The sequence below is a fragment of the Poeciliopsis prolifica genome, unplaced genomic scaffold, assembly GCF_027474105.1.
Source record: "Poeciliopsis prolifica strain line A6 unplaced genomic scaffold, Auburn_PproV2 SCAFFOLD035, whole genome shotgun sequence".
In the NCBI taxonomy this organism is placed as follows: Eukaryota; Metazoa; Chordata; class Actinopteri; order Cyprinodontiformes; family Poeciliidae; genus Poeciliopsis; species Poeciliopsis prolifica.
The window spans coordinates 139,225-241,720 of NW_026562410.1; the positions used below are offsets into that span (position 1 = coordinate 139,225).

General features: G+C 37.5%; 1 protein-coding gene across 1 annotated transcript; it reads right to left on the minus strand.

The window, feature by feature from the left end:
- Window positions 1-18,309: 18,309 nt before the first annotated feature.
- Window positions 18,310-88,958, minus strand: LOC129374219 (potassium/sodium hyperpolarization-activated cyclic nucleotide-gated channel 1). Its single transcript, XM_055052508.1, has 8 exons — window positions 88,315-88,958; window positions 81,939-82,362; window positions 58,338-58,499; window positions 47,627-47,845; window positions 41,296-41,442; window positions 39,496-39,736; window positions 33,756-33,920; window positions 18,310-24,309 (listed from the first exon to the last, which is right to left on the minus strand). The coding sequence occupies exons 1-8, from the start codon at window positions 88,668-88,670 to the stop codon at window positions 23,246-23,248; spliced, it is 2,778 nt and encodes a 925-aa protein (XP_054908483.1). The 5' UTR covers window positions 88,671-88,958; the 3' UTR covers window positions 18,310-23,245.
- Between the last annotated feature and the right edge of the window lie 13,538 nt (window positions 88,959-102,496).

Sequence of the window (102,496 nt, forward strand, 5' to 3'; positions counted from 1 at the left end):
AAGGTGATAAAATGGATCCAATTACAAGACATATATTCTTGAAGACTGGGAATTGTACCTCTTGGAGAATCATTTGGCAGAAAATGACACCTCGAGTCCACTTCAAAGGGCCTGGTGAAGCGTGACCATTCTCAGTGCAAGAGAAAGCAGTGTTTCACCGGTCTGCTGGCTTCATTACAACAGATCCTCTACTACTACTACTACCGTACTATCCGCTCCAGCTCTGCACTGAAGGGCTGCACTTCAGCTTCTGGCCACTTGATGGCCCTTTCGACCAACAGATCTCACCCCCCATCGCCCCACCACCCTCCCTTCTTTCGCCACTATCGTCATCATTGCCCACAAAATGGATGACAGCTTTTTTAGAAATATCAGCGTGCGTCATGACTGTGTGGTGCACATGCTGTGCCGTTTACGTTCCACCTGTTCTGATGATGCCTCAGCAGCCTCATGCCTGCAACAAACAACCTAATACCATTTAGCACAGATACTGCATCAAAGCAAGAGGACACAGGAGATACAACTTACATATTTTGCAACATACAAATATAATAATAATCTGTGACATGTGAATAATTTGTTTATAAGGTCAAAGAATCATTTATTCTAATCTGCTTATTAGATTTTTGGCCATAAGTACAGCAAAACACGTTTTCCATTTTCTTTTCCTTTATTGATGATGACCTTGCTTTTAGAATTTTTTTTAAGTGTAACCATCTTTCTGACAATTCCAGGAATTCATTTTTTTATCAATCATCTGTGGGCTGTTTATTTAAGTAAGTGTAAATGTAGAAGGTCTGTAAAACTGAGGCAACAATCAGCTCTAAATGACATTAGACAGAAAAGCAATTAAAGAAGGGATATTGGAGGATTGTGTTTTACATGGGGAATAAACAAGATCTATTGCTTGTGTGTCTTGATTAAGGAGCTTACTGAGGTATTTGTATGAGTAAAAAGTTACCACTGACGAAAGGTGGAAATTAGTTCACCTGATTTGCCTTATTATACTAAACACTCTCAGAATACCTATTTGGCAAGAGAATCACCCAAACAACACATGTTCTCATGCTCTGGTAAATTGGAATACGTGCCGTGAAAGTGATTCACTGTCTTGTGGGTTGCTGACATTGATGCGAACCCTTTCATGCTTAACGGATTCCTCACCATGGAGGCCTCAGCAGCGGACTACCCACGAAAATGTTCTTTTATTGTCTAAATTCTTTTGCACACATGGGACAGCAATGGAAACTCGCCTCTCCTCTGTCTGTCTCTTCTCACAGTGCAGCACTGCAGTGCCTCTCTGCACATGCTCAGTCAGGGAGACTAAGGGACAGCCACGGAGAGTTGGAGCTCTCTGAAAATATGAACAGCCTCCATCATAAGATGTTGTTGTCTTGTAGTCAGGCTCTGAATCATGCTGAACTTCAGAATAATAGGCAGCAGTGTTGCTGACATGGGCATATTCATTCCTACATGAATAAACTTCGTCTTTTTATAGCAACATTTCTGCTTTGTCAAGGTCACTGTCTCTCTCAAGCTCAGGCTGCTCAGCCTGTGGAGGCTTTATGTACTGTGAGCACTGGTAGCGATTTATATTACTTTTCTTAATATCTGATACTGTTTGAGTTGTTCTTTAGTTTGTAATTCTTTCCACATATTTAATTAATCTAAATATGTAATAATTTACTATGAATACAATAGTGATTTTATTGCAACTATCCATAATTTTTCAGTAAAATTAGTGAATGTGAGTCCTTTTCTTCTCTTTGTAATTAACACAAATGGGCCTTTGCAAAAATATCCATGCTCACCTTTCACTTTTTTCATGTGCATAGATACACAGACTTTATTGTGATTTATTGAGATCTTCAAAAAGACACTGTGCTGTAATTGTATTTGACAATGAGAGCATAATGGTGAAGTGGAAGGACGAGTTCACATGGACTTTTTTGTTCTAAGTTCAAATTTGAATCATGGCACTTGCTTTTTCAGCCCCCTCTCTATCTTAGAACCCCTAAATAAAATTTACTGTGACAAAATGTTTTTAGATTAAGCAAAATTACTACATAAAGTTAAACCCTGTGCAATTATTTCACAGAATAAATTGTGCATTAAAATCACAAAGGTCTGTTAGAGAACTTTGATCAATAGACAGTGGAAAAGTTAGAGATAACTTTGTGAAGAAGTTTAAAGCAGAGCAAACAATCATTCGAGGGACTATTCAAACTGTCATCTGCAAATGGAAAATGCCGCACAGCTGCAAACCCACCAACACATAAGTGCCTACCTGAACTGACAGGCCTGACAAGAAAGGCATTAATCAAAGAAGCAACCAAAAGGTGCATGGTAAAGTGCAGGGCCACAGCTCATGTTGGAGATTCAGTTGACAGCACAACTACTACCTATGCAATATACAAAATGACCTTTATAAAAGAGTGGCAAAAAAAAAAAAAAATATAATATATATATATATATATATATATATATATATATATATATATATATATATATATATAATATATATATATATATATATATATATCAAATAAATTGTTGAAAGAAAATTGTAAGCAGTTATAGTTAATACCTGGATGGCAGCCTCAGGCTCATCCGTCTAGGATAGAATGGGAATGCAGTAGAGTTTCAATCAGTCTGCATGACTGAAATGAATTGACTTGATAATTCTGAATTTTAGTTTATTTCTAGTGTTTGAAACATCTGTTGTAAATCCTGGCTTTATAAATGAAATTAGATTAAATTAGATTAAATTAAATTAAATTGAGTTGAACTGGATTGAATTGAATTGTACCGAACCCTTAGAAAATTGTTCTACTAAAACGCTTTGACTTTTTTTGTGTACCTAAGAGTAAAAATAAGAATTTAAACAAAGATAGAACTGTTCTTCAGTAATATTTTGTTGTCTAAACACATTTATTAAACACCTGCCATTTTTAAACAATATGCCATCAATGTAAAGCAGTTCTGTTCAGGTTGTATCAATGTGTACATGGTGTATTTCACATTCAGTTCAAAATGGGTCAAAGGCAAAAAAATAAGGAAAACATTTTTATTAGTATTGTTTGTGTGACTACAATAAGTCCTTTGCAAATCTCAAGCTGTGTTTCAACAAGTGTTAAAAGTTTCATTTAAGATTAACCAGCCTATGAATCAATAGTTTCACTGAATCAATAGTTTCACAGTGAAAATGACAGATTGCTTCCTGAAAGTTATACTCAACCTGTAATAACCTCCTGAACTAAGCAATGTGTGTGTGATATTGTATGTGTGCATGATTGTGTGTGTAAATTGGATCTACTTGGATTCCTCAAGCAAATTATTTGCCCAGGTTTTCTCACCACTCTTTACCAGTTCATTTCTTGTCTTGAGAAAGGTGCGTTAATGTCTGACTCATGATCTCGGCCTGTCTTCACATTTTTTTTCAGTACTCACTCATCTTCCCTGCTATGTCTCTTAAAAAAAACATTTCTAGGCCTTAAGTTACTTTTCTTCCTCTGCTCTTCACTGAGATGACAACTTTCCAACTATCTTTGGAATAAATCTGTTACAGTATGACTGATTTTATTTACTGCCTCTACTCAAGCGTCCAAGTAGAGAAAATGACAGTATTTCTACAGAGTTATGTATATAAGAGAGGAAGGGAAAAACGTGCAGTGAAAATTACTCTGCGACCTTCAGCCGACTCTAAAATGTCACTTTAGCAATTTTTACTGAGCCAAATCTAGCATGTGCGGACTAAAAATATCTCGCTGTGTGATCCATTTTCCTTTTATTATTAATTTAACTTGATCTATCATCAAAGTCAGAATCAATAGCGAGACTTTGCTGAGACATGTTTTGACTCTACTTGTTCCAGTTGCACCAAATCAATTTAACACGCGTAACTGTAATCCCCCTTTCAGTTTGTTGTGAGCACAGCGTCTACCCATGTAACTGTTTCACATTTTGTCACATTACCACCACAAATGTTTTTTTTTCTGTTTGATTAGAATTGAATTGTAAGGAGGAAAGAAAATGACAGAAAGTTTTTCAGAATGTTTTTACAAAAAACTTAGAAATATGAAGTGCAAGTGCATGCAGCCTCCTAATTTTATAGGTTTGTAGTTTGCCTCTATCCATCTTCTCATTGACTCTGACCAGCTTCCCTAGACCAGAAACTTCCCCAATACGTGATACTTTCACTACTATTTCTGACAGGGGCCAGACTCTTCAGGATGTTAGTTTTCTGCCACACACAGGGCAAACAAAAAAGAATCACAAAGGGGGATTATTTTGACTTTCTCTCAACATTTCCACAATCTCCACAACAAGGGCCACATTTCTGGAGTGCTTGATTAGTCCTTGTCTTGTTATTGGATTCTCACCACCTGAGCCATGAATCCCTGTGGTCCCTTCAGTTACCATAGGGACTCTTGGCAGCTTCATAATGCTCCCCTTTCTTTGTTTTGGTGAAATGCCATGTGTTGGTAGGCTGGTAGTTCAGCCAAAGCCATTCCATTTGCAGATGGTGGGTTGAAAACTGAATTGTCTGAGTGATTTTCATGCTTTTCTGCCTCAACGTTCTCCACAGGTTAAATTCTGAGTTGTCCGCTGTATTCCTATCACCATGATGCTGTTTGCTAAGAAATGTTCTCTGACAAACCTCTGAGGTCATCATAGACGACATTGATTTATACTAAGACTAAATAAGATTCTCTATTTATGATTTAACATTTGAAAACAGTTCATTACACTGCATTTAAACCTTTATTCGGAGAATAGGTTTCTGCAAACCACCTCATTTTTCAGATTTTCACAAAAGAAATATATGAAATTTTTAGATGGTTATGTGACAAAATCTGAAAAGGTTCAAAAGATATTTATTCGTTTGAAAGGCACTGTATCTTCTTCCCTCAGGTTGGTGCACGATTCTATTTGGTTGGTCAAAGAACCTAAATGAGTTAAATGAGAATTGTCCCGACATTTTGACCCATTTAAAAACCTAAACGCACAAGCATTTGAAAGAATCAGAGTGCATGCCTACAGTCGAGCTTACCCAATGTGTAAAATCAATACCAAGATGCATTAGAGCTGCTCTTTTTATACATGAAGTATTCCCTCTGTGACACTATTGATCTTTTCCTTCCACCTTTGGCTCACAAAAGGTGAAAGCATACATTTTATTACTGACATATCATTTACCACCACCTTCTGTGTGGTTTTTCACTGATGTGGTGTTGTAATGTAGATGGTGGGGCCAAGGCAAAACAGAGTCAGGGCTCTACAAATTTCATAGCTGTGCAGTTTACTGATGTGATGTAGTTTAGTTTTCTTCCTGCTGAATCAGAAAAGTACCCCCTCCCTCTTACCCCACAAGTATGCCGCTGTGAAGCTGTCTTGACGCGGCTGCCAGCTGTTCAGTGATGACTCACCTTTGCTATAAAGAGATGTGCTAAAGATGTTTTGATTTTAGCTTCCTGTAAACACTGAGAGTCTGCCCTTACAATCTGTTGACACTGCGTGATTATCATTTCCCCGAATGTTATCAAAACCACTTCTGTTTCTCTTGTGAAGCTGAATTTTTATTATGATTTTCAAAAGTCCATGACGTTTAATTGTACAGGCTCACTGCATAACCACATCAAAATCTGAATTACTGTCAGAAGATTTAAACCATTTCCAAAATCTCATGAGAAAAAAATAAAGAAAGAGAGACAATTACAAAGAGAGTGAATCTGACAGCAGTACCTCTCTGCTCATGGCCCCTAAGTGGAGCTGCAATCAATATTTACGACTTTGGCCGAAATGACCTTGAAATGGCCACATCTTCTTGCTTCCTGTTGTTTCTCCCCCCAAACCTTCCTCTGATTTTGCCAATTCTATTTTATCACCAAAAACACACACTCAGAGGAGCTGCCCACTGCAACCATTCTTGACTAAATTTTTGATATTTATCTTCCTATCACGTGTGCATTTTAGTTCAGACTGTGTATATGCTACTCTGTCTTTACAGCAAATTATAACAATTTTCAACGTCCTGTCAGTGTCCTGCAAAAGTTTTTCAATTACATTCAATTCAATTACATTCAATTACATGTGATTGTAACATTTATTAATGTTACAATCACAAATTCCACAGGGAGAAGGAAATTGATTTGTATTTATTTAATTTGCAAAGGGAATTTTGAAAAGTTATACTGAAATTTACCACATATTTTCAGCAAATCCTGCTGAGTATGTCTCTTGTACATCTTGAGACTTTTAACTATTCGTCTTTGCTGAATTGCTCAAGTTAAGTCATACTGCATGGAAGCATTTATGAGAATGAATTTCAGGATTATCTACACAGATTTAAATCTCTACTGATTGAATCGTTGTCTCAAACATTTCACCATTTATCATATCATCCAATTTTCTTCTAAAATTTAAACTATGACACATTAAAAAAATCTAAACACCCAGAACTTATTCAGTTGTGAGTCTATCTACAGTATATCAGAGAAAAAACGTCAGGCAAGTTCTAAACGAAAAATGACCCAAAGTTACTATGTGAATTACTGTGTAAATGCATTATTAATCAAAACAGTCGATATTACATCAATGATAAGAAACACAAAAAAACAGACTAACAAGAAATAAAAACTGCAAATGCACATAATCTACTTTTCATAGTAAGTGATAGATCAATAAATAGCTAACTACAACTTTATTATCTAATTGTAAACGTTCCAATCATGTCAAACAAATTTAGTTTCAAACTATTACTGTGTTGATAAGATCCAGGACAGGTTTCACTATGTGACTCATCATCGTTTCAATTATTTCTGAAGCTTCAGACTTTGGCCCTGCAGTGAATTTGTGGCCCAGATGTGACTGCACGGACCAGTACACTAAAGCGTGCTGTTTTAGTGGAGACGCTATTAACATCCCCATTGGTTTCCTTATTGTCGCCTTGAGAGATACAGATACAGAAAACTGTGACAACCATCACTGATTTTTACAATCCATCTGCTGTTGCTTTTTGCAAAGTCTTGAGCTTCTCTGCTTGTGCACATGAATATCTCTTCAGAGGAGAGAGTTGACCTGCATCTACCGTTCTGTATATATACATGCACAATCCTGAGCTGCACCTCAACAATGATCATTTCCGGCAAGCTGTAAACACCAAGGTGAGGATATTCCCTCCGGATGATTTACTTCCTTCTCTGTCTCTTCTTCTCTGTGTCAAGCCAAAGCATAGACTGCTTCTAGGTACAGACTGCCTTGCTTATTTACTCTATAATACTGCAAAGGTTTGTTATGTTTTTACATTAATTCTATGCATATTCTAAATAATCTCTTTTCGGTATTATTCTCACTGTTTATAGGACCTCAATTAAAAAAACGCAAGAGAGCGGAACAATAAACTTGGTAAAATACATTATCCAGCAAACTTTCATCATTTTTACATGAAGAAAGAATGAATATTCATGAATAAAGCCATAATCTTAATCAACAGATATAAAAGATTAGTTTTTCTTTTTAGAATTTTGGTGAAGCCATAGGATTTAATATTAAAAACTTTGTGATTTAAAATTATTGTGGTGCATTATTTATACTTTATTACACTGAGTAATGAATTTCCGCCAAAGTTTTACACTTTACTGGAAGTTATAGTTGTATACTTTGTTTAAAAACAAATAAAACCATACAAAAAATTTTTTCTCATGTTTATTTAAACAAGTTTTCTCTTTACTGTTTTCTTTTCAAACAATATTTCTAAAGATGTAAAACTTTCTGCATAAATCCTGGCTGCTTTTCAGTGAGAGGCAGCTTACATAAGCAACTTTTGTTTATGTAATTACCTCCAAAATGTTTTGACAAGTTTAAATTGATCAGGTCGTTGGTTATTAAGCTGGCACTGTATTATCAGTCCACTGTCCAGTCTGACATTTAATGCAAATGACCTTGCACTGATCTTTTGACTATATTGTATATCATTGACCTCAACTAATCTGTCTGCCCTAAATCATCTCCTGTCCAAACTTTTACAGTCTTCTTGTTTCTTTTTATTGACATGCTCTTGAGAAATGACACTGATTGGTTAGTCATTCATTTAAATGTCATTACGAAGGCAACAATTGGTGGATAAATAAACAACTACTCATGCTGACTGTGTCAGCAGCTCAAACGTGCTGTGGGTCTTTCAGTGTGTGACTCTGTCCAGCTTTGCTGCAGTTCGTCATAAGTATTATATTGCAGTTAATTTCTAAACTTGATCAAAGTCCGATTTAATCTAGATGCATGTGTTTACAGTCAAATTATTAGTTTTCATGTATCATCTTAATCACTGAACCCTGTCTATGTAACCTGTTTATGGGTTTCCAGCAACACAAAGCCATTATTTTGCCTCTTACACAGTTGTTGTGAACTGCATGACAAATTGTTCACCTGTCACTACATACACAGACAAACAACTCTAAATAGTTGCAGGTTTAGTAAAGGATTTTTGATCAGTTCTATTGTGCCCCAGTAAAATCCTGCTATATTACAAGATTATGAGTCAATTCATGCATCTAATAGAGTTTTCAACATTTAAACAAAAGCAGCACTCATTGTACTGCAGGCCACAGAAGTAATCATCACTTTAATCACAAAAGAGGCACACAGCATGACGTGTCTACCCGACTGTTCACTCAATCTTGATAATCAGCATCTGAAAGCACTTTGAGATTTCCTACAATGTTTCTTGTTGATACTTTCTACTGTGCACATAGATTTACTCATCATTTTACTACCATAACTGTAAAATAGTGTTAAATGTCTTTAATGTACAAGTATATATATTTTTTAATATCTACTTATATATGTTACAACCTGTACATGGAGGTATACATGGTGTAAAACTGAAGCTGAGAACACTTATTATGCTTCCTTAGTTTCATTGGAGTTCAAGTATTGATGCATTGAATGGAAAAGTGTAAAAGTGTTTTAGATTTGTTTATAAGAAATTTGGTAAGAGAAGGTTAAAAGGAATATTATTAGCTAGTAGCACCATCAAGCAAATGACAGTACTGCTGTGTTGCAGCGAGAATGTCCTGGGTCAAAATCCAGGCCTGGAGTTTTTCTGAATGGATTTTGCATGTACTCCCAGGTTCCCCATCTTCTTCCAAAAACATGACTGTTAATTTGGTTCCTCTAAATTACTATTAGCTATCAGTGTGTATGTGTTTTGTTGTGTGAGCATGGTTTTTTTTGTCCGGTGTGTCTCTGAGTCTCTCTGTCATGGACTGGTGGCCAGTCCAGTGTGTACCCCGCCTCCCGCCCAATGACAGCTGGAGGTTGACACCAGCCCCTTGTATAGCAAATTAATAGATGAATGCATGCAGGAAATGGCGATGAATCAAAAACAGGACACAGAGAAAAGAGAGTAGCAGTGCCCACCAGATGATGGGGGCAAATTTGAGTCGACCGAAGGATAAATAATACCATTGTAAATTCTGAGAAGCACAGTCCTTTTTTCAAGTTATTTATTTTTTCTTCATTTTCCTGACCCTCACCTGCAAAACGTAGCTACATTTTATTGCACAGCAGCCCAGTATGAAGGCAGCAGAAAGACTTGCAGTAAGTAAATCATCTGGCTGGAGCAGAATATATCAATGACTTTCCCCTGGTCAGCAATAAAAAAAATCACCTCTTCATCAAAATTCAATTATATCTTGACTTGTAACAAGGATGGTACTCTCAAGGCTTGAAAAGCTTCTTCTGACATAACACTTGAAAGAAGACACAAAAATTCACTTGAAAGCATATGATTGAAAAAGATGGTCTGTTTTATGTTATCAGCGAGGGGGACTCTACCAAATTGTTTTAAAAGGACAGATTTTCTTTTGCTTTTTGATAAATTACCTTGAGAGATGCCAAATGTGAAAAATGTAAAGGGTCACCACAGTTGGGCTACTTTTAAAGAGATTTATTGCCTTGCGAAAGTATTCGCTCTATTCCCTCTTGGCATTGTCTATGTTATGTCATTTTCTTTATTGCATTGCAACCATTTAATCTACAGAGCATGCCTACAATGTTGAAAATTCATTTTCTTCTTATTGTTAAGCAAACAACAAATAGGACAAAAATCACAGAAAATGTCAGTGTGTAACTTTTCACGCTCCCTATTTCAGTACTTTGTAGAGCCAGCTGCAAGTCACTTTCTCTAAGTGAAAGAAAAACTTTCCAGGTGAATGTCAGAAAAGAGGATGTACCAAAGACTCTCAGGGGGAATAGCAAAAATCAATCTGTATTGATTTAACAGATCAGTCACAAGTGTTGTAACGTTAAAAGCAAAGTTTTGTAGGTGTAACACAATCCTGTCCAAAACACTGATCATATATCAGCTTCCTAAATTATTATTGCACACCTGGTTGCAGAGTATGAATCAAATGATGACACAGTGACTTATGATACAATGGCTGAAGGTGAACCTTAACTCATTTTTTATGAGGGTTGGTTCCATTGGTGGTTGATCAATAACTCTGTGATGCAAAAAAATAAATGTTGCAACTTAACCTTTTTTGATGGACCTTTAAGGAGTTAAGTGGAGAAAAGTAGGACGTTCAAAGCTTAGAGTACATACTTATAAATTGGACTAATAATACAACTTTGCTCACAAGACTTTGTGGACTGCATGGCAGATAAGTCCATTATGCCAACCACATTATTAATTTGGGTGTATTTTAAGCATCTGGTTCAGCAATTTACATAATAATCTGTTCATGTATGTTCAAACTGTGATGTAATATTTTCTTATGATGAAACAGAAAACCACTGGATTATAACATAGCCAAGGTAGCCAGAGTAGCCAGGGTCATATGAGGGGGATATGAGGTAACACAGTTTTCTTTTTAGCCAAACATATTGCGTAGATGCTCTCGTTTTTCCATTCAAAAGTTTTCCTTTTGCTCTACAGCTTATTTATGCTGAATTTCAACACAGTGTTTCTTTATTTGTCATTTTATCTTTTTTTTTTCTTCTTTTGTCACACAAGAATAAGTTTCCAATCTAGGAATGCATAAGATGGTGCTCGATGGTGAGTAAACATGATTGTCTTGGGAGTTGAATGTCCTAGCTACGTTAAAGGTCAGCTCAGACTGCCAGCTGAGGAAACAAATCTGCACCACCCTTCTCAGAAACAGAGGCCTGCGTGAGAAATTCAGTGCAAAGACTTACTACTTACAATAACAATGAGATTACAGACCTTTCAGAGAGAGAAAAAAGAAAGAAGTCGTTCTTTTGCTCCAATCTTACATCCAGATTATGTTTGAATCTTATCAGACATCTGTCATACAAGAAGTTGACTAAGCTGCACAATATGTGACTGTCAGAAGAAAATGTTAATCTGTTGACCTAACATGTGGAGCAAGATCATTTCTGACAATTTAGACACACTAAAATGTTCTCCAGGACTGCATATACCTGTACCCTGATCTGTTCTCTGATCTCTTGGCTTTACATTATTGATTTTGGCATTTACAATTATTACCTGTTGTTCCCAAATCTACATATGAGGCTCGTATTTAGATACTATGAACTATGTTGGATCAAAATTGTTGCTTTGAGCAAGCATACGACTTTTATGATGAAACCATTATGATTCATGGAATGACATTTGAGTCGTGTGTGTGTGTGTGTGGGTGTGTGTGTGCTGTTTTGAGGACCTTGGGATCTGCAGGGACATCTTGTTCTTGTGACGTATCCAGCTTACTTGGCTTGATCAAAAGACAATTGGATGAGCTAAAAAAAAATCAAAAAAGAAAAACTGAATTGAGTAAAAACCTTCCAAAAATACATGTTAACACATGCATTTTGTGTATGTAAAAGTGTTTAGAATTACAATTCTAAACACTTTTACATTATTAAAAAATCTTACAAGCACAGATATTTATTTTGATTTTTTTCAGAAGCAACAGATGCAGTAGCATTAGCAAAAGAACGATACGTACCATGATATAATAATAGCCTCCTTTCACATTTTATTTCGGGAAACATGAAAATGAAAGAGAGAAAGCTTACGTTGTCTAACAGACGGTTCGGGATTCCACAGCTTAAGTTTGACGGGCTGCAGAGGTCGTTGTCTGTTAATCCATTAAATTACAAATACATATTTTGCCTGTCTGAGTATGTTCTCTCTGACTCTAATTCCTATACTTTTTCTTTCGTTTTTATTTTCTCTCTGCACTTTCTTTCTTTGTTTTATTAGCTACGACAGTTCTACAACCTGAAAAAAGTTTTGTGTTGATAAAAGAAGAGAGAATGGAATAAGAGATGAAGCATCATATTACCATTAATATGGTTATGAAAACTACAACAAACTGTCAAGTCATAAGGGATTTGCGCTAATCTGGCTGGGTTTAATGATGGACGGATTATTTACTGTCAGGCAGGGGGCTTTAGGTGTCACATGACCATGGAGTCTGGGACAGGGACAGGACTCCACATCTATGGGAAACCTCTCACATCTGTTTGCCCTCTGACTGACCAGATTAGTTTTCTTTAGCGATGACTGACACTGACCAACCAAGATTTGAGCCCGTCTACTCAACGTACCTGGATTAATAATCTGAACTTTCACCCAGGCTGTGCTCATTTGATCAGGCGCAAAAATCCCGAGATCTTCAAGTGTCACTTCCTGTTGTAGAATCAATTTGGACCATAGCAGTGCCGGTATCTCCATTGGTGTTAGAACTCAAAGAATTTAAAGAGCTGAAGATTATAAATACCATAGAAAAATATTTGAGAAATATTATCATTTTTTATTTTATTTGGGCATTTAAGAGTGCATCTGTGCATAGGTTCTATGAGACTTTCTCACGACTTAGTTCAAAAACAAGTTCTTTATTATAAAACAGACCAGATAATCCCCACTGTGTAACCTGATTACCACTTTGGCAATCTAATCAGAATGACCATTAATCTTCTGAAAATGTCAAACCCGTCTGTGTGTGCGAGCCCTGTTGCAGTAATGGGAAGTCTAGGAATTAATTATTACACATATCCTCTCTACAGTTAAGTGAGAGCTCATTACACTGTAAAATGACTGACGATAAGGAGAATCCTGATGGGACAAGTTGGTGAGAATTGTCTGCAACATAAGAAGTTGTTAAAGTTCCTCTAGAAGCCTGAGATAAGACATTTCTCCTGGGGATGGACTCGAACATGGAAAGCTGCAGTTTGGAAATAAAATGTTTAAACTCACAATTCTTAAAGTATATACATATATTATATATATATATATATATATATATATATATATATATATATATATATATATATATATATATATATATATATATATATATATATATATATATATATATATGAATTGTTAAGTTGTCCTCAGGATGCAACTCTCGTTGGGAGTAAGATGAAATTTTCACCTTCATTATTAAAAGGTGTCAATATTTTTAATTCAAGTTAAGATTGTTATCTAAAATTGTGAGAGCAGGAAAACTAAAAATATCTGGAATATTTGTTATTCTTCTGTCACCAGCCAGCTTTGGCTTCGTTTCACTATCTGTTAATATAACAGGCTGCCATCCATCCATCCATCCATCCATCCATCCATCCATCCATCCATCCATCCATCCATCCATCCATCCATCCACCATCCATCCATCCATCCATCCATCCATCCATCCATCCATCCATCCATCCATCCATCCATCCATCCATCCATCCATCCATCCGTCCATCCATCCATCTGTTCATCAATACAATGAGGTATCATCTGCAAAATAGGAAAGAGGAATTATGACACCATTTAATCAATGACTGCCTCTTAAAAATGTAAATATAAATGTAAATGTATAAATGTAAGCAATAAGCAGTATCATTAATAAAGTACTTTAGTCCCAAAACCATAAGAACAAGTAATTACTGAAACCAAGCTTTTATGTCAGTCATGCAGGCTAAATATACAGTCATATTTAATAAATTTGCGTGTTATTTCAGTAAGTCATTTCACTAAGTGAAACACATCAAATAATTACACATAGTGATGTTTTGAAGGTTAATTATGATTATTATCTGCTAATAGATAATTAAAACATTTAATCTAAGACTAGAACAGAACATCAGACCAGTAAAAAACATATTTATAACAGAAATGTTATAAATATTTTTATAACGATGATTACTAATCAACTCTGGGAATTATTTTGTCTCTCCAGGGGGGACTTATTTCAGCCTGCACAGAGTGAGCGTTCTCTTTTATTGACTGTCAGACAGTATCATCAATAAACTGAGTCCCAATTCCTAATGTTACTTGACAGTATTTTCCTTCATGCCATTTCTCTTCACTGATTCAAAATTAGACACACTTTTTTTTTTTTTACACCTGGCCAGAGGAGGAAAACAAGATGCATGAATGAGTTTCAGCGCAGAGAAATCCCTCTGGTGTAATTGATTGACAGACCTGTCTCATGATGACAAACAGTGTGTGCTGACAGTTCATCAATAGACTTCGGTGTGGTGAGCATTACCCTCCTCCAGACCGCCCCACAGTGGGTGGAATATCTCAAAATTCACTTTGAATCTTAGCAAATATTGATTTAGTTCTGGCTAATTTAGATTTTGTGTTGATAGTAGTCAACTTGTTTCATTTATCCCGGTTGAAAACAGATTATGTTTTTGTGTGTCTGTTCTGTGTGCGTGCAAGAAGCTGGACATGACTTACAAGATGACAAGAATCCTCCTCCGCGAGGTCACCGCAGAAGTCCAGCTGTCATATCTGAGGTTAAATGCTAAGTGAAAGCAGGGTCATTTGGAAAGGTTGCAGTGACTCACCACACATGTGGACATTCCAAACGCAGTGTCTTTCTTTTTTAATTTCTTTCCTTTTTCTTTCTAAATTCTGGCATTTAGCAAAAAGAAATAATTGTGGCCATTCCAAAACATGAAAAGTTTTCTCTCATGCTTTAAAGACAGAAGGTTGTGTTTCATTTTCTAAAGTGTATGTACATATTCTACACCGAACAAAGCAATAACTAGCAAGTCAATATGCGTAATTAAAGATTTCGTGTGTTACCATTGGGTTTCTTTTTTTAATTGTTCTGTTTTTGTGAAGCACTTTGTGATCTATATATCTGTGAAAGGTAATGTGTAAAAATACAATTTTACTTACTAACAAAAATGTTTTCAGCATCCTACAGGGAAGGGTGCTAAAAGCAGACAAGATGCATCAAATTCTGGTTTTGAAAATGTTTAAAACCACTTTCTCAATGACACCTAAGTCTTCAAATGAAAAATTTGAAGACTGTGCAATTGATAGCACCGTTGCCTTGCAGCAAGACGGTCCTGGGTTCGATTCCCAGCCCGGGATCTTTGTGCATGGAGTTTGCATGTTCTCCCTGTGCATAGTGGGTTCTCTCCAGGTACTCCGGCTTCCTATCCAAAACGATGGCTATTAGGTTAATTGGTCCCTCTAAATTTCTGTTGGGTGTGAGAGTGTGTGTGTGTGCATGGTTGTGTGTCCTGTCTGTCTCTGTGTTGCTCTGTGATGGATTGGCGACCTGTCCAGGGTGCACGCTGCCTCTCGCCCGAAATGTCTAGTCAGAGATAGGCACCAGCACTCCTCCCTACCCTACTAGGGACAAAATGGATTGATGAAAGGATATGAGAGAATGTCAAAGTCCAAACAGGAAGTGGGTGTTACCAAGAATTCTATCAAAGAAATAATGTTTGATTTTAGCAAAGAGAAATGAAAGCTGATCTGTTATATAAAATCGCCTTAAAATATTGAGAAGTTTGTTATTGTAACAAACTACAATGTGAAAACGTTCCATAGTTGTGACTGCCCTACATAGCAGCTGCTATATTCAAATAGATCATAAACCGAGAACAACTTTTCCTGGCTTTCTTTGAGGCTCCTCAGACTAGAAAAACAGAGGTGATCGTGACAGACTTTTCAGTTGATATCGAGCAGATTCTCCTCCTGCTGTGCCCTTTCCTGAAGAGGATTTCTGACGTGCTGACTTCAGTTCCGCTGCATGGCATCACAACCTTTATCTTTTTGCAGTTCATGCAGGTTACGTCAACAGAACAAGATTTACTGAAATTCAATCAAGGGCTCTTCTTTTGTCTTTTGGTGGCTTTCCAACAAAATAAAAAAGCATGTTTTGCCGTCGCAGACAGGTGTTGGGATAAAAATAAAAAAGATAGAAAAATAGTTTTGAGGTCAGGCTGTAATCAGCCAAGGGATTGTTTTGTTTTTTTATATATATCTTTAAATATGTAAATTAAAGAGTGGGAAGGTCACATAGCAGCTGGGAAATCTTTGGTGTTGTAATGACTGTCACTGTTTTGGCTTTAGGATGTTTTTCTCAGTGGGCTCAGTGTTTTCATGGAAACCGTGCAGGCAAACATAATGGCAAAGCTAGTCTGACTCGGGACAGATGGGAGGTATCCAGTGAGCAAAAAGTCAGGTGACTTCGGGTGAAATGGAAAATGAATGGGCAACAAATGAAACACATCCGAAGTCTAAAGTTCCTCACCTGTTGTTTGCTGGTGGCATGACCTTTTATGAGCACCTTAGGAAACCAGTCATGTCTTAATGTCACTGGAGTCTGCAGATAATCGAAGGATATGGACAGTACCGTTGAGGCAAGCAACTTTATACTATATTGATTTCTGTGGCTTGATAGAGTTAGATCAAGAACAATAACAATATTCTGTGAAAGTTATCTAATCTTCAAGCTCTCCTAAAGCAAACAAGGCTCTGTCAGTTATTACCAAAGTCTACAGCTCAGTCTGACTGGAGTTTTCCCAACTATCAATTCCTTTTTTTGCATGACTAACCCATTCTATGGCAAACATTTAAATACATCTTCGAGTACATCTGGGATTGTTTTTTGACTTATACAATTCCTTCATTTTCTTCCTGACCTTTTTAGGTTGAGAGACCCAAAGATCTATTTAAATTGTTTCAAAATATGTCCAAAGTATCTCTTAAACCATTGTCAATATTTATGGGCAAACTTTTTTTCTGAGGGTCAGCTGAGACAAAAATGTATGTCAGCGCTGAAGGATAAACCACAATGACGTGCACACGAAACCATAAATAGGAAGTACGTTTGGATCATCTTTAAAAGTTATATGAGCATTAAAGTACATTTTGTCAGAATTAAATGCTGAAATAGCAAAATCAAAGAAATAATTTAGCTATATTTAAAAGAAAGCACTACTTTATTCATATTTGTATGCCAAGTGACAAAGAGAAAGCATGTCTCTCAAAGATATTGCAATTAAATTTAAACCACAATATGAGACCTAATTTTTGCTTACTATTGGTAACAGATGCAGTTTTCAATTTTGCCAGGCAGAATTTCTGTTTTAGCTGCTTGCAGAGTCCCTAATTAGTTTATTTATTGAGCCTCCAACAGTCTGCACAGAGTCACAGTTGCAGGACAGTTGCTTTGTGGCAAGACGATCCTGAATTTAAATCCAAGTCGGGGCCTTTCTGCATAGACTTTACATGCTCTTTTTGTTAATAATTTTTCTTCCATGGTCCAAATAGATACTTGTTGGAATAATTATCTTGAAATCTGCTTGTTAGTGTGCGAGTGTCTGACTTTTAATTCTTGTCTGTCTTCCTTCTTCCATGGTGTACCCCAGCTCTTACCCATCGACCTCTGAAGATAGGCAGCACCATCAGAGTGAGTGTGGAAAAGGGATGGATGCATTTAAAAAAAGAGCATTACATCTACATCATGCATCTGGTTGTGTTTGACTGTATTTTTATTCCTAGATGTACCTATTTAAACAATGTGTTCTGTTCAAAAGAGTACGACAAACATTTTGGCCATTTATGCAGTTTTCAAAAATTTACACTGAAGGCAAATTTAAAACAAAAGGACACCTTTACTAAAACACCAAGCAGGTCAGATTACCTTAAGCTATTCAGTTTTTCTTCCATCGGATAGAGAGAACATGTCGAGGTTTTATATAAACTATGCTAAGCAAGGCTAGCAGCCATAGGAGTTGCAGTTTCTGGCCGTCTTTACAGCTAAAACTCACCAGGATGGATTCTCCTCATGAGGGTTCAGCTGCCTGTCAAGCTTAGGATTTTGTAGATAATGAACAGAAACCCCTCTTGGCCATAATCACCTTGTCTGCAACTGCTGACACACACACACATATAGCCAAGACACTATGTGAACCTCTCAATCACCGCTTCACATCTAAAAATACTCCCGGACCTTCTTCTCCAATAATCAAATTGTAAATGAGTCCACAATCTGCCTGCATGTTTTATGCAACAGAATGAGTCATACCCGATTTAAATGACAATATGTCGTTTATTTTCTATATTTTCAAGGTTTATTATTTACAAACAAAATAAATGAAAAAAAAAATCAAAAAGAGTTTTTGACAAACACTGTTTGTCTGCATATTATCGTAAGAAAGTTTACATTTATCCTTCTTTCTTCTGTTATAAGCAACCACCAGACAGTTTGTTTTCTTTAAGCCTCGGATTATCTGAATAAGCTGAACAGTGACCATGTGAGCCGGGGTTGCACAACTCACATTATCGGTAAACATAATGAAACCTGTGATCATCAAAACCAAAGAAAAATCTGGTTCATCCTACATGAATGTTATCAGTTGTTTTTGCATCTTGCTCCATCCCTGCCCCCCAAAACACCAACAAACCCACAAAAAAGAAATATACATAAATAATATACGTGCTGGTTTGTTGACAGTCTCTAAATTCCTAATGTGTAAGCTCGTTATTTTGTGTTATACGTCACTGATAATGCCCGTTCCGGTATGCTAGTTAGTAGCGATTTGTTTAGTGGAAAAAAAAGCACATAGTCGGGAAGCTCTCCCTCCAAAGGCAAGTATCAAAAACAGCACAAACCAACAGTGCTGCAATCCATCTCGACTGTGGACTAGTTCCTATACACTATGGCATATTCGCGATTAAGCGCTCTCCATTGCAAATAGAACACCTCCCCACCCGCTCCCGTTTAGAAACTCAAACAAGATGAGGGCAGCACAAATTCTCAGGGATATCGCTCCCTTTTCTATCTCATCCAGCACCTAACCTCGCTGAAAGAATCCCTATTTTTCCATTATTAAGTCAGAAAGTGCAATTTAAAAACAAAGACAAAGACTTTGAATGTTTTGCTTTGGCCAGTTTCTTCTCACGCATCAATACTCAAATCTTTTACATCAGTGGCTAGCTACAAAGAAAGGTCTAAAGGTGCTCCAAATTTATACAATGTCTCAAGTCTGTGATACATCTGCAAGTCTAAAGATTGCACTTCTTCTTTTATCTGTACATTACCTCATAACGTTTCTATTTAAGTGGAGAGTTTTGGAAAAAAAAAAAAAAAGACCCGCCTCCAGCAGTTTTTACGGTAAGTGAAGACTCCAGCTGCACACATTGAGACATTTGGCCATCATTATTGTTATTTCCTTTCTTGTCTAAAAACACTGAGACACAGAACACACACAGAGTATAGTAAGAGTGAACGCGCAGCCGTGTGCAGAAGTGACGCTAGTGTGCGGCGGGCTCAGGCCCGCAACAAAAAGGATGGAACATGGCGATAGTTTTAGGCACAAATACTTCAGACCGTCAATGCAAAAAAAGTCAATGCTTGTGTTTCAACACACAGATAACATCTAGGCAGAAGGACAGTGAACAAAAGAGAATCTAACATTAACATTTAACGTCAACATTTTCGAGATAGTTTCTATTTAAGTTATTTGTGACAACGCATGCTTCCATGACGGTGGTGGGTTGACTGTATTAGTGAACTATCGACACAGTCTGGGGTGAAGACTTTTAATCTTTTAAAACAGTATCTCAACGGGCTTAGTCACTGTGAACTGATGAGATATTTGGTGCCATGAAAGCAGCAGTTCTGAATCAAAACTGACTGAGAATTTGTCACATTTGATTAATGAGGAAGCAGTAAGGCCTTGAGCGCAATGTGCAACCTTTTGTATGTGCACGGAATGGACCTGCAAGCAGTGACGACAGCTGCTTTTATTTGGGTCTTCATATAGTAGTGTGTTATTCTTGCTTAACTTTATACTTTCGTGCCTCAATCTCCGGGTCAGTTTAGAGTACCTAAGCCCACACGATGGATTTACATGAGACAGAAACCTTAATGCAAAGCAGCTTTTGTTTACCATCCACTCTTGATCGGCCCCTGTTTACCCATTGATACAATGTCCTGAGGTCTTCATAAAGAGTCTGTGATATGCTTTAATTAAAATACACCAATGTTACAGTACCAAAACTCTCTAATATTGCCTACTTTTTCTTTTCAGCTCTCGACTTTACTTCTCCTCTTTCTTCTGCTGGTTGTGTGTGTTTGGACATGGCTGTATGCACAGAGTGTTTCATGGAGTTATGTAGAGTATTCAGCCTGACAGCTCACACCGCCACACATAGACTAGGAAATGTCAAACTCTTACAAAATATAGTTTTGATTTGAAAAACTTGCATCACTCTTATCCGAAGTGCAGTCAGTTGATAATTTTCCTTTTCTTGGAAGAGAATCATAGCAAGTTATGTCATGTTACGCACCTCAAATACGATTATTAAAAACCATAAAAGTCAGTCTGCTGGTGAAATATCACATCATAATTTGCATATGATAAACTCTGGTCTTTACAGTTGGTTTATTGCTCTGTTTTCAGTCATTTAGTAGGAACGTTCCAGTTTATTGTAATTTTCATTATTCTTCACTTGCCACCATTTTGATTTAAACAATGACCTTTTTCACACAATGTAGTAAGAAAAGTGGAGGTGGTAAAATTATGCTGGATACTTATCGTAGGTCCTGTGAAATACTTTGTTCATAACAGCAAGATTCTCACGTAAGATAACCTTTTACCTTAGCGTTATGGACCGCTTGTTCCCCTGAATTCAACATTCAGATTTTGAAAAAATAATTTTAAAATAGTAAAATTGTTACGCACACTTAAAACTGATGGTTTTTTTCTTTAAATCAAGTATTGCTGGTACAAGAATAGAACAATTCAAACCAAACTTTGTCTAACATAGTTGTGTAAGAAAAAATAGAACAATTTAACTGCCAGTCTCTTTGTTATAATGTGAAACTTGGTTTGGTTGAAATTTATAACTCAAAATGAGATTCATATTCAATTAAAACCTAAATATATCCTCATTTAAATGAGTACAGCCATAACAGTAAATTACAGGATGTTTGAGTGCTAATACAAGAAACTGAGAGAGAAGACGGAGAGTCAGTGGGAGCTTCATTTGCCTTTTCAAGAAGTCGTAATAAGCAAGAGGAATGTTTTTCTATATCTCATTTAATGAGAAAATTTGTCATTTTAACGAGATACAACACTTTTCTCGTTAAAACAATTAAGTATCTCATCTTAACGACATACGGCGCTTGCAGATATTTCCTAATTTTGCAGCTCAACGTTTCTGAAGGGAAAGAGACAAAAAGGAACCATACTGTGGTTATTGGGTAAATCTTAGCATCTCTAAATCTTTTACAGAGGAATGAAATTAAAAAGAAAATGTCAAAAGGTAAAATTGTGCTGCATAACTATGTGAATGTGAGTGGGATGTTTTTCTACTTACAGATCACACTAAAGAAAACACTTGTTTACTTGAGATCAACCCTTTGCCTGCTATATAGTTAGCATAAACAAAGGAAGTGTCAAATAGAAAACTCAGTATTCCAATTCAAACGTCTAACATTGTAGTGTTAAATAAATCAATGGCGACATTGGAGTATATTTGATCCGGTTCACAAACAGGGGGCAATTTAAATAATTTTTCAAAAGCTACAATACGTAAGAATAGAAATAGTATTTCTGGCCTTGAATAAATATGAGTCAGCAATGTGAGTTTAAAACTGAAATTGGGATAATGGGAAAAACTAATCCACTTTGGATTGAAAGACAAAAATCAAGTTCTTTAAATTATATGCTGTGTGGACTCAACTGATCCAAAACCATATGTGATGCTAGACCTAAATACAGCAAACATCCAGAGAAGAGAGAGGGAGTCATAAATGTCCTTCAAGCCTTCAGTTCTCTGCCTCGAGTTCTGCTAGTTTTTGCATTAAGGTTTGCTCATCTCTTATGAAACATACGTATTTTGTCACTTAACCTCTGTTGCGTATAGATGATAGAAGTAAGACATTGTTATGATAGAGAATGCACAACACAGTATCTGTAAATCCTAGATCTACAAAACTATTTACAGTACACATATAGGTATTTGTTATGTCACAGTCTATTGCATAATGGTGATAATCTTTAGTTTATAAATATTATAAATATACACAGAATTTTTTTAAGCAACATTATGTAAGATCTCAATCATCTGAAATCAAAAATAGAAAACAAAAACAAAAAAAAAACAAAGCAAAACAAACAAAAAAAACCAAACAAGATGATCCATATCCATCTCCACGCTCTTGCTTCACCAAAGAAATAAACAGAGAAAGCAGCATTTCTATTACCTATTCCCTTTGGACCCATAACACTGTCATGGTTTGAATGTGAGGCTGCCTTGGGGATATAACAGCTCAGAAGACTGTATTCTCATCTCTGGGAGCAACTTATTACACAGTTACAGTATTTATTCTGATCACTCAAGCAAGGGCTCAGTAAATTATTAGGAGATTTTTTTTTTATCATAAGTATGTGCTTTTAGAATTTCTTTGTCAGGGATAATTGCATTAATAATTGCACAGTGATGCCTAAAGCTGCTTAACAGGAGAAAACATTTTTTCTTTTCATCAGGTTAAGAACAAAATCCGTATTGCATTCCAGTTAGAAAAGAAAGCAAAATGACAGAAAAAAACTCAAATAAAAGTAATTTCAAAAAGTCATACATGATGTATCATTTCATATATTTCTTAGAAAGGAAGACTCATTTTTATACTACAGCTTTAAATTGCCTTTGCCAATATTGTAGTTAGATTTGACCCACTTGCACCTGCACACATCCACACTCTCAAACATCCATTCATGTGTATCTGTATAATATACATTCTTAAGTTTAGGGAGACAAAAATGTCTAAAATATTATACAAGGGCTTATATACATATAAGATTTGTATGAGGTTACTTTAGAGGAAAGTTGGAGAGAAACAAATAAATTCAGAAATTCCTTGTTTTTGCCTCTTTTGTTCTATACCCATCCTGAAGATGAATTGAAACACATTTAAGATAAAAAAAAAAAAAAAAGAAAAAAAGAAAAGAAAGATGTATGGAATCATAAATTTGATGCGAAACGCATTTTGTCTTGCTCAGTCTCTGTACTGCTGAGGACAGAATCTCTTCTAGATCCAGGGGATTCCCTGTGTTGGGTCGAGGATGATGACGACGCCGCTGCCACCGCAGCCGCTGCCGAAGCGGCTGAACGCACCGGGGGCAAAGCTCCCGACGACATCTGGCGGAACAGACTGACCCGCTGGGGCACTGTAGTGCGAATGCCACCTTGTAGACTTATTCCTTGGATGGCTGCTGCTGTCGGTGGCACCATGGAGGTCAAAGACTCCCCAGAAGCTGGATGAGCTCTGGGCCCCAGAGACGTGTCATGTGGCAGTGATGGTTGGGAGGCCGACAGATGTCGAACATCTCGACTCAAGCTGCCAGACTGGAGAGCCTGCGTGCTCTTGTGGATGTCGCCCCGCTGAGGTGAAGGGACCTGCTGCTGTGCTGCTGAGGCTGCAGCGGCAGTCGAAGCAGCCGGCTGTTGACCGAGCTGCTGTTGTTGCGTGGGTAGAGGAGGTGGACCAATGGGCTGCTGGATAAGCGACAGCTGGGAAGCTGTTGGTGAGCCATACTGGAAGCTTCGGCTAGCCAGCGGGGTCTGAACGGGTGGGCTGCACATGGCTGCCGTGAAGGAGCAGGGTGACATGATCGCTCCCTGCTGCAGTGCTGTCTGTGAAGAGGAATTCAGGTTAACCTGGGAAAGACTGGATACAGGGAATCCCCCCTGCGCCGCAGCGGCGGCAGCAGCAGCGACTGGCAGCATGCGAGCAACTGAGGCATTGGCAATAGCTGAAGCACTATAGGTCATGGGTACAGAGGACTGCTGTAGCTGAGCGGCGCCAAAGGCAGTGGAATATGGCGGCTGGGCTGGTGAGTTAATAATGGAGTTTCCTGACATTGGAGTCGAGTTCATCCCGGAAACTGACTGCTTGCGGTCCACCATCATCACCATCTCTCTGTCCTGACGGATAATCTGCTTCAATATCTCGTTCTCCTGTGTGTTGAACACGCCGGCGTTCAGATCCTTCTGGAACTTCTGCAGCAGCAATGAGTTCTTCTTCCCTGTTGGAGTGCAATCAGAAGAGTCACCACATACAGCAATGGAGAACTTTGGATACATAAGAGAAAAGCAGAACTCTGGGTGACAAAGATGCAGCGTGTATGCTTCAGTCACACCAAAGCATACCAACCTTCAATTTTTAGCCTCTTACGAAGTCCAATGTTTTAGCAAAAAAAGAAAAAAAAAGTATAAATTTTGGCTCAGAAGCTGCATCTTTATAGACCCACTAAGGCCTGCTACATTAAAAAAACTGAAAGACTTTTTGACAGTTATGACTATGAGAAGATAGAAAGTCTGAGAAATAAAAGGACATATAAGAGACAAAGATTACTGAAGGTGCGACATGATGACAGACTATGAGGGTGGTGAGGTCAAAACACAGGAGTTACGGATGATTTGTACCCACACGCCACAATACTGGACACTTTATAAAGACAGAAAACAGAAAATCTAAGTTCTGAGAATTAAATGAAATCTTTTGAATTACAATGAGAATTTAGCTAAACCACATCACAGGGACTTCTAGAATAACCACTACTATTTAGCACAAGGAAACATTCTGTTATCTCAGTCTTTGATAATTGTACATTTATTGTTTAGTAATGGAATTTAATTTATAACACAATATGTCAAGTTAACTATTTCAACAGTTTTTTTTTGGTGTAGAGTTAAATGGTAATAACAGAAAAGTTAGAAATAAAATTTAGGGTTTGGTATTAGAACCAATGTTGTTTTATCATTTAAGAAGAACTCCCTTTATTGGTAAAACTAGCAGTGTCTAAAAAGTCTTAAATGTTTAATGTTTAGTTTAAATAGCATCCTAATGATGCTTAAATCTTTAGAAAATCCAACCGGTTTAGGACTACATTCATACATTGATCCAATGGTAAATTGCTGATTTCACCAATCAAAATAATTTAAACAATAGTATCTGAAGCATTTATAATACACACTTTTAAGGTTTATCTAAGCTACAGAAAAATGGCAAATAAGGCAGAGGCTTCTCTATGTTCGCTTGTATTTTAAACTTTCTCATATACACAGCAATTAAAAAAAGAAAGAAAAGAAAAAGAAAACTAAAACAACTGGGTGCATTAAAACAGTGAAATGGATGAAACCAAGGGAACTGATAATTCCTGGAGATTATTGTGTGTTCTAAAAGGACACAGAAATTGTTTTCCCAGTCTGTCAAAATGGTTGAGCTATGAAAATAAATGGGACTCATTACTCATTAGATGTCAACCTCTTCTTGCTTCTAGAGATGAGCTCCTAAAGACATTAAATGTATCTCAAAATGACCAGATTTCACAATAAAAATATGTTTAGCATGTTTACCCTGACTGACTATGTCTGACTGTTCTTAGAGGACGTGTTTCCCGTAATTATTGTTGTCCTTCTGTATTGACAGGCCATGAAGCATTGTCAGTAAAGAAGACAGAGAGGGCGTTCAGCATGGTGAAGGCTTTCACTTCATTCAATCAATCATTAAATCCTGTCCTTGAGAGTGAAGAATCTCTTCACATAGTTTACTGTTTAGCCACATTTGCTGCACTCAAGACTGCTGGTAAGCCATGCATTCAGCTATAAGAAATTGCTTTACAGCTGTAGCTGCTGAAAATAGACTGAGGTCCCTTTTGGAGGATTTCATTTTCAGAATCCTGCACTCAGTTTGAAGTGGATCACTAGGATTGCAACGATTACTACGAGGTCGGGTAATAAAGAGCTAAAACAAACACCACAGGCTGACTGTTAATCTACTGTCAACATACAAGATGGCTTACATGGCAATTTTAAAGGTGAAAGGGTCAAATGCTGTAGATTAGAATGAAAATACATTTATTCATCTTTTTAAGAGCTGTTTTGTCTGAAACACATTCAAACAGGGATCCATTTTAATTCAGAAAAAAAGATATTTAATTTCATTGACATAAAATAAAAATAAAAATAAAAATAAACACTTTAAATCTGTAATAAAATGTCACCATTAACATTTACTAATTGTACATTTGCTCTGCAGTGCAATGTGCCTACTCTCTTATCTATTAATTTCCTTAATGTTGTTGTTGGTTCCTCAGTCATCTATCTTTACTGGATGTCTTGTCTACTTTATTAATCACCTAAAGGTGAAATGTCTAAGCAAAACCATATTTCAAAGAAAAACATCATTTGCATTCAAATAATTTTGCAAAAAATACAAGAGACTACAGATGTAAAAGTAGGAAAGCTTGGACTATTACAAGTAATGCAATATTTATGAAAAAGAAAACCTGCAGGTACAATTGATATTGAATTATACATCAAAAGCTTTTTATGAATTGAATTATTGTTACAATTTTGTATCTATAACTTTGCATAACACTTCTGCATATCAGGAAATGTTCCTACTCACTACTACTGTTAAAAACATAAGATGTTGATAAGAAAACCAAGTAAAAATCATAAACACTGCTTTTGACTCTATTAAGACATAGCTATTCCGCATCTATTCTTTAAATATTAGAAATATTTAAAAGACTTAGCAACACACTAGTCAAACACGTATAAAGTAAATACAACACATTTCCAATCTTGACTGAAACAATGTGGGAAAATGTGATTAAATTTTAGAAGCACTCAGTTTTGTACAACGCTGAAATAGTAACCATTCAAAATGTGAAATATCACCATCTTACATTATGGTGATATTTAAATGTGGAATAAGAAATCTGCTGATGAGCAGAATGAAATCTGGCGACTGACTGTACTATTCTGACTCTGTTGTACAGCTTAATGATCTAATACTCTACAGTGTATAAATAAGTATTTAATAACAGAGAAAGACTATTGTTTGTATTTGTGAACAGTTTAAAAATATAGTTTTTCATGCACTAAAATGCTAAACTTCAGTTTATCTTTTTCTCCTTTACAATTTCACAATATATCAGTAATCTTTCTGTACCCAAGTTTTTGGTGTACAAAAAGCTACAACAGGATACCAATTTATTCCTGTGTTAGGCATGTTTTATTGAACCAGTGAACCCTCACTGTGAGCAAACTTTATCAAATACCAGGATGTGTGATCAAATTACAACAAACTTGCAAATTGTACATTGGGGTAGCAGTCTACGTTCTAGAGACCACTGTTTACAGATAATGCTGACATTGCTAATCATTCAAATGGGTGATGGTGATGGTCGTTACGGGACAGGAGTTTGTCCCGTAATCGGTGGGCCGGTTCGAATCCCCGTTCTGTTTTGTCTCAGTTATTCTGTCCACTGGCTTTGCCTGCTGGTGGTGGTCAGAGGGCCTGGCGGCGCTGGTGCATGGCAGGCTTGCAGCTGTGGTTACTATTCTGAAGATTGCCACCATCAGAGTGTGAATGTGTATGTGTGCATGTAAAATCTTGAAAATTGGTCACTATTGTCTGTGGATTTAAACATTAGTGTTCCTTTGCAGGAATTTACATACTAACATAAAATGTAATGCATGAAAATGACTATAAATTGTGTGGTGAAAGTTACATTATGCTCTGAAAGCATCAGTCACAATTTTGGTTCCTCCATCTACACATGGGGAGGCTGACATAAAATCAGGAAACTCACTCCATTTTCTTTTGGCTGCACCTCATTTCAGACAGACTAACTGTACACTGGAAAAGTCTGAAATGCTGCAATTGAAAATGTCCTATTTTTTGGAAACTCTGGATGCTGAATCCTCCAGGCTAAAGAGGAGGGACCAGCCTGCTGTTATCGCCGCACAGTTAGAGAGGCAACATCTGCGATAGTAGAGAGGTGCAGCCATGCACATGACAAGTGGAACTTGCACATCTGTGAAGGTCCCATTAAAGCTGATTTATATTTACAGGTCTCAGGGAAAGAAGAAAAAAAAAAAAACCCTGAAAACTTTGGACACAGTAGTGTTAGCTTTTTGTAACTTGTGGTGGTTTTAGACTACATTTAGTGAATGTAAGGGTTAAATGTGTTGTACAAGTTCCCCAATTTGCTTCTTTATTAGTTTTAATGATTACATAATTACTGCAAACCACGTCTTAGATAACTTTAGTTCAGTTCAGTTTAAGGTAAGACGTTTACGGTACACAGTAATCTGTATGTCTATTACAGAGGAGGTGGGAACTTAAAATACTTGGACTTGTGCCTGCACATTATAGATGTGGTCCAGCTCCAACACTTTGAGTTCAAATTGAAAAACCTGCAATTTTTTTTTTGCTTTATCAAGTGTGTTCAAGGACCAGCATGACCCACACCCGCTTTAGATATATTCCTCGTTTTTTTTTTGTTTTTTTTTACACAAGACAGAACAGACAATTCAAGTCAGACAATCAGAAACAAACTTTTTTGCCGGGTGAAAACATGAATAAATAATGAAATGGGATCTTGAATGTACAGTGAACTGTATGTGGTGGTGCATTAGTAAAACTCTTACTAATTTGAGGTATGGTTTTTGTGAATGCACTTTCAGGAAAGGATTCATACAGAATTGGAGTGTTTAACAATCACAGCTAACCATAAATCGTGTGATTTTTCATTGAGGATTAGTTTACAAATAAAAATGGCATGTGGAACTGGATGAGATCTCTTTGTTTCTTTGATTGTCTCAGTTGTTGACATTTTAATGTGTCCATCAGAATGTAAAGAGTTTTTGTGTGGGTAACTTGAGTTATGTGTTAAAGATGCAGAAATTAAACAGGTAATGTGACCTTCAGCAACAAGTCAATCTGTTAATTTTCAGACTGGATTTATTTAGCAAGGCTGAATGTGTTAAGTCTGGCCCTGTCCAAATACTGGAATCAGAATAAGAAGTTTACCTGGTGCCTACTCGTCGGCCAGGGCATTCTTGAAAACGAGATGAGCTCGTCTCAAGATGGACTCCTGGTCAAACAATTTTTAGATAGATAAAGGATAACGTCAAATGTGCAGCAAAGTATTGTTCTCAAAGCATGGTTACTTTTTCTTTTTTCTTTTTTTTTTTTTTTTAAGAGCAAGACAAGCAGGTAACCAAATGCAGTCAATATGTAGAAACGATACAACCAGCACTGATCATGACAAAATATCTTCCATCGTATGAGACAAAACCCCTTTCATGTTTAGACTGAAAGGACTAATCTGCTCTGCAGCACTCTGAACTGTGTCAGTGTGCACAGCTTTCACGTTCCAATATATGATAATGGTGAGAAGCTAACTCATCTGGCAGTTCTTATACAAATATAGGTCAACCAGCTGACATTAAAGGGCACATTGAAACAAAACCCTACATTTCCCTGAAGGACATTGTCTAAAAATGCTACCTTGTCCCTTTTGAGTTATGTTCATTTGCAGCGCTAAAGGTTAGTTCAATGTACTTAATAGCTCACAGAAGGGTGAGCTATTTTCTGTCGGGTGTATAATTTTAACTGATATTTTACAGATGTTATGGGGTTTGATGCACAAATACATACAAACTCATTTTCAATTTTTCAAATTTGTGCTTGGCTTCCTTTTGTAAAAAGGTAAACAAATAAATAAAATATTTTACAGAGCAGGTGCCAAAATAAAATCAGAAATCAGAAAAATGTCCTCCATGCCCAGGCAGACATGTCAGAGGGTGGCTCATGCTAAGTCTGGTTCTGCTGGAGGTCAGGTCTTTCCTCTCTTTGGTCCCCAAATCCTTACTGTGGAAAGCATTTGGGGACCAAGGGCTTGATGCAAGTCAAGCCTTTGACTTGATGCAATAGGTTTTACAATGATAGATACCTTTTTAATCTCCTATTATAATCCAGATTCAAGGGGATAAAATATTATTCCAACAATGAACGACCTCTAAACAAACAACTACAGCAAAACCATGAAAGTCATCTTCTCTCAACAAAATCTTGTATTTCAATTAAAACAAATAATATTTTGAGCTGGATGTCAACTTAAGAACGTACTCGAAGAAATACAAGGAGAAAGAATATTCAGAATTATCTAAATGTGCATTTTGAAATTGCCGACATGAGCCGGATAAACAAATCTCTGATTAATATCTGAATTTAAGAAAATATTTGTTGGTAAAACAGACATTACTATAAGTACATCAAAAAGAAGTTAGTTTCTGATTCGGATATGAGACAAGTATTAGTCAAAAGATAATATAACATTGCAAAAGGAAAATTGTTTCCAAAAGGAGAAATAATTTTCCTGTTACATTTTTTTATTTTATTTTTTTTACATTTCACAGATATAAAAATAAAACTTTAATGATGACAAATGCTTATATTCTCAATAATTACAGAATTTTTATTTATTTTTTTGACAAACAGTAAGAATCAATTAAATCCTTTTTGTCATTTTTGACTAGCCTTTTCATGGTTCAACTTGTATTTTGGTAATTTGTCTTTGAGGTTGACAGACATTTTTGCCAGCTCCATTATCTTTTGCTTCCTCCTCAGATTCTCCATCTGGTTCAAGTCAGATTCCTCTTGCTACTGCTCCAAAATCTTATGATTACTATTATTATTACCCTGTTGGATCATAAATCTGCTAGGGGTATGAATAATTTAGCGCAGACATGTACTTGAATCCTAAAGTCAAATGTTTTGATTGAAACATTTCCCAAAATCTTATTTTACCTTTTCCAGCTCCAGTAACCCAAATGTTGTTGCATCTCTGAATTTATTTTGACACCAAGCTCTTGAAGGGCTCTGTAGGTTTTTCTTAGTCATCCGCTGACTTGATGATCTAATGGGAGTCATCTATAGAGACTTTTCCAACTTTACAGACACTAATAGTAGATTTCCAGTTAATTTATCTGACCTGATAACAAAGAACTTTTGAATTTGAGTCAACTTTGTGCTACAAAGCAATTTGAAAGCAATAAAATGTATATCCATGGCAAAGTGATCCACTGACACGGCCATGATAACGAAAAACAGCCAGAAGGAATAAAAAAAAAAAAACACTATGACAACTTTTGCATATTCTCTTTATTTATTTTGATGGATAATAGTGTTTTACTGTAATAACATATGTTTATTAGTATATCACAGAAATATATTACGAAGCATTTCAACCCTTCTCTCAATAAAAAAGCGGATTCTTGAGAATTTTTTTAAAATTGAGACGGCCAAGGTTATGTTTAATAATATCATTGAGAGGCACCAGTTGGTGAATTCATTTGAGTAAAATTGTGTATATTTTACAAAGTTCACTGCACTTGTGTACGTCACTTAAAAATACTCAAAATCCAAATAATAAAGTAGGGTTTTACAGACTGTGTCTAAAAGATACGGTGACATTGTAAAAATTTAGGGAGAAATAGTAGGGATTACCAAAATTGAATGTAATCTCATTAGTTAGTTCCTGTGACACCAGATCTTGCAAGATGCACAGGACTTTCTGAGTCACTGACTGTTCAGGATGATACTTTGTAGACACTTACAGTGTTGTGGCTGAACAATGATTCAAGCACTTATGAATCGCATGGAGTGGTCTGATCAGATTTCAGACATACTGTACATACATGTGCCCCTTTGGAAAGTCTGTGTGGTTTGAAATCTAGATTACTAATCCTCATTTTAATCTTTCACGGCAAAGTTCTTTTTATTTCATTTTATCAGTTGATTGGAGTAAAACCTAATGGTTAATAATGCAATAGAGTGCCTTGCAACAATATTCATACCTCTTGTGCAATGCCACATTTTTTTGAGGTAAAACCACAAACTTCACTATGTGTTTTGGGGATTTTGTGTGATAGACAAAAACAAAGACTTTTAAAAAGGCTTTGTTTTTGATAGTAAATGAGCTGACATGTTTTATTGGACTGAAACTGTTCTGGCAATTTCTGACAACCATTTTGTGTGTTTTTACTGGTATTTTGACAATTTATTTCTAATGATACGTTTAAGGGCGACGGGGGGATTTAATGTCAAACTTACTTTTGTGAGCTTTAAGTCATCTTACAACCCAAAACATACCTGGATTGTTGCTTTGATTATTTCCTTTATGTCTGAGGAATCCTTGAATCTCCAGATCAGACAAAGTTTACCAAAAGCTCTTCTTTGGAGCGGCAGTCACCAGTCGAGCTTCTGCCCCACAAAGAACTCCCACACTCAGCTCCTCCAGACTAGCGGCAGCAGCAATTAGAAAACACCTGGTGGAACTGCATATCTGCTGAGCTCATCATGTAAACTATTACTCAGTCCAATAATGGTTAACCGCATCATGGAGGAGAACTGTTGTCATAAGGTACTGAAAACAGAGTGTAGAAATGAGTAGGAAATCAATTCAAGGCATCTAATTACAAACTCAAATTTATTTTAGATTGTGCTACATGTATAGAACATTTTGATAAGAACGGTAGGTGGCATATTTACTTGATTGTACTTGCATTTTCCAGGCACACTGTGGCTGGAAAATGCATAATACACCTTTAAGTCTTGCATAATACACCTTTAAGTCTTGGGGGTTGGATGTTCTCTGTGCCATTACCCTACTCTTACTCTAGCATTCCTGACAGATTCTCTACCAGATTGTAGCTGGGATCTGGGTTGGGTCACTCTTAAACACTGATGTTACTTGATGCCATAATGAACTTGTTAGTAAAATTAAAAGATTAATTAAACTAAAATCTGCCAGTGGTATTCATTTTGACCTTACCTGTGTATAGTAAACGAAGTTCAACTGTGTGCAAACTCAGTGCAGACGCAGCTGTGAAAACCTCACAGGTTTGTTAAAGACCAGGAAACGGTCACTTTATCCAAGCGGGCGTCAGATAAGGTGGTGAAGGTAAAGGAAGGGTTACTTGGGTATACTCCTTTCTGCTGGTCTATTACATAAAACCACAGTAAAATACATTGAAGTTTGTGGTTTAGACAAAATCTAAAAAATAAAAATAAAAAAAAATCTAAGAACCAGCTATCAATACTTTTGCAAGGCACTGTGTGTTATACTGATGAGGAGTCTGCTTGACAGCCAACTGAGCTGCACCAGATGGTAACATTTCCCTTGTCCCTGACATAAATTTTGTAAGAAATCTGTAATTAGGTGGGGTGCTGCTCATACCCAGGAGTTTGGATGAGTGTACAGAGAGCCAGACACACATGCACGTGAGGTTAGCTTCCATCAACTAGGTGGCTTCCAGTGGGGGGGTCAACACCAAACCAAAGAAGTGGGCGACTAGACTCCCTCCCGGACAGCGACATGCACCGCCTTCCAATTAATCCAACCACAAAATGCTACTTTTGCTCATTAGAAGGATTAAGACAGGTTACAACAGAACTGTCTTTTGTGTTATTTAAGAAAAAGAAAAGAAAAAAAAAACAGACACAAGTAAAAGAAAAGGTAGCATACAGGTCATGCAGCACAAGATGGTACACACAATGCTTTTATGAGGAAATAAGGGCAATCAGAATCTGATTAGGACAAGACAACGAGGCATGATGACGGGCAAGAGAACCAATCAATTAGAAACCAGAGAAAAAAATGGGTCTTACCAATGCGGTCCAAGCGGTCGATGGCTACAGTTTCAAATGCACGTCGCATCATGGGGTACTCTTCTAGCACCTCATTGAAATGGTCAACAGAGAGGGAAAAGAGTCGACAGTAGGTGTCTGCACGTACGCTCGCTGTCCGTCTGCCCTTGGTGAGCAGACAGATCTCTGCACGACAGGGACACAGAGGTACAAAGAAAAACACATGAAGGAAACAGTAGCAGAAGGACATAAAGGAAATCATCCCAGTAATTACTGTACACATTATCATATAGATGAATCTGTGAGAACAAAAGGTTTGGGAGAAGGAGAGCTAATGTGAATGTAAATAAATTGAGAAGCTCATGAGCAGGACTGTCACAGTCATTATCCTAAGACAATTCATCATCCTGTAGAGAGCTAATAGTCCCATAATATAATACTGTAGTTAGCTTTACTGTCAGTCTCCTCGGCACTGCATCAGTTTCTAAAATGCAATGAGTAACTAAAGCTGGGGATGATTTTACAGCAACCTGTATTCCTGTCTCTAATGCGATGAAATACAAAAACGACAGCAGAACAAGGCATCAGCAACATATCTATATTCTCCTTGTAGTCCCCATTAATCACTTTGATCACATTAGCACTGAGCAGCACAATATATAAACAGCCTAACTTCCTACCTCTATTAATGCAGAATTATTGCATACAGTGCACATCCATTTGAAGAAAAGCATTGCTACTCATATGTCCGACCAGATATCTGATAATAACACCACTTAAGTTGTTTACATACTTTGCAAGAACAGAGAAATTAGTTCTATCTCCCACGACTGTAGGCTGTAAGTAATTTCATTCTTTAATTGTCGCCTGGTTTGGGAGTTCTTCCAGCTTCTTGTTAACATATTCTTTTTTTATTTCTTTGTTGTGTTCAATGACCATGACATACAAATGCAGTAGGAGGGACCTTAAAGGATTCCTTCAGTTGAGCTCTTTTAAAGTATAAATGTCCTGACCAAAAATAATCTTCTTGTGGCAAATGTGTTGACCTTGAATCTCTTGCTCTGCCATGGCCACTCTCCTCTGCAGGCAGAATGCTTGACTGGTGCAGAAATGATCCTTTCCCCACTTAGGTTCTTAATGTATGAGGTTGAAGAAGAGTCAGTGAGTTGAATTCATAAATTCCATTTATTAAGAATAAAATGCAGCGCTGGTTCATCATCATGTTTTTCTTAAGGGCTAACACAGCAAATCGGCACCTAAGATCAGTTTCTGATTTCTTTTGCTGGCTACTAAGATACTCCATAAAGAGGGCATTCTTTAAAGGCTAAGGGACACACTGATAGGAATCTAAGTGAATTTCCTAATTCAGACACTGCATTTTTTTGGAAACACATATTTAAAGTGAGAATTTTCCAAAATTCTGATTGTGTATATTTGAATATGATTATTACATAAAACAAAGACACAGAGCCCAACTTCACGCAAGTCCACTCAAGAAATCCATACGAGAAACAAAAAATGCAGCAGTTTTCTTTTCTTCAGCGTCACCAATAGAGCTGAATACATTTGTTTTGGTAAATCTTTAGCACCACACTGCTTTGAGCATGCTCAGAATCTTCACTATTTGAATTATGATAAAGTCATTGTCAATGTTTTTGCCTCGAACAAGTTGATATTACAGCATCTTTAGTTGGAACCTCATGGGAAGCGTCCAGATAAAATGGAATTTGCTTAAAAATATCCAAAGTACCAAAACTGGAATCTGAATGATTCTGCAAAGAATTTGATCACTTGGTGTTACTCAAAAGCCACATATAAAGTTTAGAACTTTGATTTCCAGATGGTCAGACAGTGATTACTACTAATAAACACAAGTTACAAAGAAAATTGATAGGTACGTCATCACAAAATAACTTACTCTGTTCTGACTCAGCAGCACACTGTACATCTGACACCCTTCATCTTAACACTGAACACATTGACATCATAAGCGACGTGTACACCTAAGCAGATGTAACAGGATTAGGTGTCTCACAAAAGGAAATTCATTTTTTTCACAATGAAACCCACATAAAATGTGTTTTTACAAACACCAACATCCATGGTACGATGAACAGCGTAAAAATAACTTAACATTTGCACTGCACTGCTTTTTTTTCTTTTTTTTTTGTAATAAACCACCCCTTCATCTACTGTCCTGTATCTGTTTTAACACTCTTTGACCTCCACTTACATTTGCACCTGTACACAGTCTACCACTTTCCTTCACATGGCCATCGTTAACCTGTTACGGTGTAATTTTTCTTGGCTCTGCCATGATAAATCATGGAAGCAGAGCACAGACTGTGCAAGATGTGCAAGCAACACTCTCTCAAGGTGTGAGTGTGAAGAAGGTGTTAGCACTGCTGTAATGGAAAAGCAGCCTTTACAGCGAGAGGTTCCTCAGCGAACCTGGCAAACATAGAGGATGAGAGACGCTGATAAAAGAATGCATCATGTCACATGTAGCTTCAGACGTGTGGGAGACACAAGAGTCAAAACAAGTACAGTCGATGGTTGGTCTGTATTTAAAGCACCATGCTATGCAACTAATAAGCTTACATGACACAACAATGGCAACATCCAGAGATAAATGTGCCTGACACTAAGAATCCGATTAAAGTGGGCTAAACAGCAGTGGGTGAGTAGATAATAATATTTTGTCTGATACTGATATAGACAAATGAAAGCTATAGCTTTTGCAAAGTTTGAACAAAGAAAAACCCATCAGCAATATTAGATCTTTTTTCATTCACTTAGCCAATTCCTCATACGTCTAATGCCAAGGTTACATTTCATGTTTAGATAAGTAATGGCCCCCCTACAAGTTTGTCAATCATTTTAACAAGAAGGCTAAAGAACTTGTATATACCTTACAAAAAGTTACTGTTGCTACTAAGAAAAATTTATAACATGGAAACTTAGAAAAACAAGAACTATTACCCACTTTTGCTATTTATTTGGCAGGCAAGTTCACTGGTTTAGCACCTTATACATATTCAACTCCCTCTGTTTTTTTGTTGTCCTGGCTTGCAATTCTGTGTTGACGTCCAGAGAATAGGAGCCCTGAAATGAATTTTAAAACTCGTCTGAAATATCATCCCTGTCACCTGGAAAACCTCAGGTGTTGCTGTGGGTTCGTGTACGTCAGGGATTTGTTATCACTCCTCACGATGCTGCAGTTTGACACGTGTCTGTTGTGTTGTCACAAAGCATAACCACTCACTCCTGAAGCGTTGAGGATAATTTACCATCACGTCATGTGTCACATATACACTTGTGGCAACCAGCTTTCCTCCTGTGTGTGTGAGGAGGGTAAGTCTCGTATGACTAAGACACTGAGGCCCAAAAGGGATTCTGGTCTGCTGTCTGTCTTGTTCTAGCATCATGCTGCATTATTTCTAAAGCGACACACTGGCTTCACTGCTGAGCTGCGTGATAGTAATATGTAATCCCATCCACTCTGGCCCTGAGGTTATGTTATTTCAGCATGCAGGTGTAGTAATGTCCATGGCTGAAGGTGCTTCGTGACCTACTGTCCTCCCAAATGTCCTGCTCATCATTATGCTATTAGTTTCCTATGGCTTTTTTTCTGCAAGAGCAATGCCAGATGGTCCACGGCTCTCCCAAAGAGTTACTTAATCAAAAAATATCAAACAAATCTATTTTATGTGATAGATCAACTGATCATCATCAGGGGTTTATTTAAAAACATAAGTGAAAAAACACCATCATAAACTGCAGGTGCATTCACAGCAGCCTTGTTTGGTTCGATTTAATCGAACTCTAGTTGATTTTGCAGATAAAGATTTGCAGGGAGGCATGAAAGTGCAATCAAACTCTGAAGCGATCAAAAAAAAAACTCTGGTCCGTCTAAAATCTTAAGTCTTAGTTCAGTTGAAGTGAACTCTGGTGGTTTTCAATGAATATGTGGATGTGAGAGGACCAGAGACTGCTTCAAAAGCAGGAAGCTAACTATAGAGCAGGGCATTCTGGGTAAATACAACTTAATGAACAGAAGAGTCTAATGTTAGTGTGAAAACATGTCAGAAATCCTACAACATCTAAAATCTGACATCACTCCATTTTTGTTTATGTTTTGCAAAGACGGAAGTCATCTTCTGAAGTTATCGTGTCATTTCCTCTACTGAGGTTCTTGGTGGTTCTTGGTGCAGTACCACCACAGGCGAGGAAGAGTGAGTAGGTTTTTCAAAGAGTTTGGATCCTTTGACACATTGCAAAGAGATTCTGGAGAAGTAGCTGTCATAGCCCAGGTGAAAAAAATCTTGTAAAATAACAAACATTAGCCTTGCACTCCACTAATCTGGCCCTTATTGAAGAACAGCAAGAAGGAAGCGTTTGCTGAAAGAAAGCTACAAGAAGTCCTGTTGGCAGTCCATTAAAATCCATGCAAGGGACCTAAGAGACTTGTAGAAGAAGATACTCTGGGCAAATGAAACAAAAAAAAAAACAATTTTGATGGTATGCATGATTTTAAAAAGACAGTGAATAAAAAATATGAAGTCGAGGCTAAAGTAGAGGAAGCTGGAGTTTTTTGCCACCAAGAATCTGCAGATGAAATGAGCCTCTAGATATTAAAAGACGGGAGAGACACACCCTAAAAAACTTGCAGGTACAATTGCAGCTGAAGGTTGTTTGACAAACTATTGATTCAGGGAAATTTAATACCAATGTTCACCACACTTTTCAAATTAATAGAATGATGTGTCCTTTCTTTTTACATTTCTGCACATCTTTGAGTCATTTTATTTCATAAAATATGCATAAAGTACATCAAAAGTTATTCATACCATAAACTAAGGACGGTCTTAATGTGACAAAAGTGTGGAAAAGGTGAAGAGGTGCAAATATTTTTCCAAGTCAAAGTATTTCCCTGTTTTGTGCATAGGTATAGAGACATTTGAAGGCAGTGTTGGACAGGAATAATGGACTTTGATGATTCAACAGGGAGACTTTTTGTTTTTGCCTCCTTTAGCCCGTCAACGAGTCACAGTGCATTCAACAGACACACCAAAGGGAAGGTATTCTTAGACTTACCCTCCTCCCATAGCAGGGGTGAGCTCAAGAGATAAAAAATGCAAGACAGTCTAAAATAGGAAACTTTGCTTTGCTTTCAAAAAGACACAGCAATGTCTGCATGTAGATTTTGGCAGAGTAAACAACCTGCAATAAAATTACAAGTGACATCTAAAAAAAACAAAGAAACAAAAAGAAATGTATGAAATCTGGAATGTCTTGAAGAGGATGAAAATTTGAGATTTAAAGCACTGTGAAAGGGTGAGAATAGCAAGGTGCTCCTGACTTCAAGCAGAAGAGATTTCAGTTGCTCGTGATAAATACATCCAGCAAGAACAGAGGAGGCGAGGAGTTTTTGCATGCGAGGGTGAATGTGGAGGAGGGACCTCTGTGTGTGTCCTAAGGGATGCCTGATCCGTGTCTTGGCCCACTCCAGCAACCAGATGAGAGATTATGTAAGCACCGAAGCTGACTAACGTCTGACACTGGTTATTGAGAATCTACAATGACTTCCAACAGCATCAAACACAAGCCTTAGTCGGCTTTTCTGTCTAAGCATGTTACATGTACATATATATGTATGACTCTGAGCAGGCTGACGCAATCATATAACAAGCATTTGAATTTTTATGTGAGTGTGTACAAAAGCCAGGTAATAATAAAAAAAAATATTCTCTTTTTTTACCTCCAAAGTAAGATCCATCAGTTAGTTTCATTTCCTTGTTGAACTTGGTGATGACACTCACGACGCCATGCTGAATAAAGTACATCTTCTTCCCAACCGTGCCTTCCCTGATGATATAGTCATTAGGTTGAAAAACTTCAAACTTCAGCTTGCTCAGCATCCCCGTCACAAAGTTGGGGTCGGCATTGGCGAACAGAGGCATGGTGGCCACAAGCTTACGGCAATTGAAGTTGACAATTTCCTGGCAGAGGAAAAAGAAAAAGGGATGTCAGCTATGGATACACCCATTCCATAAATAATTCACTTATGTCCACCTGAACACAGGGGGAAAGCAAGCAAGCAGATAGGTGGTCCGACACAAAACCCTCCAAAGCCTTTCATCTCCGAACCGTTATCTGCAAACATAAATGAAATTGGACACACAGCGCTGATTTAGGCTTAATACTTCCCAAGCACTTCCCATATCGCTCATGAGAGGAAACTTTTTGGCACATAAATCAGATCCTGATGAGTTTGCCCTCTGGTGCCGGCTGTGAGCCATCTCGCTGGTCTCATCCTGTCCCCTCATACGCAGCAGGAGATTAGGAGCTTGTTGTCTGTTTGTGCGTTGCATCTCTGTTGCTGTGCAGATGGAAGGCCGGGGCACTTGGCAACCGCAGTCCCGTGTTGTCGACCCCACATGAGCGATAACTCTCCTCCAGTGACAACAGGACGTTAACAAAAAGATAACCAATCTCTGCAATGTTTTGCTGGCTACATGAGTGCAACAAAGAATCCTAGCACAGCCTCAGATGTGTTTGTCAGCAAATGCTATGGAGTACTGACCTCAGTCATGCACCAGAATTAATGAATTAGACAGAAAACAGTTCTCATAGTGGGCCAGCATTCATGTCTGGGAATGAGTCTTTGGCTTTGGCTTTTTGGAGATTTGTCATCGGGCAGTCAGCAGGAATACGAGTTGGGGGTTATGCAGCAGTGTGGAAAGAGTATGGCTGTTTGCAGAGAAGATGTTTTTCTTGTATTCACCATTAAAATGGTCTTAATGTCCGAAAGCGGTATTTAATTATAGCACAATGATTGCAGGGAGGTTAAACACTTTAGATTGTGCAGAAATGACACTTGGGCTGAATTATTCAGTGATTACAGATTCTTCAAAGCATGTGCCTGCCATCCATCTAACCATCTATATTGCAGAAAAAAAATGCGAGAATATCATTTTAGCAAATAAATGTTAAAAAATAACATTTATTTCTCCACTAAATTGACAAATTGCAACAACACATTGAGCATGTTTTTCTTATGTTTTTATTTATTATTTAAATTATAAATTAAATTTATTATTTAAACTGGCAAAATTTAAAAAATTTGACAACTATACTCAACCCATCAATGTTATAAACAATAAACACCATTTACAATTCATTCATGTTTTAGGTTATTACATTACAAAATAAAATGCATTTGTTTTGATCATAATGCAAGGTTTCCCTCTTTGCACATACTAAACTACCCCTGCAAAATTATTTGTCTTAACACCTGAGTCTTAAGAGCTCAGACATAAGCTAGCCCCTCACTACTCACACATCTTTCAACCTAATGCTCATTTTTTTGTGCCAAATTAAACATTCAAAGTTCACCCTAGAGAATAGTTTTTTTTTCTTGCAGATGTGACATCAGCTGCCAGAAGTTGTACCTTTTTAAACTATTCCAAAATACTATTTAAATTTTTCATCAAACAGGAAATGATATGGGATCAAAGTTTGAATTCACTCCTGTGTTTCATCAGTGAAGCTGTCTCACCTCTTTGAGTGGGTCGTTGAGTTCACTCAGGATGTTGTCCTCATCAAAAATCTTGCCTTGGTAGCGGTGCTCATAGTAGTCGTGGATTTTCTGCCTCATGTCTGCTGGAAGCTTGTGGAAAGACATGTATTGCTCCACTTGCTTATACTAGAAAAGAATAAAAACAAGACACATGCTTCAGTTCATACAGCTTTTACAATCCTTCTATTTGGCAGAATGCGGTTAAGATGTGCATGTCAAGAAAAATGTCATTTTAAAGTGCGTTCTGAATCACAAGCGAAGTTGCGAATAGCATCGTCGTCCCACGGTGTACTTTTGTGTCCCTGTAACGGGGACAAGTCGTGCGTTCACTGAGTCACAGTGTCATGTCCTGGTTGTGTGTGTGGAGGTACAGCCACAAAGAGAGAGATGCAGGTGGTGAAGGAAAGCAGGAACAAGAACAGGCCGAGGGCTACGTCTGACCAAGGTAGCACCTCGGATAACCTCACCTACCCTAACCTAGCCTGGCGCTAATGCAAATGACCAAATTAGGTTCTACAACAAATAAAACAAACTGAAAGCTAAATTTTCAGACTAATTTGACAAACTATTCTGTCAAATTTTTCTTGTAAGGACAATTTAAATGGGGCCTTAAAACATTTATTTTAAAGGAACGTTGTCTTTTGCCATAGGGAACAAGTGTCTTTTGTATTTCAATTTTAGGTTCTTATGATGTGTTCGACCTTCTCAGTGCTCTATTTCCTGTCTGTATTTAGTCAATGATTTCTTCACAGTCACTCCAAGGAAAAGATTAAATAATGCATACTGAACATTTTCACTTCAGTTTTCTTCCTGAGGTTCAGCGGCCACACAGTCCTCTCAGGAGCTACATAGCAAAATGAAACATAATGTACCTAACGCATAAAAAGAATGAAAATGTTTAAGAGTGCTGATCATTTTTAAAACACGTCATCTACAAGTTACTACTTGAGATCTGTTTAAAGGAAGCCAAGATTTGATTCAGTGATTAAAAATGGCCATTAGATTGCAAATAACTTTTTCATTATCCACATTAATCCTGGGTTGGTGTGTCTGTGTGTCTAAATCACACATCAGACCGTGAAGGACAAAAATATTAAGCAGACTCAATGATAGATCTGTGCAAGCAACTTCCATAACTATGCTTTCCAAACCTTCTTTTGTAAGAAGTAAAGACCAAGGAGGCCATTTTTGAGAATAGGAAAGAATCAAGTAACTTCACAAAACCAGTAGAAAAACCTGCATAAAAGTTAAAAGAAAAACACAAAACTCTTTTCAAGACAAAAAAGAAGAAGCACTGCAAAAATGTCAGGAAAGCACAGTGAAAAATGGGGTAACAATATTAGTATATTACAAATATAAGAGAAACTTTCAATCCTTCCCTTTCTTTCCTTTTTTCATTTGCTAAATCTATGAAAAAAAAATCATTCAAGCTTCAGAAAATTGAAAAGAGATAAATGTGAAACTATCTCTTTTGATCAGTTTTGTAACAGATTTGTGACAGACACAATCTTCCCATCCAGTCCGCAGCCCAGACAGCTGAAAATAAACAACGTCTCTCACACTCCCCTGGGTAATCATAGCAGAGCAGTGGGGGAGAGCAGACAGCAGCTGAGGTTGGTAGCTCAGGCCAGTGGCAAGCTCTTTGACCGGTGCGGCGCAACTGGCCCCACAAAATGAATTTTGTCGGCGAGAGAGAAGACACTTGAGTCACAATGCCCCCCTTTATTGATTCCCTCTCCCAGCTGCAGAAAGGTGATAAGGGGCCAAGGTTTTGTTTGTGGGAAATTGATTTATTTTGAGTTCACACAGTTGATGCTGGAGAGTGTCCACTGTGACTCAAGCAGGGCATTTTGTCTCAGTTAGTCAAGGTGGGGCACAGAGTGAGGCGAAAGTGCATAACTTGGAGGATTATCAATATGATCTGCTGCTTAACATAGTACTTTCAGTAAAGACAAATGGGGAATCATCTGATGACCACAATGAGATGATTTTTAACTTGGTCAACTCTTACGGGGCAGAAACTGATGAGTAGCAAGCACCACTAGATCAAGCCATCCACTACATTCTTCATAGTAGAGGTTGTTACTGAGCAAAAAAAGACTGTGCTATTTTCAGAATTAGCTAAGGCCTCACTTTCAGCAGATAACAGGACAGATGAGCATATTGCACCAAAACTGCTTTGTGTTATCCTTCTGATAATCAACCTCCGGTTCTTAAAGAGCTAGCAGGATGTAGAAATTCTTTATGGAAATATTGATCTATGGTAAATGCCAGCATTCTCTAAGAATGTACACTGATGTTTTAGTACTGCTAGCTCTGCTACCTGCAGTAATTGCTAAAATACGATGCAAAATTCCACACTAGTGTTGATTTCCTTCAAACAATAAGACTGAACTCCTGTTTTATGACTTCTCTCCCACACATGGGGTATGAAGTTCTGCTTTTATCCAAGCACCACCTACAGAAGGTATAGTAAATAAAGTTGAAATGCTGTGCCTATGTCATAGTGTTTACTTTTTGCAGGAATTAAATAGCTTTGTTAATCCAAAGCTTTCCATAAAAAAAAAACATTAAATCAAGAATTTTTCTAATTAGATGCAAGAATCTAATTGCATCCAATTGCAATTAGATGAATGTAATGCATTAGATGCTTAGGAATTTCTAAGCTTTAAATTTTGAAATTTAATAGGTTAAATTTAAAAATGAAAGCTTTACTTTCTAAAACTTAAATTCTGGCTTTAGAAATTAAATTCTAAAGCTGGAATTTGATTTTAAATTCTACCTTTTGTTTTAGCATTTCTAAGTTTGTGATGAAGTAATTAAGTTCCAGCATCTGATTAACACCACCCATGTCCCTCAATCAAGAGTCCATCTCTTTTTGTAAAAAACAAAACAAAACAAAAAAACCTAAAATGTATTTTTAGTTAGTGGCTAAAGTAGCTAAAAATGATCTTTTTGGTGGAAAATATAGGAAACAACAGTGCAGAGAGAGGTCTTCTGTCTTCCTGAACTGAATGACACAGATGTCCTCTGGGGTGCAGTGATTCAGCACCAAGGCATCACAGCAGGAATGTGTAGATATCATGCATACTTTACTCCCTCACTTCCTTCTCTCCCCTCCAACAATGTCTGACTCCTCAGCACTAAAAGTGCTCACTCTGTCTTTTTCATCCCCTTTAAGTCTTTTTTTTTTTTTTTCCAGCCTCACGCAACACAAAAGAACATTTAAAAACAGTGGCTATATGGGTCACATTTTCCCAACAAATGTTTGTCACAAACATCATCAACCATTGAATTACTAAGAAGAACTCCCATGTCATCCGTCTTTGCATCCATGTCTCTAACCCCTCAACCCCCAGCCCCCCAGCTGTGGCAGAGATAGATCTAATGACTAGAGGCTCAGCACCCTGAACTCATTCATGCTGCTCCTCATCCTGCTTCACTGATATGCACAGCCATGCAGCAAATCAGCTCTGGCTGAACCTGGCCTCACACTGGGGTTTCTGCTCCCACAAACAAGACATATTGACGGCCTCAAAGCTACGAGTTCAATGCCTGGAGGGCTGTCGAAATGAAAGGTAAAACAGGAAGGGAGGGGCGGGGAGTAGATTAAGACTATCGGCTGTGAAGCAGATGCACATCGCACACTGAGCAAGAGAAATGCCCCTAATTCAGTAACCTTAGACTCCAAACTTGTTTTTTGTGGGCAACTGTTTGTAAGAATGTTTGTGGTGTGCTGTTAGCTGTCTATAAGCAATCCTAACCTTATTTTACAACTTGCAATAAATCGAGACATGCAAAATACACAATTTTAGGTTTTTCTTTTTCTATTTTTGTGATGAAACTTCAGTATATATGCGAGAGTGATTCTGCAGCAGAAAGATTCTGGCAGAATCCCTGCAATCATACAATAATGACAAGTTTTAAGTGGTATTTCGAACAGCTTTGTGGAGCCGTGCCAAATGCAATGAGTGCTTTTTCTAGATTGCATCGACCACAAAAGCGTCTGGCAAGGTCAGCCCATCGTGCTAGAATAAATTAAAACCATCTAAATGCTTTTATAAGCAAGGTGTAAATTAATGAACTGGTGCTTTAGCATGTCCTGTTATAGTTACGGACAAGGTGACTCTGCTGATCTGAATTATGGTAACAGCCTCCCACGGGACAGATAGTGTGTATCACTTGAACTTTTTCCTTTTTGTTTGTGCCGATGCACAAACCAACACAATGAGTCTGCAACAAACTGACATGAAATCTTAGAGTCAGCTGTTAGTGGACTGGAAGAAAATAAACAGCTAAAGTTTATATGGGTTGTATTATATTTACATTGAACCTGATAGTATTTCACTGTATTTAGTTGTTTCACATTCCAGTGTATTATGGTATTATATCAAACCGCATTGCAATGCATTAAATTGTATTATCTGTAGCATATCATATGGCATTTCAAATTAGCATGTCATGTTATATTGTATCATGTAGAATATGTGGTGTAGTTCTTTATGTTTAATTGTTTTAAAAGGTATTGCATGCATCAATTTAAATTGTATTACATCATATAGTACAGTACTAAATTGCATACTGGATTGTTTTAGGCAAATCATATTGTATTGTGCTGCATTGTATCAAATACTTACTTGATTATGTATTGTATTGGGTTGAATTGTAACGTACTATCCTTTCGAGTACTAAATCATATCCTACTGCACCACACTAAGTCTCATTATACTGCAATGCACCATATAACATGATATGGTGGTAACTTGACTTTTGCTGCATTGTTTCATACTGCACCCTATCACACTGTATTACATCAGATTTTATTGTGTCAAATCATAATGCAATAAACCGTACCATTTCAATGGCATTATACAGTACATTGTACTGTATTATATCTTATTGCATTAAATTGTTTATAATTTCTGATTGATTTCAGATGAGAAGATCAATTCTTGGTTTCAGCTGCTGATGAGCTGCAGGTCAAACTAAACACAAAAAGGAGAAAGAAGCAGCAATACGAACTTAATTTCACGTGAAAACTTTCACTAACCTAAAGCCCGACTTATACAGGGACATATGTTTTTGCTGTACTTCCTTTAATCTTATTGTCAAAGAAACTTGTCAATTGTGATATTTGATTAATTACAAGCCTTTAAGGATAGATATGTATCTCATTAGGAATGCCCAACTACCACATATAAGCACAAGAGAAAAGTTGAAAGGTCTCAAAGTGGCTTCTATTACTGAAAGAACATCAAAGGAATTTCTCATCAATTTCCCTAGTCAACTAATTATAGTACCTCTAATTACACATGCTGCAGTTGATCGGGTGTTTCAGAATGTTGTCTTAAATGTTGTCTTAAAATCAATTAACCTTTGTGTCTTCTGAGAAGATTTTACAGCATGATACATATTGACTCTTTGTGGCAACATAAATAGCTGAGAATCACTAAAACCAGTGACAGCGCCTTAATTAATAAAATCTCCTACACTTTATAAAATTCACTTTTAATTTCTGTAATTTTGAAAAAGAAAATATTGTTCTTGCAAAAACAATTTAAAATTAAATATATGGAATAGATTATGGACAACAGCTTGTATAAGCTGGAATTAGAGCTGCTGCAGCATAAGGGAAAGTTCAGCTTTTTGTTTTAATCATACATGTGTCCCAGCATGACACAACTTAGAGGACGTTAATCCCCGCCAGCGCACAGTTGTATGTAAAGCACGGTAAATGGGTTTTACTGCTACGTAACAGAGAAGTATGGAAGTTGAACTTGGCGTCTCGTGTGCAAACTCAGGAGCACATCGGTCATTGCCGGCTGTTCTGGGAGAAGCCCAGGCCCCTCAGCATGATCACAGATGGTGGCTGGGTGTAAAGCGAAATAATCACTCTGCATGCGGAAAAAAAAAAAAAAAAAAATCTAATTATGTAATAGGGAAAATATAAAGAAAGAAAAACATAATGTAACTTCTCACAGACTGGTCATTTTAATGTCCAATCCTGACCTCAGCGACTTTACTTTTATCTCCTGCGGAGGGAGAGAAATCCTCTTTTCTGGTCATCATCCTGGATTTTATAATCTGAGAGCAACTGAGAGTAAAGCTAATTTAAGTTTCGCTCCGAAGAGCAAGATCTTATGTAATTCAAAGACAGCCAACCAATCAAACTAATACTTGGTATAATTCTGCTATCTTACCTCAGGTCTTACACCCTGTAACCCTTTTGTTAGACATCTATTATATAAATCAAGCAGGACTAATCCACTTTAAAAGTATTATGTCCTGTATGCAATGGCATGACTCTTACCTTCTCTTGGTACTGCCTGCGTGAGGAATCCAGTGACTGGATCAGAGCTGTAGCATGGCCCACAAACATAGCATAGCACGTGGCGCCCACAATCATGCTCAGCATGGTGATCCACAGGTCAGACATGCTGACGGGCGCCCGGGCGCCATACCCGATGCACAGCATGTGGCTCATGGCTTTGAAGAGGGCATAGGAGTACTGCTTACCCCAGGACACATTCTGCAAGGACAGAGAGAGAGGAGAGGGGGAGACAGAGAAGGATTGGGGGGGAGTTACTGCAGGGCAAGGCAGTGAAGAAAGAATGGCTTTGCTTTGATGGAAGACTGGCTTTTAGCCAGCATTCATGTCAAGCCTAAGACCTTAAGGCCCTCATTCTACCTGTTTCTATTCCCTCTCTGCTCTCACTGTGCCAGGACTTACCTGACCCCATATTTTCTTCTCAACAATGGAAATAAAATCAAAGGTATGCCTGTAATCCCCTCTGTCATGTATTCTGTCGACCTGATTAGTTTATCTTCTGCACCTTCCCTTAACTACATAATAGCATGCAGAGCTGGGTTTCTCTTGAGTGAGATGTTAGTTTTATTATCCCTTTGCAACTCTGATTTATGTGTAAAGCAAGCATCCCTTGCTGTTATCTCACTGTTACTCAACTCATCAGAGAGCAGACTGCTATAAGTTGTATTGCATTTGATAAAAATTTAAAATATTGAAAGTTCAAAGTGATTAGAGCCTGAAGTTGGCTAATTTTCAGGTAGGTTAGATATGAATGAGTTCTGACCTTTTTTTTCATAAATACACAATTGGTGAAAATTCTGCAATGTCACACTGGAATACATGTCTGCATTTATTTCAGTATAAATGTTGCTGTTGGCGAAGAAAAATCAAAGTTTGGTATTTTCACAAAAGCATTTAAAAAGAAATCAGTGGACGCACAATGATTAACAAAACCAACCTGAGAGTCAGGGCAATGATCTGCACATTGTTTCAATAATGGTAGCCATATTATCCTGGCACAATGCTACAAAAAATTATTAAACTCCATAATAACTTTGTCTTCACTTTCTAGTAATAGCAAACAATTTTTTAGCAACTGTCATTTCACAGACAATGCTGCAATCATGAATTACAATTAAATTCTTAGAGAAGAAATACTTGAAAAATATTGCGAATTATGTTTTCATATCTTCTTATAGTTCTTTATAAGTTCAAATTAATGTTGAACAAACACATGTTGTGCAGAATAAATCATAATACAGAATAAAGTAACTAAATGTTGAAAATCCACCACAAAAATTGTATGTGTTCAATGTATCTTTAAAAACTAATCTTACTTCTCAGAGTTGAAGTGTTTCAGGTACATCAAGACTTTATTCAGTTTACTGCTGGATAACACTTGACTTCATATATATATATATATATATATATATATATATATATATATATATATATATATATATATATATAATAGGAGCTAACATTTTGGCCAGAGGTTTCAACTATAGGGAACTATTACCCTTCCCATCCCTCAGCTGATGCTGCACACTGCCTTTAAGCTGGAGAAAAGGCTTCTTTGCCCTCAGCTTCTGAGAAAAAAAACATTTCAGGCCTTAGGAAATATTTTGTGGCTGTTAAAAAAAAGAACTAACAAAGCCCAAAAGCAGCACCACACATATTAAGGTAATGGTGTTAAAGCTGTTACTAAAGTTAGCGAGATGAAAAGCACCTCACTGAAGGCTGACAGGTAACCAACAGTAAAACTATGCAGAGAAAAACCACTCAGATATATACCTTACCAGAACTGCTATATTAGCAAACAATTACTGCACTCCAAAAAGTATTTTGCAATTACATTATTGTGTAGGCTGATAATGCAATGGCAATATATTCACAATATATTGTGCTCACATTGATTTTCAATCTGAATGTCTGCATTTAAATAGCAGTAACACAAATTAAAAATATCTCATTTTAATAATCAGCATGCATTTGTTGTATCAGCAGAAGTAAGAATACTTCTTGTTTTTGATTTTTGAAAATAAATATTAAATGTAAAGAGATAATTCCCTTTTTCTAAGGCAGGGTAAAACCAGAAGGGCTGGTCTGCTTTTGGCAAAGTTAGTGCAATAATTTGTGAAATGTGTGACTGTCTGAGACATTTCCAGTAACTTCCTCCAGAAACTGACCAGGCTTAAAGGGAAGAAAGAGCTTTTCAGCCTTTTAACCTCCTTGTCAAACACTTGTTTCATTTATACATTCTTACGTCCTCAATTTTCAACAAAAATAACTCTGGGGTGAGAAAGTCTAGCAGGGTGAATCAGTTTGAATGTTATTTCAAAGATTACTGCTTTACACTCTCTCTCTGATGTCAGGCACTATCCTCTCATGCTTGATGTTGCTGTTTATAACAGCTTTGGCGTCATATCTCTGGCCTTTAGGCAGTCTCCTTTATATCTTGCCCTTTTTACAGATTAAAAACCACATTGGAAGTGACTTATCATTGAAATTGTGATGTGAAACCATTAAAATGTGTTAATGCATCAACACTATTTCACTGCTGGGCTTGAAAAGCTTTCTAGCTTTGTTCCAGAACTCTCTAATGTCTTTTGTTCCCCACTTTTGTTGGTCTGAGCCATGTTTGGAAGTGATAGCTGCAGGATTTAGCCTCCTCATTAACACCGCACTTATCAAATGTGAAAGTGTGTTTTTTGTCCCCTGGAGAACAGGCAGGATCTCCGGTGAGGAGGAGAATAAGCCCTTTGAGGTTGTGGTACTTGGTAAGTCGTTGCAGGGAAAGAAATGTGACAGGTCTTACAGGGGCAGCCAGAATGCTTACTGCTGCAATATATTTGCATCTTGCAGACAGAAATTACATTAAAATTTGCTCCAAACGATACACTTTTCTCAACCGCACCTATGTGAGAGACAAAAGAATTCAAGGCTCACTGGGTACCTCAAATTTTAGGTGTTTTTTTTTTGTTTGTTTTTTTCCCCTCAGCTAGCCTCGGTTTGGGAATAACTGTTCTTTCCACTAAACTAAAAACCTTGGCTTCCTTTCATGATCTCAAATATTCACATTGCTTGAATCACTCTCTAATGGCACAAATGGCATTTAAACAGTTGCCCATGAACACAGTCTGGTCTATCAGCACATGATGACTATGCCACTCAAGAATGAGATCTCCTTTGTGCCACATTTAAACAACTAAAGAACAAGACAGTACAACAAAAAGACAAATAAATGCTTCTCAGAGAACCATCTGTTCAAGACTGCTTTCCTCAATGATCAAACTTTAAGGATTGTCTGCTTTAGAGCTTTGTTTAGGCAACGAGATGACTGATTTTATGAAGGCTTGTCGAATTGTTTATATAACAGAGATAAGAGGTTGATGTTTGGGTTAGTGCCGTGGATTATTGTAAGATCTTTATGTATGGGGAACTGAAACTCACTGACCTGAAATGTGAGAAATGAGTGTGTGTTTAAGTGATGCAGCTTTAAGTTTTAAAGCAATTTGAAGAATTTATGAATTTATTGTGGATGTGTAGAAGATAGGGTTTCAAATCTTAGCTGCTGGACAAATTTAGCTTCAACACAGGGCAAAAAAAAATTGCACAGACGCTCCTAGCGGCAATTCAGAGAGATCAGTTAAACTAAAGCAAGGTTACCTCAGTATGAGTGAAGGATGGGGCTTCTGCAATTCGACTGTTCTGGTTTTCACAAAGATTTTCTGACCGAAGAATTTGACTGAAAGTTAGTCTCTTTATATGCCAGCTGTCCGGCAGCAGCAACAGGTGGGGAAGGCGCAGCACTGTGTTACTTCATGCCCCATGGAACTGGAAGGAAATGACAGCCAGTGTGTCTGGATTATCATTAGAAAAACATGAAACTTTGGGAAATATATGAGTGAATTGTTTTTGCGTTACTTTTTAAACCATAACTTTTTAAAACCTCGTTTACCTTGTAGACTCTCACGTGGGGTAACGGTTTTATTTAAATTGTCTAAAAAACATAAAGTGCAATCATTTTCCAGACTGATACTTTATTTTTGTTTCTCTGTGTGGATGCTTTTAGGAACTGATATGTTATTACTCCAAAATAATCTTTTGCTAGAGCATATTCTGCAGCTTTATACACAAGTCCTTAACATTTAACGATTCTGTCACTTCCTGTCACTTTCTTTATCTACTGACATCAGACAGTCTGTATTTATCTTTCGGCATGTCTGTAGAGCACTGCGGACGTCATACCCAAAACAAATCCCTTTCCATTCCATAATTTAAGTATCAGCTGCTACAAAGTTTCTGTGATTTAGCAGCGCCATGTGTTTACCAGCATGCTTCTGCATCTAACAGCCTGTCCGGATTTTGTTTCATTAGTCACAATCTAGTCTCCTCCAGTTGCCTTACACAAGATGTAGCTGGTTATGTGACCGGCAGGCAGTTGCTGATTCACCATCGCCCCAGTGTTGAGTGTCACCCAGAGGCGTTGGTTGTTGTTGATACTGATGAATAACTATGAGGCTAACAGGATGCAGTACACTGCTACAAAGAACACAGTCTGTCCTCTTATGACATTGTTTTTGAAGGGCAAAAAACATCCGTGTTTACCTGAAAAATACCCCTGAGTAGAGGCCATTATAACAATTGTCTCTGAAGGCAACTTTTTTAATTTGATCTTAGGAAAAAATAAATTCCAGGATGTTCACGACACACGAAGATAGTATATTTATCCATATTTTACAAGGAAAAGAAACCAGTAAAGGCAAAATTTAATTCAGAGGTGTTTTGCATGCCAAAGTATGATGAAAGCAGAGGTAGATTATGAAATAATATCTGAAGTTTTGAAATCTCACACAGCACTGTTTGGTTCATTATCTGAAAATATAAAATGGGAGGCACAACTGCTAAAATCGTGACAAGCAGAACAGTTATTGGAGAATCATCCAAAATGGCCATTGCAGCCCTGGAGGAGCTGCACAGATCCACAGCTCGGGTGGAGTACAGAAATCTGTTATACACCATGTAAAGGAAAAGAGGGAGAAAAAAAGCGAGTGTGTATAGGAAAGGTAGCAACGCACATCTTTATGAACATGGCATGAGAAATGCGTTAGCAATCATGATATTGTTTTGCATTCTGGTAGGACAATTTAATGCCATAGCTGTGGCAAGACTTAAACGTTGGTGTCCATGGATGTTTTTGTTTATTTTATAAAGGAGAATGGGCACAAAATTTGGTCTCTAAATAGATGGAAACATCCCCTAAACTTATTGCAGCTGTTAAGGAGTATTAACCCAGGCTGCACAAACATAAATACATACATAAATAAAACATTTTTACTTCAGAAAACTGATACAAACCATCCATCATTTTACTCCAACTTTAGAACTATTAATACAAATAAAAATAGAAAAATCAATGATCAGTGAAACCAGAATTAAATTTGAGGGAAAAGTAACAAAAGGAAAGAAAAATGTCAGATGAATTCATAAACTCAGGACTGAGTTTGGTTGCTGGAAGTGAGTCATTCATGAGGTTGGAGGAAAAATTAAGCGGGTGATCTTGCAATAAAAAATCCAAGAGGAGTCACTGACGGAAGGTTATGCATGGCTAGCTGGACCTTCGTGGATTTCAGTCAGTGCATTTGTGTACACGTGCTCGTGTGTGTGTCTACCTACTGTTTCTGCCCGTCTCTACGCTTAAGCATGAATATTCAGCTGCCTAGAACTTAGTTGACTATATCTCAATATAAGCGCATTTGCATAACACACATGCTCCTAAACACATGTCCATATGCAAACAAATAGAACGGGACATCACCCCCTGACAGAGTCGGCACAGTGACAGCGGCATTATCTTGTCTGGTGATTAAGTAAATGCAGCCTCTAAAGAGTAAGAAGGTACTCTCAGGCCATTAGTCAGAAAGATAACAGGCATACAGCCTGTACTGCAACACTCAGCAGTATCTGTACTCCTCACTCTTCGAGCCCCAGCTGGAAACCAAGTACAAGCCGACTACAAGAATAAATAAATATGGTGAATTTGAACTCATTAGGATAAAACAATACAGACGCTGCATTTGGAAAAACATTGAGACAAACATCACTGAATTACATCAGGTATTTATACCTGAAATAAGCCAAATAAAAGCAACAGAAAACAGAGAGAGGAAGAGAGATGTGGAGATATTTAGCCCATGTACGCTAATGTATTGTGACATTGTGAGAAGAAAGATCCCACACGTGGGTGCGACTTATCACTTTGGATTTGCCAGGCCACAGTCAGCACATAGGCTAGTACTTCAGCAAAGATCCATGGGGAAGAGATTCCACAATCTGCTCACATAAGAGTCTGTGACACCACGCCAGCTGCTCATGAGCCTGACGAAAACTATTGGCTTATTGTGAATTTTACCTCAGTTGATCCCCAATTATTGCAGAAATAAAAACTAACAAATTACAAAAGAAATGATGGTTCTGTGTTTCTTTGGCGCCTACATGCTTTCAGATTCTAATTTATACTTTTTATAATTCCTCTCCACACAATATATTTCCTGCTTTATGTTTCAAATTAATAAAAATAGGTAAAATTAAAAAGTTTTGATTAGTATTTTATTTATTTTCCTTGCATCCTCCGGCCTAATATGCAAATAGTAATGAAGCGATATTATACTGAAGGACGTAAGGATAGACACACAGGAACAGCAAGCATGCACACACTTGCAATTTGGATCAACCGATTAGCATCACAGGTTTGTTTTTGGACTGTGAGAGGAATTCGGAGTACACAGAGAGAACTAAAACATGCATGCAAACTACGAGGTACACTTCACAAAACAGATGGGAGGATGTGGAAAGACATATTATGTGGACATAATGAAACACAACAACAGCCTAGATGTAAAGTTCGCTACACGTGGATCTTTCAAGTGGACAATATCCATAAATATACTGCTACAGACAACAAAGTCAGTATTCTGGAGTGGATGCAAAGCTCTGAACTGAGTTTCAGAAAGTTTGTTGACAAGGAAACATACAACTCAGTCATGTCAGTTTTGCCTAAACAAGTGGGTCAAAAAAAATAATAAATCAGCAAACTACTGTGGGAACCTTGTAAAAGGATACCCAAAACATTTAACCCAACATTTAGCTTAAATAACAGTTCTACAAAATGTTAAGTAAATCTATGTAAACTTCAGAATTTGAATTAGCAAATAAAAATTATTTTAATTATTCTAAATGATATTGAAAGAAGAAAATGTTTGGCTGATTTCTTCTCAAAGAGGAAAAACAGTCATTATTGTACTTTTGAACCACTCTATGCAAATATATGGTCTTAACTGTAACTTAGATATAAAATGTTCTGTCATGGACACTGACATGCAGAGCTTGAACATAAGGCACAAACCCAATGTCTTTTTAAACCTGACACAGATTTAAGGGCCAGGGGACATCATTTTCTTCTTGCTTCTTCATGCAAATTAATTTATGTATATAGAACCTTATGGAAAGAGAATTCAAGTAGTTGGATTTAATGATTTAGGTCATCCATGCATCCATCAAACACTCCTTCACTCTGAAGTTTTACGCATATCATTGTTTGCGGAAAAAATCATCCTGCCACACAGGGGGCATCAAATTAGCCTTTTACATGAGTTCATTTTACATTGATTTGCATACAAGAAGCCGAATGTGTCGAACTCATACTGAACAAGGGGAACAACCTGCAGCACAAATACAGAAACAGTTCATCACTGCGCTTTAAGATTATCAATACAACCAAACGGTTGCAAATCAAAGTAAATGTAAAAGACGAAGATTCATCTCCCACTTTGTGGACCATTAGCGAGGACGATTTGTAGCATTCATGTGGGAAATTAGATCAGTCTTTGGGTGCAAACAGAGAAGGATCTGTTTGTTCCATCTGTTTGCATGAGTAACACATGCAAGCTGGTAGTGAGCTTGCTTGGGCAACTCATTGCCTCCAAGTAAAGATAAGAGTGGGAAACAGAACCGTGACACTGAGCAGAGCTGACATTTGCACCTCGAGCCCAATGCCTCAGAGCGGCCAGCATGCGTGTGGAGCACAAAAATGTTTATCACATAGAAGGAGATGAGAAGGCAGAAGACTTCCATAGGCGAGCGTTTACAAGCAGAGTGGCCCAGGAGGCATGTACACACTTCTGTACAATCATGTTGCTCCAAGAGGAGCAGCAATGCTTGACCCCCAACTTAAGGCAGAGACAGTGAGGAGGAAATAATACAGAGGAGGGAAGAGGATGCCCCTGAGCAGGGAGACTACAAGGACCCTAAATAAAAGCGACGGTTATGTAAAAAAGATGCGCTTTCAAGTCATCTCCCATTTCTACACTGTAGTGAAACTAATTCTCAGCCGAAGTAACACCTAGACTTGACACAATTTCATGACTGACAAACCTTCATCCTCAACACACACACAAAGACTTACACTGATTTTCTACTGCAGGACAGTGTTTGCCCATACACACAAATAGATCCAGGGCATTTTAACCTTTTACATAACATTTAGGCATAAATCAACAGGGAATTTGCTGGGAACCATTCTATTTTAATATACACTTAGATGTAAGTATATACTTTCTGCATTATTTAAAAGTATGTCTATGTAGAACTATGTAGAAAAAAGTAGAACTTCAAAGAGTTGAGCTTCTAAATGAGGCACACAAAAACCTCATGACAACAAGCATTACTTTTTTTGTGCTAAACAGTGAGTATGAGGATTATGCAGAATACTATAAATGAATGAAGAAGTGTATCAGGAAAACCAATAAGACTAAAGCATGAGTTTATGTATAAATCCCATGAAGAGAGGATATTTTGAGGTGTTTATTTACCAAGTATAAGTATAAACTCATCCCACAGAGAACCAGTTTGTAGTCTTTTCCCAACTATGATGTTTCTTACATTTGGGAGACTTGAGTTTTGACTGATACTGTATCTCTGTATATATAACTCCATCAGTAAATTATGGTAAGTACAAAGCGAGTTACAGTTTGACTTTCTTTACATTATTTTATTAGCTAATGTTTGAGAGCAGAGGTCTGTTTTTGCTGCACAAAAGTGATGTTTGACGGTTAACAAAAGAGAAAAAAAAATGCATAAAACAAGCTGATGTGGATCAGAAATCCCAACAAGTATGACACTTCCATGCCATTCAGAACTGTTTCACACCTGTGCAAAACATATATGAAAGAAATTGTGCTGTTAATTAAAATGTCTGGGGTACCAGGCCACTGCAGACTCCCAGGATCCATTCTTATAGTTTAATGTGAAAGGAAAGATGCCTCAAACAAAGCAATGCTGCTATAAACAGCCACTCCTTACACTTTCAATGTTTAAATCCTTTACTGACAGCTTGGCATGTGCCAAAAAGCAGTCATATCGACACTGGTAACAACATAACTCTGCTGTCTTATTCCCTGTCTTATAACTCATTTTGTCCTTTCATGAAGGTAGCCATTACACATTGTTAAGAACCATTAAAGACCAAAGAAAAAAAAAGCAAAATGATTTAAGCCTTAAAATGTCTTTTTTGCAACAGCATATGTCAGAGTATGCAAACCAAATACACTGTGCACAAAGAGCGAAGTCAGTCCAATAATTAACCCGCACTCCTCTATTTTCCACACCATTGTGTTGCATTGGATAAAACTTTGTGTGAAATTATTCAAGTCTAATAAATGTACCAGCACAGGGAAGCAGTCCTATGCCACATTATGAATGCAGGGTAATGATAAACTGTATAGCCCTTCCACATCAAGAGGCAATTTTGATTGCACGGAAAACAAACCAGGGAGGAGCTGAGAAGACAGACAGGAGCTAAAAAGAACAGACAGCTCAGCCAGCAGAATGATTCCCCTGTGATTTTTTCTCCGTTTTCTACATGCCGCATTATATGCATGACATATTTAACACATCATTTTAATCAAACAGCTTACAGCATTTTTTTTTAAGATAAAGTTTTGAATAGAGATGTCACTCCTTTAGAGGCATTTAATTTCATGTGAAACAATTGCACTCAATAAATGGCATGTTTTAGAGTCTGTAAACTTCTATTAATGATTAATTGTTTACTGTATTAGTTAAATTTTTTTTTATTATTTTAATCATCAGCTCACCATGATTAATCCAAGTAATCATTTCAGACATACTCATAAAGCTAGGCGTTTGGCATTTTCATGCACCAGAGAATCCCAGTCGAAGTTCAGACCTAGTTGTAAATGAGAACTTGAGAACTTTGACTTTCAAACATGGACTCTATTAAAGCCCAACAAAATTCAAATAAAACTGTGCTGGCAAAATGATACAATATGAAAACGTGACTAGTTTTGTGAGTCGATGTATATTGAAGAGAAAGTTCAGAAATAAAACACTAAAAAGATTCATCAAAAGCCACGTATAACTTTAATGTACAATTAGTTTTATCCTGTGAATTACAAAATTGACTTGAATTCTAATATTAAATTTGATAAGAAACAAAAAATAAAAATAAAAAATATAAATTTATTAGTAATAGTCATATATAATTCTATTAACATTGTGATGGGTAGAAATGCGAAACGTGCTTCTTGCAAATCACAATTGTTTTCAAACCACAAGTAAGAGATGTAGGAAGCAACAGCTGCTGACAAACTATGGCTTTATGAATAAAAGAAGAAAAATGTGTAATACTTACAACCATACCATTCAGGGACACCCAGCAGTCAGGGGGAAAGTCTTGGAGGAGAGGCACCAGATACTGGAGACAGCCATCCCAGTGACACAGAAGCAGCATCATCCCTATCAAATTAAATATTCTTACCACTGCACTAGCCAGATCATAGGTCATATGGAAAATCTGGAAGACAAAAGCAGAGAAAAACAAACATTACAGTCTGGACATTTACACATTCAACTGGTGTTACATTCAAAAATGGATTTTAAGTAATAAGCCCCTTTTTATGCTGATAAATATGGCTGCTTAGGGGATGTGTGTGTGTATCTGCACTCGCAGAAATTGGGCTGTACATAATTCAACATGGCTGCTTTCCAAAGCAAACAGAGCCGTCGAGGAAACACACGTCCAGCGCAGAGGACAGTAGGTAACACAGCATAAATGAGGTGGATGATGAAGAGAACGCCTGGCTGTAGAGTAATTAGTCAGTTTGTGTGTCTCACTGGAGTGGACTTTTCCAGCCGGCGTGGCCGTTTGATCTCAGCCCGAAAGTTTTCAGAACAAAAAGTTATCAGCGGCGTGAAGAAGCAAATTTGTGGAGGGAAGCAGTGTCATTTACATCGGAGCAGGCCGAGGTGAATCGACTCACGCCTGGGTGACCACGCCGCTACTTCAGAGCTTCTCATTAGCATAAGAAATCATCATTAGCATGAGAAACCAATTACTTACTTCCAGGTTAGTTAGGTCACAATTTTCTTTATGCTGAGGCTCAATTTGTCCTTGCCACAGAAAGCTTACATTAGTAGAAAAATGGCAGCTGATTGGTTCGTTTTGCATAATAAACCTGGATAATTTTATTTGATTTCAGGCAATTATGATCTATTTAAAACTAATGGCTTTCCAATTGGTTTGCCACATCAGTAAATGATTGTGAAGACTTTTTTTTAAAATAAAAACTTCTGTTTAAGCTTATTTTAGGTTAAAACTTGAACTAGTTGATGGGTTTCAATTAATTCACTGCTTCATGCAAAGTGGTTACAGCACTAGAAAGCTATGCACAGAAATATATTGCCGGTATAAGGAGGGGAGAACTACAGAGATATGTAGGTTGTGTTTTTACTTTTCTTTTTTTAACCAATATTGGTACAATACTGATATTGAAAATATTTAACAAAACTACCTCACATATTTGAGCTTATTTCTGTTTATTTGAACAACTTGATTCTATTAGAAAGACATGCACAAGTTCTGCACTATTTTTTCTCTTCTGGTTTGTTTGGTATATCTTTTTTGTTACATTTTAATCGTGATTTTCTTTTTTTCTGACTCCTCATAAACAAAGTTCTTAAAAGTGGACCACACGTTGATAGTCTATGATCTGAGCCACTTTTTGTTTATGTTCAAAAATCTGTTTGACCAAAGCCCAGGTGTTTTAAAAGCTCTTTGAATCCACAGTTCCCCACCTCTGTCTATTGTGACTGGCCTGCAACCCCACACGGCACAATGTCCAAACACAGAACAGAAAGGAAAGGCAGGGCCTGAGCTGGTGCTCAGATCCCTCTGTGGTTCAACTCGTCCACAGGGAGACACAGTGCACTGCCCTGAAAGGCTAAAATTAGCCACCGGCTTACAGGGTGGCTGTCTCAGTGCACCTAACATCTTCTCCTCACACCCAATTTAGAACACATATCACTGACTCGGCTGAGGTTGTGTTTAGATTAATTAGAACTGTGTGACATAAGGGGATAGCACGAGGTAAAACAAAGAAAAACAGGCTGAAGAACAAAGCGAATGTCTTGCTCATTCCCCTTTGTGAATACGCAAAAAGCACAACGAGAATTGATGAAACGCAATGAAGGTTGGGACAAGGTTTCCCAAAGTCCCAACGACTGTCTGACTTTACTGCAAAGTTTCTACGACCTTTGACTTGTAGAAACTTTCTACCAGTTAGACAGTAGAACATACTTCTTTAGAACAAATCTACAAAATATAAAATTGCATCTTCCTGTGTCTTCCTGGCAGCAGCCAGTCACTGCATGCTGGCTTTTTGGATCATTTCGCTCGGCTTGTTTCGCTACATGTAGTGCAAGATAAGGCCTTTGGAACGTCTTGTCTGGCATTCGAAAGGCCAGTCAAGGAAGAAGCAGAGTCATTAATAATTGCGACTTTCAGATGACTAGGTCATTGTGAAGTAAATATTTGAAAATATACCAAAGCTGACGTAAAGGTAAGTAGAATGTTCAGTTTTCCGAAAATATCGAAAAAACTCACAATAATCAAGGCAATTAAAATTTCATATGAAATGGACACAATAAGCAGTCCAGACATTATGCATCATTTGCAGTGTTATTGATATCCTGTCGGTGCCCACAAAAGCCCTGAGAGTTACTGAGTTGATGTTGCACCATATGTCTCTATACAGGCGTCATATATCATCATATTTTGTGTTATTTTGTGATAATGATAACAGTAATATGATTAAATGACATATCACTAGGTTGTACACAGTTACATATTAGAATGTATTGGTTTTTATTGACATTGTCATGAAAAAATTTTGTTAATCATGACTAACAATTTTGAGAAATTTTTTGTGTTTTCAGATCACATCAATTAGAATTTGTCATCGTCAAAATCCGTAAAAAAATTTTGATAAACGATGCCCTTTTCTGTTTTGGAGTTTATATTTTTATAAATACATTCAGTGCCAAAAATTGTGTCTTATTTCCTTTTGGGTATTTACGCAAAAAAAAGCAGAAGCGAGTAAGAATCCCTCTCTTGTGTTCAAACTGCTTCTTTCTGTCTTCGTCTTTGCCAGGGAGCTGAATGCCAGCAGACATGTGCTCCTCAGCAAGCAGCATGGCAAAAAGAACAGCTTATCATGTCATCAAAGTTTTCGTTAGTGTTATTTTTTAGATTGCAAAAAAAAATTATAATAATAAAAAAATAAGAGACAAGAACAACATCACAGTAAAACACAAACTCAGAACAGGTGACATTAAATATCTATCAGATGTCAGGGCTTCATATGAGCCAACTCAAATTCATAATCCTTCAAGGAAAATTATAATACAGTGACTAACTAGCCACAGATCCCTCATTGCAATGAGGGATCTCCGATCTCAGTAGACTGTACTGCTGAGACAAAGAGACGGCAGTCATTGCTTGGGAAATGTTCCTGGAAAATGTAAAACCAACACTCTAAAACAAAGCCTGATTTTTAACTTCCTCAACTGTGACTCAGCAAAAAAACATTGCGTCTTATTAATTTATTTACTCCACTGGTAACAGTGTGCAGTAGCAAAATAATTTCACATAAACATACTGAAAAAAATAAAACCATCTAAGATGGGCACTGTCATTCATTGGAGGGAAAAAAAAACCCTCAATGTTATATAACTGACCTGAACAAGTTTTAAAGGGCTCAAAATAAAAATAAAAAAAGTATCTTTAATCACCAGGCTGTGACTTCCTGTTTTCACTGGATATGAATAGAAAATCACAGTGAACCTATTTCTCTAGCCATCTTGATGTGAGAGACAGGAATATGTGTCACTTGAGTAAGGCAGACACGAGGTGGCCTGAAAATGGCAAGTAACAAGTAAAATGTTCAAAAGTGGGAACTACGCTGGATGTCTTATCTTGCACAGACAGTCGGGAAGCGTATTAGAGAGCAGAAGATAATTTTCAAAGATCACTGTCCAACGATGCTAATAAAGAGTGGCATCTTGGGGTCAGCAAGTCTCCACAGCTGAATTGATTGAGAGTTAAGACACAGAAAGTCCTGGGCTGACTCAAAGCCCAGGTCTTGATCTCATTGACATGCAGTGGGGTGACTTAACGAGCCGCAAACACAAGAAACCCCTGAAACGTCTCAAAGCTGTAACTGAAAAAGACAATATAACAAGATGAAACATGAACAAGTTTGAGGCTGTAGTTGTGCACATAGCAAGAGTTACAGCTGCAGAACAGAAGTCGCTTTGCTACAAATAAAGCCTAAAAGATAGCTTGCAACAATGTTTCATATAAATGGCTGGTTGTGCTGGCAATAACTCAGCAGATACAAAAAGCTGCCAGTTATTATCAAGATAGAAGTTTAAATCATCTTCAAAGGTTTTTGTAGCATAGAGCCAAAAGCACCATTGGTGTCTGCAGCTGGCATTTATGGCAAAATGTTGGCTTAGAATTAAGTGCATAAAGCTTCCATTTCTCTGGGGACAGAGCTATTGGTCAACATAATCCTCTAATACTGCAGAGACCAACAGCCAAGATGTGATATGATAGTTAAACAAAGTCACATGCTGTTGATGGGTCATGTCCAGCCAGCAAAGCAAAGCACTTGCAGAACAAGACAAGAACAAACGTATCTCAACCTGATAAATAAGATGTCCAACCCTTCCTCCTTTTCAATTTGACATTTAAAAATACAATATTGGAAGTTTTTAAATATGTCAACGAACTCGTGATTGGAAATTCATTTTCCTACATTGTTTTTTTTTATTTTATTTTTTTTATTGATGGCTGCATTTTGACCTTCAGAAATTATTATGCACAAGAAAAATGAAAAAATTTAAAAAATAAATAAATAAATAGCATGCCAGACTTTTGCTTGTCAACAACCAGTTGGTTCTGAATGTGCAATTACAAAGTGACCTTTATGCATCTTTAAAATGAACATGAGTGACCTCTTTCTGAGGCTAGTGAGGATTAGCATGGGACTAATTTGATGGGATTAAATCCACCACTGGCTATTACATTGAGGGATGACAAAATGCTTCCAAGAAAATCTGCAATTCTCCTGCTTAGCATCATCTTGTAAATCTCTCTTTGGAAGTCTCTTAGTTTTACTTAATTACAAGAGCATGTCTGAACGTAGATTGATTTTGTTTTTTTGTTGTTTTTTTTTCTGAATTACATAAAACTGAATTTTTATGAAATGTAGTAGGTAAGGCATTTTCTGCAAAGCGTTTTTATATGAACAGAACATATAGAAACCTCAATTTATGAAGAGGCATCAACATAAAATCCTCCTGTTCTTCAAGGCCAAGCAGTTTGTGGTAAGTAATTATGACTCATGCGACTGCAGTGTAATAGTGATATAAGTATAGTTCAGCAAGAAATAGACATAAACAGAGCTGACATTGCTTCAGGGCTTCAGGCAGCATACTGTATGCTCTGGAAGCCTCTTCAGTGTCCTAATCTGTTTATTGTACATCTTAGGATAAACTGGAGCTCACAGAAAGGACGGGAGAAGCCTTCTAGTAATGTCAATATGAATCTGTAACACACAAGCTTAATTAAACAGCAACTAATGCAAGCAGAAGAAGAGGAATAAACTTCTATTGAAACAATTTCAAAAATGCAAGTACTTAATCAGACTTATTTATTTCCCTGTGTAAAATGTAGGGCTTGATTGCAGCTTCCTCTGACCAGGTGCCCCTGGGCAAGGCAGTTAACCCTTTAATGTCGGGTCAACTGCTAGAGCTATAAATTGTCTCCATGTGAGTGAAAGCGGCTGGGAAAGTGAGTATCTATTGTTAACTGTAAGAAAAGTCTTGAATTAACTAAGTCAACTTTCATGTTATTTTATTTTGAAAAAAAAAGGAAGTTGAGCCTAAAAAAAAAAATCCATCATAAGGAAAATTTTAAGAATTTCCCACTGACGATGCAGTTTTTGAATTTAAAACACTGGCTCAGCTCATTTTTTAATAGGACAACCAGTAAAACTGGCAAGGTATGCAATACAATGAATGTGTGTTATCTGTCAATATTCTATGTTGCTGTTCATTATGAAGGTTTTGTCATCAGAAAACCTTTTTGTAGGAGCCTAAGCTAAATGTTATAAAGACAGTTCTGTCATGAATGCAGAGCTCTATTCCTTGACCTCTAAGATGAACAGGGGCATCATTAGCAAGAGTTCACAATTACTGAACCTTTTCCTCCTCACTACATTATTAGTAAACCTTCATCTGCTTCACAAAATTAAATAAAGAATAGTTTTGTTGCTTTTATTAGGAAACATTACTAAAAATCTCAACACAAGGGTTGGCTGTACTGCTAATTTTACATATATAAAAAAAATAAAAACATCTGTATGTTTTTCACAGAGGCAACTTTTCAAAATCTGATTCAGCACTAATGAACCACAGAAAAAGGAAGCAACAAGAAGTAATTATTTCAAGTGAAGATATTTGCTACACAAAAACAATGGGTTCAGACACAGATTGGGTTGTTACCCTCTGCTGCTTTTCTTTTAACGTCAGTTCTTTGATATCCGGATCCCAGAAACAATGTTGCAGGCACTTTATGTGCTTAAAATGCTCTCTGCTTATAGCTATTTATGTCATGTTTTTTTTTAATCTGCTGGCTATCTGATGTACAAATGAGTAATAGTTGCCTTTTGACAAGGAAACAATACAATAGTCCATGCCACCAACAAATGCAAAACGTACATTTTGTATGTTTTTTTTGCCTTTGGCTGTAATGCTTATTGGAATATAAATAATCTATTGGATACTAAATAAACTCTTTCTTGCGGAAGCACAGTTTGCTCTCCAGTGTTTCAGTCTGTCAGCATCGGTGATCTTCTCCAGGAACTACATCCCCTCTATACCTCAAGCCTGGCTGCTGTGCCCGGCATTTCACCCAGTCTGCATCTATTTTGGTCGTGTGAATGTGATAACCTCAACACTTGTGTTCTGGCTTAATCTGCGCTTTTCCCATTCAGAGCCGCATTGCATTGGCAGAAGAGAGGTCCTCTGGGGAGCAGGCTCACACAGCTTCAGGGTTTCACAGTTATGATGTTGTCTGCATGAACATGATGGGTGGCTTTTGAGGGGATACTGGCATTAGGACTGAAAACGCTGATTTAGAATGTTACTTGAGCATATTCTCTATGAGCACATCCTCTATTAGTGATCCCAAATACTGTGACCCAGCTGGGGCTTCTTCTATTCTGGGTATCTGTAAAGATTAATCTATGTAATTAATAATATGTTGATGATTTATGCATTGTCCTCCTGGTGTTTCTCTCAAGGCTCACAGAAGCTTGTCCTGTAAAGGAACAATCCAACATCCTCGTGGATGCATGTTTTATTGATTTGTACCTGTAAATCAAGCAGGTGCAGCAACCTAACATTAGCTCGGATCAAATAAATCAAGAGCATGCAGCTCTCTAAACACAAGCAATCAATATAGTGTTTGTAAGCTCAATGGAGTCAGAGCGAAAAAATAACATGAGTCCAGTGGTAGAAATGATGCCCCAAACAATGTTTGTTTGATTGAAATAGCTTTTGATTTTAGTACACGTGACCACGTAATGCTGCACGTTTAAAGAATGACCATTAGCAGTTCTTTATAATCCATAAAATGTTTAGAAAATCTGCTGTGCATAATAATTTAGAACAGTGCATTTTGAGTTTTTTATTTTTGAAAAAAATACTGTTCTCTTTGGGAGCTTTGTTCAGTAAAATTTGATTTATACTGTGATAGTTCATGACTTAAAAATTGTACTGACCATCATTTGTATTGATCATTTATGAAAATCTGAGAAAATATCACTTGCATAATAATTTGAAACACGGTGTTAAACGACATTGGGAAATGACTTCTTCACAGTTTCACAATTAGAATATGAATAAAAACAAAATTAACTGTGTTTTTAGTCATCTCTATGCAGCGTCAAATAGCTGAAATTATAATATTGTTTTTATAAATTATTATGGAACTATCTAATGTTTTGAATTGCTCAAAGACAAACAACCAAATATAGAACTAGCCCTTTATTTTAGCATTGAAGCAGCCAATCACAAATTAACTTATTAAGCAAATACAGTCATTTTTTCTTACAGTAGTTACACTGAGCACAACACAGTGGGCATCCTTTGCTCACTGATTGGACTTACAAATTAGCAGAGACTTGTTGAAGGCTTATTTCATTTGTTGTCTGAACTAACCCCTCCCTCCTCTTGATCAGGCACTGAGTCAGTCCTGAGATACATTGTTTTCTTTTTGTTTGGTGAAAACTGTAGTATATTCTTTAATGGACTTTGCCCCCTTTGTAAACTATGTTGGACTGCAATGATCCTGAAAAATAAGAAGTGAATTATTATCCAATTAGACGGTTCAAGTCACTGATTCGAACCATCGAAGTAGCGTAGTTGCTATTTGATTCAGCATAAAGGAGAAAATCAAGGTGTATTTGCTAAAAAGTGTACAATTCAGCAACATATGAAAAAAAGAATGACAGAAAGGCGAACAGACGGCAAAACGAAAGACAGAGGAAATGAAGAGGAAAGGAAGCGATGGAGAAGTCATGGAGAGCACATGTAGTTCTGTAAACTGTAGTTCTGCAGTTTGTAGATGTGCTGTAGATGACAGTCATTGAAGATTAGTGCCCATGTGAGAGCAGGAGGGATTTGACTGGATTGCACAGGGTGACCTGCTGTGCTCTTGTAAACATCAGCAAGATGGACCCTTTCTGCCTCGATGTAAAGTGAGGACGCTTTATGCAGGAGGGGATGAAGACACTCGAAGCCCTAGTGGATCCTCTCTGTTGGATGTCAACCACCGCCTTTGATAAGGCCAATGATAGCACAACAGGAAATGTTGTGGTAAAAAAATAAAAAATTAAAAAATTAAAAATCATCCAAAAGGGGAAACCTACACATACAGAAGCTAGCTGGTACTACTTGTAAAAACATACAACTTTTTTCACATTTTGTGGTATTACAGCCACAGTCTGTGATCAACACAAAGATTTGCATAAAGGTGAGGTGTAAGAACAATGATGCATAGTTTACAAAGTATTTCACATTTAAGACCCTGAAAAATGTCTAGAGCATCTGTATTCATCCTCTTTACTGTGTCCCCCTTATTTCCCCAGGACATAGTCAGTGTGGCCAAATGACAGCATGAGACCATGGTGAAGTTTGTCTTCAGCACAGAAAGGAAAGCAATTAGAGCCAATGAATGGAGTTCAATGCGATCATTATAGAGAATTTGTGAGGTATAGAGAAAGTCTTTATGCTAGACAATGAAGCTAACTATACACAATCTTTAATTGATTAGCTTAGATAAAATAATATTTGTTGGAGTGGTTTAGTTGAAGTCCAGTCCAAAAATCAACTGAGAATCTTTGGCATGACTTAAAAACTACAGCTCAAAGATGTTCTCTGTTCAGTTTGTTGCAAGGAAGAATGGGGAAAAGCTCTCTAGTTTTGTAAAGCTAGTAGCAACAAACTCTGAACAACTTGCAGTGAAGCTGGTTACACAAAGAGTGGTTCAACACCAATTCCCACCACACTTACATTTTTTTATTTCTAAACAAATCGACAATTGCCTTTCATTTTTCTACTACTTTACAGCTCTGGAATATTTTCTCTACATCTACAAAATAAAATGTGTTGAAGTGAGGGATCATAAAAATGAAAAGTTTAGTTTCGCAAAGAACTGCAAAAATTACAAAAGGGGATCAGCACATTAAACAGCCTCCATATGTCTAGCTGTTGCACCATGACCACAGCTGATCTCCTACATAATCCTCTCTGTCTGCAGCCACACACACATAGACACACACATCTGTGTGCTCTTACGGCAGGTAGCTGTTCTGATATTGCCTCTCAATGGGACATTGTCTGAGAGCAGCTGCAATCATGACAGCAGGACAAAGAGTGCCTCGCTAAATCCATTCACCACCACATTAACTTCGGGAAGTGAACGGAGAAGAAATCTAAATGCTTCACTAGTTTCTAATTAATTAATTTGCACAAAGCATCATTTCAGGATGCCTGGGATGAGTGGGGGTACTTCAATGTAATTACTGACGGAGTCACTAATATGTGCCCCTGATGCCGAATCCGTCAATCAGTCCAACTTTGATTTGTCAATCATTCAATTGGCTAATGGTCATAAAAATATAATGGAGGTTATATATATATATATATATATATAATATATATATATATATATATATATATATATATATATATATATATATATATATATATATATAATTATTATTTTTCAGATGGAAGCTCTTGCCATTATATGGTTTTGTCTAATTCACATTGGTAAATACTGGCTTAACTCTGGTCACTTTGCAAGCAACAAAACCAAAATTTCAGCTGTTTGGTGTTTGGAGTAAATTACCACCAAATTTTCTTTAAAAAAGCCTGTCAGCTCTCTGCCATCCACTACAAACAATATTGTGAACTATCCACAGTAGCATCATAAGCATTTTATAACAAAGCACATCAAATATATCAAACTGTGTGCTTCAACTATTAAGCACACAGCAAAAAAAGCTCAAAAAACGCTATAAGGCTTTCTTTACTTTCTACAATAACAAGGTGGCATACCAGCCAGCAAAAATAGCCAACGATAAGCCTAATCTTCACAGCTATCACTCGCCCAGCCCACCAGATACACAAAAGACAAATTTATCTGTCATCTGTCTGCTTACTGTACTGAGCAGAGGGAAATGTGTCTCTGCAGGGGGATATTCCATGGGGATGGACAGAGAAGATCAAAGCTGTTGTTACCGACTGTTTTTAACTCATAACTCTGCAGGGAGTTAATGAACTTCAAGAAAAGATGTTGCTGCTGAACACAGTATGACTTCAGAAGCTGAATTATGCAAAGAGAAGGACCTTATTACGCTGGATAATGAGGAGCAGCCACCTTCAAACTAAAAGCTGAGTGAAAGAAGCATCTAAACTGCGTCCTGGCTGAAAACTCGCATCCATTTATTGATTTTAGAAAAATGGAACTTATGCAGATGTTCATGTGCAACACAATGAGGGCGGCAAATTTTTTCTTCCAGTGCCTTTTTGGAAGGCAGAGTATTTTGCACCTATAACACTCAAATTCTATCACATTTCAACACTATATGTCTGAATTGTTTTGACATTTTTTTGTATTTGACAACACAAAGTAGTAAATTATTTAAAAGTAGAAGAAACATGATCCATTATTTTTAATGTTTTTAACTTCGTAAAAATGTTTAAAAAGGAGCGTCATGTATTTGTATTCGGCTCCTCTGGGTCAAAAGTTTATAGAACTGAGTTTCCCTACATCTGTGTTCCCAACTCTTTTAGTATACATCTCTGCCCGCTTTGCACATCTGTAGATAAAACTTTCTGCCTATGCCTGTTCAGACCTGTTCAGATTAAATGAAGAACATCTGAATAATAGTTTTCAAGTCTCGCCACAAATTCCCAATTGGATTTAAATCTGATCTTTGGCACTCTTCCTGGAAGGTCAGATTTGTAGGAGCTTTTTGTTCTCTAATATTCTCTAAGAGGCTCGTTAGACGTCCACATAAAGACTGCGTTTAAATTACACACACGTGGACTTTTTACTAATTACAATTGCTATTCTTTCAAAACAGCGACTGTTTTGTGTTGGATTCTATTCACTTTTCATATTTTTATTTGTGAAAAGTGGAGATTTTTTTTTTCCTTCACATTACAACTATGAATACTTTGTTTGGACCAACCTCACTGTGGTGGTAACATTATAAAAAGGGGGAAAATGTCAAAGAGTTAGAATGCTATTACAAGAAAATCAAAAGGCAGTAGCAAGTGTTTAATTTTCTCTTTTTTATATGTAGGTAGGTTAATTTTAGATTTAAGAATAAACCTGTGCAGACAAACTTGCTGGCCTCTTTTTCTCAGTTACTTCCTTTTGGTGTCACTGCCATTCAGTCTCTTTGTCTGTCTCAATGTCTCCACTGTGCAGACCTGTCTCTTTGCATCCAACATCAAACAAAAGGAACAAACTAAGAGACATACTTACTGCAACAGAAACAGACAAAGAGAGTGAGACAGAGCAATAAGTAGAGTTCACCATTGTTTACAGCAACAGTATGATACAGCTATGATACAGGAACATAATCAGGCTTACCTGGAATTAAACATACATCTAAATGGTAATGTGTCTGAGTGCTTAGAGAACACCTAAATGCTTGATAAAAGACAACAGATCTTGACAATGTTTGCAAACTTCTCGCTCACCCATACAAATCACTGCATTCAGGTGTAAACAATCACTTCCCAGGCCACAGCTGAATGAAAACCTGCACTGAGACAAGCAGACCGCTTGTACAAAACACTCAGTGAGTTCCAATGCAGAACTGTGACAGGATCAATAAATTCAGCCATGAACATTCTTTGTTAGGAAATAATATACAGTCTGCTATTGGTGTCATGACAAAGTTGAAGTGACTGGGAATTGCAGCAACTCTGCCACACATCAGTAGGCCACAAAAGTTACGAGTGAGATGCAGAGGAAGGCAAAGTGCTGGATGCAACGACGTGAAGCACGGACTCTCTGTGTTCTGGAGCAGTGGAAACACGCCACCTGGAATGACAAATCATGCCTCCCTGCCTGTAATCCAATGGACGGGTTGCAAGGAGAACAACACTTCTCTGATTGCATTGTGTCAAGGGTAAGGTTTGGTTCAGAGGCGAATATAGAGTGTGATTGTTACTTAAGAGGTGGGATCATCCCCTTCCACTCTTAAAGCTTTAGCATGCTTTACAACACTGCAAAGGAGTGAACATAGTAAAGAGACATGCATAAGAGAATCTGACATGGAAGAGCTTATCTGGACAGCAATGAGTGCTGAATACATTTGAGATGAAATGGAGAGGAGACACATCGATATTTGACCTTACAAATGTGTTTCTGACAAAATGGTGAAAAAAACAGTTAAGTCACTTACAGTATGCATTTTAGGGAAACCTTCCCAGAAGAGCTAAAGTGGCTCTAGCTTCAAAACCAGTTATGCAGTTAGTTTTGCATAACTTCAGATTTGATACATTTGTTCTCAGAACAATTTAGATTCACAAGACAACCAGCAGTAAAAAAGAAAAAAAGCAACTGCAGTTTTTTTTTCTCCACTCAAATCCATCTGTGTTCACAAAATAACAGCTTTTATTAAAAAAAACAGTCTCCTAGAATGGGTCTCCCTAGTACTTTTCACTGAACCTCAGGCAAAAACAAGGAACAAACTAAGAGACAGATATACTTCTCTTAAGTCTTTAATGTTTATTTCAAAAGTGAATGAACAAAATGAAGTTGAAAGAACTAAAATCCAATCTGTGTGTCTATTGCATAAAAAAGGTTCACAAACAGATTTACCACCAACTCAGCTGCTTAAAGTTGAAAAATAAATATTAAATAAAAAAAGTATATATTTATATGCATTCTCACTTAAGACAATGGCCAGAACTAAATAAAAATGTTTGGTGAAAGTTAAGAGTGGTTACACAAAAACATTGCATCTTCTAAAACTTCTGAGTGCAAAACAGAAGAGTTAAGTTTTTAGCAAATTTTGCAACAATGACTTATTTAATTAGTGCTATTCGTGTCTATTCTTACACCACAATATTCATGTTGCTTCCTTCTGGTCTACTACTAATGAAGATATCTAAAAAAATATGTCTTCAATTTTTCAAAAGAAATTTTTACACTAAGGAATAACAGTAAAATGCTTCTGGCAGGAGAAGGGCTTTCCCCTACAAACTGAAACAGGTTGAGTTGGCTAAGTCCTACTGCAACTTGAACTGGAAAGCTGCGCTAAGGTTAGATGAGACGGGAGTTTTTGGCAACACACACTCCAGGAGGGCCAAGAGTAGAACACAAAACGAACATGTGCGCAAAATTATCAAAAGCAGTGGCAGTTTTGTAAAAACACAAGTATATCTTCTTGTCAGATGCATTTTTAATGAACAAATTTGTTCTGTTTTTTTTAGGGTCAGATGATGTCTACAGTAAAATAAAAAAATAAATAAATACATTACATTTAAGGCTTTTTACACATTTTCAACAGGGCTGTCCTTAACAGAACACTTTTTAAGCAACAGATTTCCTTCCACTTTCTCAAACCTAAATGTGACCTTAAACTCTGTGTGCTTAACCATATGGAAAAACAATTAGCGCTCTCTACTGCAGTTAACAAGAGCAACTAGCAACAGAAGGAGCAATTTGGCAGGGAAAAATAAGATAGTCAGCAGGGAACGAGGAGAAGAAGTCGTTCTTTCAGGCTATTGAGTCTGGGATTTTCTTCCCCTTGAGCCAAGAGTGAGCTTCCCTCGGTGAGCAGAGCAAGACCAGAATTCATGGTGCATTATGCTCATCGTCAAAGAGGCTCGTTTGGGAGACAGAAGACGAGAACCCACAGCGCGAGATGGGGAAAAAAAAAAAAAAAAAAGCAACGTCCTTCATTTCTCTTTGCATGACAAAATTGGTCTGACAAAGTTATTGAGAACAAGTCAGCTTTGTTTTTGTTTTTTAACACAAAGGAGATAAAAATGACCAAGTTTGTCAGTAAAACCAAGCCACAAATTTCTTAAATGAATATTTTTAATAGAAGAAATAATCTGCTTTAAAGTTGTAGTATTAGCAGGGGATATTTGGTGGCGGTGAAGGGCGCAATTTGGTTTAAAATAAAAATCTCAAATCGGTGGCAGCAGAAATGTCAAACATATTTCCTGAATTCATTTAAACTGACAATACTCTCTCCTAAAAAAATGTCAACTGTGTAACAGTCAAGCTTTCACGCACAGAGATGTGACCGAGCTCTTTATCGGCCCTGCAGCTAGAAATCTCTGCATTGCCTCTAACAAACTGTGGGGCCATGCTCCTCAGCCAAGAGTAGAGATACTGACTCTGTTTCTACCAGCTTCCTTAACGTTTTATCTAAAAAGTGAAATCAGAAGTGGGGTTTCAACACAAAACACAAAGGAAAGCGGATAGATTCATGTATTTCTAGTACGTTAGTAGACTCAGAAAATTTGTGTTGCATTACAAATGCAAGCTGCATTATTTTCTTCCTCATTTAGCATCATATTTGCACAGGATGCAAAAGTGTTGCATGCCATAACTACATTAACTCTTTATGTCCAACCACACATGTACTGATTTTTTTTTTTTCAATTTTCTAAATATTGTTACCATAAAGTTTGAGGTGACTGAACTCCCTTGAGGTTCTGTCCAGAACTTGAGCACCAACGCCATTTTCAATTTTTTTTTATTTTGACAATATCCACTTCAAAAGCACTTTAACGCTATGTGTTGTAATTACTCAGAGTCGTAAGAGGCACATATTAAATAATATTTGTAAACATAAACATTGTACATAACAATTGCATTATAATGCAAGTAGAAAAATTACACTTTTTAGTACATTTGCTGTGATGGGCGAACAATCTCAGAGCAGCAGCATCGCAGCGGCACAAGCACCGAAGAGGCCATGAAGACATCACAGATAGGACTGATGTCCCTCCTAACCCACAAGTCACTGCACCAAAGCACACACTACAGATAGGCTGGCAGGATTACTTGCTGCAGCCACTTTGGTGCATTTACTTTATCATGACTTCAATGTTTCAATTGCTCTAAAGAGGATGAAAACTCCACTTGAACCTCCACATTCATCTAACCTTTTGCTTCACCATCAGGACATCCTGCCATAAAGACCAACACCCTCTCAAACACACACGCTTGTTCAACTCCCTCCATCCTCCTGCAACATGCAGGCTGCTTTGAGGCTTCATCAGTTTGATAAATAACACAGATATCTCGGGGCATCTATAAACTGCGGTGCAGAACCGGACCCTCAGCAACATCTATAGGTTTTTCTGGAGTGAAACCATTAAATCAAAGGGTTCTGTTTTACTGAATGAGGGACATTAAGTCTTTTTATTGCTTATCTTTGCAAAAGGAGTGTCAGTCATGCTACTGGTGGATCGATATTTTCCACCGAGCCGGATTGAAAGAATTCGGTTGTGCTTTCAAGCTGCCACATGCCTCCTCTTCTTGGCCACAGGGTATAAAATGACCAGATCCACACAAAAACACGTAGACATGACAACAATCCTCAGCCTCTCGCCTCGCATCACATCACAGGACGTAACAGGAAACAGTTGTACGCAGACATCAGCCAGCGGCTCTGCTACAACGCAGAGTGAGTCCTGCAGCCACTCACATTTCTGCTACCCGCTCCCTCCTTGTGTGTCCAACAGCTAAATACCATTTGAGAGAATGTGGTAATGAGGACAGGCTCCTTTTAATTATGCTCCTGTAAATGCCATTTGCTGCTCTCTGATAAATTAGCCGGGCGTTTCTTCTATACGTTCACGTTAAGACAAATGGGAGACTGGTAAAAAAAAAAAAAAACAAGAAAAGAAAAGAAGAAAGAGATCACTTGCATGTCCTGATTAAAAAAAAAAAAAGTTTGAGCTTAATTTTGCACAACTAACTGCGAAAGCCTGTCTTCCAACAGCAACAGATGATAAATGAAAAACTATGCAGCTGGCACTGCTGCTGTGTGATTCACCAATGAAAGGAAACACAAACTGCTCCCCTTTCTATATTTCCCGTCTTTCTACTCTCCTTTAATCTAACACACGATTTAGTACATCATGAGTCAGCGCATCACCGTGTGTGCGTGGCTGTGCGTCTGTGTGTCTCCGCGTGGTTCTGGGACGCTGGCCCCGTGGTTCTGAGCACCTGGCACAGCCTTTAGTGAAACAGGTGAAGCAAGAGCACGGGACACTGTAACGCCCACTAATCAGCTTTAACACGAAGCAAGCTGGTAATGAGATGCCCTCGGCTTCATCGTGAGGCTCTTTTTCAGGTTATGATGCTGCACACTTCCAACGCGTTCAGATTCATTATCACTGGAGGACAGGATGCTCCATTTCAAGTTTGTTTTTGTAAAAACCTGCTTCTTTGCTCATACATACATTATTTATATATTTTCGTAATCCTAGTTAGTTCCTTCACATGCAGCATCTTCAGTTTTTTTTTTTTTTTTGCATGAAGTATTTTTTTTTAGTTTTTACAATCTGCCACCCTCCTTTTCATAAATAATAACATAAGCTATTTTCAGTACCATACTACTTTAATTAAGAAAAAGGTGGATTCCTTATTATACTTATTGGCAATTCCTTATAGCCAAGCTATTAGTTTAGCTAATAGTTCCTTTAAAATATATATATAACCACAAAAAAAACTGTGTAAAGGTCTACAGAGACAGACTATAGAAATGGTACAAACATTCATACTTTGAATGATGAAGGGTATAAAAAGCTCTAGTGTCAGACAGTCACACAAAGGTTTGGGTTATTTGAAGGCCAGTTGAAGATAGTTTAGTTTTCCTGTTGCCACACACGGTAAACTGGATACACCAAGCTTAGCTTGCTCACAATTTCCCTCTTTCAGATCGATTTACCAACTGTGAATCCATCACCTCAGGTTGGGAGGATAGATGTGTACTGATAAACTAATTAAAGAGATCACTTATTTAACGGCTGGGACTCAGCCCAGCTAAACTTTATGTGTAGAGCAAACTACACAACTGGAAACACGGAAAGTGTATTCACAAATGTATAAAGTGAACGCACTTCATAAATTTGAATATTAGGTAATACTAAAATGTGTGTGGATGGAAAATGAAATAGAATTTTGAGAATATCTAATGAACTTGAACAATAAAAATGCTGTGACTCTCTTATATCCATCAGGCTGTCCAGGAATCCTTGTCTTTTCTTTCCAACCCATTTCCAAGTTTATGTCAGATCAGGTTTTAAAAAATAACCCAAGAGGTTCAGCATCAATAACAAAATAATGAAGTTTCCTGGGAATTCAAAAACACACAAGAGTAAATCATCTCATTGCAAATGTTTGTTACTATGGGATGTTTGTGCCAAATTACAACTGCAAGTCTGTTAAAATTCCAATTTCAATAGTATGACATACTTTGAGTAGACTCTAACCTTGCTATGCCATGCATAGATAGGTGATCTTAAATTGCTTGAGTGCATGGTGCATCATTTTACAATAAACAATTAGCATTATTTTACAAAAATTTTGAAAAACATTTTTTTAATATTCAATTGCTAAATGTATACAAATTAAATATCTTTCATTTCTAAAGACATTTCATTTTCTAATATATAAATATATGAATTACAATCAAATTGTTTTGCAACAACTCCATCCCAAAAACATCCAATTAGTACATCTCATACATTCAAAATTGTAATCTAAGGCATAAAAAAAAATGCAACTCTTTGTGGATTAGGTATACCGATTTCATGTTTAATCCAACAGTGCAGCATCAGTTAAACTCAGCCTGAGGTCTCAGAGAGGTTAGCCACCCCTGAGGGCTGCTGCGTTGCCACAAGCCCAACCTGAGCCCTCCAGCTTGAGCCGGAATCTGGCGGGAGGCCGGGTGGCCGTGATGAGCCAGATGTGGCACTGGGAGCACTGGGGATTTTCTACATGCAGTTTACAAATGTTATCCTTTAATTATGCGGTTGCATCTTTTATTAAATACATTGAATCAGCACAGAAGTGGTGGTTTAAGCAATCCATTCATATAAATCGTACCATGGACAAACATATTTTGATGCAGATAACTTTCTTAAAAACAGAAAGCACGCAAAGGCAATTTTAGAAGTTGGACATGGTGAAACTTTAGTGTAATGACTCAAAGGTCATTTGTATAATTAGCCTGTGAGGGCATGAAATAATAAGAGAAACATACGGACAGAAGGTTTGAAATACATGAGAGCAGAGGGCAAAAACGACCTTGAAACATCCCTAAAAACGCTGGTGAAGTTAAAAATTTAATGGTGCAAATGCCACCACTAATCATTGTCATTATAAAAGGCAACTCATTAAACTGGTAGACCACCACTCTCCAAAACAAGCAAGGTATTGTCACCACCCAAATACAATACAAGCATTTATAAATACCAAAAAACTGTCTTTACTTCTTCACTGTGTAGCACATTATCTTTGTATGTTGGAATAATGAGGCCAAAACAAGGGACTTTCATCCACTGCACATTAACAAATTCTAAATTAATTCAGAGGAAAGAAATTAGCAGACAATTAAACATCTGAAAATTGTTCCTACTCAATTTCTTTCTTCTTTTGTGGTCTCCGGTGGATGAGGTTTTCCTCAAAGGCAATGAAACCTTTCATGAGTTCACAACATATAGGGCTCCTTTTATTTGAGTCCTCACTCTCAATAATTAAACAACTCCACTTTATGGTGGAGAAGACCAGCATGACCTAAAATTTTCTATTTGATGACAAAATCTTTAGTCAAAAGTTCACTCAAAAAGTTCAGTCCTATTTTATGTTGAATGCTGCTGTTTGCGTATCCACTTAAGCAGTGGCAGGTTGGAGGTGTTAACGACTACTTAGCGAATAAATAGCATAGAGTCACAAATAAACACCCGTTTGATAATTTATGGTAAATTAATGGCCAAAAATAAAGTTAAGCTACATTCATGTTGCTTAAAATAAAATTATAATGTGGAACAGCCTGGTTTGGACATGAGTACAGGGAATGCTACTCATCACTTCCAGCAGATGGAGCTTTTTTTAATAACGTATGTTAATTTCTGCAACATGATGTAAATGTTTTAAAGCTGATCTGCAGCACAAGTTTTAAACTAAGTGTCCAAATCCAGCCATTTAGCCTTCATTTCCAGTGAAAAGTTCACATCCACTCATCATTGAATGTCATGTTCATTTTTGGCCTTTAAGAAACCATTTGGAGCATTTTTCTTTACCCAAGATAAATTGCTTTCATAATTTTCAGGAGAAAGAGTTTGCATAAGCTCAAATTTATTGTGAATTTTCTCAAATCCGTACTTCGTCAAAACTATCAATGCATAAGCAAATATAAAGTAGATTTTTCAAACCTTCTCAATTGTAAATACTTTCCCTTCAACAGATTAGTACCTGGACCATATGCTTTCTGTACCCATAGCAAAGACAAAAGCATCTGATCTGAAATTGTGACCCCTCTTCTTGAGAGAAATAGTCAGCGTCATTTAGCTGATTGGTTGCCTGACATAGACCAGATATTGGTCTCAAATCTCTTTACTGTAGAGAAACAGTCTCCCAGTTGAAAATAAAAAAAACATACACTTTCATATACCAATACGCAGGTTGATAGGCATCTTAACGTTTAATGCTTTAGCCCAGGATACACATGTGGCATGAAAGGAAGCTGGAGCCGAACCCACAACTTTTCAATTGCTTTTGAGCCACAGTGGCCCAAAACCTTCTCTTGTAAAGTTGAGATTGTGGCTTTAAGAAGATTATTATTTTCATTTTACTTTGTCCATTGCAGAACCAAATGAGATGTCTAGTCGATAATTCTCTTGTGGAAACAAAATATTGACTTTGTGTCCAATTCGCAACTATATTAAAGCATAAACTGTTAACCTTAAAAAATATTAAAGTGGGCTCACTCATTCTCAAACCTGGAGTCAAAGCCAGTTAGACATTGCAATGGAGGGTGCTTGTTTACGAATAATAATAATTATAAAAAAACCACAATACCTGCAATCCTGTACCAGCTACAGGAATAAATGTGAAAAGTTGAAAGGATATCAATATTCCAACAAAATGGCTGACTCTTTATTTAGTGCACAATATACCGAATGAGAAAATAATGTGAGCACAGCTTAAATCAGAGCAATATGTTTAATTTCATTTCTGGTTTGATTTTGATATGGAATCATCATTTTATGCTGATGTCTGATAAGATCAAACCTGTCCCGTTTCCTTCCTCACAAGAAGATCAGAAAAAAGGAGTTACTTTTCAGGTGTGTAAACAGCACGGTCTTCCAAGTGTTTGTTGCCTGTTTAAATTGTCCTGTTTGAGTGTACGTCATGTTTACTGCTCGCCGTGACCTTTACGCCGTACGCTATAATTTCCCAAAGCTCTGCACATTGCAATAATTATGTGAGAGTAAACACACGGATGAATAGCTGATCAAACACAGAGAGAGCCATGCATAAACAGCGGCAACCAGCAGAATAAATACCAAGCAAGGTAGGATGTGGGCGTGCGCCGGTGATTTAACTGCCCGGTCATCTGTGATGGACTCCTGCATTGCAACTTTCGACAAGCTTCCAAGCTTATCTTAAAGCCTTTTTCCCCCCGAGTGGCTCATAGTCAAATGAGTGTATCCACTCAGCTGTTTTATTTAAAACACTATGTGTTCTCGTTTTTGGCACAAGCAAATTGAACAAAACAAAAGCGCAAATTTACTAAAATGTGGCAGGTAGTTACTTCAGCACACCTGCAGCTGACTACAAACCTATTTTTAACACGCATAGCCAACATCTATCATTTCAAGTAAAAATAAACTCCTTCCCTGTGGGTAAAAAAGAAAGGCATGAATACAACCAACATATTAACATGCTGTTTGTCTCTATAGCACAAGATCTAAAGAGGATTTAACAAAACAACAAATCTGAATGTGGCCAGTTCTGACTATCTGGCCTATGATGATGATTAAACACCCATCGTTCCTCCGCAGACGGAGGAGAGAGATGTGACAAAGTGAGGAAGGAGGCGGCCAACACACCACGACAGATGAAGGAATGATGGATGAACACAGAGGATGGAGGATGACTTATTGTGGAAACTGACTGCCTGAATAACTAACTAAGTCTTCGGTTGAGCTGATGTAATGACGGTACGCTGCTTGAAGTCCATTACGACGACAGAGTCTGTATCCGTCCCTCCATTAGCGCTCTAATCCTGATGCAGACACCTGACAAGTTGGAACCGACTGGACTCTTTCCAACTCATGTCTCCTGTGGATGTGTTGGCTATTGTGAATGTGTCTCCAAAAAACCCCAGCAACCTATTAGTGTAATTTTAAAAAGCCTGACATCTAAAAGGGAGAAAGGGCTCAACCGAAATGACAAAGCACATAGGTGAGAGAAGTGAAGGAAAGGAACAACTTGAATGAGAACAACAGAGAGAAAAGCAGTGCTGTGAGTTCTGCTCCTCTATTCAAGCATTATGACGTGTCCCTATATGCTGCACTGCCAGGCTGCATGCTCACTGCAGATTTTCATTAACCTTGCTGCACCAAATATTTGTCTCATCCACACAACACTTGGACCTATTCAAGTCGCTCTTTTCTGTGTGCTATTTCATAACGCATGAAATGGAGACTGAATAGAAAGAACAGACAGCACTTTGTAAAAAGGTTCATCAGCATAGATGTTTGTGTGTATATATATATATATATATATATATATATATATATATATATATATATATATATATATATATATATATTATATATATATATATTTCTTCAGGTTTTCCTTAGCTCACCTAATTAGTGTGTGTGTGTAGTCTGGATGTAGCCGTTATGTGGAGGCCTCAAACAAAAGCTAAGCCTTAAAGGTTTCACATAGAACTATTTCTTTATGGGGAAAAAAAGAACCCTGGGAACACAGCAAACACATGGAGAAGGGTCCTCTCGACAGACGAGAAAGAACTTTTCTGCATAGTTGCAAAATAATATTTGGTGGAAAACCGATCCTGTATGAAATCCTAAACACACCATCCCTGTGGTTTGATATGGTAATGACAGTTTCATGCTGTTTTGCAGCAAGGACAGGAAGCATCAGAATTGTGTTTAGATCTAACTGGGCTAAAATGTTTATATTCTGAACAAGAAATCACAAAATGTAGTCCCGCACATTGACCTTTTAGTTTAGCAATAATGCTAACATTTGTTAGCCAGCTATAGTGTGCAGCATTTTACAACAGTAGTTATAAATCAGCCTTCTCTTGCTTATCAGGCTGTCATTCTTATTATTTTTTTTTTGTACCTGTTACGACCCGTCTAGGGGTCCAGGTCATAACACGAGTGATCCATCCTCTTCAGATGTCAAGCGGTTGGCACACACGAAGTTGAACATTACCCAATTTAGAATTGGTGGCAGCTTTTTCAATGCTTCTGTAATCAAGAGTTGTCAGGCAGCCTAACCAGAAGTCTTTATTATGTAACTCTTTCACACAACGGTGCAGCTCTAAAATTGCTTCCTGTTTTACTTCAAAATAAGAGTCCTAACTGTAAATACAAGCAAGATATTAAGAACAGCTTAACCCACTTCACCAGACCAAATCAGGCTAACAGCAAGTAGGTAGTTCTTTGCAAGACAATCTTCACTTTCACAAAACATATGGAAGTGTGTTAATTTTATGCAATCTTCAGTCAACAGATATCAATATTTCTGGTTTCCACTTGCAAGTGGGGCAGTACTGCACGTAGTTAATAGCAGGAAAGACATTCTAACACGAGACTTTGGAACTGAGACGTACCTTGAAACAGAAAGCACGAGCACGCCTAAAAAAATGCCTCTGTACTCAGTTTTAAAATATCTATTGCCTGTAAAACTATATTAGTCTAATTACCACGATTATGTAAGAAGACATGCATAATTTAGGCGTGGAACATGACCTATGACCTCCTTAAATCTAAAGAAAATCACAAGAGCAGAATAAATCCTTTCACAACTGAAAATGATGAACTTTCTTTAAGTTTGAGATTGTTCCCACCATCATGTTGCATCTAGCTTTACTGTGTGGAATCATCAATAAGTAATGTAGCCTTATATTGCAGTTAGTCAGTTATGTCTCCATAAAAACCCTCTAAAAATGGCACCGGGTGACTTTAGATCCAGCTCACAAGCCCAAATATACACAGAACACTCTCATAACTACTGCCTCCTTTTTTCTCCTTCTAATCTATATGCAGAGAAATGCCATATACACACCTCCTCCCATTGATGTATATATCTGATGAGTCGGGACAATCTCAACAGACGCAGGAGGCTGAGGATCTTGGTGAAGCGGACGATTCGTAGAGCACGTGCAGTTTTATACACCTCCGAGTCAAAGCCTTTCTCCACTATTAAAAAGATATAATCCACCGGAATGGAGGACAGGAAGTCCACCACGAACCAGCTCTTCAGGTAATTCATCTTGATGACCTTGGGGTCGAGGATGATCTCGGAGCTCTCCTCATTGACGATCCCCGTCCTGAAGTTCATGACCAGGTCCACCAAGAAGATGGTGTCCGAAGCCACGTTGAAGACCAGCCAGGTGGTGGTGGTTTGCTCTGAGAAGAAGGTTATTCCCACAGGAATGATGATTAGATTCCCCATCATCATGATGAGCATTATCAAGTCCCAGTAGAACCTGCAACCGAAATACATGCAAATTAGGTGAGCGACAAAACAAGGCAGCTGTAGCTGGTTAACATGAATCGATACGAAAGATTGTTGTGTAATCTTAATCTCAATTACTGATTTCAAGATGGAACATTGAAGACTATGGCTTTTATTTTACTATGTGAACCCACAGGAAGCATGAAGATCCACAGGAGAGTTATTGCCAGATCTCATAACCATGATTCAAGGACACTGTTTTATCTATTGCTACCACTTACTGTCCCTTTTCAGGACTCTTTGGCCTGAGACCCTGTCATACTTCACAGCCCCGTTAATGTCCCTGCGCTCTGTCTTGCCGCGGAAAAAAAAAAAAAAGGAAAAAGGCAGGAGTGATTCATCAGTTCCCATGCTCTGTTCACCAAGCGTCCCAGGACCCAGAAAAGGCTGAGCGACCACGAAATGAAAATAGATGCTTTCAGGAATCCTATCTCCTTCTAAAAACTCTCCACTGACGCCATCCTCGCTTGCTTCTGTCCCTGCCTCACTGCCTGCCTCGCTGCCCGCTCGCTGACGTTACCAAAGGTGGAAATGGACTTGCTGGCTGCTTGGCAGGCTGCCTGCCTGACGGGAGGACCGGCCACACAGTAATGGATCTGTGTGAATAAATTAAACCAGGGCCTTGGCTTTATAAATACCCACAGATCATGTGTCCGATAATTGTCTTCACTTCGACTGAAAAGCGGTCTTCAAGGTGGCTCATAAAACCTACTGATGGTATTTTTACACCAGTAGCAGATATTAAGCCCTGGAGTGGATGCTTAAGGAAATTGCATAATGCACTTTGGGTTTTTTATGCATTATTCTCCTATCAGAAGTGTTTTATTTTAAGACATAAAGACAATGATGGTAATAAGAATTATTAATTAGACATTATAAGCATTAAGAGTTAAAAAATCATACTTTTTGGCATCTGACTGTGCTACTGTAATATTCATGCCTATAAACACATCCATGTTCCTTGAGCATTTGTCATGTTACAACCAGAGTGTATCCTGTGGTTGTATGTTAGGGACAATTGTGTGGAAGAAAACTAGAACATGGTTTGGTTCATTGCTTTTCCAAGTGCTTGTAAAAACATTTTAACATTTAATTTTCATTTCACTTAAAAAGTGTCCCAAGGTTGTAATGTGACAAAATGTGAAAAATGTCAATATGCAGCTCTGGGAAGAAAATAGGAAACCGCCGCACTGAACTTATTGAAAACCTCATGGTTATTTCACCATTTATTGATTTTTGATCTCTTCCTGAGTTAACACATTATTCTTATTGTGTCTAAATAAATGTGAACTTATTTTCTCTGCATTATTTGAGGTCTGAAAGCGCTGCATGTTTTACGTTATTTTCACCATTTCTCATTTTCTACAAATAAACAATAAATGCTGTGAACAAAAGAACAATGTTCATTTTACTCAAACATGTACCTATAAAAAGTGAAATCAGACTGAATTTTGAGTTGTCTCTTAATTTTCTTTCAGAGTTGTATTTGCAAGGCAGTGCAAGTAAATAAAGCACAAGTACCTTTTTTCTTAGTATTTATTTATTTATTTAAAAACAACTTATCTGCTGTGACTCATCCTTTCAGTTTTCAGAGACACCAAAACTGGAATATTTATACTGCGGGTGATGGGGTCGAGAGTGAAGGTGGAAAATGAAATGAGTAAACAGATCATCTAAGCTTGTGGTTAAAGCAGGGAGCCCTATTGAAGTTTAATAAGTTGAAACACAAACAGAAGCTCAAAAGGTTAAGCTGCAAGTCAAGGAAATCTTGGATGTTTTCCACTCGTATTAACATAATAAAAAGGACTGCCCACATCTTTTGCATATTTTTACCTCTAACATGACTTGGTTTTGGGTGGTAATCATACTGTACACGACTTTTCAGACACCCACTTGAATAAGTAATCCAAAAGTTTGATCCAAAGCCCAACACTTTGGGTGATATTTCTTTAAATGGGGTATGAATTTGTGTTTTTTATAGACACAGTCCATCATAAGGATACCACCGCATTCTGCACTGCACTGCACTCATGTTCTCTGTCATCACTGGATTAAGCTCTTGGATTAATGGTCAAGTTCTCAGTTTATTCCGCTTAAACCAGTAGCTGTAGCTATACCTTGTACTACTGCATACAGCCTATATTTGTCCCCTTCTTCAGATTCAGTATGTCAAGCAAAAGGACAGGGTGCATTATTCAAGCCAGGAACGAGACACGGCCGTCTCCGCAGTAACACTGCAGAGATGTTTCTTCCTAAGTCAATCTTAATACCTGCTGCATGACGATAGATTAAACAAGCATGTGCGACCTCTGAATATATATTTTAAAAAGTAAACCAAAAAAAAGCAAAGAAATGAGACAAAATGTTCTTGCACACACCACAGCTTAAAGTTTTAAAAGACATGAACCTCAAACTAAAATGCCCAGGCAGAGGGATTCAGTAGTAGAACTAATCCTGCTTTAAATCAAGCCAGCACTTTTTTTTTCTCATAGATTTCCTTTTTACAACAAGTGATCCATCATAATCAGTGCCAGGCCAATCCTGCCAAGCAACAAAGGGAACCCTACATGATCTTAGTCAGCACAGGCTGGTCCAATCCAGTCTGCAATATAACAGGTAAGGCACGTAGTGAAAGGTCACAAAGTAATGACGCTTGTGCAGCGAGGAAAAACACTCTTCTGGTCGGACAAAGAGGTCCCGGAGCTAACTATGGATAGAACTGCAAGATGCAGCAACAATAATTTACTCAATATTTGTGTTTATTGGGAAATGTCTGAATAGATTTTGTTTTTATGTGGTAAGAAATTGCAGAACTTCTGCTCTGTAAGACTAGCATAGCAATTTATTAGGCCAAGGCAAAGGAATCATTTGGTCAGATATTAGAACTGGACATACTTTTCTTGAATTTTCTCTTAAATAAGCTCTGACCAGCAGTTCAGATTTTTTTTTTCCCTTTTTCAATAAATGTACCAAAATAAGAACCTCCACAATTTTCTACCTATTAATGTCATGAACAGGAACATTCATGCACTTTTCTGAGTTTAATGAAAATCAAATAAAGGTTAAGAACAAATGATTTGATGCGTAAAAGATGATAACCCTTTAACTACTTGATTTCCTGTTGAATTGAAAACCACTATCTTTACAAAACTACTGTGTGATAGTCTTTCTATTTGGAAATCCATTTTGGCCTGATCAGTGCATCTCTGGTTTACAAAATAAAATTAAATTAACAATTTGCCTCTTGAAAGCAGATTGTGTCAGCAAAACATAACACAAACCGTGAAGCCAGGCATGAAGCCTCTCTGAAATAATCCATGAATAATAAATATTACTAACCTGCTATCAATCTTTAAGCAGGTACTGTGGACAAAGAATATGTTGCATATTGAGTTTCAAACACTCCCACCATGCATAGTGTCACCCGTGTGTTGTTTTTATGTATGCCTTTGGTCATACTACATTACTCTGCTTACATAACTAATCTAAAAAGGCAGCTTGTCCACCTAAAATACACTCTACCACTTTCAGAGCCGTAGTATCATTGCTTCTTTACATTGCCCAGAGAGAAAGAATCCCTTCTGTCAAATCACTCTTTGGAAAATGTCATTGAGAGGATAACCTGAGGGCAGCCTTCACCAGCAGGAGTACAAGAAACATTTTCCAGTGCTGCGGCAGCAAGGAGGAGGCCAGCCTGGCCTTTTTGCTGTGACATGTTCCTTTTAATCTGCATGAGCAAAATTCTTGCCCATTATTGCTACAAATTCAAAAAAGGAAGAAGTATGGATTACACCTCATTATTCCTGTCGTGCCTTTTGGTCATCTTTAGAAAGGGTCAGCTTTCTTACGTAATTGTTTGCGGATTCTACTAAGCTTGTTGACTGTTGTTTGTCACTAATCCTTGCCCACCAAGTTTGCACTTGTGTGTAAACACAAGGACATGTGGAAGTGCCTATGTGTTTGACTATGCCTCCCTCCAAGTGTATAATATAGACAATTTCTACATTTTACCTGCAGAGTGTCTCAGCAGTCGGCCTGCATTGGATTCTGCCTTTAGTATGACAGCCTTGAGTTGAAAAAAAATGTTTTCTACTGTATTTATCTGCTGCTCAGGTAGGCACAACGCAGTCAAATGCCTACCAGACATATTTTTAGTAGCTTATAAATTCTAGTTTGAAAACATGAATACGGTGTTGTCTTGTAGTAGTAGTGACGAGTGGCCACTTTTACCTTGAGTCATTGCTTTTCTTGCATCCAAATTTTGCAGACATGCAAATTTGTCTTTCTTATAGATATGAGAAAAATGTTTCAGCCAGCTGACAAGCAGAAACCAGAAATAGGTAGGGGAGGGCCAGCACTATGGTACTCTACGGTTCATGCAGATAACAATGTTGAAAAACTGCAATTTCTCTTGCAGTTCATCTGGCGTGTCATAAAAAACATTTTTTGAAACTCTAACCTTTTAAAACAAGAGCCTAACTTGCTACCCACAACCTGTTCATTTCTACTCAGGACTCAAGCGTATTGGAAGATCTGTTGCTACTTGTCTTCAACCTGAGATCGAGTGGTCCTTAAGTGAGCAACAGTGTACACAGAGTTCTGCATTCACAGCCCCTGCCTAATGCTCAGGACCACGGAGAGCTCTGTGGTAGCGGCAAACAAGAGGGAGCTGTCCTCGTGCCAAAAGCCCACTGGTGCAAAAGCCGGACCAGATGAAATGCTTAATTGGTCAAGAAGTGAACTGTAAACATGCAAACAAGCAGCATGTGTGTTACTGGTCCTTCCTTTGTATGATCTGGTTAGTGTCCGAAATGTAAAACCAACCATTTGCTACACACACATATACATCAGTGTTTTCTCCAAACTAATATGCAATATGGAACAAAGAATATATGCAAATTTGACAACTATGTAAATATCAATATCACTTGTTGAAGGAGTTATGAACTGCCTCTATGCTGCAGCCAGCACATTTTCTCATTAGGACAGCTGTAACAATATCTTCTACAGAGTCAGTCTCAGTTGTTTTTTTTTCTTTCCTGTTGTGTATTTGTTGAGTTTGCTGCTTTGACTAGAATCATGACTAGAATCATGCCAGTGTATGAGAAACAAATAGCAAAAATAAAATGCTCTGGAGAAAAAAACAGACTGAAACGCTGGCTCGGTCGTTGTAGCTTGTGGAATATAAAAGATAAACATTTATTTAATTTTGGGTTTCCCCATTAATGCTAATGCAAGAGAGTCCATGTCCAATATAAATTAGGCAGGGCTGCCAAACTTTGAGGAGATTTTCTGCCTTAATGTGTGGAAAATGTGAGATATTTTATTGGAAGCATCTCAAACAGCCTTACACCTCCTCTTTAGTTTCCCTAAATTTATTCAACATGGCAGTTTTTGCTTCTTCTTCTTCTTCTTTCCCCCTGCGTGATTTTACCGCATTCTGTGCATTTTTTTTTCTCCTGCACGCAGGCCTTTCGCTTTACCGCCGCCTACAATGAAATGTTTACTACCGTGATGGTGCAGAGGCATTGTCACGTTGTGCCCAGGTGAAGTCGCCCCTTCAGATAGAGGAACACGTCGCCCGGTTTGCGTGAAACACGCAGGAAATCTGAGCTGTGAGAATGTTTGCAAATCCTGACATTCAGCAATCTTTTCCCAAGGACACCCCACCAATATGCATGTTGCCTTTTTCTTTATCGTTATTTTAATTATCTTTTTTTTTCATTATTATTTATGCCGCAATGAATCAGCCTTGGAGCAGAGCCTCTCTGCCTGCAGAAGCCGGATTGCTTACATGCAAGAGGTAGATTAGTGGATGCGTTTAGGGGCCAGGCTGCATGAGGCTCCAGCTCCCAGACCCTCGGGGTGACGGAGGGGATGCATTCAGAGGGAGGGGTGAGCAGGTGTCTGCTCCGGTCCTTACCTAAAATCGCTATATGGGTGAATGATCCAGTATCCGGCCGTCTGGACCCTCTCTTGCTCTTTCTCCACGGCTTTCTGACTGCCGAACATTCGCAAGGAGAACTTATTGACTCCGGGCTGCATCATCGCCCCGAATTGCCTCTGCATGAAACCATGCTGCCTGGACGCCCCGTCCAGGTCGTCAAAGCCGACCATGGCCTCTTCCCGCTCCCCCTTGAAGCCCACGGAGTTGCCATGGTCCTTCGTGTTCTGGCTCCCCGTGTTGTTCTTCTGTATCGAGTCTTGCCTCTGAAAAACATTATTCCCATCCGCCTTCTCCTCCTTGTTGCCGGAGAACGAATTGGGTTTGTCTTCCATGGTGCTCGGAGTTTGCCCGTTGTTCTCTGTGGACAGAGCGCTCCGCCGCCTGCTCGCGAGGAGAGGACCCGCCGTGGGCTCTGCTGGTTCTTCTCGGTGTCCTTCAAAACTGCTCGGCGTCTCTCGTCTTCAAACGCGAGTGCTGCAAACTGAGTCGGAGCGCACGGGAGCCCGGGTGGATCAGGTTTCTTGGGTTACCGCCATCTACCGACGGCCCCGGCTCCTGCCGTGCAGCGTCTGTGCTTCGTCCCTTCACTCCGCACGGCACTGCGGTTTAACTGGCACATGCTCCTGCGCCTTATTTACATAATGCTACAGGGGAAATTGTGGCCCTCTGTCCTCTTCTCTGAACAGCTGTCAGAGAGGAGGGAGGGGCGGGACGCATTAAAAATAATAGGTTTTGTTGTTAATTTATGTTTCTCTCTTGGCCCGAATGACGATATAAGTTTTTATTTTTGCGCTAATATATGCGTGATATCACCTTGGACTGTGCATTAAAAAGATGCATGCAAGTTTGATCGACTCACAGTAGTATTTTTCAGTGGGGAGAATCATCATTTCAATGTGTTGAACTTTCCCACATTTTGCCAAATTTCAGTGGAATATTCTGCAGTATAGTAATAATAAGGCGCCCAATTGGGAAGCAGAAATAAAGAGAAGCCTGTTTTGTTTGTCAAATTTGAATCTTGTGAAGGTACATAATCCTACATCGTTGAACCGCTCTGTGCTGAGAGAACAGCTGCAAGTATTCACGGGTGTTTCTCTACCAGATTTCCACAACTAAATTTTTACCCATTTGATCAAAAAGGTAAAGTTTGGTCAAATTGGAAGGAAGGCTGAAAAAGAAACTTCCCACAAAATGATGCTACCATCACTATGTTTCACATATACAGGGAACATTGAGTTCAGGGCAGGACTCCACAATATGTGGCACTACATTATTAGTGATGTTAATCAGGACTGTTTGAATGTCATGACAATTGGTCGTGAAGATGACTTTGAATTTATCTGTGTGATTAGAATCAGCCGTATATGTATTTCTGGAATTATTTTTGATCTGTATTTTATATTAGCTATTATACAGTGGTAGCCAAAAACATGCCATAAAAATCAGATTCACCATGACATTTGTATCACTCTGATCAACTAAACACTTGAATGCTCTTTGCTGATAAATTTCAGATCCATATAATCGGTGTGAAATAAGAAAATTGTATTTCAAAGCTATACATTTTGGTACTAAAGTTATTTGTGAGACTAAAGAATAAAGGATTCTACAAAAGGCTTCAATTTCTGAACAATTCTGCCAATGCTGAAGGATCCTGACTTGTTTTATATCTATTGGCCAGTGGGTGATAAGGTAAAATCACAAAATAAACATTTTTTTTGTTTTAAATTTTACACATTGAGTTTGTTAGTGAAAGCAAATATAAAAATTAATATAAAAACACCAAGTGAAACTTTTCCACTGTGAATGACAAAGTAAGAACCAGACAATAACGTGGAAAAGTGGAAAAAATAAAATTGTCAATTTGAGGAGATATCAAGCAAGGGAAAAAATACAATTTAAACATGAAACATTTTTCATGTGCAGTCAAAGAGCCAGAATGTGCTTTCTGTCTGACCTCCAGCGTTTCCTCAAACTGTAAAGTTAGCGCTTAAGTCTTTGATTTTCTGTAAAATGTGATAATTGTGCATGTGTGGATTTCCATTGCATGCGTTTCAATTTTTTTCTCTTTGAAGGAGTTGCTTGGTTTGTAGGGTCTGTTATACTGTTCTTAATAAAAATAAATAAAAAAACAACAACAAAAAAAATAACAACACAGCACCTTCAAAATATTACACACAGCCAAATTATTTTTTCATATATTTTTTTTTAGCAAATAATGAAGCACATTGTGTTCCCTCCTTTCAAAAAAAAAAAAAAAACACTGGTTCTGCACGGTGCCATTACATCCACACACCAAACCACATCTGTCTGTGTGTATCACTGGAGAGGGCATTAGCTCAGACATTTGTTGCATGTTTGGATGTGGATTATGATGTAATGTTCCAAATGTTATCGTAATTGAAGCAGACATTCCTTAATTTTTTTTATGTGTCCCCCCTCACTCCACCCTTGTCAGCTGGTTCGGGTTGAGTTGGATTAGCTGGAATGCCAACTGTCTCCCCCTGCGCAAAGCTTGTGTAACTTTGGCTACTCTGTGAGTGACGCTGGGAGGGGTAGCGAGGGAGACGAAGGTTGCATAATATTTTATGGCTTTAACTAATGCTGATATTGACTAAGTACAAATGATGAATGGCCCCACTCACTTGTCCAAAAAATAAATAACCGCACACTGAAATGCATTGTTAGTGCTCTTTGTTTTAACTTCATAATGCAGAAAACATACAGGCATTTTAGGACAAACACTATTTTGCGACTTTATTTTGCTACATTATCTTAGTGCATGTCTAAGATAATCCCAGATAAATTTAGGTTGATGTCATATCATGCTTATCATACAGAAAATGGTGACTGTAATACTCTTCTTTCTGCGTGGTAAACTGTGTCCTTGTTCCTTCAGATGGGCTCATTTGCCCTTCTGAAATTGCATTTACTGACTTAGATTGCATCCAGTTGTCTCTGCTTACAGTCAATGCCTCAAGTGGACATGAAACGGTTCATATCCCCTTTGCTTTGCTGGGTATTGCTCATGCCACAAAGAGGAAGGAGAGCAGCACCGTGTTTCAGCCGCAAATTTAACCCCCCTCTATCTTTATTTTTTGCAGGAAAAAACTATTTATTTTGTATTTATCTTGCTCTTAGCATTTGCAAAGTGGATTAAGCAAAATTGATTATTATACTCAGTCAATTCTAGATGCAAAAGTGATCCTAGATTCTAGATAAAAACAAACAACCTAAGTGTTTAACGTAAAATAAAAAATGCAAATTCACTTTGTTTTCTTCAGACTCTTGTCCTATGACCGACGACTTTAATTAAACTGTGATTGGGTCAGGGACTACGGTAGTGTTGTAATAGGATTGCAAGCTTTGGTTTGTGTCCAGTTGAGTCCAGCAGGGTATCATGGAGCCGAGGGATAAGGGTGAGTTGTTGGACGAGGACCAGCGTGAGCTGTAGGGCTTGCTTAATCTCCAAAAGGACTTGAACAAACAAAGAGCATTACCGATCAATAAGATAATTATTAGAAAGTGGTTTTAGGATTGCAAATAATAGTTCGAGCATTTTAGAAAGGGCGGAAAAACAAATATTGCATACTACTTACTACTGGTAACTCGGAGAAGAATATTTATAGGTAATTTTATTTAGTTGCTAGAATCAGTGCTGATCAGAAAGGGGATACATGCAACAAATACACAATCCAGTTTCATGGCAGTGGAGTTAATATGACAGTCGGCATACCATAATTACTGAAGATTCAGAAAGCACAGATTAGCTGCCTTTTTAACCTTTGCGGATTACAAAGCTGCAGAGTTTTAACCTTTAAGAAGATGTCAAGCATGAACAGCGTCTGCAGTGCATCAATACAGCTGAAGACATTCCACGGATCCTGAGGTTAGCTATGTCCTGTGACCATATCTATTGAAGGAGGAATGTTTCTGATCGACATGATCAGTATGGTTGATTGTTAATTATAATTAACATTTTAATCCAGATATATACATACATTGTGTAAAAAGAGATATCTTGTTTCCTTATAAAAAAAATATGGCTCCCTTTATAGTGAATATCTGGTTTCAATTCTGGTCAAATGACTTTATCGTCCTAAAGTTCCCTAAAGTGTGGCAATGTAAGTATAGATTTTCCAGTACTAAATAACATAAAACAATAATACGAAAAGAAAAACACTTAAATGTAAACAATTTTCTGAACCACATAATACCTGGTTCACAAGGCAAAACGTGGAAATTGCCCATTTTCAAAACCTGATAGACATTAACCTAGAGTAGAGCACACAAGGAAAGAAAACTTGTTCCATTATCATATGCCAGGGGTCCGGCTTGGATAGAAAGGAAAGACATTTGATCAAATCTCCTCTAATCTATATGCTGAAAATAATTTTTTCTTGTTGGAAATTTAGTTAATTTAAAAGCTGCATAAAAACATTAAAAAACAAACAATTTTTTTCCCTGAAATGGTTTGAAGCTACAGTCAAAACAACCAAAAATGATAATGGTACTATTATCTTGAAGGGTTTTCACTTAAAGAAAAAAAGGTTCACAAGGAGTAGATTATTTCTAGGGTTCCTAATCTTAAATGATTTGTGCCTCTGGAGTATCCAGATGCAGACAGAAGGCAGGCAGAATCATATAAAGTCAATTTATCCTAAAGTAAACTTATACCAGCTATAGGCTTTATAGCTGGTATAATGCCTATAGCAGCTATGCCCATAGCTGGTATAAGTTGGCACACAAATAAAGCACAATTGGTGAAACAAGTAGATTAACAGGATAGTCCGGCAAGGACAGGTAAAAAAAAAAATGCAGCCTAAAGCCAAGATAATGTGAGATACACATAACAAATTATATGTGTAGTTGTTCCCAAAAAACTGAAAAGCTGTAGAAGCCTGGATCGATGAATAGCATAATATGAATAAAAAAGGATGAATGAAGTAGTGACTCATGTCTAATCACTACAATTAACAGAAACATATGAATTCACATTGGAAATGTAAGAGTTTGGAGACATTCTGTATGCTCATATGCAGGAACAAGAATTTACTGAAACACAAATGAATATAATAAAAAAAAATAACTTAACCTAAAATACTTTTAATAAATATAGAAAGATTGAAAGAAAATCAGTTTTTGAAAGAAAACAGAAATATAAAAGGCAATAAATGAAAATGCAAGTGTGAATGCTGAATGCTGAATGCTGAATGCTGAATGCTGAATGCTTTTGGTGACAATGGCAAAACCGTTTGAAGTCAACCTGAGACATAAACTGTGAAACACAACATTTTATATTGTAATCCTCAGATCTGCTTCAGGATATAGTTGTTTCCTCCATTTTGATGGAGTGAAAAAATTATAAAGAGCAGAATATTATAAAAAAGTATGAAGGTTATGAATACCGAGAGATATTAGGAGAGCAAGCTGGATAGCATAAAAGTTGAATGGTGAAAATAGCACAAAGTACGCAGGAGAAGAAGTATGGCAAAAAAGAGAGCAACCGGAATAAAATTAATAAAGAATGAAGACAAACAGGAAAACAACCATGCTTGATTCAATGACATTTGGAAGACATTGAATCATTAAACTTGGAAGCCCACGGTCAGACCACTCTGAGTCAGGACCGGCCTCAGAGTCCCTCTGAGTTGGTACTGTCCTCCGAGTTGGGACCATCCTCCGTCCACATTTGATATCATAATTCTCAATTCCGCCACAGGATGAAGCGGTTTCCCTCATGGAGTGAAAAATTTATAAAAAACTGAATGTTATAAAAAGTATGAAGGCTAAGAATACCAAGAGATATAGCCCCCATCGGGAGAGCAACCTGAACAGTATAGAAGTTGAATGGAGAAAATAGCGCAAAGTATGCAGGAGAGGAAAATTTACAGAGCAATCAGAAAAGTGGAACTCAGTAGTAGAATCTCAGTAAAAACTTATTTCTACATTAATTTTCAGTTGAACAAAACAGCAAAACAAAAGAATATAAGCATCCTTTCACTTGTAAATACACTACTCCAGAGTGAGTATAATATACTGTAGAACTAACACACACAGCAGGATGCAGTCAGTCCTAATGCCATACTGGGCTGAGTGCCTAAGCTAGATGTCACCCAGTTTTTTCACCTGATCTAAATTAGCTCAAACACAGAGACTTTAGAGATGATCACTTCAGCAGGTTTTCATGCAGAAATGTTTACTTTACATACAATGTATGAAAATGATTAACTTCTGGGCCCCCATATCACAATTAGTAAAATCATAACATTTTATTTGTGTATGCATATTTAATAAACAGAATAAATACAATTAACTTTTTTTTTTTTTTTCCAATCTACTGCATTTATACTCAACGAATAAAGCTTCAAAGCTACCGCCTTGCAGTTGCTTAAATTTCTTCTTGAGTAACCTTGTTGAAGAGAAGTGGACAAAGTTTAACGTAACACATGGCACAGCTCAGATAAAGCAACTCGGCTACATGCACCTTTGGCTGGGGGAAACATATGCCTACATAGTGGATCAGGTGTTGATGGACCATTGACAGCCTTTCACTGCCTAATTCCAGATTTGTGCCATGCACAATGTCCACTTGCTAAGCGTAGTAATCCCAAAGGATTGGTAAGTATTTTTAGTAATGGATTTACTGACGTCTGTTGATCCCTTGATGGGTAGCGTCTTTCAGAACAGTCATGGAGGAGTGTTCAGCCGCCCAAGCCCAGCTGAACAAAGTGTTCATCAATGCATGTGTCAGTGTGAGGCTTGCAGATTTGTCACTCAGTTGCTTTCTGCTGGCTTAGGGAACCTGCATCAGGTGAAGAAAGCTGCAATACGAATTCTGCAACTTGACGAAAATTCTGCAGAGCAAATCCTTTTATAAAAAGACATCCAAATGGTTTTCATCTGCCTGAATGTTTTTTAATTAGTATATCAGCTACAGAACTAAAAACTATTGTCAAAACATTTTCCAATCAGGACTTTTTTGAAGAATAGTCTGAGTCACTGGTCGATACCTAATTAGAAACAATTATTTATAACTGAAAAGTCAGTTGCTTTAATGTGCATTTGAAATAACGCTACATTTAGTCAACATTACATGGACGACATAAGTATCATGATTGTGTTCCACTTAACTGATTCTCTGGTAATGCGTCAGATGCTGCAGTGTCAGTTTTTCTTGGGACCAGCAGATATTGTGTCTGGAGGAGAGACATTTGTTTCCAAATAGACATTTGACTAAACACACTTTCTCTTTTTTTTTTTTATTAAATTGTTGATTATGGATGCAGAAAGTATTTTCAATGTGAACAAAACAATATTTAAGATTTTGTTTTAAGAACTGTTCTTCTAATTGGGCTGTTGTCAAAACCCAAAGTTCTTTTTGTACCGGCCCCAACCTGATATAGAGACAGTGATAGCACAATAGGCAAACCAGCAGCATGGATCTAAAATGTCAAATGTTTATAAGTGCTCTGTGAACTGTAAAATTACACAATGTCTATAAAGAGAGACAGCCTCCATGTCCTACATGGTGATTCTGGATGACGCATGATTGTTGATACCCTCCCCTGCCTCCTAATGCAGCTTTTGAACGCCGCCGTCCCGCGTGCATGTGTGTATGTGTGTGTGTTTGTGTGTGTGTGTTCTGCTCAGCCAATCAATAAAATATTTGTGACAAAATCACAAACGGCTGCGAGGCTGTCATAACACGTCAGTTTCAAGTTAGCGCGCCCCGTCAGTGATTGGTTTCTGTAAAAGCTGTCGTGGACCACGAATATATGTCACAGTGGAATAATTTTAACACTGACTTTAAACATTAATCTTTGCCGTTTAGTTTGTTTTAAATTATTGACTTATTTTAGTGAGGAATATTTTTGTTGGAAAAACTGATCACAAGGGAAGAAGCATGTCTGGGACATGTGCACGCTGTTATGAAGATAAAAAACAAACAAAACCGAAAAAAAAAAACAATAGCTGTGTTTCTGGCTGGGGTGAGCCTGAGATGAGTCTGAATGTTTACTTAACGCTCAAAAAAGTCAAATCGCCTGAACGCTGAAAGCCGGAGATTTTTGTGGCCGTTTGTAAAATCCATTAGTAATCCACAGTGATCTGAAGCATAACTGAGCGGTGGAAAACACAGCCAGCTGCAGGCAGTCAGACATTCATGTTTGTGCAGATGAGGCAGTGAACGAGAGGAAGGATTTTTGTCATCTGAATGAACACATTCCTGTGTCAAATTTGTGTGAACACTGTTCCGCATTGGGAGCTATATGTGACGTCACCTATTTCCATCATCTGTCTCCTGCCTTATCCGTCTTTCTTCATCCGTGTGGTCCTCTAAACTTCTTTTTTCCCCTCTTTCCAACCTCCTGATACCTTTTCGGCCACCTCAGCTCTCCCTGTTTCCTAATTCTGTCACAGCACTAAGGCTTCCTGGTGTTTTGGTCTGCTGCCTCAGCAGAAGACCAAGGTGAAAGCTCCCCAGAGGAAAAGGCTCCCTGCAGGTTTACCCATTAACACACACGGCGCCCTCACCTTGGAAGAGTGACAGCATTCAAACTTGATTATGTGTTTCACATTTGAGGGTAGAGAAAGCATGGAAATGAATGTTCACCCCTGCGAATGCTGCTGTGTGATCAGAATTTCAATAAACCCTTCTGAGTCAGTTAAGACAGAACGTGTCTTATGACTGCACTTAAAGGTGTACAGAGGAGGAAAATGTCCAATGCAGAGACGATTAATAAGAAACTCATGCTCTGAACCTCTCAAGGTGCATAGTTCTGCTCAAGCTATGAGAAAAAATAATGGTTAATAGTTTCTTGAAACTGAGTATAATTCATTAAAAAAATATACAGTTTATTCTTAGAATACATATTTCTAAAGGATACTATGAATACTTCTGTAATAGCCCCAGTGAAATGCAGTGCAATAGTTCAATAAATGCATAATTGTGTCACCTGAATCTTCTTAACTTTCTACAATTTTTAAGTAGCATACTGTGTCTAGCAAAAACATTTATTCTTCTTGAGAAGGTCCATATTTTACAATTATTTTTGTAAGATTACATGTGTTTCAATGGAATCTTTAATGATTTCCCCATAAAAAGGTAACTTTTGATTTTTAGTGATGAAGATAGGACAAATCTGGTGGTCATTATGTCTTCATTCTCCTGATCCAATATGTCCAAAACTCAGTAAAATGTGAGAATAAAAAAAAAAGGAATTGTAACTAAATTACAAGACAATATGTCTATAATGACTGAAACGTATTCTGTGCAGATGATTCACACACTGTAGCATCTTCTGCAGTCATACGAAAATCAGGAGACGGGACGAGAGAGGACAAGAGCAGCTTTAACACCTCAAACTAACACTTCCAGTGAGCGGTGTCGGGCTGAACTACTGGTAAATGTTGGGTCTAGTCATGTCAGCCTGATGAGCTAAGTGAGTCATTATTGATTGAATCATTACCTCCAGATTGAACTGGGGCACCCTGCCATGGTGAAGCACTTAATTATTCATGAGGATGAGCTCCACGGGCTTACACCTGGATTTGAAGCTTTATAACAAATGTAAACCATGTTAATTAAAAGAAAAAGGAATTCCACCACTGCAAATCTAATCTATTTCCTCTGTTTAGAGACCTTGGGATGTGAGGTTGAAGCACAGCCCCGTGATTACGTTCTAATTCATCTTTAACAATTTATAATCATAAGCAACTTATCTTAAATGACTGAGAAATAAACAACAAATTACTTCAGGAAATTACATGTTTAATCAGAGGTGGATGTACTTCACCAAAGCCGATTCTCGAAGGTCAATTAAACATTAAAGGATCCTGATTGGGTGGCTGTGACAAGCAGGTTCTTATCGCACTTTGTGAAGGACAGAGGACACAATAAATATTCTATTGGTTTAGATAGTTGTCGCAATTCAAGATGGGTTCCTGCACCAGCACCTGATGATTGAGATTCAGGTTGCAATTAGTTTTACTGTTTGTGTGGATATGGTTTAAATTGAGTCTTAAAATATTACTGCAAGTTCTTTCCGTGCTCCCTCTGAAAATTAGAGAGAGAAAAAAAAAGTCAGCTAATAAAGAAATTAAGGTGGACAAAATATTGAGGCCCTCGAATCAAGAACACCCTCTCATATTAGGATTTGACATTAGGAAAGTTTAAATTTGTGATCGTCTCCACTTTTTTCTGTCTATGTAACTATACATTCTCATAGAAATGTTTTTCTTTTTTTTAATCTACACATTCACATTTTAAGAATAACTATATGGTACAAAAACACACTTGTTCACTAAAGCATTGAGCATGTTGGCCTAATGCATAATCATCTTTACTCAAAAACATTCTTATTTGAGGAATAATGCTAAGAAATTTTGCCAGTCCAGCCCACTAATTAAAGGTTAAGCAATGGTTTGTTTCATCTGTAAATTTGGAGACTTCTGAAACAAATTTTGGCAATTTTATGCTTGGCAGTTTAGGTTTATTTTTTGCTCTTCAGATTTCAGGGGCATATAGACCACACCAAAGCCTAGTGCCGCAAAGGGGAGCTTGTGTTTTGATACCTGGATTAGCAGATGATTAGGATTAAACCATTGACATGAGCTGGAACTTCTTAAATCTTGGAAAGCGTTGCTGGATTGGTCGCCACACCAGCATATTCATGAAGTTGAATGTGCCATGTAGCAGGCTCAGAAAATGTAAATGAGATTATGAGAAGAAATTCAGCAGACTTTCATAATAACTAATACTGTCATAGTAAAACCATGGCTCAGGAGCACAAGTTATTGGAACATTAATAAAATGTCTCACTAAATGGCGACTGAGAAGAAATGTCAGGTTTTATTGTGTTCCAATCTCTCTCTAAAATGATAATAAATTATTATTATTATTATTATTTTTTTAAGCAGAAAAAATTATGGTCCAAAGTTGTTTCTTTAAGGTAATAAAAATGTGTATCTGCTGGTTTCAGCATAGCCTATGAGTCAGGTAATGATACCATGTTCATTCGTATAATTAATGCTTCAGTCATAGATGATTACACACGTGGTGCTGCTTCTAATTAGCACTGGGACTGCTGTAATTTTTCCGGCCGGGTTCTCCATGCTTGTCGTTTGCTTCATGCAACAGAAGATCCCAGCAGCAAGAATGAGGAGAAATTGCTCTGCAGCTCTGCTCTGATACAACACTCTTGTTGTTACTGGAAACAAAATAATCAAACTGATCAAAGTTAATTCCTATTGCAGAAGAGAATAGTTTTTTGGCTTGAAAAGCATCAGTGCATCTTTGTTTGCAAACCAAGGACTTTTCATACCAATAGGAATTACTTGACATATTTTGAAGAAGAAAAAAAGCGATCTGTAAAGTCAAATTAAAATAGATATTTTGAAGGATAGTCGGCTAGCCGGGAGTATAATGCTACATTGTGTTCTCTTTCATATTAGTTTCTTAATTATTTAGTAAGAATTTCACTTTGAAGAGGCATCAATCCCCCCCCCCACACACTTTTTGTTATTCGTATAATCTTATCCAGTGAATGCTTTAGTCTAAGAGTGGAGCGCCCATATATTTTAGTAATCAGATTTACTGCTAACTGGTCATAAATTAAACACAATATAATGGTTGCCATGGTCTGGGCAAGAAGGTTTCCATTCATGGTCTTTTTTTGTGTCGTTAACATGCATGGTTGATTGTCATCTGTGACTCTGTTGGGCTTGTGATCGATTGGTGTTTTAGTTTAGTGTCTTTGCAAGATCTTTGGCTTTTCTTCTGGGATTGATTTGTATATTTCTTAGGCAATATACATGAATCTCTGAACAATGTGATGATTGGGTGTTTCCATGGTTTCCATGTACACATAAAAATTTACATTTTTTGTTTTTTTTCTAAAAGTTCTCCTTTTAGAAGTTATTTTGGAGAATGGACCTAATAAGAAAATAAATAAAGTTAGACTTTACAAAACATAATTCTACGTTTTGGATTTTTTTGTTATTATTAAAGTCTTCTGTTCAAATGCCTCTTAAATTATTGTGAAGCTTTCCAGTTTCCAGTTCAATTTTGTTGCCTTTCTGAAACTTCAAGAAAGAAGTCTGACTAGTCCTCCCAGTTTGGACATAAAATTGACTACTAAGAACAAGAAAGAAATGTATTTAAATATATTTATACCAGTTGATTTCCATGGCTTCCTATCGACTTTTACATTTTAATCAGTGTTCTACAGTAGTAGTACAAAGGCCTTCAGTTCAATATTTGAAAAAGTCACATTTTGACAAGGGGACAGTTGTGTTTGACTGTTGGAGAGAGAATGTGATTCTCATAAAACCTATGTAGTTTTTTGTCCAAGTATTATTGGGGGATGATTGTATTTATTCCAAAACAAGTTTTTGTTAAGAATACTGGGATTTAAACAATTCCTCTTTTTGGAAATGATTTACCAAATGAAACCCTTTTTCTAGAGTCCATTTGATGCTGGTGGCCACAAAAAGACCTAACGGCAAGCTGGACCAGATGGATAAAATCTTAACCACTTCCTGAAACTCTCCAGGCAGCGCGGCTTCATGCTTAATTGATGATGTAACTTGCCGCAATGGACAAAAGCCTCAATAAATATTTCTTATTTTGAAGCACCTGGACAGGACGTCCCATCAAAACCTGCACTCTTTTGAAGTCTTTTCTGATTTTAAATACATCGCTGTAAAGCTAACGTAGGAGCAGGTTTCTGTTCCGTGTCTGGGCTCCGAATGCATCTCTCCATGGGTATGCTGCTCAATATGTCATTGAGTGATGAGATTATCTCTACCCCCCTGAACACGTCATCCATCTGTCAGGAAGTGAGTAGAGGGTTTGACCTCAAACCCAAAGGGCTGCGCTGGTAGTGGAGAGGTCGAAGTGAGGCAAGCGAAGCTGCTAGAAGCAGCAGCAGGAAAGAGGCAAAGAGCAGCAGAGTGTGTCAGGATGCTGAGCAGCTGATGTAGATCACACAAATTATTAGGATATTGTGTGAATTATGGAAATATTTAGTAATATTAAAGACATTGGTGACTTTTGTACACTGTTTTTATTTAAAAAAAAATTAAAAAATAGTATTGCACAGATTGATTGCATATTGTAAAACACATCCACCATTGTTAAGTTATCAATGAAATCAGTGGTACAGTCAAACAGCATTTTTAAAAAAAAAAAATATCTGTTTGGTTTCAGGCAGACCCTGCTTATCAGCGGTGAGCAGTAATTACAGGTGTTGATGCTTTTTCAAGCTGATTACACACTACCTGGCCACAGCAAGGTGGCAAGAAGCCAACACACACACACGCACACGCACACACACACAGAAACTCCCAGAGAGGAATAGAAAATATCTGCCTTAACAAAACACTCAGCTTTTCATTTCGTTGTCTTGTAAATGTTGAGCTTACATTCAAATGAGAGCACAAAAACACCATGTTTAGTTAATGGTGTACATAAAAAAACCTCTGGGGATTTCTCTGCAGTTTAATGAGCTAAACCTTTTCAGCTATTTGCACTTTGAAATATTCATTGGGTTAGACATTCTCCTGTCTAAATATTTTGGGAACAATTAAACGCTATTGGCTGCAGGCCAGGCAAACACCCTTTGGGTTTCTTTTCCGAACTTGATCATAATCTAAATTGCTTCAGTGTGTAAGTGAGGGTTCACTTACTCTTAACTTCGCTCCACCGAGTTCCTCAAAATTTGCGCAATGTTGTTACACATTTAAATGTTCTTTTATGTAATTTTTTTTTGAAAACAACTGATTCAGCCACAGTCTTTAGCTGCTGTTTATTTGATAATTATTTAAGAAATGGTGATATGACAGCAAACTGGTCAGCTTTTATTGGGATATATTTGATCTCTCTTCAAAGCATCCAGCAACAGTGAAAACAAAGCTGTTATTCCATATTTCCAGCACTGGATGGTTTATGGAAATTACTTTAATCTGTTCATTGGTATAAGGGAACTGCCATTTTGATAATTAATCTGCCCGGCTTCGGAGGGGGGGAGCCTAGGCCCAAACCCGCTGATGACGAGGTCTTGTTATGTGAAGGGACGGTCCTGTGCAGATGTCTGATTTGCTGCAGTGTTTTCCAAAAACACAAGCTGGGAGGTAAGGGCAACATATTATGACATAA

Coding starts and splice junctions, on each gene's coding strand:
- LOC129374219 (XM_055052508.1), bottom strand. CDS start 88,670: ATGGAAGACAAACCCAATTCGTTCTCCGGCAACAAGGAGGAGAAGGCG. Junction 58,500..81,938: donor ATATACATCAATGGGAGGAG/GTGTGTATATGG, acceptor TTTGTCTTCCAG/ATTTTCCATATGACCTATGA. Junction 47,846..58,337: donor TGTCCCTGAATGGTATGGTT/GTAAGTATTACA, acceptor CTGTCCTTGCAG/AATGTGTCCTGGGGTAAGCA.